Below are 115,433 nucleotides of genomic sequence, written 5' to 3'. Positions count from 1 at the left end.
TAATAGATGGTAAGATCTGTGATGGAAGTAGCACGTGAGAGGGCAGTTCTAATTCAGGCCAAGAAAGTGTCTTTGAGCAGGCAACTTCTGAGCTGTTATAAAGGATAACAAGGGTTAGCCAGTGGGGGAAGACAGCATTTGAGGTAGAGATAACAGCATGTGTAAAGGCACAAGCCAGACAGCACAGGTCTTTCCACAATTTATTCCACGTGGCTTGAGACATGGAGGAGGCAGATTACGGGAGGGGAGGTGTTGAGAAGGGGTCAGTCATATCTTGGACATCTTAGGATGTCATGCTAAGGGGTGTGGATCTTACCCAATGGGATGGTGATAAAGCGGATAGCCGAGTAGGAAGAGCAGCAGGGAGCCTAGTTAGAGGTTACTGCAAAAGTCCAATTAAGACACAGAAAGGACCTAAGATAACCAGGGAAAAATTAACACAGAGGGAAAAATTAATGGAGCAGTGGAGGAGGTTGACACGGGCAAGTGGGGGCTGGACAGGTCCTTGTGGACATCGAAGTACAGTTATTAGATGGGCATCTGTACCTACTCCCCTGGTGTTCTTGGGAGGAAAATGAGTTAGAGGTGAAGATTATGGAGCCATGAGTGGAGTCTGAAGCCACGGATGAAGTCATCCAGGGAGCAAGTACAGAGAAAAGAGGGTAGACAGATGCAGGCATATGGGTAAGAGTCAGCAAGAGACGGAGTCTTGCTCTGTTGCCCAGGCTGGAGTGCAGTGGCGCGATCTCGGCTCACCGCAAGCTCCACCTCCCAGCTTCACACCATTCTCCTGCCTCAGCCTCCCAAGTAGCTGAGACTACAAGCGCCCGCCACCACGCCCGGCTAATTTTTTTGTATTTTTAGTAGAGACGGGGTTTCGCCGTGTTAGCCAGGATGGTCTCGGTCTCCTGACCTCATGATCTGCCCGCCTTGGCCTCCCAAAGTGTTGGGATTACAGGCGTGAGCCACCGCGACCGGCAACAAAACCTATACTCTTAACCTAGCCCCCTGAGAAGCACAGCAAGCTACTGAACCTCTGTGGGCCTGTGTCCTGGTTATCTACTGATACAACAAATCACTCCAAAAGTTAGCATCTTCAAACAACATTTTATTATCTCTCATGGTGCTGGGCTTTGAATGGGATCAGTGAGGCAGTTGTTACTTTGTTCTCAGACGGTGGCTGGGCTGGAGTCATCTTGAAGCCTTCCTCTCTCATGTCTGACATTTGATACTGCTGTCAGCTGAACATGTACACGTGGCCTCTCTGTGTGGCCTGGGCTGCTTCACAGCATGGTGGTTGGGTCCCAAGAGCTAGAGTCCCAAGAGATAATAAGTGGAAGCTGCTAGTGCTTCAGTCTGGGACTGGGAGACTGGCAGAGCACCACCACCATGATATGCTATTGATCGGTCACAGAGTTTAGATAAAGGCAAGGATAGGATAGAGATGCCACCTTTACTTGGGGCCATGCTTTTAAACCTCATCTACAAAATCTATAGAATAGGCATAACCACACAGTGGACGCCTGCTGTTTTTGTTAGCCAAGTCTTGCTCTCCTTTTGGGGATTCTCCCCTCTGTCCCTCTACTCTCACAGGCCCTATGGCCATGCTCTACCACTTCTTGGAACCTGCCCGAAAACCAGATTTTTTCCGCTTGAGTTGGGGTCTCGCTTTGTCACCCAGGCTGGAGTGCAGTGGCAGGATCATGGCTCACCGCAGCATTAACCTCCTAGGTGCAAATGATCCTCCCACTGTAGTCCCCCAAGTAGCGGGGACTACAGGCACGTGTCACCATGCCTGGCTAACCGGATTCTCGATGGCAGCTTTTGAACCCAAGTCCCCATGTCTGAAGATCCCTGGACTTTACAATTTGTGAGCCAATAAACTTCCTCCCACTAAGCAGGACTGAATTCAGTTTCTGTAAATTGTAACCAGAAGTCCTTACTACACCTACTGAGGGTGGTTGTGGAGATTAAGTAAATGTAAAATGTGCTTTTTAACAGCAGGTGTTCAGGAAATGGTTTACTGTTATGGAGGAAGTTTATTATGAAGAATCTGGCTACTGGTGGAGGGATTTTGATTTGCCTAAAACCTCAATCAATCAGTGATCTGGTTGGGATGAAAACCAAGGATGCCTGGCTCAGAATCTTTTGCTCTGCTTTGCCTTCTCTATTTCTGTGGTCTTGTCAGACAGGCCTACTGCATATAACATCCTATGGGGCAGGTTATGACCTTACGGGTCAACCTGGCCAGGGATGGCAAATACCTGACACTCACGTGCCCACACTTGAATTCCATGCTCATAAGAGAAACTGCCAAACTATCATGTCAGTATTTCCAAACAGTCTAAAAATTGCTGCAGATCCTCAAAAGGCACTCCAGGCAGCTGCTACTAAAAGTTCTGAGTTGGCAAGTGAAATGAGTCCTGAGGTAGATTTTTAAAATATGGCCATATTTTGAAGCTCCTCCTGTTAAGAAGAATTTGGGCTTAGCGATGTGACTTACTTTGGCCAAAAGATACGACATAGCAATATCCTCAAGAGCACTCGCATACTGGGCTTGTCTTCTCTTGCGGTTTTTGGAACTCAGCCATGATGTCTAGAATCCTGGGTCAGCCTGCTAGATGCTGGAACGTGTGGCCCAGTTGCCCAGCCAACCACCTGACAGGCGGGCGAGGCCATCTGAGACCAGCCAGTCCCCAGCTGATCTGCCAGCTCACTTCAGCCACATGAGGGCCCAGATGAGATAAGAACCGCCACACTGAACACAGCCCAAACTGCCAAGCCACTCACTCAGGAGCTAATAAATGTTTATTAAGGCTACTAAATTTGGGGGTGGTTTGTTATACAACAGTCAGTAACTGAACAAAGGCCCATTTACTATCCCTGATCCAGATCAACCTCTCATTTTACAGCTGAGGAAACTGAGACCTGGTAAGGAAAAAGACTTGCCCAGGGTCATCAACCTGGCTGGCAGCAACAGGGGGAAAGTCCCAGGCCTCTTAGCTCACAATCCAGTATACCCACTGGCTGCTCTATTCTTTCAAGATGGCTGTGAGGATCACAAATGAGGCTTCCAATCTGAAAACATCTAAAGACTGGTCCTTTAGGCAGAATCCGGTACCACATTTATCACCATCTCCTTCTGGAGTTTTCAGATGTTAGAAAAATGACAACTGTTGCGCAGCGGAATGGATGTTTTTGCTGCCCCGACTCAGAGGAAGGGCATGTGTATGCACTGTTAGAAGCCAACCTCCCACCCAAGGGCCTGGCTGTGTGCTTTCCCAGGGGCTGGAGCATCCAGGGGCTTTTCTGGAGTTCCAGGATGGGACTCTCGTTCTCCCTGTCCAGCATATGACCCGGTGCCAGCATGACTAGGCAAAGCCTTATGGGCCAAGGTGAGTAGAGATGATGCCTGCTACCCTTGAAGGTATCTTCCCTGCTTTTCTCACGGTCCTCCAAGCCTGGCATACTAAGGAAGCCTATGGTCACAAGCCCATGATCAACCTGACCCTCAAGCTCTGAAACGTTGAGTTCCTCAGTAAAGCATGCTTGGGTAGGACCTGCAGCAGGCATATAGCACTAGGCTCTGGGGGCAGTGCCTAGTGCTATTGTGCCCTCAGTGTGAGGTTCATTCAGCTCTAAATCCCATTCTTTGGACTTTGCCCAAGTTCCAATCCAGGCTAGCAGCTGTCCCCCGTGTTTCACAGATGGGAACACCAAGAGCTAAGGGCAGTAATGACTTGCCAGGGTATTGAAATGGGTCTGTTATAGCTGGCTCTCGCCTTCTGGGCAAGGAAAGATGTGGGTACATGGATGGGTGAAGTATGTTCCACTGAGAGCTCTTCAGGGAGATGAGGCACTCCTTGCAGACCTAGCCCCTTCCTCTGTACACCCTCTTCAGCTCTCCAAATAGAAGCCTTTTGATTTGACTAAGCTGGGCCAAGGCCCAGCCCAATTCCAAGGGGCCTGTTTCTCACCCCATGCCTGGATCTCATGGCCTCAGGGCCTCAGCCTCCACCATGGGCTCTTGACAAATCTCTACTCTCTCCCTGCTGCCCAGGGTCCATGGCAAGCAAATATATGGGGACCGTGATCCCCCTGGGGCAGCTAATACTCAGGCAATGGCCAAGCATGGATTGGGGCTTTTGGCTCAGGTATGAAGCCAGAACTCTGGCCACCTTGGGGCTGGCCTAGTCAGGCCCCAGCAGAGTTTGGGAATATCAAAGCACAGAGCTACACTGGGGCCTCAGAGTGCTCGCCTGCCCAGGATGACAGGCAGGAGGGCTGCTCAGTGAGAAAGACTTCCCGGTGGAGTTTGAGCACTGCCCAAAGCCTCCACCCTCTACCAAAACATGGAGCCAAAGCCCAGGAGGAAGCTTCCCTGGAGGCTGTAGACCGGGTTGGTTTGAAATGGGGAGTTTTCAATAAGGATTCCAGCAGATCTGCAAACTTTGAGCAACACGTAAAGATGGAGGGAAAACCTAAAGCCCTTTTTGATGATGGGACTGAATTTTTCTGTGTTGGGGGAAGGCTTCCAGTGGAGAGAACAAGCAATTAAAGAGCAGTCGGAGGGTCTGGGAGACTTCTCAGAGGTGGCGACACCACAGCAGCAGCTTCGTCCTGAGCGGCTATTTCCCAGGTAGAGAAAGTAGGAGCAGGAGGAGTACATGCCAGGCCTGGAACAAAGCCTATTTCTGGGTGCTGCCCTCCCACAGCTCCATACCAACGAGACCAGCCTAAGTGGCCACATATGAATCCTGCAGCTCACTGGACCAGGGTAGGTACTTGTAACCTATGAGTGATTAGGAAAAAAAAATTACAGTGGCAGTCGATTCTCTCTTGGGAACTTGAACATGGGGAAAATGGATCCATTCATTGTGGGGAATGAAGGGGGAAGGAGGTGACATTAGCAGTACACATTGAGCATGTATAAGCAGCACACGTTTGAAGGAACCCGGCTGATTGTTAGAGAACAAATGTCTAGACGGGTGGCCCAAGACAGGGGCAGACAGGCTGCGTGTCTCCTGATGCAAACTTCCTACTGATTGCTGTCACTGGAGTACGCTCTACTCCTTGCTACCAAACCTGCCCGGAGTGTGAAGAACTTGTGCGTTTTGTGAGACTGAGATGTAGGGTTTGTGTCAGGGGCAGGAAAGGGGTGGTGACAAGAAACAGGAGAGGCTGGAGTAAGCAGGATCTTACACCCCACATCCAGGAGGTAGGGTTTTGTCCTGATGATGAAGTCAGTAAAGGGATTTTAGGCAGGGAAGGGATACGTTTCAGAAAGACTGCGTGGCTGCTGGGAGATGGTACAGGGCAGAGGCAGAAGACTGGGAGGCTGGTGGGAGGACAACGTCCAAGTGAAAAAATTCTAGTGTCCTAAGCCAGAAGAGAGAAGGTAGAGACCGGCAGACTCTAGAATCCTTTTAAGAGCTGGGAAAGACCAGACTTAGAAGCTGGGGAAAGAGATAAGGTCTTGACCTACTATGGGGTAAACCAAGTGGGTCACAACTGCTTGACACTTCAGCCAGCAAGATGCTCATGGGCCAGCATATCCAACCCTCCCCAGTGGCCCCACTGGCCATTTTAATCACCACTGAGGACACTAAGGTCCAGATGGATCAGTATTAGGCACCCTAGACCAGCTTTTTGGTTGGCAGAGGGGCCGGGATATCTTCATGAGAAAACACAAACCATCCCATCTCAGAACAGGTTGGGATCCAATCTCTTTATTGTCAGGGTCCCCTCCCTGTGGCCCCCCGCCAAACCTATAGAAAAAACCCAAGCCTGGGAGTGTCCTGGGGAGGGGAGGCAGTATGGGGAAACCCCTGTGCTCTACCCTCTGGCCTGGGCAGTGCAGACAGGGAGGGCTCGTGGGGAAGGAGTAGGCCAGTAACTCCACCTGCAGAGGACATGGCACTGGCTGGGATGCGTTGGGGGAGGAGGCGCCTGCTGCCAGCTTTCCTCTGGTACCTGCTGGGGGGTGGCATCCAGGGTTGGGTGCCCGGCTTGAGGCCTGGGGCAGTGATGCCCTTCACCTGCTGGTGGCCATTGCTCCTGTCAGGCTGAGAAAGAGAGAGAAAGAAGAGACTAAGGCTGAGAGGAAGAGACCCTGTTGCTGATAAAAGGGGTAGGGAAGAAAGGGTGGAATGATGTCTGGAGACAGAGATATTCTTGCACTCTGGCTGTGGCCTCATAATTTCCTGGCCATGTAACCTTGGGCAAGTCTCACCCGCTCTCTGAACCTCCATTTCCTCACCTGAGCCCATATAACTCACCTGTGAACTATTTTAACAAGCTTTGGAAAGCACCAGGCACAAAGGTGTGTAGCAGGATGGCTGGATATGGAGGTTTGTTTGCATCCCAGGCAAAACAAACCAAGAAGTTCCAAAAGAAGACTGCATATGTAGAATTTTCTAAAGCTCTTCTGGAAGACTTTGCTGGTGGGATATCTTACTACAGCATAAATGTGTCATCTATCCAGACACCTCCCTGGAAACACTAGTGTTTGAGACCTTCCTCCACCCAAGCCACCCCAAGGGAATGGGTCAGAGAGTAGTAGGCACAGCCAGGTGTGGCCTGGCTTTCCTTTAAGGTAGGGCAGAGTAGATGGTAAACAGTGGCCAGAGAGTGGGCTTTGAAGCCACACACCACTGGGCTGAAATCCAGGCTCCACCAACTACTACCTTATCTCCCTGCACCCTTTAGTGTCTGTTTCCACATCTATTATATTGGTACAATCATCAGCTTGTGGGATTGAAGATGAACTCAGAGAAAGCAGGTGCAGCTCCTGTCACACAGGGCATTTCCTCCCCATGAAAGAATCAAATCCCAGCCCCTAAGCTTGACACATACGGCCCTTCACAATCATCACCCTCTGACAATAAGCAGAGTCCTCTACCAACTAGGGGGGCACTGCAGCCACAGGAGGCTCTTGGCCTCACCACATACCAAGGACTGTCACAGCTCTGTATGGCTAAGGCCATTCCCCTGGTGTGGAACATTGCTCCCTCAATCACTAGCAGGCTCAGCTACACATCATCTCTTCCATGACCTGGTCTCGCTCTATTGTTATCCTGCTCACACTAGGTGGTAATGGCTTATGTCTTCCTCTACCAGACTAGGAGCTCCTCAAGGGCAGAGACAGGCAACATGGCTGAGTGTGCTGAGGGAAGGAACCCTTGCTAGGTGGGCCCGCCTGGCCCATCTACGGCACCTGCTTCCTCAGCATGGCAAGCCCCAAGCATGAAGGGGTGTGACGGGATGGCTAGATATGGAGGGGACTTCATTCTTGGGTATAGTCAGTGCTACTTGGCCAGGTATGCTTCGTGACACTTCCTGCCCAATCCAGGGAAAAGGCACAACCTCCACTTCACTGCTTCCCCACCCTCTGCCCATCAGGACAGGACCCCTGTACCTGCTTACTGCAAGGCCCCATCATCCGCGTCTGTGTCCTGGCTGTGTTCCTGATAGGGAGGAGGTAAGAGAGACCACACATCACTCATTGCCAGCTCTGAGTCCTGCCCTGAGCCATTTGTCCAGAAAAACTTCAGGGTCCAGAGGGCATCTAGAGGACACAGTCAGAAGAGGCAGGAACAGCCAAGGGGAATGACTATGGGACCAGCCAACAAAGCTGGCTTGGGAACTTGGAAGGGTGGTCTGAGGACCCCACACAGGCCAGTGAAGGGTGTTCTGGGAGTGGCAGGAGCCCCATTTCTGTGCAGAGAGCCTGCACTGGAGAAGGCTGAAAGCCTTATAGACTGGTGAGCTCCCCATCTCTGGGGGCATCCAAGTCTTTGTTAGGGCCTTTATGGACACTGCTATGCCTGAGAAAATAAGATGAAGGATCAAGCTACGCTCAAAGGAGAGATGAGCTAGCATAAGGCAGACCTCCTAACCGTCATGGCCATGAGCCCATCTGTTCTCACGATAGAACCCAGCAGTGCTGAAAAGGAGAAAGCTGCAGATCCAGCAAGTCAGTCTGGACTCCAACCCTGGCTCAGTCCCTACGAGCTGATGCCCTGAGCACGCCACTCAGCCTTTCTGAGCCTCGATTTCCTCACAGGGTAAAATGTGGGAACAGAATACTCTGCATAGTACAGGGCTCTTGTTAAGGTTATGTGAAGTTAGAGAGTATGATCTGGGTCTTGGTGCTCAATGAGAGCTCATTAAGTAAATGAGCAGCAAGTGTACAACCCATATCCCACAGACTCAGAGTTTGGTCCACCCTCCCACTCAACATAAACTCCTTGTCAAATGGCCTGCCGGCCTCAGCCTGAATAGTTCTAGTAACAGGCAGGGAGCTCACCCCCTTATGAGACAGCTTTTGCTTCATGCTTAAGCAGCAATGGCTTTTAGAAAAACCCACCTCCTGGCTGTGGCCTCCACAAGCCACCCCAGCCCTGCTCTGAAGCTCTGCAGGCCGTCTGTGCTCCCTTATGTCCGAATCTCCCATTCTCCAACTCATGTGGAAACCGGAGGCCAGAATGTGCCCGCATTTGGGGGAGGTCTGCCCTAGGCCTCAGTGGGACTTCTGATGGTGTCTGAGATAGGCAAGTGCCCCCTGCTCATTCTTCCCTCTTTCCCCCAGGACCAGAACCCCTGGGAAGGAGAGAACAGGAAGTTCACAGTGGGGGCAACCAGCTCAGGCTGCCCATTCCCCTGTTGGCCTCCTGAGAGTAGGAGCACAGTCGAGTCCCAGTCGTGCCCCTGGCCAGGCCCTCACCAGCTCTTCCTCGCTGTGTGTCAGGAGCCCCTCCTCATCGCCGTCGTCTCGGGTCCGTGCTTCTCCCTGGGGCAGGCCTGCCTCAGAAGTTGTGTTCTCTTGGGGGGCTGGTGGCCGGCTGCTGCCACCGCCACCGCCACCACCACTGCCACCGCCACCGCCGCCACCACCACCGCCGCCGCCGCTGGCGCCACCTCCATCACCCTTCTTCTTGCCATCTTGAGGGGAAGGGGTGGAGGAGGGGAGAATAAAACTCAGCCTGGGGCGGCTGTCTAGGGCAGCACCTTAGCGGAAGCTGGCCTCAGCATGGTGAGTGCAGGTGGTCCAGGATCTGCAGGGCCACCCTAGCTCCTCTCTCCCATGTACTATTTCCCCATGCTCTGCCCTGTGCCCTGGTCATGGAGGTGGGTGAGAATCCTCAGAGGCTGACCTGGATTGGCCTTTTGCTCCGCAGCGATCTGCTCCAAGCGGCTCAGCAGGGCATCGATATTGGACTTGATCTGTGTCAGCTCCGTCTTGATGGCCTGCAGCTCACTGCTCTTTACTGGGAGTGGAGGGGGGACAGGGCTGTCACCTAGGGGGCTGGAGGCTTGACACTAGCACAAAACCTCAGCCCTGTTCTTTCAACCAGGAAAGCAGTTATTTTTTGTTTTGTTTTGTTTTTTCCCTGCTTAGGAAAAAGGTCTCCTTCTTAAGACTACCTGACGTCCATCCCTACAGTGACAGCACACACTTCTGAACCTATCTTTTCTCCTGATCTCTCAACTCTGAAAGGGGACCAAAGACAGACAGGAGCACAGGTGTGTATGTGTGGTGTGCTCTTCTGTGTGCACCTGAGCAAGAACATGTGTCTTTTGGAATCTGAATTCCTGGGTGATTAGTTAAGCAGCATGTGTGTACCAGAGTGAATGTGGAGTAATGGGCCTGGGCAGACCTGTCCTTATCCTTACTAGAGGAAAGATGGCACCATTTCTTCACTGGGCACCATATCCAGCACTGGACTCTCTGTGCCCAACCCAACCCCTCCTCCTAAAACATCAGCTGTTTCCTCTTAGAAATGCATGAAAATACTTGGCTGTGTTAGAGCAGCAGAACTGTGGAAGACTTGTTTTATCTATGTTCCAATGTAAAAAATGTGATTCTATTATTTTGCTAATGATAAAAATGCAAATTACTTAGGAATATGATACAGTCACTCACACTTGATCTTGGCTGAGCTGGTGGTGATAGCTGTGGAGCGGGCAAAGAGCTTGACAGGTACGTTAGTTTTGACACGCCGGACCAAAGGGACTGTGACCCGGGGTCGCTTCACAGGGACCGCCCTGGGCACTGGCACGGGCGACAGACGGCCCCGGTAGTCGAAGAGCCTGTGAGGGCAGATGGGCCAGAGGCTGCAGCATGGCTTGTGGCCACCAGGGCGGTATTGCAGCTCCAGCTACAAACGTGTGTGGCTGGTGAGGGGCTGGGAGGCCTGCACTACACACCTCTGCTGGCTCCTAGCAAGCCCTGGAGTGAAGAGGAAGGGCTTGCCGGACCCTGATGGCTGTTGGGATCTTCACTACCTCACTACAACCTCTCCAACCATCCAGGCCCAGTAAGGGCAGGCAAGGCATCAGGTGGTAGCAGTTATACCCCATTCAAAAGAGGAGACATCCCTAGGTCCCCTGGCACCCAGGCCTGCTCTATTACATGACCTGGCTTCTGCTTGGTCAACTGCCACCCCAACCTCTGCTCAGAGTTTGCAAATCTCAAAGCAGCACAAATCCCCAGCTAGGAATAGAGAGGTATGGGAGTGGGGGTCAACTGAGCCTACCTGAGCCTCAGTTTCCCCATATGCCAAATGAGGATGGCTATCCACATTCAGTGTCCACCCAAGGGCACAGCATGAAAGAATTCGGTTAAAAACACACTTTAGAACGTGTAATAGATGAAAGGTCAGGGTACTGAGACCCTCAATTCACGAACCCATGACCTCAGAGGCGTAAGACTGAACTCTAAGCCCTTTCCTTACTTGACCTCCTTAATCACCACATCCTTCGTGCTCCATTCCAGAGACAAAGGCCAGGGGCTTGGTAGAGTATCAAGGTTGGGCAGCTCAATCAGACTCCCCCAGGGCTCCCAGGCTGTGCACTGCCCCCAACCAAAGTCATCTCCAAGCCCTCTCTAGGAGGGCTTCCTTTCCAGCTGACCAGGCAGAAACTCAGTAGGCTGAGAAGTGGTCTCTCTGACATCTGTTGTTGCTGCCACCTTTTTCAGGGAATCGCAGCCCAGGGGGTAAACTTTGGGTCAATTTTCCTGACAATGGCCAGGAAACCTGCCATCACTGGGCAAAAGCCCCATTCCTTGAGGCTCCTTTGTTCAGGGAGCCCCTTCCTGGAGGTGGTGATGGCTGCAGATGGAGAGTCTCTGGGAATGGATCCGATCCCAGACCCTGCATTTCTGCCCCCAAGGGGAGGGGACGGCTCTGGCCTTGGTCAGAATCACTGAACCACAGAATCCCAGAGCTGGAGGAGCCTGGAGAGATCACTTGGTGCAAGCCCATTTCACAAACTGGGAAGGGAATTTGCCCAAGATCACATAAGCCATTCAGTGGCAGAGCTGAGATTAGCATCTAAATCTTCTGACCCCCAGGCTAAGACACTTTCCACTACACCACACTGTCTCCTGAAACGACTCACAGGGGCGGGGTGGGGATGGGGGCGGACGACTGATGCTCAGAGAGGCACTGTTCTTCTTGGGCTGCCTGGGGTGGGCTAAGCTGGACAGAGGGAGAGAAGCAGGGAGGAGAGATTTGAGTTAGTATCTACCATGATTTCTACTCAAGAATGTGGCTAGTGCTGTTGTAGTGGGAGCCCACAGCCTCCGGGCTGGAGTCTGGGTAGGGCTTGGGAGTGCAGGGTAGACCACAGCCCGCCAGGGACTAATTAGACTTCCAAATGGCTGCTGGCCTCTTGTCTCTAAATATAAACCCAAGAAGCTTAGACTGAGCTCTGGGGCTCCTACCAGCTGCTTGGGCACCTCACAGAGGGAAGGGCTCAAACTCCCTGCAACCAGCGCTGTACCCTGTTGTGTATTCCAACTAGCCACACTTATATAGCTCTTGGCTGTACGGTCTCCTTGAGCCTCACCCAAGGACAAGAAGGAAAAAGGGCAGTTAGCATGGCAGACAGTGTTGTATGGTGGTAGGAGCTCTGGCCTGAGCACCTGCAGCACAGGACCCCAGTCTCAGCTCTGCTACCGACTGGTGGAGCAACCCCAGGCAAACCTCTGGGTTTTGGTTCTCATTTGGAGAACTCAGTGGGCTGCACCAACAATCTCTCAGGACCCTTCCAGCTTGGCTGTTTCATGCCTGGGCACGCCCCTCCCCTGCTCACCTGTCGTAGAAGTCGTCCCGGTAGTAATCATAGTCAAAGATGTAGCCACTGGGGAAACAAAGGGGAGAGGGCTGGAGCTTAGGGACGGCCACTCAGCCCACTTTCCGCAGGCCCTCATCTCCAGACACCTCCCCAAGTTCTAGATTCAGCACACTGTCACACCAGCATTTACTCCCTCTGTGGAAAGAGAGAGTCATCCCACCCAGACAGACAGACAGTCAGACAGCCCCACCTGTATATGGCAGATGCTGCTCTCTTTAGCCCCTTGGGTCTGTCAGGCTTAGGCTCTCCAGCCATGTTGATGTCTGTGTGGAGGGAGAAGGCAGAGTTGGAATGCTAACATGACAGTGTGCCCACACACATCACCCTCATGCACACGCACAGCAATTCATGTGCTTACATGGTATACACATGGATTCTGCTCACTGATGGTGCCAACAAAGGTCTTCATACATCTAATCTTCAAACATTAGATTCATATCCAGGTATCACATGGATATGCCTGTTTATATGTCCATACACTTTCAGATCCATCCAGGCATGCTCATAAACATGTCCTCCCTCCCCCGCCCCACCACACACACACGTCGAATATTCCTATATGCATTCTCAAATACACTCATGTAAATGCGTAACACATCAGGTACATGGGAACGCATACACAGAGCCACCCTCACACATACATTCACATATCCAGGTAAGAAACTCACACACAGGTAATGTGTATTCTCAAGTACACTCAGTATAGACAACTACCCACATGCAAATGAGCCAATGCACATTCACATGGATGTTCTACCAAACACCTTCATGCCTAGAATAGTCCTTACTACATGAAAAGGTCTCAATAAATACCTGGTAAATGAATATATGTATATCTGCTGACACATTCAAATATGTTCTCTCACACACACACACACACACACACACACACTACATCTATACATACGAGGGTTGTGTCCACATATCTCCACATGTTCAGTCAATCCATATACTTCTTGTTCAGGAAAAAACACATACAGATACCCCTTTTCAAACATACACATATACACAGGAGTAAATGCACATGCATGAACACTGTACATACTTCAAGAGAGACCACTAGCATAGTCATATCACATGGACATGACACCAAAACCAAGCGTATTCACACTGTCCTTGTGCTCTCAGGCCCTCCTGCTCGCTCTCAGAAAGGGTTCTAACCTAAGTCATCTGTACCCGGTGTAACAGGCTGTTCTAGGCCACTCTGTTCTCTTTCTCTGGAGAATCTGCATTTTAACTGAAACTGTAAAGCCTGTCACTAAGAAGCTCTGAGAAAGCAGAGACAGGTCAGAAGTGTTTTCCAGAGGCTTCTAAAATTCTTCCCTATAGGGATTAATTTTATAACTACTTAAAACTTAAACATAGCTTATAAATTTATAAAATCTCAGAGCAGTGGTAGCGGTGAGAGAAAGAGAGAAGGGGGTTGAGAACTGGATAGTGATAGCAGCTATTCTAGAGAATACTAGGAGAATATAGTGAAGAGAGGCTTACCCAGGGTCTGCCCGGCCAGCACCCGCCCATTCTCTCCCAGCACAGCTGCCCGGGCATGGCGCTCATTGGAGTACTGAACAAAGGCATAGCCCTTGTGCACAGAACAGCCGGCCACACGGCCATACTTAGAGAAGATGGTCTCCACATCTGATTTCTTCACCAGAGCTGTGTTGAGGTTTCCAATGAAGACTCGAGAGTTGATGGACTTGGGGTCATTCTTGTTGGTTACATTGCTTGCCTGAAGCTTCAAGGACATGGTGCCCACCTGAAGAAAAAGAGCCTCGGTGAAGCTGGGTCCCTGGGCTGGGCTCAAGGACTGCCCACGGCCCATATCCTGGATAAATGAATTGCCTCTTACCTTCCTTAACCCTTATAGCATCCAGCCTACCTGTTCCTGCATCTTGTTTTCTTGTCATATTACCAAGAGTTGCCACATATTGGCTGTTGACCTCATGCCAGGTGCTTTACATACATTCCCTCATTTGTTACTCACATGATATGCAGAACCACAACATTTTACAAGGGAGAAATCTCACATTCAGAGAGACCACAATGTTAGTGAATGGCAGGGCTGGGATCTGACCCCCTGATCTGCTTGACTCTAATTCTTTTGAGTCTACTCCTTTAATGCTCATCTCAAATGTTATCCCATTCAGGATCTAAATTTGAAGATCTTCAATGTAGAACCATGGTCACATGGTATTTGCAAGTGATGTTTACTCTAGACCACCACCATATGATGAAAATTGCAGGGGCCGGGCGTGGTGGCTCACAACTGTAATCCCAGCACTTTGGAGGCCGAGACGGGTGCATCACCTAAGGTCAGGAGTTCGAAACCAGCCTGGCCAACATGGCGAAACCCCGTCTCTACTAAAAATACAAAAAATTAGCCAGGCGTGGTGGCGGGTACCTGTAATCCCAGCTACTCGGGAGGCTGAGGCAGGAAAATTGCTTGAACCCGGGAGGTGGAGGTTGCAGTAAGCCACTGCACTCCAGCCTGGGCGACAGAGCCAGACTCTGTCTAAAAAAAAAAAAAAGGAAAAGAAAACTGCTTAGTCTGATCCAGACACAGACCTGTCTGAATTGCTACCAACCATTTTGAAAAGGGTATGCTAGCTAAGCCTGATAATGGTTTGAATTTGTGTCCCCGCCCAAATCTCATGTCTAATTGTAATCCCCAGTGTTGGAGGTGGGGCCTGGTGGGAGGTGACTGGATCATGGTGACTGAAATCATGCATTTCCCCCTTGGTGCTGCTCTCATGATAGTGAGTGACTGCTCGTGAGATCTGGTGTTTAGACGTGTGTAGCACCTCCCACTGTCTCTTTTCCTCCTGCCCTGGCCATATGAAGACGTGTCTACTTCCCCGTCACCTTCCACTATGATTGTAAATTTCCTGAGGCCTCCCAAGAAGCAGAAGCCTGAACGGCCTGCAGAACTGTGAACCAATTAAACTTTTCATTATAAATTACCCAGTCTCAGGTATTTCTTTATAACAGTGCAAGAATGGACTAATACAAAGCCTCACCAGGCACTCGCTGTGGCTAAAGGTGGTATACAATACTGAATAATCCCAAGATCCCACAAGTTAATGTCATGATTACTCATATTTTAGCAGAAACTGATTGACAAGTTCATTAACTTACTAGTAATGAGCATTCGCACCCAGGTCAGTCTGTCCCTAAAGTCTATTTCTTTCAACTTTATCATTTTGCTTCCCAGAGCTAAAGCCAATTTAGATACCACAGAAAGTCAGCACATTCACCTGAGAATTATTTTTAATAAATTTATTTTTTAGTTACCCATATTAATACTAACTCGTTCAAATTTTGTTCTGTTTGGCTTAGAGATGAGACTGCACCTACCCTTTGCTCTCTGTATTCTGGCCAGGTCTTTTACCCCAAAGGGCTGTACAAATTTTTCCCGTACAGTTTACGGCTGGGCATAGGCTCCAAGAGGAAAGGGGAAAGGAGAGAAGCTCAATTTCAGTAGGAAAAGCCTCAAGTTAAGCCTTGGCAGTTCCCGGCCCAGTCTTCTGCTCATTGGTACAGGTTGATGCCACTCCCTTTTGGAACCCTCCTATCTCAGTAACCTAACCTTAAGGCCATTTCAGGTGATAAAAGACTCCAAATAGCATATATAAAAACTTTCATCAGTCTGCCAACCTATTTACCTAATATTTTGGGGGGACTTCTTTTCAGTGAACTGGAAAAGATACATCTGTATCTCTTATCCCACTAGGGGATAAGAGACTCTTTTTCTCTTAAATCCTCCCAGCCTGGAAGCTGGCACGTTCTGACCAGCAGGTGGTACTGTTTACAAGGGAATCATAGGCTGGACCTGAACCCAACTTGGGAAGAAACTGCTCCCAGGGTTAGGCTTAAAGTGAACCCAATGGATATACTGGAGTCAGCAGTGCATTATCTCAGATAAAGGAAAGGGGCTGAGAGGGTCCCATCACTGCTACTGATGAAGGGGCTGGTGCCAGCTTTGGAACTGACTTTGAAAGAGACAGACTCTTGTTACTCAGTTTGCCTTTGGTTCCACTCATCTACACTTATCAGGCAGTGAGGGACACAAAGGTAGTAACACACTGTGCATACGAGGCAGGAAATGCTCAATACATGTTTTTCCCATGGGCTTGCCATTCCTCACAGTTCTCGCTGACAGTCCCTCTCCTACATGGATGACAAGCCATTCAAGGGTTAATTCCTTGTCTATCCACGGGTATACAAGAAGTTAATAGGGCCCCTGTGTGGGCATCAGATGATTCTCTCCTAGGTGGTTCAGCTCAAAGTGCTATAGTTTTGGCCTAGGGAGAAGCCACCTGCTTTGGCTAGAGGGAGTCAACCAAGCCTGGGGTGTGGATAGAGATACAAAGAGTGACCTCTACTGGGAGCCACAAGCACCACTGAGCAGGAAGCATTTGCTGAACAGCTGTTCGTGGTATTGTGACGAGATCAGTACTCACCTTGACTGGTGAGCCAAGTTTTTAAGGTTTGGCCCTGCCAGTCTTTTCTCTCATTGGGTTTGGAATGATGTACATAAAAGGACTTTGCAAACCCTAAAGCCCTTCACAAGATCTTGTAATTACACTGGCTTGCACCTCTTTATTCCAATACTGCCATCTGCGAACCCCATTCTAGATGAGGGTAAAGGTCACAGTGGAACACATTCTGTATAATGCCAAGGAGGGGCAGCCAGAAGCCATGGCATATGAAGATCAGTTTTCTGATCTGTAGAGGAGAGACTTGGGAAGTGTATGTATGTGGTTGCAAGTGCTGCTCTGGGTGAGAAATCTGCAGTTAAAAGGAGAAATGCTCACCTATGGCATGCGCTAGGTACCCAACCTCTGAGCTCCTCGTCTAAACAGCCCCCTATCCACTTTCATGCCCTGCACACTCCTTTGGAAAGCGGGATGTGCTACAGTTGTGTGGACTCCCTCAGCCCAAGGAGACAGGTATCTGTGGGGGTGTGCAAAGGCTTGAGTGACCACACACATGTTGATGAGGCTCCTCTAAGTGAGGGATAGAGGTGGGAAAGGGAATGAAAAGGAGGTAGAGCCAGGCTAGGTCTCCCTGAACTGCCAGGTTCAAGTACAGAATCCTAATGAGTCCAAGAATTCTAAATTCAGACATGGTATTCCAGGTTGTTAGGAACATCACAATTTATTAGCTTCATTCAGAACCTTCAAATGTTTAAACATATGGTACATGGGTCTCTATTTGTACTCTTATTACTCTGCCCTACAAATGTTATAGGGCAGGCCTGACAAAACTCGGGGCACAGTAAGTGTTCAATCAATGTTAGGGAGGGAGTGGTTAAACATATGTCCCAGGAGGTGGTGAGAAGGTCTAGCTGTGGGCTGCCTTAAGTGGTTAGGACCACTAGGGCAGAGGTCCCAGATACCATTTTCTAATCTTTCAACCAAACACCCACTTCCACAGACCAACTCAATCCCTCCCACCCAATTCTTCCTATGCTTTTCAAGGTACCCCCTAGCTTAGAGTGGCAGCCCTAGAAAATATTGACATCCATTCAGCAGGAGCTACTTCACTTGGTAAGCTATTTCCTGCCCTGGGCCAAGCTCTGCCTCACAGATTAGCTGTGTAATTGAGAGCAATGTGTAAATGAGAGCAATGTGTCTGCAGCCCCCAGGGGTCCTAGGTTTAGCAATGAGCTGAGGAGAGGTGGGTAGAAGGATTGTTCTTGGTGGCTGGGGGAAAGGAGAGAAGCAAATTTATTCCTAGAGACTTCTGCAATGTCAGATGAGCAGAGACCTGTGCGCACATGGAGCTTATAAATGCTCTTACTCGGAAGAACAGAACAGAAGTTTTACCCACAGTAAAAACTTGGCCAGGATGCTACAGCTAGTGAGTAGCAGAGACAAGATTACCCCATGGGTCCTCTGACGCTAAGTCTAGGGTCCTTATATTCCATTTTTCATTTGGGGCTGGTAAGAGACAGGCCCCCAGGACACTGAGGAGCTGGGAGAGAGCACAGTGTCTCAAAAAAAAAAAGAAAGAAAAAAGAAAAAAGCTATCTTTGAGAAAACTGGGGACTGGCTCCCCAGTAAGTGCTTTCACCTTTACCTGCAGGAGAAACAATTGCTGCATAAAAGCTGGGCCTTTTAAGCTAATTAAAATCCACTAGTGAAACAGGCTTTGAAATGCAATTTACGGCTCAAAGGGATGGGCCTGCTTCTCCAGGCTAGTAAGAGTAGAAGAAATGTGGCAAAAACAAATTCAACAAAAAACAAGCCTGAACATGGAGAAAAGTGGCAGGGGTTTGCAAAGAGAAAAGTGGCAGGGGTTTGCAAAGGTAGAAAAGCCCTAAAAGGTACCTCTGATCTTTGGGTAAATGAGACACCCAGAGAGCCGTCACAGTAACAACAGCCACTGGCTGGGCACAGTGGCTCACGCCCATAATCCCAGCACTTTGGGAGGTGAAGGCAGGTGGATCACTTGAGGTTAGGAGTTCAGGACCAGCCTAGCTAACATGGTGAAACCCCGTCTCTACTTTAAAAAAAAAAAAAATTAGCCAGGCATGGTGGCAGATGTCTGTAATCCCAGCTACTTGGGAGGCTGAGGCAGGAGAACTGTTTGATCACCGCCACTGCACTCCAGCCTAGGCGACAGAGCGAGACTTTCCGTCAAAAAAAAAAAAAAAAAGAAGAAAAAAAAAGGACGGCCACTAATTACTGAATGCTGCACAGTATTACAGTATTTAACCCTCACAACAGCCCTGTGAGGAGGTGTTTGACATAGGGAAACTGAGATAGGTTCAGAGAAGCAAGGTAACTGGTTAATACAGCAAAGCCAGAACTGGAATCAGGACCTCAAAAACAGGCACCTGCAGGGGCAAGATTGCACATGGCACAGGGATGCCTTGGGTTCTGACTTCCCTGGCAAGATTATGTTACCTTGAGTCAGCCACACATGCTCTCCTTGGTCCTCACCCTTTCCCTTTTCTACTACAATTCCTCACAGTTGTACAGAATTTTAGTGAACAAAGCCAGTTTATATCTCTTATGGTATGAATGTGCCTCCTCCACCAAATCTGTGTGTTGAAACCTAATCCCTAATGTGATGGTATTAGGAAGTGGGGCTTTGGGAGTGATTAGGTCCCAAAGGGAAGGGAAAGACCTCAAGAATGAGTTTAATACCTTCAAAAAAAAAAAAAAGAGCCCCAGGCCAGGAAGTGGCTCACGCAAGTAATCCCAGCACTTTGGGAAGCCAAGATGGGAGGATCCTTTGAGGCCTGGAGTTGGAGACCAGCCTAGGCTACATCACAAGACCCCATCTCTACAAAATAAACAAATAAGAGGCCCAGAGAGCTACTTTGTGTCTTCTATCACGTGCGAACACAGTGAAAAGATGGTTGTCCATGAAACTGTAAGAGGGCTCTCACCAGACATCTGCTGCCCAGGCTGGAGTACAATGGCACGATCTTGGCTCACTGCAACCTCCGCTTCCCGGGTTCAAGCAATTCTTCTGTCTCAGCCTCCTGAGTAGCTGGTACTACAGGTGCCCGCCACCACAGCCAGCTAATTTTTGTATTTTTAGTAGAGACGGGGTTTCACCATGCTAGTCAGGCTGGTCTCGAACTCCTGATCCACCCCCCTTTGCTTCCCAAACTGCTGGGATTACAGGCATAAGCCACTGCACCCATCCCGCCCCATTTTATAAATGAAAAAAAAAAAGAGGATCAGCAAAGATAAGTGACTTAAGGTCAATCAGCTGGTGAGGGGAGTGTAGCTAGGGGTCCTGAATCAAGGCTTCTTACTCGACACTCTCCATTCCACTGTCTCAATGGCTGTCTTAACACTCTAAAACTCTGCCACGTCACCCCTCATGTGCTCCAAATCCTGCCTATCAGATCAAGTCTAGTCTCAGGCACTCAGAGAACTCTGTAAATCCTCCCCAGCACTAAATCTCTTCCTCCTGAAATGCTCATTTCAAGGGAGGAGCTGCTGCTTTAGGTCTTGATGCCCCCAATGCTATTTATAGTCTCTGTCTTGGTTCAGTCCTGCTGGACCCCTCTGGCCTTATTCTCCTGCATGGGGATGAGGGTCACTGCAGCCTGTGGCCAGCTCTCTGCCCTTAGATAACCCTGGGGACATCCGGATGGTTCAGAAGGAAAATAGCTACTAGTGATGGGAAGACTATTTCTGGAGAAAGTCAAGCAATTAGACTCATCAGTGTCCAGGGCCTCCTTGGTCCAGAGGCTCCTGCTTTTACCAGGCGGCCAGGGATGACAGAACATCTATTAATCTCATTAAACTGGCCAAGCCCTGGTTCATTAGCAGTGCCCAAATGATTGTTACTGGCCAGACAGGACTAATTTCCCAAGGAATGCTCTTTAGTTCCTGACCATTCCCACTCTCATGAGTCAGCTCCCTGCATGTCAAACAGCAAAAGCTCCTGGATGGGTGAAGTGTAAGCAGTGCAGGCTACAGGTCCAGAAGGCTTGGCCTTGGCTCTGCTGTTCTTAGTCATGTGACCTGCAACAAGTCATTTAACTTCCCTAGGCCTTCTTGTCTTTAATCTGAAAACAGAAATAATCTCTTCCCTGATTACCTTTCAGGTCTGATACAAGAATCAAATAGGCTAATTGATGTGAAAGTGCTCTGTTGCATCTGTAATGTACTATCAAAGAATATGGATTATGCCAATTTCTATTATTACCCACTTCCTATCTCCTTCACTCACTTAACAAACATTTCTTGAGTGTCCTCCTCTGTGCTGGCACTGTGGAGATGCTGGGAAACACCGTGCTCACCAGTCTTCTGCTCTACTTGCTTTTCAAGAAGCCCTCTCTCTGGGAACCTGTTTTTTAAAAACGATTTCTTAGTAACAAAGGACAAATGCACATGAAATAGCAAAAATAGCTCAGGCTCTAGAGTCCGACAGGACTGAGTTCCAATCCGAGACCTATCACTTGAAACTGTAACTGTGGCCATATCCTTTCACTTGCTGGGCCTCAGAGTCCTCAACTGCAAAATGGAAAGTATACCAACCTCCCAGAATTAGGATAAGAACTGGAGATAATATGAGTAAAGTGCCAGTATAATGGGTGGGACTAGCAGGTATTAAGAAACTGGATAACCCAAATGCTCTATGAAAACAGATGAACCTAGCCTGGCACTCTAGCTCCTCCACATCCCAGCCCTAAGATGGTATGTTCTTTACTATGTCATCTCCCTGTGCACCACACTTTGCCTGAGAGTAAGGGAGTTGGGGGTAGGGAGTAGGGAGCCTATGCATGCTCTCCCTTGTCCTAGTATCTGCAACCAAACCTAGAAACTTCATAAAGGTGTCCCTGCCCCATTCCTGTCAAACCACTACTGAATGGGGCTGGGAGAGGACGGAACACCAGCCAAGAGGGGTTCCAGCTTTGCTGAGTCATTCTCACCCCTCAACTGTACTGCGCGGTCCTATACTACTGACATTGGTATCCATATCTAATGGGCCCTGAGAGGATACCCCAAAGCAGAAACAGAAGGCAGGCCTCAGTTATCTCCCCATAGCATGCTCTGGGTATATAATCCCACCCTCCCTGCATCTTGAACACTAACTCTACTCTTGTCTGTGGCCTTAGGCTGAGGCTCACCATCTGCGACAAGCTCCCCTTCATAGTTCCAGGAAGGGGACAAGTTAAGGAGGGATGGGTAGGTAACTTATGCCTATAATCCCCGATACTGAGTTAGAATTAAAGACCTACAAATGATTGTCAACCTCTTTATTTTTTGCCAAATAAGTCATCCAAACACAGACTTATCCATCTGATTGTAATTATAAATATCCAAACACGGAGCTAATTATGGGCCAGGTATTATCAAATAACTAACTAACCAATCATTTATTTATTTATTTATCCAGCAGTTGGTCTGGGACCTCAAGCAAATCCCAATCCAGCAGGCGACATCTACCATGGCCACAAGGCACACGTGCCCTGAGATAGTCTACTCCCCAAGCAAAGTAGTCTGAGAGATCAGAGAAGGGGTAGGAGCAGCATGGAAGGCTCTACCAAAAGGGAGAGTGTTTAAGAGGAATTCCCATTGGGTAGTGACACCAGAAGAGGCCTGGCAGGAGGGAGGAACAATATACAAAATGTATCCCTTTCTCCTCTTTGATCCCCTTATTCTCCTCTTCCTCCTGTACATACAGCTGGAAATAGAAGTTTGAAATACAAGAATGTCTTCACTGCTGTCTCCTGCTTCCCTGGATAGATGCATACTTATTCTTGCCTTGAGGGAGAACAAAAAGGGAACACACAATTTAATATGTAGAACTTTATACCAGGCACTGAGTTGAAAGCTTTACAGGCATAATCTCTTGTAATCCTGATCACAATCTAATGAGATATGTAGTATCATCTGCACTCTACAGATACAACTGAGACTCAGAAACAGCTTAATTTGTCTACAGTCACATTAAGTTGCATGCTTTGGATGGAAAGACCCAAGGGCTTGTCTGATTCTAAAGCCTGTGTTATTCCCATTCCACTAGATTGCTCCCACTGAGCCCCCATCCACAGGAAGAATGGTCTTGGCTTTGCTGACATGCCATATGACCTAGGTTTTAAACCATGTGACCACAAAAGGTACTCCAGGCCCAAACATGTGATCATGATAACCATCATCAATACTTGTGGAGTACTTACATCCCAGGAACTGCACTAAGCCTTCTGCTATGAGATAGTGATGATACATGTTGTGACCATTTCACATACGATGAAACCAAAGCTTGGTGTCTGGTCTCATAATCTTGGCCCAGAATGGCTTCAAAACTGGGCATGCCCTGTATCTGCCTGGAGGTCAGTTTCTTCCTCTACCTCCTAACACTGATCCTTTGAGCATAAACTCACAGGGCCTAGCTGAAGGCATACTCTCAAGTCCAAGAGCCAATCAGCACTTGCTGTGAGCTTTGGGGATGGCCCCCGCCCCGTTCCTATGCCTTAAGAGTTGGCTCCTCACACTGATAATGTGGCAAGATTAGTCACTGCTTGCTGTTGGTTGATTATAGCTATTCTTTTCTGTAAACGAAGTTTAAAAGTCATCAAAGGGTTTGTCAGCTGTGACTTATGAGCCTCTTTCCCACAGGGAAGTCAGGCAGTGACAAATGCCCCTCTTGTTTTGCCATCCATTACAAGTTGGAATGTGCCATGTTCCAATTACTGGAAACCCCGATGGAGCTCAAGGAAAACCCTGCTCCAGGCTATGGCCATTACTCAGGCCTGGCAGGGCTGCCATAGGCCCAGGCCCAACTGGGTAGAAATGGAATAAGAGTGTTCTTCTGATTTTGTGAGCAGGCCCCTTCTACCCCTTAATTTGTGTTATCCCTGGTGGTTTATCCTAGACACATTTCACAGACAAATAAAAACATAGGTATCATGTGGGCTGTCTGAAAGTATGCAGGATCAAGACTGCTTATGACAGGCAGACATAAGGAAATAAGGTCATGCTGTCCTATGAACTAGGTAGAAAATATGATGTTGAGGAAGGGTAGGGAAGGCAGAGAATAAAGTATGTAGGATGTTCAGAGAAAGTAGAGAGTAAAAGGAGCCTTACAGATCCTCTAGAGTAACCAATGGCCTCAGTACTGAATACTCATTATATGCCAGGCCTATCTAGCTAGGTGCTGTGGAACCAGAGATGAATAAAGTCCCTGGTTCCTAGGATATGCTGCATGATCTAGGGAATAAAAACCTAGGTCATGTGGCATATCCTTGAGGGTAAATAAGAAAAATTAAGTCTCAGAGAAAGGGACTTGCCCAAGGTAACAAAGTAAGTTAGGGTCAGTGATAGAAAAAGAAAGCAGATCTTTACCATTAGTGATACAGAGAAAGTACAGCGACAAGGGAGCCCTCATGTGGAACAGGCTCCTTACACAGAACATGCCACGTAACTCCCATTCAAATTCTACCTACTTGCTTACTTACCACACCTTTGACCTCTGGCAAGTCCTATAACCTATCCAAAGTTTCAGAAAACTTACTACAGAATTGTGGAGAAGATTAAATAATACACATACAGTGCATAGCAGTAGGCCAATCTTAAGTACTCAAAATATTATTTACCATCAAATAATCCCCAAAACAGTACTTTGAGGCAGGTATTATTAATCTCATAATCAAAAGACTTACGTTATTTTTCACACTGTCACACTAACTAAATAAGTCAGTACTTCTCAAAACTATTTGTGGTGAAGAACCAGTTTTTTTCTTTTGTTTTGCTTTTTAAACTTCACTTTGAGTAACACAGCTCTAAGCCACTCTTGCCCAACTGTGAACTTCTATGAAACCAAAGCAAAGAAAACATGAAGTTTACTTCATTTCTTTCCAAGTCCTTCAGCCTGATTGTTTTTAGACATTGGGGTCAGACTAATTTACAAAAAACTATCCAATTTTTTTCCTTTTCTTGTCTCTCTCTTAAGAGAGAAGGGGATAGGCAGACTAAGGACTTGCCACCAAACACTTCTAATGGTGATTTATCTTGGTCTCTGCTCTACGTCAGGCTACATCCTGCAAGGGAAGACAATCTAGGCTTAATGGGGGGCTGGAACCACTTTCCTGAAGCCTGTGGGTATATTCCTGAAGAGTCTGGTATTCCAGACCCTTTCTCCATACTTTGACAAACACCAGGAAACCAGCCAGGAAGGTGAAAGGGAGAAGAAAAGGTTTTCTCATTTTCTGTCTTTTATCATGGCTGTTTACAAACCAGTCTTCTCTCTCCATCTAGGGAGCTGAGAGGAATGGACACCAGATTCATTCCTGAATGCTACTGTACTTACCTAAGACTATGACTGGGCAAACTGAGTAGCTCTTAACCAGTGCTCAAAGGCACAATTAGTGCACCTTCAATCTTCCATGTGCGTCGTCAAATTTTCATCAGTGTACAAAACTGCTTTTTGCTTTGAGCTTATGTAGTGTTATCTTTCAGCATAACTCAGAGCTGAGTGGGTCATATGACACAGTGTAGAGAGAGGTAAAGCTTGCTGTGTGTAGGAGTTAAATACATGGCTTGACATCAAGCAGGAGCCAAAGCCTGAATCCTTATTCCTGTGTGACAGGACATGGAATGTCGTCAGGAGATACCTGAAACCAAGTGCCTTCACTCTGTTACTGAACTGGCTGACATGACCTTTGGGAAGTGTCTATCTTACCTGTAAGATGGAAATAGCAATACATATCTCTAGGGTTGTTAGAGGATAAAATAATTCATGTAAGCATTCAGAATAGTGTCCAGCACATCAGAAAGCATGCGAATATATTAGCTCCTGCTGCTACAGGTTAAGTATTCCTTATCCAAATGCTTGGGACAAGAAGCGTTTCAGATTATAGATTTTGGAATATCTGCAGATACTTAACTGGCTGAGCATCCCTAATCTGAAATGCTCCAATGAGCGTTTCCTTTGAATGTGATGTTGGCACTCAGAAAGTTTCCAATTTTGGAGAATTTTGGATTTTCAACTTACGGATGCTCAACCTCAATTATTATTGTTGTTGTTGGAACCTGCAATAACTTTTCCATGTGAGTATAAAAGAGAAGGTGGTCAGTTCTAATGGAATATTAACCTAGAGCTGAACTGTGATCAAGGAAAAAAATACTATCACGGTGGATGCAATAAAGTCTCTTCAAGTGTCTCACCAAAACTCTAGTATTTGGAAATGTGCCTTGAACATAAAAGGAAAGACAAGAGTAGGTACTTATTAAGTGCTGAATGAATAAATAAATGAGCATATGGAACAATGCAGCTGCCAGAGCTCATAAGGAATACAACTTGAGAAATTAGGTGGAAGAGGACACTAAGCAAAGGTTCCCACCAAGGCCTCCTTGTGCTTTGAGGACCCTCTAGAGCAGATTGGGCTCCCCTGCTGGGCAACAGGGCCCCAAGGGCTGATATTTCAAGAAGCCCCCAGTTGCTCACTATTTGGTATCTCTGATGGAACTCCTACATTCTGTGGCTGAGTAAGGGTGCAGAAGGCTGTGCCGTGGTAGTGCATCCTGTTCTCATTTCCCAACCTGTATGACAGGGAGGCTTAACTCCTACCACAACAGGCATAGCTCTAAGTTAAAATAGTAATGGGGGCTTATTAGCTTTGGATTCCTCCTTGCCTGTAGAGCGCTGGGGCCTGAATCCCGTGTCTACTAGCTGTATGACCTGGAAAGGCACTTGACTTTTCTGAGGTTCACAGTTCCCCACCTGTAAAATGGGGATAAAAACCCCTGTAACACAGGTTGTTGTGAGGGTCAAAGGAGATAACATGCTCTGTTACCTGACATGTGCCACGTAAGCATAGACAGGAATACTCCCAGGATGGATAGCTGCTGCAGGTCTTCCTAGACAGAGGCACCCAAGCAGGAAGCCAGTAGGCTGGAAGCAAGGGCTGGATGGTGCACAATTCAGCACTCCAGCCAAGTACTGTGTCCCTCAGGTATCAGGGCAGTTGATTAAAATCCTTTCATGCGGAATCAGTATTTTCCTCATTACAACAATCCTTCTCCTTGAACACACTGAGTGGCACCCCTCACAGCCCCAAAGGCTTGACCCTATAAGACAGCATATGCATCAACATATATCTTAAATTTCCCACATTCAGACAGGGGAAGGAAGGAACGGGTGACCTCTCTCCAGGGTGCTGATCCAAACATAACTTAGGGATCTAAGCATCATCTCCCACAGTGTCACATGTTTGGTCTACAGGGGACCACTGAGAATGATGCCACAGTTGTAGCCACTCTGCCTTTGTCTCCCTGGTAACAACATTAACTCCACAAACATTACTAAGCATCTGCCTCCTGTGTGATCAATCAAGTGTGCCCCTGCCACCTCCTGTTTAAAATCCTTCAAGGGCTTCCCACCATAAAGAATCAAGTTCAAATCCTTTAATGTGGCTTACAAGACTCTTCATGAGTTAAGGCTACCAAATCTATACACAACAATCCTCTGAGTGGTTATATGTCATTCACTTTATAAATGAGTAAACCCTAGTGGGTTTATATCCAGGATCAGCACTTACTAGCTGTGTGACCTTGGACATCTCATTAAACTCCTTGAGCCAATGTTCTCTATTAGGCAAACCCTAGTGCAGAGAGTAAACCCTAGCGCAGAGAACATGCCTAAGGTCAGAGAGTGAACATGTCAATGTGAAATGGGTTCTTCCGAAGGGATGAGTATCATACTCCAAAGGATAGATTCAAGTTCAAAATCACCTTTTCTTGGATTAGTCATTGAGAGGTAAGTATGGGGATAGGGCATTGTATGGTTCAGGTGAACCGTTCCTTTCAGAGAGCAGCTTAGACACTGTCCCTTGTTTGAAGCTGCCACCCTGACCCCTCTCTCACTCCCACAGCAGCAGCATCATTAATAAACTTGGTGTAATGAACAAAATGTTCATCAGCATGTAATACGGTATACATATGCACGCTTATGTCCAAGATGCCCTGCTACCATAAGCTAAGCATCAAACGAAAGCCAACCAATGAACCACTGCAACTTCACAAAAAACAGCCCTCAAAACGACAGGTATAACACACCCAATGCCTAGTGAACTTCTAAACTCATCAATTCAACTGATCATGACAGAAGCAGCTTTGGTATCTATGGTCTTTCCCCCTTGTCATTGTCTTAGAAAGAATTAACCCTTCCCGGCCCCCTTCCCCTCAAAAAGGAGGCACTACACTAAACAAGCTTCTACACTGCAACTGGTTAAAAGAAAAAAAAAAAGTTTCTCCAAAACTGTAATAGGTGTCTCAGCTGCAGGAGAAAGGGCATGGCTTTGGACAGAGACAGAACAAGGTTTAAATCCAGGATCAGCCACTTACTAGCTGTGTGACCTTGGACATCTCATTAAACTCCATGAACCAATGTTCTCTATTAGGCATATACATTTCCCCCACATACTGTTATTCACCACGCCCTCCTCATTTGGCCTCAATATTTTTAGAATGTACCCCCCTCTCTCCATTCTTATTACCATTCTTTAAATAATCCTCTACTGTCACCACAGCAATATTACCATATCATTTCTTTGTTTAAAATGGGTAAGATCAGAGGTTTTTTTTGTTTTGTTTTTGAGACGGAGTCTCGCTCTGTCGCCCAGGCTGGAGTGCAGTGGCGCCATCTCGGCTCACTGTAAGCTCCGCCTCCCAGGTTCACGCCATTCTCCTGCCTCAGCCTCCAGAGTAGCTGGGACTACAGGCGCCCGCCACCATGCCCAGCTAATTTTTTGTATTTTCAGTAGAGACAGGGTTTCACCGTGTTAGCCAGGATGGTCTCGATCTCCTGACCTCGTGATCCGCCCGCCTCAGCCTCCCAAAGTGCTGGGATTACAGGCGTGAGCCACCACACCTGGCTGGTTTATTATTTTAAAATTCTTAACCAATAATTTGGGTAAGAATTTGTGCTATTATATTGAGTATGTTTATTATATGAAATTACCATATGAAATCATCTAACCCCCACCCCTCTATGGGACATAACTGTTAGCATGTTCGTGTATTTCCTTCCAGTGTTTTTCTTGCACATTATGTTTGGATTACATGGTTAGATAACTCAACTCTGTAGCCTAATTTTTTCAATTAGCATTATAACACATTTATTATATATATTATAGCATATTTGTCCTTACTGCCGCATAGTTTTCGGTAAGCATCATTTTTTACATTACTGCTTTAAAAGCTCGTGGTTTTCCCTGAGTAGATTTATCATAGTTTAGATTGGTGGTCTTTTAGGCTTTTTCCAATTTCTCACTATTATAAACAATAGCATCTGAGGGAAAGCTTATTGTATAAACTAGACTATTTCCTTAGGACAGACTCCCAGAAGTGGAATGACTGGTCAAATATATGAACATTTTATTGGCTCTGGCAACACACTGCTTAACTGCTTTCCAAAAGAGTTATACCAATTTACACTGTTATCTCCAATGAATGCCACTTTCATGGCAACCTTGCAGCATCATGTATTACCATATTGGGCAGGTGGTGGGGTAGGGAGAGTAGAGGTGAATTAGTAGGGAAAATCAAATCCTCATTACTGTTTTCATGTACATGTGAAGATGTATAGTCTACTGTGTTTACTAGCTTTTGAGTCTACAAAGTTTTGAGTGCCATGAAGTTACTGTAGGTTCCTAGATAGAGGAATAACATGCTAAAAAGATTTACTCATTTATCAAAAAATCATTTATTGTTCACCTATTACTGCCAGACACTGTATAAAACTACAGAGGTTAATAAAGTACAATCTCCCCCCTGGAAGAATTTATAGTCCAGTCAGTGGTGAAAACCTCAAGAAAACCAGAACCTATGTTTCATCTTGATGAGGTCAATGACAGGAGCAACTAGGAACTTGGAGGCATGTCAATTACCTAAGGGACAGAAAGAAAGGGAGACGACTCAGACAAGAAGAGTCAACAGTAAGTTCCAATCTTGTCCTGAAGGATGAGTTGAAGTTAACCCACAAACAGGTAAGAGAGTACATTTAAGAGGAAATAGCATAAGGAAAGTTACAGAAGTTTGACAGAGATCCCACATTTAATGAATAATATGATGTATTGTGGTTTGCCCAGAGTCTAGGATGTAACAAGAAATGATGCCGATGATACTGGAGCGCCTAGCCGAGATCAGATCAGAAAGGGCTTTGTGGACACTGAAGAGTGAGCCATCACCCATTCTGATGTCGTATGCAGCCCAGTGCTCAGTAAGGAGGCACTTGTAAGTCCCTATAGCTTCTGAGCATCTGAACCACCAATCCAACCCCTGAGCAGAGCATCCCATCTTTTGCCAAACCTTTTTTGTCTCATGTATTAGTCTCCTCTACTCAAGCAACATAGAGATTTTTGGGCACATTGCTAGACATGTGGTGGAAGCACCAATAGTGCCCATGGATCCATTAATTGGAGGTAATATATGCAATAAGACATACTGCTACTTTCTACATTAATAACAGCGACTTTAATGATGTCAAAGATATTAACAGGTTTATTATTTTAACAATCAATATAATAGCAAGGCATTCTTGCCCTGCTAGTTGTGGTATGAGCCGTGGGCAGTGGGGTCTGATGTGCTTGCTAAGATCCACCTGAGGAGACTGTATTAAAATACTCTGTTTCAGTGTCATCTCTCCTCCCAGACTGACTGTGAATTCCTGGACAGCAGGGACCACAATCTATTTCATCTTGGCATCCCCACTGCCATCAGAACAGGCTCTAGCCCAGAGTGGGTGCTTAGGGAGTATCTGCTGAATTGTACTCCAGCAGAGCCACATACCACAGCCCCCATGCCCCACCCCTGCTTCCTTCCTTATCTATGCTGTTTAAGATACAAAGCGGCAGGCTGCACAGATGCTAAAGCCAGGAAAAGTTGGAGAGAGACAGGAAGGCAATATCTTTGCAACAGCCCAATCCACCCCAGCATTTAGGAAAGAATGTAATATAAATGATCATTATATTAATTGCTTATTACATGGAAGATACATTGCTAAGTATTTAAATTCTCATCCTTACAACTCTTTGAGGTAAGAATTATATCAAGGTCACAATGGCTCTTTTTGGGGTTGTTTTAGGAAAATGACTCTGGAATTCGACTACCTGGGGTTCAAATCCCAGCTCTGCTATACGTTGGCTGTACGATCCTGGGTAAATGATTTAACCTCTCTGTGCCTGGTTTTCTCATTTGTAAAAATGGGAATAATATTACAGTACTTTCTCCATAAGGCTGTTATGAGAATTCAATGAGATAATGTTAAGATAATGCAAGTTAAGTGCTCAGGAATTTTCTAAATGAAAATGGTATTACTATTGCCCCCATTTAACAGATAGCTCAAAATATCATACTCAACATTGAGTAAGGTTAAGAGGGAGACAGCTTCATCAATAAAGTACGACTGGAACCAATTTCTTTCTTTCTTTTTTTTTTTTTTTTGAGACAGTCTCATTCTGTCACCCAGGCTGGAGTGTGACCTCAGCTCACTGCAACCTCCACCTCCCAGGTTCAAGCAATTCTTGTGCCTCAGCCCCCCAAGTAGCTGGGATGCCAGGCATGCACCATCACGCCTGGCTAATTTTTGTATTTTTAGTAGAGACAAGGTTTCACCACGTTGGTCAGGCTGGTCTCGAACGCCTGACCTCAAGTGATCCACCTGCCTCAGCCTCCCAAAGTGCTGGGATTACAGGCTTGAGCCACCATGCCCAGCCTGCAACCAATTTCTGATCTGGCAGTGGTGGCTGGGGCCAGGAGTTTTCTGAGTATAAACCCACTGATGTGACGTCCCTGTAGAAAACTCTTCGGCAAAGCTTTTGTATCCCACCCCGTAGGCAGATCCAGCCACTCACTCCTCTGGACCCAGATACTCTCTGCTGACCTCTACTGCAACATCTGCTGCACTTTTGTATTTACACATCTGTCTCCCTCCATTAAATTCTGAACTCCTTGAAGGCAGAGACTATTTTATTAATCTTTGCAATCCCAGCCTCCAGCACTACACTAGCAACCAGTGAAATTTCTGCTAGTGAACAGGTGAAAGAATCCTAGGTGGGCGTTTTTCAGTAAATGGTTTCCCAAGGTACATGATACAACAACTCCTTAACAGTGAACCGTGTAGCTGATGTTTGTGAGATGAGCTCAAATTCCTCATCCATCAGCAGAATAGAAGGAGATGTAAGACACTGATGAGAAAGAAAATAAAGGAGAAGGCAGAGTGAGAAGCTGGGGGTCACTGGCATCATTGTTCAGTATACTACAGGGAGCAAAGGCAACAAAAGCTTGAGTCTGCAGCCCAGAGACTACTCAATCTGGGCTTTCTGTAGTGGGTAGTATGTATAAGGACAGCAGCAAAGGCCAGAAAATGCCATCCTTGTCAGTAATATCAATAGTGACAGAGATCCAGCCCTCCCTCTCTTTATTATCTGGTCACCCTGAGATGAAGCCCAACCACTGGCCCCACCAAGCTATCTTAATGGAAAGAATACTGGGCAAAGAGTTAGGAGACCATAAGTTAATCCCTGAGAATGTACTAAAATTTTCAATTAATAAATATTTCTTGGCTAGGCATGGTGGCTCACGCCTGTAATCCTAATACTTTGGGAGGCCAAAGCAGGAGGACTGCTTGAGCTCAGGAGTTCAAGACCAGTCTGGGCAATATAGTGAGAGCCTGTCTCTAAAAACAATTAAAAAATTAGCCGGGCATGGTGGTACATGTTTGTAGTCCCAGTTACTTGGGAGGCTGAGGTGGGAGGACTGCTTGAGCCCAGAAGGTTGGACCTGCAGTGAGCCATGACTGTGCCATTGCACTATAGCCTGGGTGACACAGCGAGGCCTTGTCTCAAAAAAAAAAAAAAAAAAAATTATTGAACATCTACTAAATGTTGGCCTTGCACTAGGCACTTGTGAAAAGGGTCTATCACTGATTTGCTGTCAAACCCTGGACAAGTCACCATCTCTTTTCTGAACCTTAACGTCCTCATATGATACATGGAAAAGAACCTCTATGTCACAGGATTGTGTTGTGATCAGATGTGCTTTGAACAATCTACCATATAAACTTGCAAATTTAAAGGTGATATTTTTGGGCTGGATGTGGTGGCTCACACCTGTAATCCCAGCACTTTGGGAGGCAGAGGCAGGCGGATCACCTGAGGTCAGGAGTTCGAGATCAGCCTGGCCAACATGGCGAAACCCCATCTCTACTAAAAATACAAAAAAATTAGCCAGGTGTGGTGGTGCATGCCTGTAGCCCCAGCTACTCGGGAGGCTAAGGCACAAGAATCGCTCGAACCAGGGAGGGGGAGGTTGCCGTGAGTCGTGATCACGCCACTGCCCTCCAGCCTGGGCAACAGAGTGAAAAAAAAAAAAAAGTTTCTTTTTAAACTTGATTTGATCTTAACTAGAGGGCTTAGTAAAATGCAAGGATAGCCCCACTAAATGCCAAAGCCAACTTCCTCTGCCACTGTCTGGATAGAAATCCAGCAGAACATTCCTACCCCCTCAATTTTGTGATGGAGACGGTGACAGAGGAGCAGAAACTTACACATTCTCTTCAAACCCCTCTCAGGATCTTTTTTATATTACTGGTGTCAGAGCTTAGTTCTTAGTAGGAGCTAGACTGTGGGCCTACTGGATGAGTCCCCCAGATATAACTCAAATTTCTTACAGCAGGAAGAACAGAGTTCGACTTTGCACGGTAAGGGCACCTTTCCAGTTACTGAGATAATTACTTGACCCCTGGTCCTTCAACTGTTTGGAAACATCTGATGGCCATTAAGCCTGTTGTTTCCTCATTTTCCTGCCTACTGGGATAAACACATCAAAACAGAAAGCTTGATGCTCTAACAATGCTCTCTGATTAGTGGTTTGCAGGATCCTCTGTAATTTTAGGATTTGCTGGCTAGAAAAGGAACAATAGTGGAGTACAAATTATGGTGTGGCCTAGGAAAAAGTTAGGCACCCTGAGATTTAGACTTGGTTCTGCCATGGACTGTAGACCTTGGTTAGAGACCTTAAGCTTCCCTCATCTTAAAAATTAAAGAACTGGACTGAGTCAGTTACATGAAATCTTCCACGGAAAACCAGGGTTCCTCAAGACGTTAATGAGAGTTCCTCAAAAAAGGGGCTCCAAGGTTAAATAAGAAGAGGAAATTTGGCATATTCCACTCTCAACTCGTTCCCAAGAGACACACACAATAAGGGTCTGCAAAGTCAGCGGTAAAGAAATTTACTTATTAGCATTATTCAATCTGATGTTTCCCAAATTATTAACATCTCTTCTGAGGAAGACACAATTTGAGGAAGACACACTGGGACAGATCTCTAGGGTCCCTGTCAGCTCTAACCTACTGTGATTTGCATCAGGAGTACTTAGCCAGTGCCTGGAGCACCCTGCTTCCCTTCTTATCCAGTTCTCTTAACCTAGTGAGGCATTTAAATGATACTCTGGTTAATGAGAATTTATTATATGTAGTCCATTTTACTGTAGTGAAAGTATCAGGCTGGGTGCAGTGGCTCACGCCTGTAATCCCAGCACTTTGGGAGGCCAAGGCACCTGGATCACGAGGTCAGGAGATGGAGACCATCCTGGCAAACACGGTGAAAACCCGTCTCTACTAAACAACAACAACAACAACAACAAAAATTAGCCGGGTGTGGTGGCGGGCGCCTGTAGCCCCAGCTACTGGGGAGGCTGAGGCAGGAGAATGGCATGAACCCAGGGGGCGGAGTTTGCAGTGAGCGGAGATCGCGCCACTGCACTCCAGCCTGGGCAACACAGCGAGACTCTGTCTCAAAAACAAAAAAAAAGTATCAAATTTCAAAGACTCAGAGTGCAATATACTGAAAACGCTATCCTATGAGATAGGATACCTGCAGTTACTAAGCTCCTAACACGTGTTCTGTACTGTGCTAGCATTTTCCATTAATTATATCATTAAATCCATACACAACCATAAGGAGTAGACATTGTTATCCTCGTATTACAGAGAAGGAAACTGAGCTCAGAGAGGCCAAGTAACTTGCCAAAGGTCACACAACTAGAAAGTGGCGAGCACCAGATTTCAAACCCAGGTATACTCATTTTCCAAATCTTGGTTCTGTTTTGGGCTCTGCCACCATGACTATCAGATGGTCCCTAACTCTCTTTAAAGCTTCCTGGGCCTTAGTTTCCTCAACTGTCAAGTGGGAATAGTAATCCTTACACTGCTTCCCTCACAGAGTTGCTCTAAGGTTCAAAAGCAGTAACACGTATGAAAGGGGTCTGTAATATATAAAGATGTGAATATTAGGGGCATTTGAAACATCATGAATAAACGTTGCTATTTCTGTTCATGAATTTTAAGCTGTTTGTTCTTGCAAGGTTCCCAGTCATCCCTTCCCAAATAGTGCTCCTTAAAATTTTCATCAGGATTTTGAATAAACAGGAAATATGTCCATTTCTCTCAGTATTGATTACTCTCTAGGCTGTCTGACAGACTCACACTAAATTGCCAATCTGCTTCTTAGGAGTCAGAAGTGAAAACATCAGAGTGGGTGAGAGCCTGGTGGGAGGCCTGTGAGCTGGGAGTTATCTGAATAGAGATAGCATACTGGCTGTGGGGCTAGACTCCTCACCATCATCTTGGAACATGGCTGGGAAATAGGTCCAAAGGGTCATTTGGACAGCAGATCCCAGCAGCCTCTGTATGAGATCTGTCCAGGAGACTAACCCCATTATATGGGATGGCAAGAGGGGGAGGTGACTGGAAATGAGAAATGGGACCAGGCTGACCAGCTACACTCTCAGATAGAGACTACCCTGACAAGGGCCTAGGCACAGACACAGAAGTAGTTGGGTGCAGGGCTCTCAATTCATCCTTTAACCCTGCCTGATATCACATCCTCATAACCCACATTGCTGTGGCCATCTGCTCCCTCTAGTTTCTGGCAGATTAAGGCCAAAAACAACAGCAAAGCATTTTTGGATCAAGGTCCTGCCTGGGGACAGAGAAGTAAATAATACAAGTCCCTGTTCTTAAGTAAGGCACTAGACCAAGATGGTTTGAGCCTAACTAGAGGCTCTCTTGCATAGCAAAGTCTCTGGCACATGGGTTATATTCAAGAAATGTTTGAACCGAACTGAATCAAAGGAACCTACATTCTGCAAGTTAAGAGCACCTGTTTGGTGTCAGGAGCCCAAGACTTCTAGATTCAATCCTGGTTCTGACATGTACAATTCAGGGACTCTGGACCTCAGTTTGCCCATCTGTAAAGCGCACTTTGTCTACCCCACAAGTTGCTATGAGTAGCCAATGAAGTAGTGGCTCAGTAAATGGCACTCTGTAAATGGCATGAGATGGAACAGCAGGAGCTGATGGGAGCACGGGCGCACATGATCTTAAAAGTTTAGAGTCCAGCCTGAAGGAGACCTGAAATAAGCTCCTTTCTTTCTCCCCAGTCAGCTTAGATCTGCTTTTCAAACACAGTAGACATTCTCTGCATTTCTGGTGACTGTGAAAAGGGGAAGGGGATAATTTGCCACTAAGTAGGGGATAGAAAGAAAGGTTGCCATCTTTATACTTTTCAAAATAAGAGCACGGGATTTGGATTTATAATCCTAACTTTTGTTAATCAAAAGCTGTGAAACTATGAACAAGCCTCAACCTCTCTCAGTTTCCTCATCTGTACATTGTGGGGAAATTTCCTAAGTCATAAGATTGCAGTTAAGGTTCAATGAATTAATGATGTCAAAAGTGTTTTGAAATCCACAAAATGCCAAACAAACGCCAATCATTACAAAGTTGTCTGTCTTCTCATCAGTTTACCAGCTACATAGGACAGTGGTTATTTACCATTTGACAGGTGAGATCATCAAAGCCCAGAGAAAGTGCTTAAAGTAACACACAGCTCAATTCTGACTTCTTACAGCACTGTTCCTTTACTACAGGGGTTCTTAATTAGCCTGCTTGCCTCATTAAACTGACAGATCTCTGAGGGAGGGGACTACATACATCTTACACATTTTTGTACCCCAGTGCCCATCATGGCACACCTAAAAGATGTGAAGTGTTACTAGAATGATGACTAACATATTGGTAGCAGAAACATATCTAGAACTCAGGACTCCTAATCCCAGATCCAGGGTTCTTTACAACCATACAGTGGCCCAAACCTCATAGACTCAACTTGCCTTAACATCTCATCTCTTCCTCAATTCTCCACTCTAGCAAGATTCAACTTTCCCTTCAGAGCCTGGCTTTCATAGATGCCAAAGCCAGGCTCTGAAGGGAAAGTTGAATCTGGCTTTCATAGATGCCAGTTCCTCAGCCATAACCTTCCTCATCTCTCCTTGCTGAGCTAATGCCTATCCATCTCTCAGACTTGGAGGCCTTTCTAATCTCTCCTAATACTGGGTCAGGTATTTACTTTCCTCCATGGCTGTTTTGTTTATCACAGAATCCTGGCACACAGAATGTGTTAAAAGTATCTGTTGAAGGCTGAATGAATGAAACACTGGGTGTAGAAATCCAAAGGTGATGCAGAGAAAATTTTTTTTTTTTTTTTTGAGACGGAGTCTCGCTGTCTCCCAGGCTGGAGTGCAGTGGCATGATCTCCGCTCACTGCAAGCTCTGCCTCCCGGGTTCATGCCATTCTCCTGCCTCAGCCTCCTGAGTAGCTGGGACTGCAGGTGCCCACCACCACGCCTGGCTAATTTTTTTGTATTTTTAGTAGAGACGGGGTTTCACAGTGTTCGCCAGGATGGTCTCGATCTCCTGACCTCGTGATCTGCCCACCTCGGCCTCTCAAAGTGCTGGGATTACAGGCGTGAGCCACCACGCCCGGCCGCAGAGAAAATATTCTTGACCTGGAAGTCATGCAGCCTGACTGATTCTAATTCTAACTCCACTACTAATGCGTTTCGTGATCTTGAGCAAGTCCCAGTTCTTCTTTGGACCATCTATAAATGAGTTACACTGTATGATCTCAGAAGGTCCCTCCATTGTTAAAAGCATATGAGACTTAGACTCATGTGAAGTCCTAGGGATGAGGAGATTCCAAAGCCAGCTATATGCTCCATAGTATAGGAGACCCAACACTCTCATCCCCCCAGGAGCACGAGAGACACACGACTCTGCTGTCAGGAGCCTCCCAGCCCATTGGTTTACTTAATTCCTCTTGATGAAGTGCCAAGAATAAATCGTAGGTGAGCAGCAGAGCATTTTAATGAGTCCAGAGCCTAATGAATCTTTTCCTTCCTGTGTCAATTAGAATTTCAAAGCTAGGATCCCCAAGGACCAATTTATTGGGAACAGAGAGAAGAAGCCTTTTGTTCATCAGCAGCTGCCTGAGCTACCTGCTCTGCTCCTGTATCTCTGCTGTGTAACAATCCTGCTTACTCAGATACAACATCTGGCACAATAAAGCCTGGCCTGGAGGCTCCTTCTTGCCCAACATTTCTGGGGTCTGAACTTGAGGAAGGAAACAAGGGGTCCAGGGTATTTCTGAGGGCAAAGGTGGGGTTGGGGGTTGGTCAGGGAATCAGAGCAGTGCTGACATTGCTGCTATCTCCTAGGGATACTGGCCTTCAAAGAGCTAACAGCCACAGATCACCAGGCTACTCACCCAACTAAGTATCTGGTATTGTGTGGCACCTATTTACCTGTTATTTTAAATCCTCACAACCTCAAAAGCAGATATCAACCACATCATTTTAGAGAAAAGGAAAAAGAGGATCTGAGAGCTAAAGGATCAGCCTAAGGAACACAATTATTACAGTAAATGGCAGAGAAGGATTTGAACTCAGGTCTGTGCGACTCCGAAGACTAAAGCTCTATCAAACCAATACAACTCTGCCAGGAGCTGATGTCTTGAATGGCAGAGATGGCCCATGGTCAGCCATAGACACATTAGGCATTTGCCACCAACACACTGTCTTTTGCCCAGGCACATGCAAGAGTGGCTGCGCATCACCAGTCCTTCCACTCAATGGAGCTGGCAATCCTCCATCCCTAGAAGATAATCCAAGCAGAGTGTCACCATCAACACTGCCCCCTGCTCCTACCCCAGAAACCTTTTATTTGTGAGGAATTTCCAATTCTTGATCTAATGGCTCCCATGCACCCAGTTCTCCACCTCCCATACTGTCCGCTCTAAGTCACACAGGGCCAGCCCAGGTACTACTGCTCTGTATTCAACAAAGACACATTTTCCAAGGTCAGCAGATTAGCAAGTCAGGTTTCCAAATGTAACTAGTGTTGAATTTTAGGTCTCTAGTGTGAAAAACACATTAAGAATAGAGGTCAAGGCCAGGCATGGTGGCTCACACCTGTAATCCCCCCACTTTGGGAGGCCGAGGTGGGAGGATCACCTGAGGTCAGTAGTTCGAAACCAGCCTGACCAACATGGAGAAACCCCATCTCTACTAAAAATACAAAATTAGTGAGGCATGGTGGCACATGCCTATAATCCCAGCTACTCAGGAGGCTGAGGCAAGAGAATTGCTTCAACCCAAGAGGTGGAGGCTGCAGTGAGCCGAGGTCACACCACTGCACTCCAGCCTGGGCAACAAGAGCGAAACTCCATCTCAAAAAAAAAAAAAAAAAAAGAGTGGAGGTCCAGTGACTTGTCCAAGTTTACACAGCTAGAAAATCACAGAGCAACAACTGGAACACAGGTATATACTGAATCCTAACCTGGCCTCTATCTACACACAACAAGAATAACAAATATATAAAAAATGAGATCAGTGCTTTTTAAAAATTAACTTTTTATTTGGAGACAACTATGGAATCACTTGCAGTGGTAAGTCCTTTTAAAAGCACTGGACACTTAGCAAAGTGCCGATCACACAGAAACCCTCCCAAGAAATGTTACCTATTAAGTATTAGGAAAAAGGCAAAGGGCATTCAGAAGGCACCTTTGAGGAGGAGTGAATAAGAGTTTCTCTTTACCCAATGCTTAAAGTATGCACACATACAATACCTTAAATAATCCTTCCAATGACCCCATGAAGCAGGTGTTAATAGCCTCATTTACAAACAGGAAAACCACTCCCAGAAGTCAAGTTACTTGTCTAAGATTTCTTTGGTCCCAGCATGTGCCAAAGCTGGGATTCAAATCCAACTATATCCAACTCCAAACTTTATCCTCTTTCCACATTGCTTCTTTGGAGATAAGACTGGGGCTGGGCTTCAAAGACAAGCCTCCTGGATACAGACCGGTGGTTAAGAGCAGGCTGCCAGTTCAGGTGTGGAAATAATAGCATGAGCAAGGATGCAGAGTTAGCAACATGTCTTTGCAGAGGGTAGTAGTTCAAAGACACCGGCCTGAATCAAACAGTAAATTCACATGACAAAGACCAAACAAAAAGCTAAAGTGAGGGCAGGTGGCATGGGGTCCTGGAATGCTGCTAGCTGCTTGTGTCAATTACATGGGTCACAACTTGATTCCCTTCCGCTGGAAACTGTAAGAAAAGGGGAACGGCACACAGAAAATGAAGAGCCAGACACCAGACGGCAAGAGAACTGGGGAAAAGAAATCAAGTTTTACTCCTAACTAGGTAAGTAGCCTTGAGCAGGCCAATTTCCCTCTGTGGATTTCTAATACCAGGGATTTAACTAAAAGATGTCCAAGGACCACTCTAGCCATGACCTTCCAGAAATCACTCTATTACCAAATCATGTGAGCAAATGTAGGTCTGAGAAATGGGAGAGAGCTACATGAGGGAGAAGAAAATGAAGGTATTAAATGGGATTCAAGTTAATATTGGCCAAAAGACAGAAGATGGTAGGGAGCAAAGGAAGGGAGCCTGCACCAGAACGTTCCCAATCCTGGCCTGGCTCATAACTTGCTGTGTGATCCTGGCTACATGCCAACTTCATTTCCTCATCAGCCCAATGGACCTCGGGGCCCTATGTTCTGGCCTCAGCTGCCCACTCTCCAACCTTATCTCCTGCCTCTTTCCTCTTTACTGCTGCTACTCCAGCCACACTGGCTGCCTTCTAATTATTCTACAAACATGCTCTTGCATCAGGGCCTTTTCACCTGCCCTTCTCTCAGCTGGTAATGATCTTCCTCCTTAGAGAGGTCTACTCTGGCCACTTTTTAACATTTTACTCCTGCTTATCTTTCTTCATAATGCATATAGAATTACATAATTGATTTACTAATTTTTTCATTGTTTCCCCCATTAAAATAAGTTCTACGCTGGGCACAGTGGCTCATACCTGTAATCCCAACATTTTGGGAGGCCTCCGAGGCGGGAGGATCGCTTAAGCCCAAGATGTTGAGACCATCCTAGGCAACATAGGGAGACCCTGGCTCTACAAAAAAAAATTTTTAATTAGCTAGGTGTGGTGGTGCATGCCTGTAGTCCCAGCTACTCAGGAGGCTGAGGTGGGAGGATTGCTTAAGCTCAGGTCAAGGCTGCAGTGAGCCACGATCACGCCACTGCACTCCAGCCTGGGTGACAGAGTGAAACCCTGTCTCAATAAATAAATAAATAACAAGTTCCATGAAGGCAGTCCTTGTTTTGTTCACTACTGTATCCCAGTTCTATGGGCAGTATCAGACATCTGTTGAATGGATAACTGAATGTATGTAAGTATAAACACTGTCCCTAAGGTCCCTTCCAATGCTGGCTTTCTGTGACTAACTTACGGGCTTGTGGAACTGGGGAACATCTCAGGAGCTCCAAGCCTAGGTAAGCTTAGGTCCAATCTGTCCTTCTGGCTTCAATTTTTGATATTTGCTTGGCCTCAATGGTTCTTCAAATGTTAACACACGTCAGGTGTGGTGGCTCACGCCTGTAATCCCAGCACTTCGGGAGGCCGAGGCAGGCGGATCACCTGAGGTCGGCAGATCACCTAAAGTGAGGAGTTCAAGACCAGCCTGACCAACATGGAGAAACTCCGCCTCTACCAAAAATACGAAATTAGCCGGGTGTGGTGGTGCATGCCTGTAATCCCAGCTACTAGGGAGGCTGAGGCAGAAGAATCACTTGAACCTAGGAGGTTGCAGTGAGCCAAAATCACGCCATTGCCATTCCGGTCTGGGCAATAAGAGAAAAACCCCATCTCGGAAAAAAAAAAAAAGTAACGCACATACCAACACACAGCTACATACTCGTACAAATAGACAAATATATATCACCTAATTAATCAATTATTGTTGCATGCTATGTGTAAAACACAGTACATACACAATAGCCTCCAATATTATGTCCTTCAGAGTTTGACCCTAACTTACTTTGGTAACTTTAACCCTAACCACAGTCCTATTCCTGAACTCTTATACTCTGGCTACAATGGACTGTTTTCCCTTCTCTGAAACACCCACATAAGCTTCTGTGCCTCTGTCCTCACTGGTCTTTCTGCTTGGAAGTTACAGTCTCCCCTTCATAATTACCAAATGCCTCATCTTTGAAGTCCAACTCAAATATTACCTCTTCTGGGAGGTATTTCTTCATCTCTCAGGTAGTGGTCCCCTCCAAGCTCCTAAAGCACTCTCTCCATGTTTCCATTCAGAGTGATTATCGCTCTAGCCTACTTACTTTACCTTCCTGTCCTTCTTCATCAACTACAGGCTCCAAAAGCCTTAACCATGTGTTTGGCTACTCCTTATTCCTAAGACTTACTTCTGTGCCGAGCACAAAGTTTTATCAAATTAAATCTTAACATGGCCCCACAACAAAGAATCCTTCCTAACCTTCATACTGTCCCAAAGATGGTTTCTCTAATATTCCTACCCACTAGTATGAACCCCCATGGAACAGGGTATGAGGAGACGATTGGAGAAAGGACTGGAAAGAAAAGGGCGAAAGTCTTTGCAGAACCTCAAATATCATTCTAAGAAGATTAGATTTTAGAGGTTTCATGAGCAAGGAAGTCATAGGAATAAGATCTGTGTCTTAAAAGCTATGGAGAGAGAAAAGGTTATATTTCAGGGTAAAGACTGGACATGGAGCGGCAAGTGAGTTGATAATTAAAACGCTGCCAGAGACAGATTATTAAGATCTGGCTTTGGGTGGTAGCAGTGGGGATGGAAAGATGGACAAAACATGTTCAGAGACAAAACCACATAATGAAAGCAGCTGCCTATTCTGAGTAGAACTGGCTCTGCACATAAAATAAACTTCCTCCAAATGGAACTCTGTAACCTCTTTGCATCCAAGATGGTCCTGAGGGTGAGACCACAAGGAAGAAAAGAGCCTCCTTGAGCAGGGGAAGAAAAAGAAGCAAGTCTAGGATTAGCAAAGGCCAAATCCCAGGCCACTGAGCAGGGCTGCAAGGAGAGCGAGCTCAAGATCTTGTTGATGGCTGCTGACTGCAGAAACCTTAGTAAAGAGGTCACATCTGTTCCCTGAGCAGAAAGCTGCCTTCCTGGGTTGGGATGGCTCTAGCTGGCTTTAACACAAGAGGTTCTGATCATTTTTAGTGATTGTATGTTAAGGAAAATTATCCAAAATTTGGAAGGCAAAAAGATGATTGTGTGACCACTTAAAAGTCATGTTAGACACATTGTTTATTATGAACTAAGTCATCTGACACTCTTGGGAAATGGAATTTTGTTATTCTTCACAAACGATTAGGGCCCAAATGTTTTAAAACTCTGCAGTAAGAGGTTAATGTGTAAAAAATTAAGAAGGTATATACCTTTAATATGCAGATAAAATATTTCCAAAGGTTATATTTTCATTAGGGTACTAACCAAAACAATTTTATTTCAGCAATCCTTCTTTCATTAACAATCTAAATCTGGTTTCTCAGCTATTCTACTTCTGCTGGTTTCCACATTAATCAGTTAAACAAAACCTGACACATGCTCACTCTATGTATGAAAATTATGCCCTGACGAGGTACACACATTCACAAGCCTGCCTACCTCACAGGAACCAGATGTCATGAGGCAAGAGAAGCCTGACACCCAGGCACAGGATGCCAGTCAAGTGTTAGAAGTGGTCACTTAATGAAATGACATAATGACATAAAGCTCAGGGTAGTAAAAAGGACACCAGGCAGAGAGTCAGGGCACCTGCCACTAATTCACTCTGTGACCTTGGCACATTACTCTCCTTTGCTGGGTTTCAATTTAACAATCATAAAATGGGAAAGTTGGTTCAGGTCAGTGTCGTTTTACGAACTGTGATCCTGGGAAACCTGGAAGTTTAAGGCAGCTGCCTCGGCGGGAGCGGGGATCGTCTTTGTTTGGTAAGGGTAGTGGGGAGGCTGAGCTACTAGGCCTCTTGCTGCTGCTTCAGCCAAAGCAGCTCTGTTTGGTTGTTTTTGTTTATGTTTGTTTTTTGAGACGGCATCTCGCTCTGTTGCCCAGGCTGGACTGCAGTGGCTTGATCTCCCCTCACTGCAACCTCCACCCGCCGGGATGGCAATCCCGCGCTCAAGCAATCCTCCCATCTCAGCCTCCTGAATAGCTGGGATTACAGACCCATGCCACCATGCCTAGCTAATTTTTGTATTTTAGTAGAGACAGGGTTTCACCATGTTGGCCAGGCTGGTCTCAAACTCCTCACCTCAAATGATCCACCCGCCTCAGCCTCCCAAAGTGCTGGCATTACAGGCATGAGCCACTGCACCCAGCCAGAAGCTCTGTTCTGGATGTTACATGTTTTAAAAAAAGGGTTACTATGTAAACTTGATGATTGTCAATTAAGGTCTCTTCCCACTCTGATATCCTAAAATTTCATGATTTTATGGCAATTGATCCTGGGGAAAATACAGAAACAAAAAATATCTCCTATCACCCTGTGCCTAAAAATAACACCCTATAAGGGGTTGAAATAAGTCCCTAGCAATTGAGTATGAATGAGTGAGGAGGGGGACAAGAGGGCAGAGGAAGGCTGAGAAAAAGACAGAGACTAAGGGCCTGCTCCTTTTGCAAGTGGAGACTGGGTAGGCCCAACGCCAGGGAGAAAACCCTCTCAGGGAAGACTTAGCCTCACTGGCATTATCAAGACTAAAGATTTGGACTCTAGCCCCTGGCTCTGTCACATAAAGGCAGATTCCTTCAGTTTCTTCACAGTACGGTTTCTTGAAGGTAAACTGCTTTGCAAACTATTGAGTACAGATTTGAGAACCTATCAGAACAATCTTAGTCCTAAAATCTTTTGTGTGTGCATGTCTCCACTCCTGCCAGGTCCCTGGAGGAGACTTATCACGGTTGAGGAGTACAGACCCTTTCCCTTTCCTTCCCTGTACTTTGGAGTTGGTCATACGAGTAGGGGTTATTGCTTGAAATACTCTCTCTATTCAACTTTGAAAAGGACAAATATACTTTTCACTAGGGACTCTGTTCCATGATCACGATGGAAACATAGCTTCTAACTCAGTGCTTGGATCTCTGGGCTCTATATCTGAGTTCTAGAGAAGTTGGTTTGAGGCACAGAGTGCAGAAACTCTCAGGAAAATATACTGAAGGCATGGAAGACATTCCTATTACACTCAGGGCACCAAACGCCTATTCTTGGGTACTCCCAAACACTCTACCCTCCTGGAAGGGCCGTGGCCAGAGGACAGGGAGGCAGTATGATACTCAGGAAACAGCTTACCTTACAGCTTAGTCAATGGGGTCAGGACTCAGTTCAAACTCTAGCTCTTTCAGAGACTAGATATGTGGCTTCAGTAAATTCATTCACTTCACTGAGCCTCAGCTTTCCCCTTTGGAGCTATTAATAGCTTAATGAGTTATAAAGATTAAGGGAGATAATCTATTTAAAGTACCTGTCACAATACCTGGCACACAGTATGCACACAATAAATGTTACTTCTACTCAAGAGGGAAAGGACAAACTAGCAAAAGTCTGAACGTGATTCACATGATAGGTAGGGAAGACTCGGGGATGAATCCCAGCCAGCAGCAGATCAGAGCTGTGAGTGGCTCAGAATGGGAATAGGCTGATTTGGAGAGTCTGTTGTGCTATTCTAAGAGCATCTGGATCCTGTACCAGCCAAAGCAAATCAAACAGGAGTGCTTATGGAGCGCTTGTTTCTGAAACAAGTACGGGCTGTGTTATTGACACATGCCACAGGGGAATTGAGAGGGCTGTTGGCGGAGATGTTAAAAAAGCTGACATGCTTTCAGTTCCAATCTTTGCTACCATATCCATATGGGCACAACTGACCTTGGCTCTAGAGGGGAAAAAAACTCTGGAATGAGACACAAGAGATCTGGATTCGGGTGTGAACCTGAACCTGAACAGGTGACTTCACCTCTTGGGCCTCAGTTTTTTCTTTCCTCTTCTAAATAATTCTCTGTGTGCTGAATCTATTATCATTATTGCACTTTTTTTTTTTTTTGAGATGGGGTCTCACTCTGTCGCCCAGGCTGGAGTGCAGTGGCGGGATCTCTGCTCACTGCAACCTCCGCCTCCTGGGTTCAAGCGATTCTCCTGCCTCAGCCTCCCAAGTAGCTAGGATTACTGGCACACGCCACCACGCCCAGCTAATTTTTGTATTTTTAGTAGAGACGGGGTTTCACCATGTTGGCCAGGACGGTCTCAATCTCTTGACCTCGTGATCCTTCCTCCTTGGCCTCCCAAAGTGCTGGGATTACAGGCATGAGCCACCGCGCCCAGCCCATTATTGCACTTTTAAATGATGGTGATATGGTTCAGAAAGATTAAGCTAGTACTGGCAGGAATCTGAATTGGGGGTCATTTGTCAAGCCTGTAGTCTTTCTTCTCTGTTGCATTATCTCTCAATGTTAAATGAGGGAGTAGGATCAGGTGAACCAAGGCATTTCTAGATGCAAATTGAATGGCCTGAAATTATAGTTTCAGGAGCATTCTAAATACTCTAGGGCTAGACAAAGCCTGGCTGGTTAAAAAGCCTTCTCATAAATGAAATCCTCAGTACCAAAGGCAAAAGCTAGAGTACAAACACAAGAGCCAGAAAAAAGGGGCCAATGAAATTTCAGAAAGCCCTGAAGAGGCACTTGGAGAATACAATGACTAACTCATTTTTACAGATGGGGATATGGAGGATGCAAAGAGAAATAGCTTGACTGGGAACACCCAGTGAGTGGGTGATAGAGCACAATCTGGGTCCTATGTCTCATGGTCCCTCTCTCACACTTGCTAGCTACTCAGTTTCCAACCTTCTAGGCCATTATGATCTTCTCTTTGACATTTATTTTCCAAATGCTGGGTGACAGGCAGGTCACTGCCCCTGCAGCAGACTCCCAGCCACTTCTAACACCTTACTATAGATAGCGGCTCTTTGTTTTTAACTGTTCCTGCTGCAGGCTTAAGCAGGACCGAAGTTGAGACTTCTCTTAGGTCCCTGTTGACTCTTTAATCTCCTTGGACCACAGACCAATGCGCCTTTGGAGACACAGAACAGGAAGAAACATCAGCAATTATAGACCAACTTTCTACCTCATTCCCTGTTTGTAGAACTGAGGAAAAACAGGCCCAGGTATAAAATGCTTTCCCAGGTTTGAGTCAGTAGAACAAGGTTAAGAGCCTGGATCGCCACACTCTCCTACTTCAATCCGACACTCAACACATGGTATCAGGATTTATTCCAATCACTAGTGATTGAACGCCAAGCCAGGCCAGGTATTTTCTTCATCTCCTACTAGCAACACAATCACTATATAAAGTAGGCATTATTATTCCCATTTTGTATATGAGCAAACTACAGCTCAGAGAAGTTAGTCACACAGAAAATAAATGTCAGATCAAGGACCCAAATCTTGGTATTAAGAATACACACAATGGTGGGAAAGATGCAGTTACTTCATCTTCCTAAAGACCAGTTATACCACAGATATCTTTTATCTTTTACCTCTTGCCCTATGTACTCAGAATTGTTGACTCTTGACAGTTTACGTTAATTGGGGATATGGAAGGTGGCAATGAGGGGAAGGATGGATAGTGGAGACTCAAATAATACAATGACAGATAATTCCAAAGAAGCAATTTCTGCTTTGTGTTAATGGGGTAAAGTAGGTTTTGAGCACCCCCCAATCTGTCCCATTCAATAAATCCCCTTTATTCATCTCTCACTCATCTCAAGGTTCTAGAACCACCAACGCTCACAGACCTTGGTTTCTTAAGCTGTTGTTATCCAGCTTAGATTTTGCTCTCTTGGCCATGTTCTCAGGCTCAGGACCCTGTCTCACTGCCACAGCCAAAATCCCTAGAACTGCCTTCCAGTTAATCTAACCTACAGGTCCCTCTCCTGTTTGGCTGTTCTTCTGCTCTGGCCTGCTGCTCCAAAGGGACAAAAGGATCTTCTTTAGTTTTAATGAAAACTGGGGAAGGAAGCAGGGGAACCCGGGACCTCATAGAGCCCAGAGCCCTTTGCATGCAATTCCTTTCCCCCAAGCAAGCTGGAGGTTATTGCTTTGCTATGACAGCAATCCTCAAGCAAGCCAGCTGTTTCTGGAACCAAAGTAATAAAATATGGCCAAAATCCTTGGGTGGAGAGTGAATAGGAACAGCTGTTTCTTACATGAGCTGCTCTGGCAGCCTCCCCCACAGATACCCGCTCCTGCATAGAATTCTCTAGGAGCCATCTGATGATTACACTGGCAGACAATGAGTCTCCTGCCCTTTCTAAGCTATCAGGTCCACTCTGGTCAAACATTCATCCCCATACCTTGAAGGACAATGATGCACTGCTACTGCTCCTAGACCTTCTCAGACTCTATCCTAGGTCCCTATCACTGTAATTACTAACATTAATAGTCTTGTACATTTGTACACTATCCAATGGTTTTATATAGCACTTATCTGAAATGTGCTTTACACAGTACGCTGGGTAGAAACTATTATTCCTTGTTTATAGATGAGGAAACTAAAGGCCACAAGTAAGTCCCCAGCAAGCCAGGCATTGCTCAGAGCCCCTCCTATCTCAATGTTACCTATGGCATCTGCACTGTAAGCCTTATTTAATGGAATCAAATCTCTGCTTAGAATTTCAGTTGTAACAGGCAAAAGAGGTGTTCAGAATGGTCCCCCAAAAGCCACTGTGAAGCCTCTGAAGTCCATGAGGTGGGCAGCGGTCTCTTCTAGCTCTGTATCAGGCAAACTTCTGCAGAAGCCTGGGAGGCCCTGGCTTGCCATGTGTCACCTGACTTCCTGCTACACCACCCCCGTATGTCTTACTCAAAGCTCAGCCTGCCTCACTGCCTGCCCAGTGCTGATTTGGGGCAGGCAGGATCCAGGCTGCCGAGCACTATGGGTCTAGCCCTAGCACCCTCTCTACTGGTAACACATATACATTGTAGGCCACTTGTCTTTCCTATTGTTTCTGAATCAGGCCCCCTCTGAAGTTTGATACTTCTCCAGAGGCTACTGTATCAGAAGGAGCAAACTGATAGTCCACTGGTATAGTCAAGCCTGAAGAATTGTTTGGTTTGGGGTGTATCCTGCCTCAAAAATCAATGAACGAATCCTTAAGAAACTAGAAAAGAGCAAACTAGACCCAAAGCAGCAGCAATTAGAAAATAATAAAAACAATAAACAAAATAAATAAAACAGAAAATAATAAAAAAATCAATGGAAAAGAAAAACAATGAAACCAAAAGTTGGTTCTTTGAAAACACCAGCAAAATCAACAAACCTGTATCTAGACTGACCAAGGAAAAAAAAGACACAAATTACCAACAAATTAGACAACTTGGGTGAAATGGAAACATTCCTAAAAATACACAAATTATCAAAAGTGACTCAAAAAGAAAGAGAAAATCTAAGTAGATTTAACAAGTAAGACATTTGAATTAGTAATTTTAAACTCTTCCAACAAAGACAAGCCCAGGCCCATGTGGCTTCACTGATGAATTCTATCAAACAATTAAAGAAGAAATAATACCAATCCTTTACAAACTCTTTCAGAAATCAGAGGAGGAGGGAACACATCAATTCATTCCATGAGGCCACCCTAATGCCAAAAGCAGATAAAGACCTAAGAAAACTACAGAACAATATTCCCCAGCAAATCAAATCTAACTCCATATAAAAAGGATTATACACTACAACCATGTGGGATTTATTCTAGGAATGTGAAGTTGATTTAATATCTGAAAATCAATTAATGTAATGTCAATGTAGAATAAAGAACAAAGACCATAAAATCAACAAAATCCAACAGTCATCCATAATGAAACCTCTCAATAAACTAGGAATAAAAGGGAACTTCCTTAGCCTGAAAGATGGAATACTTTCCTCCTAAAATTGGGAACAAAGTAAGGAAGGCTGTCTGCTCTTATCAATTCTATTCAACGCTGTACTAGAGATCCCAGCTGGTACAATTAGGCAGGGGAATTTTTTTTTTTTTAATGGATGTCAGATTATGTCATTCCTCTATTCAAAACTCTCCAATGTCTTCCTATTTAACTCAGAATAAAGTTCTCCATGATCTGGTCCCTGTCTACCCTTGTGACTTCTCCATATTCCTATCTCCCCCTTCGTTTACTCCATCTGTAGCCACACTGGCCTCCTTTCGTTCCTCAGAATCAAGAAGCACGCTCTATGCCTAGAAAGTTATTCCCCCAAAGATACACATAGCTTACTACTCCAGTTCTTGCATATTTCTGCACAAATTTTATTTTCTGAGAGGCCTTCTTTAATAATCCAGTGTCTCCCTATTCCCTTACCCTGCTTTATTTTTCTTCAGATTTATTCATTTATCTGCTTTCCTCTACTAGAATGTAAACTACAGAGAGAAAACTATTTTATTCACTGCTACACCTCAAACACTTGAAACTGTGCCTGGTATATGACAGACACTCCAATACTCACTGAATGAATGAATAAATGTATATCTTTAAAAAGAAAAACGTATATAGGAGAATGAACAAAAAGGAGGAGTGGGGGACTACTAGCTCAAGGCTGAGAAGGACCAGGGTTTTAGGTCGTGGGGAAAGAGCCAATGTAGGATATCATAAAAAAAACTTGGTTTTCTGAAGCCAGATTCTTCTGCGTTCTAAGCTTAGCTCTTCTGATTACTGCCTACACGTCCCTCTCTAACTCTCAAGTAATTTATAAAATAAGAATATCACCACCTACCTGCCAAGTTGCTATGAAAATGAAATATATTTATGTAGAGCATTCAGTATAGTGCCTGATAATATATAGTAGATACTATAAATAATTAACATTTTCTGATAACTCTAGCCTTCGAGAGGAACCCAAAACTACCACAGAAATTACCCAGCCCCACCCTCATCTTACTGAGGGACACCGATGTTTGTGGAGGTGCTGCTCCTAAATTAAGTGGCCTCCAGACTGTTTTTTTTTTTTTTTTTTTTTTTTTGAGATGGAGTCTCGCTCTGTCGCCCAGGCTGGAGTAGAGTGGCGCAATCTCGGCTCACTGCAAGCTCCACCTCCCGGGTTCACACCATTCTTCTGCCTCAGCCTCCCAAGTAGGTGGGACTACAGACACCCGCCATCACGCCTGGCTAATTTTTTGTATTTTTCAGTAGAGACGGGGTTTCACCGTGTTAGCCAGGATGGTCTCGATCTCCTGACCTTGTGATCCACCCGACTCGGCCTCCCAAAGTGCTGGGATTACAGGCGTGAGCCACCGCACCCGGCCCAGACTGTTGTTTTAACTTCTTCTTTCACCCCTCCCCTTTGTTTTAACTTCTTCTTTCACCCCTCCCCTTTCAGTCAGCTTTCAGCTCTCACCCCTAGATGGTATTAATATAGCAGCTCTTCTCCCTTTTTTGATATTCTTCTTTTAATCTTATGGGGTTTTAGAAACCAAATGCTAAACTTGTTACAACAACACATAAAAATAAGAATAAATTAGCACTGTGCAAATACTTAAGGATGACAATGCTTTACTTCCCTCTTGTTTTTCAGTTGGACTCTGGAAAAATGAGGCTGTTAGATAAATAAGCTATTATATGGGTAGCTTATCATATATAAATGTATATATTACACACTTATTTACGTGGAATCATTCATATTTTAAAAGTTAATAGTGGAGCTTTTTCACGGGCAGTTGTTACAGGAAGCATATAAGATCCAAGCTTGGCACCCAGGCCAGGGAAAGGCCAGAAGCTGTAGAACTTTAGATTAACAAGGCAAAAAGAAGTGGCAGCAAGAGGCTGGATATTCAGAGTAGGAGGGAAGGTAGGGGTCAAAACCCTCTGTGCACTCTCAGGCAGACAGAAGAACAGAATGTCCATTGTTAAAACACAGTGCGAAGAGAATGGACCCCATCGTTGGTGAAGGGGGAGAACAAGATGGTAGAAAAACTGGAATGACCATGGCCTCCATAAAATGTGAGGCTACAGCACAAGAGCCTTTTTCACTAGCAGTAAGCAGAGGCAGGCAGGGAACCTAGGGCCAAAAGAGGAATAGCCTTCTTCAAGAGATGACAGCAGGGAACAAGGCAACATCTCGGTGGAGTGCTGACTCCTGTTGGGATGGGCTCTTGGGAACTGCTGTAGTATCCTATACCACGGTTCATGAGTGCACTCAAACCTGCACTCTGCAGCCCACATATTGCAAATCGTGGCTGCCTGTGCTACCCGGCTTTGTCATCTCTGCCCTGGAATCCCTTTCCTTATGGAAAGACTAAGCTATGGGTAGGGCCCACAAAAGAAAGGAGAGGAGGAGAAGGGCACAGAAGAAGATTTACAGTGAAAATTTCCAAAGGAAAACCCTCCCGTTTACTTTTGGGGAATGGGGCGGCAAACAGGTCAGGGACTGGGACGCTACAGATACTGCTATATTTTGGATGGTGGACTCCTCCAAACCTCTTGCTGAAATCTGATTCCCAATGTTTAAGGCGGGACCTAATGGGAGGTTTGGATCGTTGGGGGCAGATCCCTCATGAATAGATTAATCCCCTCCCTGGAAGGAGGGTAGGGGAAGTGAGTGAATTCTCACTCTCTTTGTTCCAGTAAGAGATGGTTGTTAAGAAGAGCCTGGCATCTCCCCTCTCCCTTTCTTACCATCTGATTTCCACCCACAGCAGTTCCCTTTCCAACACAGTAGAAGCAGCCTAAGGCCCTCACTGGGTGCAGACACCCAATCTTGAACTTTTCCAGACATCCGAATTGTGAGACAAATAAACCTTTTCTCTTTATAAATTACTCAGCCTCAGGTACTCCTTTATAACAACATAAAACGAGCTAAGACAGACACTTAAAATGCTTTCTTCTCACTTTCTTGTTTAGTTCATGCTGCTTTACAATTCACAAAGTTTTCCAACTTGCATTTCTCATTTGATTCTCTGTAACATACCTGCATGGTAGGAGTACACACGAGACGTGAGGGGACAGGGAGGCACTCCAACTTTACAAATAGGGAAATGAAGACTGTCCAAGGGCACATGTTGAGAGAGAAGATAAAAACCTAGGTTTCTCAACTTCAAGCCAGCACTCAGGTCCTTGCCCTGTACTGGCCCAAGTGTTTATGAGATCCCATGTGTTACAGACGTATTCTTCTTCTTGTGGTCACTTTTAGCCTGGGCCTCTGCCTGCTTGAAGGTTCTTCCTATCTTTCAGTCTAGTAGCCCCCCTCACTAGAAATACCACTGCTCAGAGGGACCCCTAACTCCTACCTGCCCTGTTCAGCCCCTCAACTGAATCTCCTTTCTGAATCCCTAAGTAAGTAGGCCTTCTTGAACTTTATAAGAAAAATCAGAATTAGAGAGGGAGATTAACAGCCCAAGGAAGGTCAGGTCTGGAAGAACAATGGTATTTATGGTCAGACTGACCTGGGTTCTAACATCAGCTTTATGGATTCCCAGGTGTAAACCCTGGGCAAATTATTTCAGTTCCCGAGCCTCAATTTCCTCATCTATAAAATGAGGTTTCAGAGCAGGCTGTGGTGGTACACACCTGTAATTCCAGCTACTCGGGAGGCTGAGGCAGGAGGACCACTTGAATCACATGAGCCCAGGAGTTTGAGACCAGCCTGGGCAACACAGTGAGACCTGTCTCCCAAAAACAAAAATAAAACCCCCCCACACACACAAAAAGGGATTTTGTCTAGATTGAGATCAGTAACATAGTAAGTTCTTAATGCGTTGATTTTCCTTCCTTCTCACCATCTGTCAGCTTCCCCTGACATCCACTTCATAAAACCCTAATCACTCCACTCTCACCATTATTCATAAGACATTTTGCAGAATGGAAGAAACTACAGGATTTTCTGGAGCTGACCTATGAGCTTGGCAGATCACAGTAAAAACTAAAGCTAAGAAAGTCTCTAAGGGGCCGGGCGCGGTGGCTCACGCTTGTAATCCCAACACTTTGGAAGGCCAAGGCAGGCAGATCACCTGAGGTCGGGAGTTCGAGACCAGTCTGACCAACGTGGAGAAACCCCGTCTCTACTAAAAAATACAAAATTAGCCAGGCATGGCAGTGCATGCCTGTAATCCTAGCTACTCAGGAGGCTGAGGCAGGAGAATTGCTTGAACCCGGGAGGCGGAGGTTGCATTGAGCCGAGATCGCGCCATTGCACTGCAGTCTGGGCAACAAGAGCGAAACTCCATCTCAAAAAACAAGTCTCTAAGGGCTGTGAGGTCATGTTAAAGAGCTTGTGAGAGGACAGGTATAGCCGCCAGGTCCCAGGATAGCCCCCCACCTGCCACATCCCAGCAGAAAGCAGCTAGCAGAAGCAAGAAGGAAGCAGACCTGCTCTGCCTTATTCATGGCAAATGATCTCAGACATTCTTGTGGCAATTCTAGGAGAGCAGTCTCAACCCTCCCAGTTCAGAAGGTTACCTGTGCAACGTCCAATCTTTTAGACATGGAGTAGGAAGATAATCACTTGTAAGTTATCTGTACTAAAGGTAAAAACAATCCCCAAACGAGTTACCCTCCATGTTGGCCCAAGCTTGCCCAGAGCTTTCCCAGGCAACCTCACTCACCAGTAACAATGCTGAGCTTAGCCAGCTGTTTCCTCCTTTGGGTTACAGGGTCAGCACCACCTGCCTCTGGAAATAGGGCTCACCTATAATAGAGAGAGAAGTCCATTAGGGGTGCTGCTCAGAACAGGCAGCAGGCATTCAAAATTCCTGCCCTCACACATTTTGCATCCTAGCAAAAGACAGGTCAATTATTTACAGTATATAATTTCAAGTAGTGCTAAGTGCCATAAAGAAAAATAAGGCACGCCTGGCACGGTGGCTCATGCCTGTAATCCCAGCACTTTGGGAGGTCGAGGGGGGTGGATCACCTGAAGTCAGGAGTTCAAGACGAGCCCGGCCAACATGGTGAAACCCTGTCTCTACTAAAAATACAAAAAAAAAAAAAAAAAATTAGCCAGGCATGGTGGTGGGCGCCTGTAACCCCAGCTACTTGGGAGGCTGAAGCAGGAGAATCGCTTGAACCTGGGAGGCGGAGGTTCCAGTGAGCGAGATCGTGCCACTGCACTACAGCCTGGGTGACAAGAGCGAGAATCCATCTCAAAAAAAGGGGGGAGGAAGGGGAGGGAAGGGGAGGGAAAGGGAGAGGGAGGGAAGGGAAGCAAAGCAAGGTAAGGAAATAAAGAATGACGAAAGGTAAAGGTGAAGTCTATTTTAGATAAAATGGTCAGGGAGGGGCCTCTACAAAGGGTCACAACCAGAGAGATTTGAATGAAGTCTGGGGTAAGACATGAAAAGATCTGAGGGAAGAGTGTTCCAGGGAGAGAATAGCAAGTACAAAGGCCCTGAGGCCTTGGTATGTTTAAGGAACAAGAAGACTAATAATATAGCTAGAGTGGAGTCATAAGGAGAATGAGGTACATACAAGAGACACAAGAAGGAATTTGTTCTGTATTTTACATATGAGAAAACTAAGGCTCAGAGACTAGGTTACTTGCGCAAGATCAAAATAAGTCAAGTGGTAAAACTGGGAGTCAAACTCAGGTCTTCTGGACAACTCTAACTCTGTCTCACTTGTGGCCCAGGCTCCTCCAGGCTTAGATCACCTGGATTCTAGGTGAGACAAACTTTCAAGGACTCTGAGATTTATTTCACATTTCTGTGCTCAGCTCCCTCCTCTGCTGGGTGAGGATGGTGAAGAAGAGAAATCCCTGTATATTCGTTCCCAGGAATGTGGGATGGAATAGAGCAGACTCTAGAATAAGAATAGCAGCACATACCAGGCACTGATGTAAACCTTTTATTTGTATTAACTCATTTAATCTTTACAACAATCTTGTAAGGTTGGTATGTTATTTTACTAATGGAGAAATTGAGGCACAGAGAAATTAAGTACATTTGCCCATTGCACAGCTAACAAGATGGTGGAGCTGGGATTTGAACCCAGAAGTCCAACTCCAGTGTTGCCCTCTTAATCTCACATTATATATAACAATTCTCAAAAACAGAAGGCAGGAAACATGTTCTCTTGTTCTAGTTTACATGGCTCAGAGTTCCCCACCCATCTACACCCAAGCCTGACATCCTCTCCATATACTTGCAGTCCAGGCTTTTTACTGAATACAAGTTGAATGGCTCCTGAGTCCTTCAGCCAGGTGGTTCCAGAGGCTTCTCTAATCTCTAGCTACTGTAATCTCAAAGCTATAATAACAACGGCCATTTAATAGGCATTTACTGCACAGTTGGAAACAGACTAGGTACTGGCCTAAGCACTGTTTTATTTCAGAGGGAATGAAAGTTGCTCCAAGTCATGAGTGAAGGGATTGAGGGTGCGGGGGGCCTCCAGGTCTGGAACAAAGCAGCAAGCACAAGGAACCAAAGGATCTCTGCAGCTCTGGATCAAAAGACAAAGGCAGAGGCACCAGGGAGTCAAGAATGGACACCTCCAATCAACAAGTCAACCAACTCAATTCATCTTCTATTTCCCAGCCTCCATGATTCAGAGAATGGCATAACCATTCTCCGGGGTACTTAGACTCCAAATATTCATGCTCTCAACCCCTCTTTCTCTCTCTTCCCCATTCCCACAACTGCCAAATCCTTGTGGGGTTTTTTTTCTCCCCCTCTAAGAGTTCTACATCCAAATCATCTCCCTCCCTCCCTCCCTTCCCTCCCTCCCTCCTTTCTTCCTTTCTTTATGTTTTGCAACAGAGTCTCGCTCTGTCACCCAGGCTGGAATATCCTGGCGCGATCTTGGCTCACTGCAACCTCCGGCCCCCCGGGTTCAAGCAATTCTCCTGCCTCAGTCTCCTGAGTAGTTGCGATTACAGGTGCCGGCCACCATGCCCAGCTAATTTTGTATTTTTAGTAAAGACGGGGTTTCTTCATGTTAGTCAGGCTGGTCTCAAGCTCCCAACCTCAGGTGATCCACCTGCCTTGGCCTCTCAAAGTATTCTTTATTCCCTACTATGTCAACTTCCTCTTGGTTCAGGATCACATTATCTCTTGCTTGCACTGCTGGCATATTTCTTGAAACTTACTGACATTACAAAGGCAGACTTACAGGAGTCTCTTCCCTGGTCTCTTTCACTAGTCTCCCCTACCCCACCTATTCCAATCCATTAGACCCACACAGCCAGACTAATGGTCCTAATGACACTTCCCTGCTCAAAAAAAGTCATGGCTCCCAGTCACCTCAGCCTTGCTCTTAGGTATGCCAGTATCTGGTCATCATCCGCCTTACTTCTACCGTGGGCTTTCCAGCTCTCATATTTTTGGTCCACACTGTTGTCTCACTGGAATTGCCCTTCTTCATTTACATTCAAACCCTTCTTCATTTTCAAGGCCTAGTGAATCTATGACGTAATCCTGAACCCTTTTCTTGCCACTCTCTCTGCCATGTTCTTTTTTTTTTTTTTTTTTTTTTTGAGACGGAGTCTCGCTCTGTCACCCATGCTGGAGTGCAGTGACACAATCTAGGCTCACTGCAAGCTCCGCCTCTCGGGTTCACACCATTCTCCTGCCTCAGCCTCCTGAGTAGCTGGGACTACAGGTGCCTGCCACCACGCCTGGCTAATTTTTTGTATTTTTAGTAGAGACGGGGTTTCACTGTGTTAGCCAGGATGGTCTCGATCTCCTGACCTCATGATCCGCCCGCCTCGGCCTCCCAAATCTGCCAAGTTCTTGAAACATCTCCGGCTTGTGGGTATATTCATTTCTGCACTCACCATCAGCTAAGGCCTCAGGAATACAGTAGCCCTGTCCCCCTTCTTCCTTGTACAAATTCCTACTACTTCTGAAGAATGGAGACCTAGTCAGTTATAAGATTTCTTTTTTTTTTTTTAAGATAGGGTCTTGCTCTGTTGCCCAGGCTGGAGTGCAGTAGTGCAATCTCAGCTCACTGCAACCTCCGCCTCCTGGTTTCAAGCGATTCTCCTGTCTCAGCCACTCAAGTAGCTAGGATTACAGGCTCGTGCCACCACGTCTGGCTAATTTTTGTGTTTTTAGTGGAGACGGAGTTTCACCATGTTGGCCAGGCTAGTCTCCTGACCTCAAGTTATCTGCTTGCCTTGGCCTCCCAAAGTGCTGGGATCACAGGTGTGAGCCACCACGCCCAGCCAGTTATTAAGATTTCTGTTTCTATTCCTCCTACTTAGTCTGGATCTACCTCCCAATAAGAGACCTGAGTTCTAATCTGCATCTCAGATTCCCCATCTGCAAAATGGGAATTCCTATACTGCCAACACAAGGATTTTATAATCACATGTTTTTATCAATGTGGTAACAGGTGAGGAAAAGGGCACAGTTAGGATGGGAGAGTCCCAGCCACGTCTTTTATGGTTCTTCTTGTAAGCTGAATAACAGAGTACATACATGAACCTTCTATCTAATTAGTCAAAAAATATTTCCTGATACTAGCTGTACTGGTTGGCTTTGCTGTGTACACAGCTCTGAATAAGGGGTTATGGAGGATGCACAGATGATTGAGAACAGTCCTTATCCTTAGGCACTTGGCATTCAGGATGGGACTATGATGTCCCACAAAAAATTACTAATATTAGGCAGGATCTAACAGTTCAAAGAATGTTATGTATTGTGGAAGTGAAGAAACAAATCAGTCTGACCTGGGTTTGTCTCAGAAGCTTCACAGAAGAAGCAAAGATTTAAGCCAGGCCTTGATGCAAGGTGACAGAAAGACATGGGCTGCTACTATGCCTCAGGCACACGGCTGGGTGTTAAAACTGTTAATCCTTATGATACCCTGTGAAGTAGGTGATGACATGCCCATTTTACAACCAAGGTAACTGAAGACAGGTGAGGCTAAGTGTGCCATTCAAGGTCAAACAGCTAGTAAGCAACAAAGCTAGCATTTGAACCCAGGTCTGCTTTACTTTACTCCAGAGCCTGTGTACTCTCATGATCTGCCTTACTTATTACACAGCAACATGAAAGAAGACCAGAAAAACTAAAGTTCTTTCTAACCTCAAAATTCAATTATTGAACGGGGGATGTGGAGGGAGTGGGGGTTGTGTGCTCACTGCTGCTATGTCTTCTCCATAAGATTGTGACCTTATGGCAGGATTAGGGTCTTATGAACTGTCATATGGGTCTTGGGTCATGTAGGATTAGGGTCTTACGAACTTAGTCTGGATCTACCTCCCAATAAGAGACCTGAGTTCTAATCTGCATCTCAGATGCCAGGCTCTGTGTCAGCCTAAGTATCTGTGAGTAAATAAAGGAATAAACAAAACCTGCCCAGCAACTCTTATTCTGAGGACTAGAAGTAAAGTCCAAAATCTCAAGCTCCATATTCAGAGTCTCAGCCCCAGTATGAATATCAACCGAATATCTACTAATCTGTTGGCTTAAGGTGTCCTTTTCCCATTCTTGTTTTCACAAGTCAAGGGAGATGTAAGGAGTGCAAAGGCAGGGAGCAGAGAAAAGAGGATGGGAAAGGGGTGAAGGGAGAACAGGTAAGGAAGGAGACACCTGAGCAGGTTTAAAATGTCTCAGGTTTAGAGGCCAAGGCTGGCGGATCACGAGATCAGGAGATAGAGACCATCCTGGCTAACACGGTGAAACCCCGTCTCTACTAAAAATACAAAAAAAAAAAATTAGCCGGGCATGGCTGGCGGGCGCCTGTAGTCCCAGCTACTCAGGAGGCTGAGGCAGGAGAATGGCGTGAACCCGGGAGGCGGAGCTTGCAGTGAGCCGAGAACACGCCACTGCACTCCAGCATGGGCGACAGAGCGAGACTCCGCCTCAATAAATAAATAAATAAATAAAATGTCTGAGGTCTAGACTTTGGAAAAGATCTTTTTCCTTCCGGTACCAGAACCAAGGACTTTTATTTAAAAGAGAAGCAGCAGGAATTCCTCTTTGTAAATGTTAAATGAAGAGAGTTTGCTTGTCCAAACTCCAAACTAAAAGTGTCAATAGGAGGTAAAGTGAAACACTTATCAACAAGTTGCTCAGGGCTCCAACCCTCAGCCCTCACTATTGCCCTGCCCCAGCCCAACCTCTGCCAGGTTTAAGCTGAAGCCTGCAGAGGTCAGAAGACAAGCAGGTTCTTCCTCGTCACAGCTTCCTCCTCTACCAGCATTACTCCAGGCTAACAAGCCTTGGGAGTATATCGTTCCTTGTGGCTAAGGGGTTACTGACATCCTCTGGACCTTTCCCCAGTAGCTCTCCATCATGAAAGCTTTGTTGAAAAACCTTCCTTATCCCCACCCCCCACCAAAAAAAAAAAAAAACAAAACCAGGAATCTACTGCTGGAAGCTAGGGAAAGGAGCCAGGAAGTGAATGAAGAGTGAAAATTATGGGAAGCCTGGGTCTGGACATCAAAGGGTGGGGAATCAAGCAAACGGTCTGGGACAAGAGAAAGGGAGCATTCCCTGGGGACCAAAGACGATTTTAACAGAGGAAATAATCTCCTACATTTGTAAAACAATTTTTTTTTAAAAGTAGCATGTCCCTACAGAACTCTTGCTGTTTAGAATAAGCAAGCTCCAGGGCCTGCAGGAAGACTGACTGAAAGGTGTTGAGCCAGGTGAGGTGGCTCACGCCTATTATCCCAGCACTTTGGGAAGCTGAGGTGGGCAGATCACCTGAGGTCAGGAGTTCGACACCAGCCTAGCTAACACGGCTAAACTCCGTCTCTACTAAAAATACAAAAATTAGCTGGGTGTGGTGTGGTGGTGCATGCCTGTAGTCCCAGCTACTCCAGCGGCTGAGGCAGAAAAACTTGAACCCGGGCAGCGGAGGATGCAGTGAGCTGTGTTCGCACTACTGCACTCCAGCCTGGGCAACAGACTGAGATTGTCTTAAAAAAAAAAAAAAAAAAGAGAGAGAGACGTGTTGCTGAAGGGTTATCTTCCTCAGGAGAGAGGAAGAGAAAGGGAAGCTGCGTTCTCTAGGCCTCTGGGGTGGCAACCAAGGCACCAGTGAGCAGCCACGGGAGATAATCTCAGCCTAATGGCTCCAGGCTCCCTCAGGCAGGGCTCCCCTGAAGGCAGCCTCCAACGCATTTCTGCTACAGTCAGCACTCCAGGGCTCACAACTGACCACACACAGGGAGTAAAAGACTGGCACAGGGCAAAGGCACAGGGCAAATAGCCCTCGTCCCACAAGCCAACTTGCCAATCTATTTGACAGTTGGGTTCCAGCTCCCCCTAACCCCTCAGCCTCAAAACTGCCTCAACCCTTCTGTAAGGCTTGCTTATCCCAGCCTTTACTAAACCCCGTGGTCTTGCAGTTCTCCCAGACTCCTCCCCTCACAAGGATACCTGACCTTGACTCTTGTGACTGGCTCTACTGTATGGTTGCCTATGCCCAGGCATAATAAAACTACTGGCTGTGTTGCTGTGGGGGTAAAAAAAATGACCTCACAACATAATAAAAAATGCAGCCAGGACACAAAATGGGTCAGTAAAACCCTCCCATACTCCCAAACAAAGACAGGTGTCAGGATGCCCAGTGTATCAAAAAGTAGGCCCTAGAGGACAGCTGGTTTCTTAATGACAGGTGACATTAGGGGTCTTGAGCCCAACCCATGTTCACGTATGAGAACATAACGCATGCCATAAATAGATGAAACTCAATCTAGGCAGTCTCCAAGCTGCCTGGAGGAACATCCACAGAATACAACAGATGTGCAAGACAATCATTCTTGCCTCTGCATTTTCTGGGCAGCTAACAGCATTTCTCCTTTCTCAGCTGAAGCTATCTCTAGTTTTCCCCTCCTCCTTCCCTAGAAGATCCAACCCTGCAGGAATTATCAAGGGAGGCACGAGTAATTACTGTTTTCTTTTCTCCATGCTAATGAGACAGTTGGATGGTTCCCCTTCCCCCTCTTGAGCTGGAAGTGAGAATCTAAAGCTTTATAATCAGTAACCAACACACCAAAGCTCCGACCAGACACTGCTCTGTGCAACTGAGACTGTGTAGAAAATGGCTTTCATGCTCCTGATGAGACCAGAGCTGGAAGGGCTCAACCATTTTATTAAAAGGGAGGTAAGACCAGAGCAGGGAGGGGAATCTGTCCAAAGTCACAGAGGGAAGTCAGTGGCAGGGCCAGAACCAGTCTCCTTATTCCCAATCAGGCCACCTCTCACCTCACTCAGACCATGTTGGCCAGGCTGGTCTTGAACTCCTGATAATCTCAGGTGATCCGCCCGCCTTGGACTCCCAAAGTGCTGGGATTACAGGCGTGAGCCACCACACCCAGCCTGTCATTGGTTTTTGAATACCTATTCAAAAACTGATATGTAAGCTTGAAATTTGCAGTTCCAGCCTCCACACTGAGGTCCCCTCCAAAGTTATTCTATACTGTATTAAGTCTGAGTGAGGTGAGAGGTGGCCTGATTGGGAATAAGGAGACTGGTTCTGGCCCTATTATACCATAGACTGACTGTGGGGCTCTTGTGATACTCTAGCATATGATCAGTGCTGACCATAAGGCTTCACTTTCTAGAGTGCACAAAATTAGGTGCTTTATTCTATAAATGGGGTTAGCTCCACATGAGAGCCCCTGCCTTAGTCACCCGCTTAAGACTTCAGACCCCCACCCCCTCGAACTAAAGCCCAACTCAAAATCCAAGGACAGGCCTCCCCACCAATGGCCATTGTCCAGAGACTGCTTGCCAGCCTGGATGTCCACTTGGGTTTGCTGCTCTCTCCACCCCTCTGTAAGGAAGGCAGCATATAGTAGAAACAATTAGCAGATAGACCTAGGTTTAAGCCATGGCTCTGCCACCAAAACTGGGTATCCTTGGTGCTTTGACCACCGTTCACTTGCCTGTCTCTTCTACCACTCTTCCCTACTTGGGAGCAAGAAATATTCAGTTGTTTTCCTGTATCCACAATGAGTCAGTCACTGTCTACCAAATGATACTCTCTAAAACTTAAGTCCTCACATTTGTAAAATGGTGATTAAATCACCTACCTCAGAATAGTGAAGATAAATGAGGGGAAAAAATTACGTAAACTGCCTAGACTAGTGCCTGGCCCTTCTTCCTCTACTGTATCTTGGATTCCCAGGGCCAAAAGTTTGTCTGTACTGAACTACACAGCCCATCCTGGAGACATCATGCCTTGCTGACGGGGTCTGTTCCACTCTAGCAGTCAGACTGACTGCCAGTTCCTGGAACCCTACCAATAAAAACAGATACGACTACTCTCCTCACAGGTGAAGGTAGTGAATTTCAAGCAAATGATCTTTGAGCATATACTAATATTCTAGATTGAAAAGAGAGGGGAACTTTGGGGGAAAAAATGTTATGCTATGAAGCTGGAGGCTTAGAGAAGAAATCCCAAGTCCCAAAAAGTGGCTGAAGATAATCTGCACTGGAGCCTACAGAAGGGCCAGAGACATGAAATGAATTGCCTTAGGTCACATAGGAAGCTGAAGGCAGAAATGAGCTTAAAACTCACCACTGTGGTCTCCCTAGATGGTACTTTTTCCGTCCTTCAGGGCAGATGCACAGTGCTGAAGGAAAAAGGAAGTGAGGCATAGGAGCCTCAGTAGAGTGGCAGGGAGAGGCACATAGGGACGTCAAGTGGCACTTACAAAGTTTCTGTTTGGTAAAGGTGACTGAGGGACAAAGCCAGCCTTTAGTTTCGTAGGGGCCTTATGTGCTCTGGCAGTTGAGGGGCAGAAACAAGTTCAAACTGGCCAGAACAAGTGTCAACAGTTATGGAGGGGAAAGGTATAGGGTGTCTCAAAGTATCATAAGCCCCTCCACCCACAACATCAGCTGCTTTGAGTGATCAAAACCTTCTGCCTACCCATCCCCAACTTCTCAACTCATACTATGTTCCAGATTTTCTACGGTATCTGTCTTTTCCACTAGAGGGCCCTCAAACTTAAAAACTAGGGGTGAGGTATAAGGTATAGAGAAGAGAATAAGAGCTTTGTCCAGGCTGTGCATGGTGGCTCCCATCTATAAACCCAGCAGTTTGGCAGGCCGAGACAGGAGACCACCTGAGCCCAGGAGTTCGAGACCAGCATGGGCAGCCAAGTGAGACATTGTCTTTATTAAAAAAAAAAAGAAAGAAAGAAAGAAAGAAAAAAGGAAAGAAAGAGAAGGCTGAGTGTGGTGGCTCATGCCTGTAATCCCAGCACTTTGGGAGGCCAAGGTGGAAGGATCACTTTGGGAGGCCAGGAGTTGAGGACCAGCCTGGGCAACTGAGCAAGACCCGTCTCTATTTAAAAAAAAATTTTTTTTTAATAATAAAAAAACTTAAAAGAACAAATTTTAAAAAAAATTTTTTTAATAATAAAAAAATTTAAAAGAACAAATTTTTTAAAAAGAGTTCCGTCTCCTGAGGAAGATCTGACTGATGAGTCTTTTCTTTATTCTACTCACCATATTCTACTTATTATATTCACCCGAACTTCTGAGTTAAGTGACTGGCCCAAGGTCACACAGCTAATAAAGGCAAATCAGGACTTGCCTGTGTATCAAGTATCCTTTTATGGCCATGACTGCTATGGTTTGAATGTGTCTCCTAAAGCTTATGTGTTGGAAACTTAATCCCCAAAGCAACAATGTTGAGACAGGGGACTCTGAGAGGCAACATTAGTGCATGAGGGCTCTGCCTTCATGAATGGATTAATGTCATTACTGCAGGAAAGTGTCTGCTATCTTGAGAGTGGGTTTATTATAAAAGTGAGTTCAGCCCTCCCGCTCTCTCTCACCGTGTGATGCCTTCTGCCAGGTTTTTATGCAGCAACGTGGCCCTCACCAGATGCGGCCCCTTGATCTTGGACTTCCCAGCCTCCAGAAGCATGAGCCAAACAAACTTCTATTGTTTGTAAATGACTCAGTCTATGGTATTCTGTTACAGCAGCACAAAATGGACTAAGACGGTGACTTTCAGCCTGGCACAGTGGTTCATGCCTGTAAATCCCAGCACTTTGGGAGGTCCAGGCAGGTAGATCACTTGAGGTCAGGAGTTCAAGACCAGCCTGGCCAACATGGCAAAACCCCATCTCTACTAACAATACAAAAATTAGCCAGGCGTGGTGGTGCACGCCTGTAATCCCAGCTACTTGGGAAGCTGAGGCACAAGAATCGCTTGAACCCAGGAGGCGGAGGTTGCAGTGAGCCAAGATTGCACCACTGCACTCCAGCCTGGGTGACTGAGTGAGACTCTGTCTCAAAAAAAATAAACTAATTAAAAAAAAAAAGAAAAAGACAGTGACTTTCAGCAAATTTGATTTTTATAGTTTTGAGCGGTAGGTAGGACAGGTGTTCTCTACTAAATCATGTCCCTTCTTCAAACACCTGCAATCCATTTCAGGCCTAGTTCTGACATTTATCTTCTCTTACAGAACTTGCATAACTACCTTCTTTCTTACAGGTCAGCAAACTTTTTCTGTATAGGATCAGATAGTAATTAGGCTTTGTGGGCTACCACAGTCTGCATGGTATTCAACTCTGCCATTGTAGTGCAAAAGCAATCATGGATGAACAAATGAGTGTGGCTGTGTTCCAGTAAAACTTTACAAAAGAGGCAATGGGCTAGATTTGCCCCACCAGTTTGCTGACATGTTCTAACTAATCTGTCTCCAATAACCTGTTGACTAATCCATTATTCCTACCACAGTCCTGTAACCTCAGTGGATCCCCTTTGCCTACAGGATGGTTTAAACTCTACCCTTATTCATCCTCTACCACATCCTTTTCTTGCACACTGCACTCCAATCACACTGAGTTGTAATTTGGCAGCTTCTACCATTCCTCATGCTGTTCCCTAACATCCTCAATGACTTTCTCCATCCCTTTGCCAATATTATCTACTCAGAGACAAGTCCAAATGCCAACACCTGGGAGAAGTCTTTGCCAATGATTCCTCCCTTCGCCCCCATGGGAGTTAATCCTTCCTCATGTTCCCTGACTAGCCTCCTTCCCAGGTAATCTGTCCAGCACATCCTCCACTTACATGTGTTACGGTGAACCTTCACATGCCTATCTAATTTACTGGGAGTTCTTGAAAAACAGGAACTGTGTTTCATATGTCTATACACTATTTTCAGAACCTGGTACACAGTGGGCACTCAAGCTTCCTATCTACCGAATAAAGCTTGCTCTGTCTTACATAATTTGTATGTGTATGGTTGTCCCTCACCCACCACTACCTCCCCACTCCCCCAGAATTCTAAGTTTCTCAAGAGCAGGGACTGTGTCTTACTCAACTCTGTGTCCCTTGCAGTACCTAACAGAGCACCCAGTGTCTGCCTACTGAACAGGCTTCTAAGCTGAGTAGATTACTAGAACATGGGGATCTTCGGTTCTAGCAGAAATGTGAGATGACCCACAGCATCAAAGAATCCTTCAGTCTGCTTTATGGGCTTGCCCCTACCTCCCATCCCATCATGTTTTTGGGTCTGGCCAGGTAACCACTTAAAGCAGAGGCCAAGACCAGGCATCTCACTAGGTTGCTCTCACCTGTGCTGAGTTAAAGGAACTGGAGCTATATGAAGAGCAGAAGGATCCTTTTTTTTTTTTTTTTTTTCCTTTTGAGACAGAGTCTCGCTGTGTCGCCCAGGCTGGAGTGCAAGATGCATGATCTCGACTCACTGCAACCTCCACTTCTCGGGTTCAAGCAATTCTCCTGCCTTAGTCTCCCGAGTAGCCGGGATTACAGGTGCCCACCACCAGGCCTGGCTAATTTTTAAAATATTTTTAGTAGAGACAGGGTTTCACCAACTTGCCCAGGCTGCTCTTGAACTCCTGACCTCAAGTGATCCACCCGCCTCGACCTCCTGAAGTGGTGGGATTACAGGCGTGAGCCACTGCGCCCGGCCGAGGGATCCTATTTTTAGACCTCCTTGTCCCTGGGCTCAAACTGTATCCTAAGTACTAGCCCTAAACTGACCCCCAATCCGTATTTAGCCCTAGACCAGAAGACAGCCTTCTAACAAGTACAGATCCTTGGTTCCCCAAGGTAGGTGATTTCACTGAGGGAAAGGCTGCAGTTCAACCTCAACTGAAGAAAAAACTCAAAGGTATGTAGTAAGGATCATTAGGAGCTCCACCTCCAGATGCAAAGGAACCTCTATTGAGATTAGGGGTCCTGGGCAAACCTGTAGTCCACAAGTACAGCTATCCTACCTTGGGGAATTTGTGGGGTGGAAGACTAAATTGCTAATGGAAAAAACAAAACAAACACCAAAAGAAATTTTCTTCTAAACCCAGAACAGAACAACATTCCATCTGGGTAAGTGAGCTTGTCACAGGCAAGGGGTACTTAGCATATCTTCCATTCCAGGATTACGGCTGTCAAGTTTTAATTAGGGTAATTAGAGTTAAAAATGTAATTTCATTTCAGGGGTATTTTGAACAGATTCCATTAATTTCTTTCTGTAAAAGAACACAGAAAGGAGGGGCAGGCTGTGTGAAGCAGAGGATTTTGCCATGAGAGAAGCAAAGTTATTTGCCTGGGCCAGACGAACTTTCAAACCAATGCCAAGAACCACAACACCTCTGCAGGTCTGGCCCAGAGGACAGAGGACTGCTGCTCTTCAGGCTTCCTCCCTTCTCCCCCACAGAAGTCTAGAAATAAGTTTCAGTTGGCACTTGCTAATAAATCGATCTTCTCCTCCCTACCTGCTGCACCTGCATTACTGCCATCCAATGGCTACTACTACAACCTTAAATCTGGCAAAGGATAAGGGCTCAGAGCAGTCCGTCTGTTTTGCTACACGTTAGGTACTGCTCTAATGCCCACCCCTTTACCAGTAATTCCTGGACACATCTTTATGCTTTTGTTTGTGCTGGTTCCCTGGTCTGGAGTGCCCTTCCTGGCTTAACTCTTACCCTTCATTCTTCCTTCAAAACACAGATCATAATTACATCCCCTAGGAGAACCCCCATTCATGCCTTTGGAATCTCAGAATTCCTTATAAACTCTTCTATCAAGGAACATACATTATACTGTGGTTTGTATCTTTGTCTGACTCTGATGCTAGACTGTGAGGTCATCTAAGAATCCCTAGCACTAGCACAAGCCCTGACACACAGGAGACACTCAACAAGTATCTGTTGAATGACCAACTATAGGAGGAATTTGGTCTGACCACACTGGCTGCTGAGCATGTTAAGCCTGCAGGTTCTCCAATGCATCCAGTTATGAATCTCTTCCCTCTCCTTGCACAAGGCCAGTTCAGAAACCTGACTCTGCACTCCGTAGAGGAGAAAACCTTCCCATTGATCCCAAATGATGATTGATCTCTCCCATTAGAGCCTGCTCACTCCTTAGGGACCTTGGAAAGGAGATGAGAAAGCAAGAGAAAGTAAAAGCAAGCAGAGCATCCCTCCCCACCCCCTGCACCTGCCTTACCACAGGTTTTAAAGAATTTCCTCCAGTCTTTGAACAGCTCCAGGGAGACAGCCTGAGCTCCAGTTCAGTCTGTAGAAGGGTAAGTAAGGGAGGGCTGGTAGAAAACAGTTCATCAGATTGGAATCGGTGTTGCAAATGCTCAGAAATGTATTAATAATAGCATAGTACAATAGAGATTATGCTATATGACAATGGGCAGCCAAGTCACTTCACTTTGACTTTTCTGAGCTTCAGTTTCCTTTCCTTCCTATGCCAGTAGGTTGCAAGGAGAAATAAACACAATGAGGCTCAGTATTTAACACTTAGTAGGTATTCAATAAGTGATTTTTCCATCTGAAGAGAGGGCCTATACGATGTACCTAGCATCACATTAGGTAAGAGTTTATAAAGGTGAGGAAAACACATCAAATAGGGATACAAGTTAACCATTTCCCCGTTTGTTCAGGGTAGCCCTGCCTGCTAGTCCCCAGGGGAGGTGGGCTACACCAGCAGAACTGTTGTATTGACAAGTGTAACCAGATCCATTTCACGGTAATCATTCTCCCTACCTAGGAGCACTGCTCCAGCCTCCTCCCAGGCTCCCCAGGCCTGGCTACAGGCCCATATTGATCCATTTCTAATTAGGAGCTGTGTCAGTGCTTCTGGCAGAAGGTCAGGGCCTGGGCTGCCTCGCTGGCCTCTGGCCAAATGTCCTAAAATGCCCTGCCCCAGGCAGACCCAGAGAACGGACACTATGAGGTAGAAAAAGATCCCAGACTAAACTCATCATAAAGCAGCATGAAATTTTAGAACTGAAAGGGTCCTTTATGAGTATAGGTTTTTAATATTTCAGTGGAGAAAGCTGATGTCCAGAAAAGAAACTTGTCCAAGGTGGTATCAGAAGATAATGCATATCTTTTTACTTCTAGTTCTTTCTCTAGATAAGTGTTTCCCAACCTGGCTACACAACAGAAGGACTCAAGGAATTCATTAAAAACATCAGTTTCTATGCCTGACCCCAGAGATTCTGATTTGGAACACATGCAGTAGCTTTGGCTTTCTTGTGCTAAGTATGGGGATCACCTTCCAATAGCAGTGAACTCAGGTTCAAACTCACCTTGGGTCATAAACAGTAACATTCAGAGGTAGCCCACTATTGTCTGATCCAGTCCTCCCCTACCCCCATCATTATACTAGCGGCCTGAATCCAAAGGATCTATCATAAATGGTTCCAACTTCCTAACAGTCTGCTAGCTTGGCTGTCAGCAAAGAACATTTCCTTTCAAAACTAGTCTGAAACTAAAATGTCTGTTATGAAGATACAGAAACCTAAGGGGTGGTGGTGACAGCACCTGGGTATAAAGAAATATGGAGGATGCTGTGGTACTCGGTGTGTGGCATCTGGCACGGGCAGAGATTATGTGGGCATGTGTGGAGGGGAGGACTTGTGCGCAGATGTAAGGGAGTGAACAGTGTGGTGTCTGAGTTAGGCTTGCAGATACTTTGGTAGCACACACAATTCTGGGTATCTGGGTAGAAGACAGTGGGACAGGGGTGTAAGAGGGTAAATGTGTGCACATACGGGAGGAGGAGGAATAGATGGCTTGAAAGTGTAAGGGAGATACTTTGTGTATAGAAGAGAGGACATACATGCACATCAATTGTGTGTGTGTGTGTGTGTGTGTGCGCGCGCACATGTTGCAAAGCATTGAGCCTGCAGGGATGGGGAAAAGTAGGTGTCTGCCTGTGTGGCCTATACACCTGTATGCATGAGAAAACAGATCCATGAACATTCCTGACTCATCTAGCCCTGGCTTTGCCTGAAGGCTCCTACCACTCAAGGGCAAACCTATCTGCAGAAATTTCTCATTAAAATTGACATTTTGACAACTACGAAAAATAAAATGATAATGACACCCCCAGCATTGTGGGAGGTTAAAAAAAAAAAGTCTATGCCAATAAAACACAAGAGACAGATGAGAAGCAATTATGCCTCAATTACTTCTCAGCTTCACAAGGGGAGGTGTTATTTGGAGTTAAACATTGTATGGCTGATTCACATCTCCACCCAAAGACTTGGATTTCTTGGGTTACCTAGGAAAAGTGCAAAAAAGAAGTAGGTAGAGAAAGGTAAATAAAGTTTTTTGCTTTTTTGTTTTTTTTATAAAGGACTGGAGAAAGGGGGAGATTTTTAAAAAGGGGGGAAATATTGAGAAGAAACAAAAAATAAAAGGCAAAAAGGACAAAAGAGGTAGGAAGAAGGGAAGGAAAGAATAGGAAGAAAAGTAAATATCCTTTAGGCTGGCCCACAGAGATTTAGCACACATTTGGCAGAAATTCTGAATAAGGGAGACAGGTGGATTAGTAGGTAGGGCCTGGCTTCCGTACTTCCTCATTACTTTTACTCCTACCATTCCTTCCATCTAGAATGTTCTTCCCACCATCTTTTCCAACTGAACTTCTGAATCTTTAAGGACAAGCTCAAATGCTACCAGCTTCTAGAAGCTTCCAAGATTTCTTCCAGTTAGTTCTCTCTCAAGAATTCCAGTAAATTTCCAGAGCACTTTGTCACATTTCTTTTTTTGACTTTGAAAAAATCTGATTTTATTTTCTGAATCATAAAGAAGTATTTCATGTTAAATTTAGACTGTTTAGCTTTCCACTGATATCTCAAGATACTTTCCAGATATTAACAGTACTCAGAACTGTGTAAAAGTTAACAACCAATACCATGTTTTAAAGAAAAAAGTTTAAATGTTAAGACTAATGTCTTGGGTACATTACTAAATGTATTTCTAAGAAACCCTTCTCAAAGGTCAAAGTATTGGCAATTCTAATTTTAAAATTTTTAATTATTGGAAATTTAAGTAACAATAGTTTCAAGAGCTAAGAATCAGATTGCTTTTTAAAACAGATTTTTTTTTCCCTGAGGGATTCATACTTGACAACAACTCCAGTTAAACATAATACTCCACCCAAATCCCAAATTTAAATGCATTATTTCACCTTGGAATAGTAAAATTATAAAATGGAATTTCTAAATTATAATACATATACATAATCCACCATTTTAACTGTCACGTTTACCCGCAGAATTATGAAATCAAAAACAAACTCTACATTCAAGAGACAAATGATAAATGCTCTTTCATTGTTTTAAGCGTCCATTCCATTCTTTGTTGTTTTCTACTCCCATATTTTAAAATTATGACCAAAGGACCAAAGGCCAAGTCAATCCCATTTCCCTGAATCCAACTGCCAGTAGGTACTGGCCCTACATACGCGTCCTTTAACAAGCCCCGTTCTCAAAAGGCTGGGGGTATTTATATAAGAACTTATTCCAAAGTGACTCTAAGATCCACGTTCCCAAGATCTAGTACGGGCTATTCATGTGTTCTGAGGCATGTCCAGCATGCACGCAAACTTAATCTGTTCAAATTGAGGTAAAACAGACAAAAAACACTTAATATTAACAGAAGCTACATAATTAAAACTAACCTTTTGCTGCTTATTTAAGCTAATTATGTATTCTTGCAAAACAGAGACCCTCAAGTCAATAATTTTTTATTTTAGTCACCCCCAAATTAAGCCTCTTCTTTAAAGCGCACTGTCATATTTCATCTGTAGCACTTAACACCAAACTATACTATAAGTATCAATGCATACACATTTCCATCATTCATTTTGTAAGTACTATTTGTGCCAAGCCTATTTCAGAGACACAAGGGAAATAGAGATAAGTAGCACACTATCCCCTGGCCTATACTGTCTCGATCCAATGAATGAGAGAGGATTTGGGTGTGACACAGCACTAGAGTACAACTACAGCAGTCCTAGAAGTCAAAGGGCCTGCTATAAATCCTATATTTTATTTGATCAAAATTAATTCCGCTTCTGTAGTGATCAGGGAAAGCTTCCCTGAGGAAGTGGCATTGGAATTGATATGAAAGATAAACAGGAGTCTGTCAGGTAAAGGGGATAAGAAGATAAGGGGATTCTACTTAGGGGAAATACAGATGCTGCTCAATTTACAACAGGGTTACATCCCAATAAGCCCCTTGTAAGCTGAAAATACTGTAAGTCGAAATGCCTTTTTTTTTTTTTTGAGACAAGGCCTCATTCTGATGCCTAGGCTGGAGTATAGTGACACAATCAAGGCTTACTACAGCCTCAACCTCCTAGGCTCAAGCGATCTTCCCACCCCAGCCTCCCAAGTAGCTGCTGAGACTACAGGAATGCCCCATTATGCAAGCTAGTTTTTTTTTTTTAATTTTGTTTGTTTGTTTGTTTTAAAAAAGAGATGAAGTCTATGTTGCCCAGGCTGGGAAAATGCATTTAATACACCTAACTTACCTACCTTGAATATGCGCAGAACATTAACACTAGCCTTCAGGTGAGCAAAATCAACTAACACAAAGCCTATTTTATAATACAGTGTTGAATATCTCACATAATTTATTGAATACTTTACTGAAAGTGAAAACAGACTAGCTGTATGAGTAGTCCAAGTACCGTTTCTACTGAATGCATATCACTTTTGTAACCAACATAAAGTCAAAAAATCAGTAAGTCAAACTGTAAACCAGGGACTATCTGTAGTCAAAACAAAGTCATGATACAGCCTGGCACATCCAGGGAACCTTCTACTGGGCAGAAACACAGGGAAACAGTGGGTATTAAGCACTATGCTGCTGACAAAAGGCAGCAAAGTGATATGGCACCAGACTGCATGAGCCTTGCGGCCAAGGCCAGAGTTTAGATTTTATCCTTTATGACTTGGGGTGGGAATGGAGAAGAAGAGGGGACAGTTTCAAGATGTCTAGTCTCCCTATTTTAGATGCCCTACTTTTTACTGCAAGTCCCCTTTAAAAACACAGAAAACAGGTTCAATCCCAAGCTCTGCGCACTGCAGTAGCATTACAAAAATTTCTCAAGAAGGGCAACAGTGAGGAAAAAAACAAAGGATGGCGGGTGGGGGAGGATGCAGAAGAAAGGGTAAGTAGGGCTCAAAAAGAAAGGAGGTGGAGGAAAGGAAAAAGAAGAGAAAGAGAAGAGGCAAGGAAGGCACAATGAGGGATAGATCTATCTCGGCCCTGAAGCTTCTTTTTGCTGAGCTGTCTTCTACATCTTTCTAGGCAAAAAAAAATAAAATAAGGTCAATCTGATGCTAGTGACAGAAATAGACCCTTTGCACCAAGAAGAGGCTCAGCACATTACCACCTGCCATGTCAACCTTCCGCCACCTCATGATGATAGGGCTGCACCAAGAAGCCTTAGCCCAGTTCTCCCAACCACCTCAGGCTATGGCAGAAGCCACTGCCCCATGGCCCAAGAGTGTGTGAGGCAGGAAAACCAAACAAAGGTCAGGAGTTTGAAGCGGGGCCTGCCCAGGACCCATGGCTGCTTCTTTTCTTTTTCTTTTTTTTTTTTTTTGAGACAGGGTCTCACTCTGTCGCCCAGGCTGAAGTGCAGTGGCGCAAGCTCGGCTTACTGCAGCCTCCGCCTCCTGGGTTCAAACGATTCTCGTGCCTAAGCCTCCCAAGTAGCTGGGACTACAGGCGTGCGCCACTACACCCGGCTAATTTTTGTATTTTTGGTAGAGATGGGGTTTCATCATGTTGGCCAGGCTAGTCTTGAACTCCTGACCTCAAGCGATCTGCCTGCCTTGGCCTCCCAAAGTGCTGGGATTACAGGCATGAACCACCATGTCTGGCCCCATGGCTGCTTCTTAATGGTCCTACAAGAAAGCTCTGGTTTCTTCTCTGGACCTTAGTTTCATCTGCAAAACAAGGGGAGTCAACGAGAAGGGATATGGTAGCCTGTGAGTTATAGAAGCTGTTTCCTACAGAGGATGTTTAATGTGGGAATTTGTTCTAATCAAGTCTCTAGCTTTATTCTTTCCACTCCTGCTTATGGTTAGTTTCAAATCTGAAGGAGCCAGACTCAGAATAGGAGATATCCCTGACACCACCACCTATCTTGGCCCCATCCAAAGTCTAGTTACTGCTCAGACCTGTATTTTATCTCATAGGTCACAAGCAGATGTTTAGGCCCAAGGATATGTTTTTGTCTGATATGTAAAAATTTACTTAAAAACCTCTGAGTTAATTGCCAACATTCAAAATCAGATCTCACTTTTAAAAAAATTAGATTTCTAGCTGCTCTTAAAAATGTCAGAGGTCTGGCGATGCCAGACCCACCCTGGGGTAGAAGTCAAAGGGCCTGCTATAATCCTGTAACTTATTTGATGCTTTCTCACTTTATCTCAAGAATTCATGCTAATTTATCATTCATTCCATAAAAATATTTAAAGTTAAAAGCAAACTTTAAATTACCAGTTATAATATTTAATCCAACTTCGAAAAAATCTAAGTATACTGACACTTCAGGAAGATGTATGTTTTATCCTGTGATTTCATGTATCATCTACTATGCAGCCATGTGTTCCAGTTTGAGAACCCCCCCCCACCCAGTTTATTCATTCACTCAAAAAATACTTAGATCCTATGCCAGGCTCTGGGAAAACACTCATCAACAAGACAGACATGGTTTCCGCCTTCATAGAGCTCACAGTTCAGCCGAGATATAATGAAAAAAGTCATGCAGAATAGGAGGCACAGAGAGATACTAAGCTGAGGATCCAGAGTTTATTCCACAAACATAGCAATCCCTTAGGCAAGTTGCTTAACCTCTCCAGACCTATAAGAGGAAGAGGTTTAATCAGGCAGTTGCTGCTGAAAGGTCCTTTCAGCTAAAAATTCTACTTAGCACCACAAGAACTTAGCTTACTACGCTTTTTGAGTTCCTAACACTTACTAGCTTCCTCTCTTTATCTGGAAAATCAGGATCAGTTGTCATGGAAATTACCACAGTACTCCACATACTGGATGACGTTTCAGTAATCACAAGAAGTCAAAGGGAACCAGCAGGTGACTTTCTGGGTGATTCTTTTGCCTACTTTCAGGCCTGGTGCAGTGGCTCAGGCCTGTAATCCCAGCACTTTGGGAGGCCAAGGCGGGAGGATGGCTTGAACCCAGGAGTTCAAGACCAGCCTAGTTTGTAAAAGAGCAAGACCCTATCCCTACAAAATAAAAAAATAAAAACAACAGGACATGGTGGTGCGTGCCTGTAGTCCCAGCTACTCAGGAGACTGAGGTGGGAGAACCACCTGAGCCCGGGAGGTAGAGGGTGCAGTGAGCTGGGATTACGCCACTGCATTCCAGTTTGGGCAACAGAGTGCCACTGGAAGAAAAAAAGACCAGGTACCAACTCATAAGTAAAACGGTTTTGATTTTGAATTAATGTCCATGGTTTCCTTCATGACACATCAGACTCACTTCCACTCTACCTTACAAATATATAATAGGGATTGCAAAAAATGCCAACTTGACAAGGACATGATCCACTGAGCCTTGACTAGTTTGCTGTCCATATGAAGTCCTAAGATAGGCCGAGACAGATTTATCAGCCAATAAAGGCACCAAAAGTTCCCAGTAAAATGAAGATAATTCACTTAGTCGCAGGGGATTCACCAGCACCTTAACTAGGTAAAGTCTCTTCAATATTAGAGTTCCTTCTAGAGCTGGGTTGGACCTTGGTGGCAAGCAGGTAGCAAAAATGAATTGACCAAGTGTTTCCCAAAAAAAGTGCTATACTCTGGTGATAAATGGCAACTGACACTGGGCTTGAGTATCAAAGAAACAACAGGAAATGGTGTGGCTTTGACAAACTTGAGAACAAATATGCTGTCTAAAGAAGCCAGTCAATAAGGAAGCAGAATGTGGAAAAAAAGTAGAGAAATGAAGAACATGAAGTTGTAAACTCAAAGCTTCTGCCAAATTTGGCCGAAGCTCCAAAGAGTTGCCCAAAGATCCAAGCCATGTCTCTTTGCTTCAGTTTACAAGCTTCTAAAGCATGGACTAGCCAGTGTACAAGGAGTCACAATATAACAACCCTGGTAGAGGCTGGGGCGTGGTGGCTCACACCTATAATCCTGGCACTTTGGGAGGCTGAAGCGGGCAGATCACAAGGTCAGGAGTTCGAGATCAGCCTGGCCAAATTGGTGAAACTCTGTCTCTACTAAAAATACAAAATTAGCCAGGCATGGTGGCGCGCACCTGTAGTCCCAGCTAGTTGGGAGACTGAGACAGGAGAATTACTTGAACCCGGGAGGCAGAGGTTGCAGTGAGCTGAGATCATGCCACTGACTCCAGCTTGGGTGACAGAGCGAGACTCCGTCTCAAAAACAAAACAAAACAAAAAAAAAACCACACACACACCAAAACAAAACAAAACAAATCCCTGGTAGAGGACTCAAGGAGAAGACAGGCCTACCCCCACTCTTATAAATGGAAAAATTGCTCATGGTCAGCGTCAGGCTCTAGCCTCTGCTACTTTCTCAAAAATCTTCCTCCTTTTTCATGAGAAACCAGTCACCTTCATAGCCCCATGCCAGGACCTCTCATCTCACACATACATACTATCTCCACTGAAAGGCAGTCCTAATCTCCCCAGGCTTTTATTCCACTCAAAATAAAAATAGAGGCTAGGTACAATGGCTCACACATAATCCCAACACTTTGGGAGGCCAAGGTAGCAGAATTGCTTGAGCCAGGAGTGTGAGACCAGCCTGGGTAACAAAGTAATACCTCATCTCTACAAAAAAATTTAAAAAACACTTGGGTGTAGTGGCATGTCTCTGTCATTCCAGCTACTCAGGAGACTGAGGCGTGAGGATAGCTTAAGCCTAAGAGTTCGAGGCTGCAGTGAGCTATGATTGTGCCACTGCACTCCAGCCTGGGTAACAGAGCAAGACCCTGTCTCAATTTAAAAAACAATGACACCACTACTGCAGGCCAAACAAAATATGTACACAGGCCAGATACAGCCCAAGGGGCTACCAGTATGTGACCTCTGATCTAGAGGATAAGACTGAACAGATCTGGAACAGAAAGGATTTAAGAGTGCCCCAAGGACTTCCCAATGAGGATGAAAGTTCAGCAGCTTGGTTCCCCTAAATGGAATACCTTTAAAATTCTGCTCCCTGAACATCACAACTTAAAAGTTCCTTGTCTTTGCAAAAGAGCAAAATTACCCCCATTACAGTCAGATGCCGTTGGGAGTGAACAGTACAACGCTAAATATATGTTCTCCCCTGATGCAGGATGGCATTCCCCATGCTTCATTCCATCATTATTCTATCTTCCCCAGATTCCTTCAGCATCTCCATAAAAGCAATAACACCTTTGCCAAACACAAGAGAAAAAAAAGAGTAGCTGCCCTTGAAATAGTAACTCAATCCAAAGAAAAGTTTATTGCTGGAAAAACTTTTGTTTATTTACCAAAACTTCCATACTAGACTTACAGCAGGGAGAATACAACAAAAATGGTTTGTAGGAAAAGGTACCAGGCAACAGTGAATAGCATGGCACAGAAAACAGCAAGACAGGATGACAGGGAGGCAGGAAACTCTTAAGGGAGATTAAGGATCCCATAGTCCCACAATGACCTTGTCTGAAATAGCGTATGGTCTTGCAGTCCCTGATTGACTATATGCTCCTTTAAGACAGTCTTACTCATATGGGTATTATCCACACCATCTAGTACCACACCATAACATGGTAGGCACTCAAATGGTCACAAAGAAGCTAAGGCCCAGGGAACTTTTTTTTTTTTGAGACGGAGTTTCGCTCTTATTGCCCAGGTTGGAGTGCAATGGTGCAATCTTGGCTCACTGCAACCTCTGCCTCCTGGGCTCAAGCGATTCTCCTGCCTCAGCTTCCCAAGTAGCTGAGATTATAGGCGCCCACCACCACGCCCAGCTAATTTTTTGTATTTTAGTAGAGATGGGGTTTCACCATATTGGTCAGGCTGGTCTCGAACTCCTGACCTCAGGTCATCCACCCTCCTTGGCCTCCCGAAGTGCTGGGATTATAGGCGTGAGCCACTGCACCTGGCTTTTGTTTTGTTTTTTTGAGATGGAGTCTTGCTCTGTCACCAAGGCTGGAGTGCAGTGGCATGATCTCGGCTCACTGCAACCTCTGCCTCCCAGGTTCAAGCAATTCTCCTGCCTCAGCCTCCTGAGTAGCTGGGACTACAGGCGCCCGCCACCATGCCCAGCTAATTTTTTGTATTTTTAGTAGAGACGGACTTTCACCATGTTGGCCAGGATGGTCTTGATCTCTTGACCTCGTGATCCGCCTGCCTTGGCCTCCCAAAGTGCTGGGATTACAGGTGTGCCCGGCTGACCCAGAGAACTTAAAATGATTTGCCTAAGCTCACAGAGTGGTTTAGTGATGAAGGAACAAAAGCTTTGCAGACAAGTAGGCCTGTGTTCAAATCCAGGCGTGGCCTTGGACAAGCCACCCAACCTCTCTCAGTCTGTTTTCTTACCTACAAAATAAGAACAATACCTATTTTTGCAGGGTTGTCATGAGGGTTAAGAGAAATTGTCCTTAACCAACAATTTACAGAAAATACAGAGGACTAAGAGACACAGAAAACACACCACAGGAATGCAATGAGCAAAATCCAGAACATGGAAAAATCTATAGAAAAAAACATCCAGCTTCTTCAACAAATAATGGGGGGATAACTACACTCATGCATCACTTAGCAACGGGGATACATTCTGAGAAATGCATCATTAGGCGATTTCGTCCCTGCGCAAACACCAGTGTGCACTTACACAGTCCTGGGTGGTATAGCCTACTACACACCTAGACTATATAGCATAGGCTGTATAGTTGCTCCTAGGCTACAAACCTATACAGCATGTTACTGTGTTGAATACTGTAGGCAACTGTAACATAATGGTAAGGATTTGTGCACCTAAACATACAATGGGTACAGTTAAAAAAAAATGGTATTACAATCATATTAGACCACTGTCATATCTGTGGCCCATCACTGGCTGAAACATCTCTATGCAGCATGTGACTGTAGGAGGGACCATACAAATTAAACGAGACTTAAAAGACTTAAGAACCATGTGTGGACTTTATATGAATCCTGAATCAAACTATCAAAATAAGGTTGTGACATTTACAAAACAATCGAACATTTGAACACGATCATCTGGATTTTGATTTTATTGAGGAACTGTTACACTTTATAAAGATGGTAATGGCATTATAATTGTTTTTAGAAGTCATCTTTTAGAGACACACTGTGAAATATTTAAGGACAAAACATGATAGCTGAGATTTTCTTCAAAGCACAAAATGAAGAAAAGTAGGTAGGGGTATAAATGAAACAAGACTGACAATGAATTGCTAACTGTTGAAGCCAAGTGATGGGTAAATCATATTTCATTAACCTATTCGATTTTGCGTATGTTTGAAATTTTCCATATTAAAAATAAAGAGGAATTGGTTAGGTTTCGATCCTAGCCAACTCCACCTAATATCAGCAGCGTGACCACGGCATATCTTTCTTTTGTTTGTTTATAGCATCTTTATTCATAATTGACAAAATTTGGAAGCAACCAATGACTCCTTCAATAGGTGGATAGATAAACTGTGGCACATCCAGACAATGAAATATTATTCAGCATTAAACAGAAATGAGCTATCAAAACATAAAAAGACATGGAAGAAACTTAAATGGATATTACTAAGTGAAAGAGGCAAATCTGAAAAGGCTACATACTGTATGATTCCAACTATATGACGTTCTGGAAAGACGTATCTGTGAAGACTATAAAAAGACCAGTGGTTGCCCACGGCATATCTCTTAACCTCCCTTTGTCTCAGTTTCCAATCTGTATGATCACGATCAACACAACCTACTTCTTAGGGTTGAGGTGAGAATGAAATAATATTTTATATGTATAAAAGGCTTCGCACATAGTAACCTTCAGTAAATATTAGCTCTATTAGTATAAACAAAAGGTACCAAGTATGATATCTCAACACAGTGGACACTCAATATCACTAATATGCAAGGCTGTGTTAACATTTAAAACCCAGGTCAGAATTTTTTTTTTTTTTTTTTTTGAGAAAGAGTCTCACTCTGTCACCAGGCTGGAGCGCAGTGGCACGATCTTGGCTCACTACAACCTCCAACTCCCTGGTTCAAGTGATTCTCCTGCTTCAGCCTCCCCAGTAGCCGGGATTACAGGCACGCGCCACCACGCCCAGCTAATTTTGCTATTTTTAGTAGAGACGGGGTTTCACTACTCCGTCAGGATGGTCTCGATCTCCTGACCTCATGATCTGCCTGCCTCAGCCTCCCAAAGTGTTAGGATTACAGGCCATGAGCCACTGCACCCAGCCCATCAGATTTTTAAATCAACTACTCGACTAGTCTCCTCGAGAGGGGGCCTAGAAATTCTCTAGTGAATGTCCCTAGTGGCATCTCTAGCACCCTGTCTATCTTGACAAACACCCCGCGACCTGACACAGGATCAGAAGCTGACTAATGTTTAATATGAAAGTGCTGCTCTCTGGAAGCAGGCAGGGCCACCCTATTTTCCCCAACCAGGTAATTTAAGGTACATTTTCTAATATTTGCTGACAGAACAAAGAGGAAAGGCTCTAAGACATGATCAATGTTCATGCCAACCTTCAAAGTGATTTGGTAAAACTACACAAAATAAACACCCAGCTAGGGTCCACCGGCAGGATAAAAGCTGACAAAGAAATGGCAATTTTTCCCTGAGCAAATATATAACCAATAGATGAGCTCTGAGAGACTAAGTTCTTTAGGTTTTAGTATTCCCTCCCCAACCATTTTAAGAAGAAAAACTCTCTTTTGATATACTTCAGGTATGACTGTTTACTGGATTAATTTCTTTCTTGAAATGATGTAAGTATAAGCAAAGAGCTCATTTTCATCCTTTTATCCAGTTTAAATACAAATTGGCTTCATAACGACATGACCTTGCTCTGCTCTGAGAGGCTATGAGAAGGTATCACCCATCTCCAAAGTGTGGGACACTTCCACCACCTGCTCATTAGCAGGAATATGGATACTACTCGGTCTAGTCATTCATCTGTGCCTCTACTCAAGTTGTTCCCATTGCACAGAATGTTCTCCATCTCTGCAGCCTAATCACCTGTGACCATTCTTTCTGGAAAAGGGGGGAAGGGAAGCACATCGGTTGAGAAAAGATACCTGGGTGTTGCTTCTGCATAGTATGGGAGATAAGGTACAGACATGGCAATATTGATTGGTATTTCATAATCTGTAAGTACAACCAGACAGAATATTAGAAATTAAAATGGTCCTGGACAACAGATGGTCATTATCCTTATCCTACAAAGTCCAGCACAAATACTCACTGGTCCACAAATGTTCCTTGGGAACTCCCCCTCTGCCCCTCCTCCATGTACAAAGGAAGCAATCTCTTCCCTTTCTGAACTTCCCAATCATTGTACCCCTTTATGGTACTTGCTATGTGAGAATTCATAGTATGGTTCTTAAAATTCATATCTATAACTACTAACCAGAATGGCTTCAAATGAAAAAGATAGACAATGCCAAGTATTTACAACGACACAGAACAAGAGCAATTTTCTCATCACTAACCATGTAACCTGGTAGACCTTTTAAAACTGTTTGGCATATTTACCAAAGGTAAACATATGCCTAACCTAGGACTTACAGTATGAGGTTAGAGAACACTTACTCACTGTTCCCGCTAAACAGTTCACCTCCAGTCTTTTGCTCCATCATTGCCCCTGTTTCCCAATCCCAGAGACCAGCTGAGATCACTCTCCCTGCTCCCTACAAAGAGATCGATCTCCCCTCTTAAGGAAAATTCTGCCACTTACCTATTACCACTGACAAATGACTGATGGATTCTTCACATATAAATTGTCTCATGTGATTTTACAACGTTCTAATTTGCTCCTCACAATACCATTGTGAGGAAGGCAAGATATGGAGTATTAACCCCACTTCACAGATGAGAAAATGGAACTTCAAAGAGAGAGATGACATCTCCAGTTTACATGGCCTTATTATTCCAGACCCCACAGGCAATGCTAAATTGTTGGAAGAAATCGGGAGCACAACACAGCATCCCAAGTAATATTTCTCTCTGAAGGGTAGGAAAGAGGGAAGAGCCCTTCAAAACCAGGAGAGCCTCAATGTGCCCACCATTTCCATTTACTAGGGCTCCTTGCTGCAAAGTGTTCAAAGGCGGCTGGCAGTGGCAATGGGCTTCACGAACTACAATATAAACACAATTATCAAATCACAGACTGATCAAATGCCAGAAACCACACCTCAGATAATTCCACCTGCATACAAAATAGAGCTATTTTATTTCAAAATAGAGCATAATAAAACTTAAAATAATTCAATATGAAACTTAATTTTCTTCATTTCTACATAAGAAGCGAGACAATACCAAATCTTCCTGAAGCCAGCCAGAGAACTGTGTGGGTGTCCAGATGCAGATATCTGGACACCTAAACCTGAAGGGAAATGTTGTCCCCTACTCTAATATTCTTGACTTTACACACTGGGTGTTGGACACCTTAGCAACAGAAGATAAATATCTGTAAAAAACAGAAGGGAGAGAAGGGAATGCCAAAAAAATAAAGTCTACACACTGGAAGTCAGATTATCAAACTGGTCTCCTTGTCTACTGATACAGCCACCAATTATGTTATTTTCCGTTTGAACCCTCAATCCAAATATATGAGCCAGGGCGGCAGGCTGGATTTGCTTTACTTATCTGTCTTCCTCTCAAGACTGAAAGTAATTTGTGGACAGGAATTATGTCTTGTTGGTTTTTATGTTTTCCATAAGGAGAACATATAGGAGGTACTCCAAATTCCTGGAACGAATGGTTGAGATTAGGGATGGAAGGCTGTTGGGACTCCCAAGCATAAATAATCATGCCACGGCAACTAAGTAACTTCCTCTGAACCCTAATTTTAGTAAGGGTTGATTTTAATTGGTGTAAGAATCAATTAGGGTGAATCTTTAAAGTCTGAAGAGAAGTTATTCTTGTGCTCAACTGATTCACGCACAGCCCTCATTATTACATTGGCAGCAGCACCATTCCTCAGTACCACCTTACAGGTATCCGCAAAAACAAAATTCCAAAGCCTTAAATTAATGCTTCAGGTAAAAAGGAAACGACGTGGCCAGGCGCGGCCGCTCACGCCTGTAATCCCAGCACTTTGAGAGGCCGAGTTGGGCAGATCACGAGATCAGGAGATCGAGACCATCCTGGCGAACACTGTGAAACCCCGTCTCTACTAAAAATACAAAAAAATTAGCCGGGCGTGGTGGTGGGCACCTGCAGTCCCAGCTACTCAGGAGGCTGAGGCAGGAGAATGGCATGAACCCGGGAGGCAGAGCTTGCAGTGAGCAGAGATCATGCCACTGCACTCCAGCCTGAGCAACAGAGCGAGACTCCGTCTCAAAAAAAAAGGAAACAACATTCGACTTCTCAGTATAGTGTGGTCATATCTCTTACCAAAAAAACCCAAATCTAGATAAATGAAGTTATGGAAATGACCCTTTTAAATCTACTGCTGGGCTTGCTTTCACTAACACAAAGAATTTCAAAGGAAACTAGACAAATAGATCAAGAGACACCATGTAAACAGTACCGTTAACTAAGCTTATTAAAATCCTTAATAAAATAAACAGGAGACAGCTAAATACCAGATAAATGCCTCTGGAATGAAGAAAATCTGGCCAATAACATTAAGCTTCCAAACCTGGCATTCTAAAAGAGAATATTTACTTGGAATAAAGCAACGAGTCTTACCTTGACAAATAAATAGAGCTATTCAGTCTCTACAGATGGCACTTCAAGGGCCAGGTAACCTCAGTAGAGGCATCTACTCCATAAGCTAAAGCTCTTAGGGAATGCAAGTTTCTGGTCTAGTGTTTTTCCATTATTACCATTGTGTGAAAATCTTAAAATGTTTTTTATTTTTCCTTTATTATGTGATTTTAAACAGTTTGCTACATATTTTAATGTAATTTTTTTAATAGTCTTGGACTCCAAGTTTGTCCCATGAGGCTACAGCTCCAAGTTTATAATGGAACTCAGCATACAATTTGATAAATTCATCTCACAAGCAATTTTTCAGCAATCTGTCCACTCTAAAAAGCAATATCCATCTGTTTATATACTGAAAGGTATCTTTTGTGAACCCAGAATTTAACCCTCCGAGATACTCTCAATACTTTAGCAAAGCCCTTTCTCCTTCCAGAGATAAATTCTCAAGCCACTTCCACAAAACTGTAAAAAGGTAGAAATATCACTCAAGATTATCTAGTCCAATTCCCTTGTTTTACAGACAGGAAGACAGAGATCCCACAGAATATTAGATAATTACAATTAACATGGGTTTGGCAAGCATCAAAAGCCCACTGACTGCTATTTTCCCCAGTCAAACTCATTGGTGTGTTGGGAAGATAGCCAGATTTGCACTTTAGTTAATAGAGCACTCCCTAGGAAACTCATGTACCCTCTAAGAAACCCAAGTATACAGCCACAACCCCCTACCCCAACCCCAGAATAGAGAACAGGGGGCAGTGGATGTCTTAAATGGCTCTTCTGGAGATGGAGACTAGAGCCCAGGGACAATATCCCATCTTTCCTTCCTTCCTCCCAGGAGGTACAGGACATTGATTACCATGAAAGCCATTATGAAATGACAGAAGAAACTAACACTGAGGAAATAAGGCAAGGCTGTGGAAACAAAAGATGACCAACATTAATACTTGGCCAGATACCTGCTTCTACTTATTCGTTCGAAGAGAGGGGAGAAGTGAGAGAGACAGGGACCTCCAAACCTTTTTCTGTCCCTACCTCCCCACCCCCACTCTTTGGGCCTTTATAGAATTTCAGGGACCCCCCAGATGATTTTATGAGGAAACAAGGCTATAAAAAGAAAGGGCCTTAGTCCAGCCCACACACTGACCAAACGATGCTCAGGCTAGTGACAAGACTTCCTATTTATTCCACTGCACTCTGTCTCTATTCCTAAGGGTCTGTGAGCTGCACCCTGAGCACAATTTCCTTACAGTACCCAGGGGGAAGTTGTAGGACAAGCAGGTTAACATTACGGCTGTCATTTTCTCCCTTCCAGCTATATATACATGAAGCCAAAATTGAATAAGACCAAGACACTCAAGTGAAAACCTTGCTATCTCCACCCCTACTATCCCCTCACCAATGCCAAACTAAGAAGGGGGAGAAGAAGAAAGAAAATACCTCTCCTAGAGATATATTATCTAAACCACCACCTAGAATCATAAAATGTAATTGCTAGAAGGGACCTTATGGGTCATCTAGTCATTATTCAGATGAATAAACCTAGACACTTGCCACCCGAGAAAAAGACTGGAGCACACAGTGGGGTCTCCTGACTCCTATCCCTAATAGAAACCCTTCCGGGTCCCTCTCCATCCTGTCCTACCCTGCCCTGCCCCATCCACCCTCTCCCCAGGCCACCGCTGTATCCAAGCTACTGAGACTTCTGCCCTTCTGGATCATGAGCTCCTTAGGATACGTTTTACTCATCTTTGTTTTCCCAGTGCCTAGCAGAGAGTAAGCAGAGAAGTGGCTTCGGCTTAGAGAGGGACTTAGGAATACACTAGTACACGAAAAGACCAGTGCCAAAGGATGTAGCCTGGATAAAATGTAAACTTTTCTTGGCTTAACGTAAGCAGTTTCCAGGCTGTGCCACACCCGGATGTCTAGGATTGAATATCTCCTCTCTTCCTAAACTAATGTTTGCATCATCCAGTTTAGCCAGGAACATGACCAGTTGTGCCATACTCTCATCTCTCCCTTTCAGACCTGACACAAAGAACTAGAATCCATAACCAGAGGTAAGTGAAAGCATATGTAAGGAGACCCTGCATAAGAAACCCTACCCCCTCCCTTACGTGCTCCTTCTTCTCCTGTGTCCTCACCTCAATAAACAGCATCCATTTACAAAACTGCACCAGGTAGAAACCAGATGTCATCCCGATTCCTTCTTTACCCTCCACACCAATAATCTTTGTCTCATCACTCAATTCCACCTTTTTTCTTTCCTTTTTTTTTTTTGAGATGGAGTCTCACACCCAGGCTGGAGTGCAGTGGTTCGATCTCAGCTCACTGCAACCTCCACCTCCCAGGTTCAAGTGATTCTCCTACCTTAGCCTCCCACATAGCTGGGATTACAGGTGCCTGCCACCACACCCGACTAATTTTTTTTTTATTTTTAGTAGAGACGGGGTTTCACCACGTTGGCCAGGCTAGTCTCAAACTCCTGACCTCAGGTGATCCACCCACCTCAGCCTCCCAAAGTGCTGGGACTACAAACGTGAGCCACCACGCCCAGCAATTCCATCTTTTTTCTACACACACTCTTGCACACACTCTCCCACAACCTTCATTTGAAACACCATCACCTCTTGCCAACCTCCTAACTGGTCTCTCTGCCCACAGTGTTCTAGCTCTCCAGTCCGCTCCTGAACAGGCAGCCAGAGATATCCTTCCAAAATGCACATTGAATCATGGCCCCCTCACCTCCGGATGAAGTCCAAACTCCTCAACACAGGCAAGAAGGCCCTTTCCTGACTTGGCCTCTGCTCTGCCTACCTTGAAAGTCTCCTGTCTGGCCATATCCACCCACCTCAAGCATTATGCTCCACCCAAGAATCCTGAGAAATTTGTTTAGCCCTCTTGGCCCGTTTCCTTCAACTACAGAATGGGAATAGTAACAGTACGTACTTTCGGGATGGTCTTAACCTATTATCACCATTTCTGAACTTGCTGTTCCTTCTACCTAGAACAGTCTTATCTCTGCCTCTTCCCTGACTCCCCAGATCTCTTCTTTTCCTGGCTTATGTCTGTTCTCTTGAGGGCTAGGCTTAACCAACTTCTCCTCCTAAAAAGCCTTCCCTGACCTTCCAATGCTGGGTTAGGCATCATTTTTCTGTGCTCTCCTGGTGTCTGTCCCTGTGACAACACTTCTCACACTGCCTGTTTCCTTGCCTATCTTTCCCACTACGCTATACAAACCCAAATCCCTAAGCGTAGCACCAGGTCTAACAGAGGCTCATTAATTCTTCAGTGAATGAAAAACTTTCCAAATGTGAGGTATCCAAAGAAAGACAATCTCAACAAGTAACCAACTCAAATGTCAGCCAGGTGGCTGGTCTAAATGACTGTAAGGTCCCTCAACTACAAGATTCTATTCAATAAATTCAACACACTGACCTCATGGGTCATATTTGTTTGAACTTTAATATGCAGGCAATGTTGGGGCCATCAGATTTTTAAGGAGAGTGTGACATGACCAGACACATGATCATGTGTTTGTTACCCTATTACCCATCTCTGAGACACTGCCTCTCCCAACCCCCAGATGTTATCAGGACAATATTCCAACCATCTTCATAAACATGAAGAGCCCACTCCCCTAAATGGACCAACACAGAAAACGGTCAAAGGGCATTTTGAAAGGCTATATGCAGCATCTAACTCCATCTTAACCAACTGCAAGCAGTGAGGATCCATAAACATCCTCCAAGAACCCAAAAGCTAATCCCTCCTGTGCGCCTCTATGGAAAAAGGGGGAAGAAAGAGGAACATTTCATAAAGGTGATCTACTTAATCATTCTGAGTAGTTTTGATCCAAGCTGCTGTCACTGCACTGTTATTCCTGATAACTGCAGCCCAATATCCCCAAACCCTGGACTGTCAGAAGGGCAGGTGCAAACAAGGTGAGGGTGGGGAGTTATCTCGGTTCTATTTTAAGGGTGTAATAGCCTGGCGTGGTGGCTCATGCCTGTAATCCCAGCACTTTGGAAGGCCAAGACAGGAGGATCACCTGAGGTTCAGGAGTTCGAAGCCAGCCTGGCCAACGTGGTGAAACCCTATCTGTACTAAAAATACAAAAATTACCCAGGCGTGATGGTGCATGCCTGTAGTCCCAGCTACTCGGGAGGCTGAGGCAAGAGATCCCTTGAACCCAGGAGGTTGAGGTTGCAGGGAGCCAAGATCGTGCCACCGCAATCCAGCCTGGGCGACGGAGTGAGACTCCGTCTCCAAAAAAAACAGGGTATAAGGTCTCTTCTGCAGATACTGGGGGGTCAGCAGAGATTCAAAACAGGCTACAGTGATACAGAACATCAACCTAAGGGGGAGAAAAGTAGGTCTTACTCAGAGAGGCCTGGGTTCCTGCTCTGGAGCTGCATGCCACATCTCTGCTGCAGGTGAGGACTAATAATTTTGCATTTACAATGCACTCTGAGACTAAAGAAGACACTAAGTGTGCCAGCTTTGCAGGCACAAAAGGACAAATATTGCATGATTCCACTTACATGAGGTTCCTAGAGTAGTCAAATTCACAGAAAGTAGAATGATAGTTTTCAGGGGCTGGAGGGAGGAGGGAATGGGGAGTTAGTTTAATGGGTACAGAATTTCAGTTGGGGAAGATAATGGACAGTGATGATGGTTGCATAACCATGCGAATGTACTTAATGTCACATAAATGTACACTTTGAAACGGTTAAATGGTAAATTTTATGTTATATATATTTTACCACAATTTTTTTTTTTTAAAAAAGCATGCCAGCTTTAAGGTTATACTGTCTGCAGTCTGAATACTGCCATGGCCACTTACCAGTTACATGACCCTGAGGCAGGTAATGTAACCTCTCTAAGCCTGTTTCTTCTATAAAACAGGGATAATAATAGTACTTAATTCATAGGTTGCTCTAAGAATTAGTAATATAGTCCATAAAGTCCTCAGTCCATTGACTGGTGGTACACGTTAAGTACTTAATAAATTTAGCTATTATTACTACCACTATAAAGCACTTTCATAGCCATTTTCTTAACAATCCCCACAACAACCCTATGAGTTTACAGATAAGGAAACTGAGGCTCAGAGAGCCACAATGAGTGGCTCAGTTTATGATGCCAAATCAAATCCTCTGCTCCAGAGAGGTGTCTTGTCCTCACTACTTACTCATTCTGTCATCTAAGGCAAGTGCTATGCTGTGTCTCCATTCCCTCACAGTAAAAAAAGAGACATAAACCAAGCTCTGCAAACTACCTCACAGAAATGGATTAGAAATTAAATCAGATAATGGTTATGGAAGAGTATATAAGCCATAAACACATAAAACCGAAGCGGTGACTTACGAGAACTAGTACACCTGTGCTTAAACCTGGCCTCCTCTTAATACTAACCATAAGGCACAGAAAGTGGTGGGGACTATAAAACTTCCTTGGGATTTCCAATTACTCAGGATTCCTGACCTTAAGACCTGAATAAGTGGTTTCGTGCCCTTTTAAGAAGTGGCAAGGTATGGGAGAAATAAAAATATTACTGGATTAGGAGGAAGAAGACTGGGAATTTTAGTTCTCACTCTGACACTAAGGCAGTCTGAATTCAGACAACTTACTTCCCCTTTCCAAGGTTCAGTTAACAGGGAAGCGGGGAAAGGCAGATATGAAAAAGTTGGACCAGATGGTAAGACCCCTTTCAGCTCCCACATAAGACTCGTAAATCCAGAATCCTGGCCAGGCACCACAGACCTACCAGACTCCAAAGAACTAATGTGAACATCAAGAGACTCCTCAAGACCTGGCCCAGAAACTCCCTTGCCTGATTTTTAGACACTCCCTCAAACCGGATCACATTGAAAAACTGGAACATTTGCCAAAGTTAATTTTAGTTCACTTTAACCACTCTGGGCCTTATCTGAAAATAGGAGTAATATTTGTTTGAAGGCAGATGACTTGAGCTACTCCCCCTAACCCCCATCAAACTAGGATCGATAAATCTAAACACAGAGAACCTGCAAGGTCTGGGAGGAGGAACACACCACACACAAACTAAAGGGTGGATCCCACCGTTTACAGTCTCAAAGCTTCCTTGAGCCAAAACCCCAGGGAATTTGAGTTGTGTCTGAGACCTGGAGTCTGCATCCATCAACTTCTAACTGCCGCAACACTAGCAAGGAATTCATCCAAACCTTTCCCTTTAGAACTATGGTAACCCCAGAATGGGATTTCATCCATAGTATAGTGGACAACGTACCAGAAGTCAGGGAAAACCCAGAGTTATGCCCCTAATTAAATGGTGTGACCCAAGGCTAGGTAAAAATGCCCTCTGCACTAAGAGATGATACATGCTCACACCAGGAAATATTAATAAATAATAGGTACTGGCACCACTCCTTTGCACTTCTGTGGCTACTGTGACTTGGAGAAAATTACTTGACCCCTCTGCGCCTTAATTTCTGCTTTTGTAAATGAGGATAAACCAGAAGGCCGTTGTGAACATTAAATGAAATAAGGCTTGGGAAGTTCCTGGGTGAAGTCTCATTAAATGTTCCCTGTCGGTGTTAAACACTTCTTTCACATATTAGTTCCCTTCCTGAATCCACGAACACCCCGCAAGGCGAGTTTCCTTCTTTCCCCCCACGTCACCGAGAGGCAAACTAAGACTCGGCCGCCAAGGAGGCTGAGTGAAACGCGGATACGGCCCCAGTTCGAGGGCCCGTTGTTGTTTCTCTCCGAGCCCAAGGCGTGCAAAGAGCCCAGAAGAGGCGGGAGCCGAGGCAGGACAAGCTCTGCGCGCCTCCGGGAGCCCGTAGACCCAGCCCGGGTAGGAGAGCCGGAAGCAGCCGCGGCCGGGCCCGCCTGCGGCCTCCCCGGAGCAGCCTCCGTTCCCCTCCCTCCGCCCCTCGCCGGGCGGGGCGGGGCACGAGCACAAAAGACTCCAACTTCCGAGCGGGCGCGGGCCCACCCAGCCAACTACTGGCCCAGACTTGGCCCGCGGAGGGAGCAGACAGGGAACGCCGGGAGCAGGACCGGGCGCGGAGGGCTGGGGCCGGGGACCCGGGGCGGCGGGTCCGAGTGGGAGAAAGGAGCGGCGGAGGGGGCCTAGAGTTACTCGGGCTCCCGGGACTCCCCGAAGGGCAGAAATAAGTTTCTAAAAATAGGCAGCGGCCTGCCTGAAGAAGTGGGTGAACGGAAAGGCACAAAGCACACACCCTCCCCGCACCCCTAAGGAGACGCCCGCAGCCCCCACTCACCCGCGCCGAGAGATCTGGAGGAAGCCGCGCGGCTGGGAAGGAGGCGGTACTGCCGCACTCGGGGACGTAAGGGAGGGAGGAAAAGGGCGGCTGCGGCGGGAAGAGGCTGGGCACACGCGCGGGAGTCGTCGTCGTCGTCGCCGTCGCCGCCGCTACCGCCCCCTCAGCTTCTCTGGGTTCCGCTGCCCCGAGCTGGCGCCGCTCGCGCGCCCCGCCGCACTGACAGCGGCGCGAGCCCCGCAGCCGCGAGCCCTGCCCTCGGCCGGCACCACTGAGGCGCGCGGGGGTGGGGGCACCCGGAGCGGCTCCCCGCAGCTCGGCTCCGCCCGCCGCTCTGGCCCTGGTTCCGGGCTCTCCTCCTTCTCTGTCTCCTGGGAAGGACACGGTGACACGAGCACGAGGAGTCTGCAGCCCCGCCCAGAAACAGCCCGGCTTCCCAGGCGCATGGGCTCTCCCCACCCTCTCAGCCTGGCTTTGGAAAGGTCCAGAGCTTCGGCGGGGACGGGAGGAAGGCGGGGCCAGGGTGGGGCCTGAAAGGGAGGAGGAACTGAGACGCGGCTTGGGGAGGCGGGGCTGGGGCGGGAAGAGGGCAGCTTGCACAGGTTTGGAGCCGAAGTAGGGGCGGAGCTAAGATGGTGATGGAGCCCTGGGAAGAGGGTCGCCGGACAAGTGGGGAAGGCCGTGCAGGAGATGGAGAGCCGGGAACCAGGACAGCGCTTGAAAAGAGATGCTGTGGGCGGGGCTAAATGGAGAATCGCCCAGAAGGCGGAGCCACGGGTGGAGGGAGGCGGGGCTGAAGAGAAGCTTAGAGTGGGAGGAAGATGGAAGCGGGCCTGAAGGAGGCGGGCCCGGAAGCAGGGAGGGGAGGAGGGGCCCCGGGGGTGGCTACTCTGGGCGGGTGCCGGAAGGAGGCGTGCCCCAAGGAAGGACTGAGGAGTGGTGCTTGAGGTGGGCGGGGCCTGGAGATGGCGCTCAAACCTGCAGGCTGCGGGCGGTGCAGGAGGGATCCGGAAGAGACGAGGCAGGACGAAACTCCTGGTCCTTTCGCTTTTAAGGAACGTGGCACCTAGACAGGGTGAGGGTCGCTCTTCGCTGCCTAATCTGGGACTGGGCGGAGAGGCCGCGCTAAGGGTGATCTCCGAAAAAGATGCAGGAGATGTTTTATAACTTGATCCAGGTGCTGGTCCTCTCTCCTACACATTTCTTCTGTCGGGATTTCTCACTTTCAGTGTTCCAGCCTCCGGTGAACCAGTCTTCCTAGTGAGAGCACGAGAAGCCCGTTGTCCTTCATTCCTCAGCTATGGATTTCCCTGAAAGTTGAGAACTGACCATATTCTCGATGCCTCCTCCGACCTGTGATTTCATGATTCACATCGCTTCCCCAGAACCTGCTTAACAGACGGGATTCCTGAGAATGGAGCAGAGTTTGAATTCAGAGTCCTGGCTTTGCCATATCAGCAGTTATAATTGTCCTTCTGTTGTTTGATGACCTCCCTGCCCTGCTTCAAAAGGAAGAGAAATCAAAGAGTTGACGACCCTGAGCGCAAGGCCTGGGACGTTCTTCCCCAAACTCGCTTTAATATCACCTTCTCAAAAGAACTCTTCCCTGAACACCTTGTCTCAAGATGTTCTCTAGTTTGTCTTCTTGTTCTGTCATTTATTTGTTTGTTCATTGTTTGTGTGTTTTTTGAGGCGGAGTCTCGCTCTGTCGCCTAGGCTGGAGTGCCGTGGCACGATCTCGGCTCTCTGCAACCTCTGCCTCCTGGGTACAAAGCGATTCTTGTACCTCAGCCTCCCAAGTAGCTGGGATTACAGGCGTGTACCACCATGCCCGGCTAATTTTTGTATTTTCAGTGGATACGGGGTTTCATCATGTTGGCCAAGCTGGGCTCTATCTCCTGACCTCAGGGGATCTGCATTTGAGGATAAACCCTGTCTTGGCTCCTCCCTGACGGGGGTGAGAAGTAGCCCTCCTGGAATTGCCTCAAAGCCCCCGGTTATCACCAGTGTTCTCGGTTGCAAATTACGAAACATAAATAAACTCAGACTAACAGATGCAGCAAAGGAATTTATCAGGAAGGAATGGGGAGCTCCCAGAACTGATGGGAAGGCTGGAGAACCAGGCTCAGAAAATGCACTGAAGTGGTGAGCGCAGAGGCTTGAATGTTGCCAGGACTCTCCTCCCAGTCCTTTATCTCTTCTCTCTGTATGCGAGCTATTCTCCTCAAGGCTAGGCACGTGGCTGCAGCAGCGCTCACCACTCACAACTCTCACCCGTTCCACCGGAGAGAGACTGAGGATTTCTGCTTCTGGTCTGAAGGACAAAGTTTTAGGGAAAAACTTTGATTGGTCCAACATAGGTAAGTCCCCGTCCCTAGACCAATCATCTATGGGTGGAAAACCAGGTGCTGTGACTGGCCCAACTTAAGCCAGGTGTCATTCTCTAACCAATACCGTGAATAAGGAAGTGGGACGTACAGGGAGATGGCAGCCCCATCGGAACCATATGGTCAGAGAAAGATGCATTTCCCAAAAGATGGAGTTCATGCTCTGGGGCAGATTGCATAATAGATTTTTACTACACCTGCCCCAGAGTTACCCCCAACCAATACATTACTTACTGCCCAACTCTCATCATTCCTTCTCTGCTCAAAACCCTTCAATGGGCTGGGCGCGGTAACTCACGCCTGTAATCCCAGTACTTTGGGAGACCGAGGTGGGGGGGATTACTTGAGGTCAGGAGTTCAAGACCGGCCTGGGCAACATGGTGAAACCCCATCTCTACTAAAAATATAAAAATTAACCAGGCGTGGTGGCAGGCACCTGTAATCCCAGCTACTCAGGAGGCTGAGGCGGGGTAATCGCTTGAACCTGGGAGGTGGAGGTTGCAGTGAGCCGAGATCATGCCACTGCACTCCAGCCTGAGACACAGAGAGAGACTCCGCCTCAAAAACAGAAAAACAAAAAACAACCTTCAATAGCCTCCCATTGCCATGTCATCAGCATGGATCAAAAACTCAAATGTCATGCCGGGCACAGTGGCTCATTCCTTTAATCCCAGAATTCTGGGAGGCTGAGGCAGGAGGATTGCTTGAACCCAGGAGTTTGAGACCAGCTTGGGCAACATAGTGAGACCCTGTCTCTACAAAAAAATATTTTAATTAGCTGGCATGGTAGCATGTGCCTGTACTTCCAGCTACTTGGGAGGCTGAGGCCAGAGGATCACTTGAGCCCAGGAGGCCAAGGCTACAGTGAGACATGCTCACACCACTGCATCCAGCCTAGGCAACAGAGTGAGACCCTTCTCAAAACAAATAACAACAACAGCAAACCCTCAGGTGTCTACAGGGGCTAGAAAGAAGGTTAGGCATGAGACAATAGGGAGTGGAGAGCACTGTCATGAACTGGAGGATGTGTGTTGCATACTGTTCCTAGAATGCAGGTGCTGAGATGTAGGATTCTTCAAGAGAGCCCCCAAATCTGGATTTTCATATAAAATCTCCCAATTTCTAAATGTTGGCTCAACTATTTTTAAAAACCCTGTGCAAGCCAAATGAATTATGTCTGCAGGCCAATTACTGTAGGCTGTGGTCTAAAAATGAGCAATCTCTGACCTTTATAGGATAAAGCCTATAATCACACACCCACCTTTGGGGTCTGTCATCTATTACTACGTAAGAAATCATCCCGAAAATGTAGTGACTTAAAACAACAATGATGTGTTACTTCTCACAATTTTATAGAATGACCAGGTGGTTCTTCTGCTCCATGTGGTGTTGGCTGGGAAAAGCTTCCTCCTGTCTCCACCTCCACATGTTCTATTTCCTTTTCAAGCCCAACTGCCAATGGCGCCTCCACCCTGAAGCCTGCCTCATCTCCTGTGCCACACACATTGCCACTGGCCAAGTCTAAATGAGATGCCGTGCTCTCCAAGCTTTGTTGCTCTTTATGTATAACTATTAGAGCACACATTTAGCTCACCTAGAGAATGGAGGTCTGCCTTGTCCATCTTTATTTCCTTCTGGCACAGTCACACAGGAAAGCCCCATGGGTGCTGTCAGATTGGATTGAACTGAACTGACTCTTGGAGATATTTAGTCAAACTTGCCCATTTTACAGATGGAGAAATGACAACTGGAGAGGGGAGTTCTACTGGAGAGGGGAGTTCACACATCATATACACTGAAAGCTGCCCATCAAAAGAGTTGCAGAACCAGGACTACAGCCCTTGCATCTTGACTGCCAGTACGATGCAGGTTAAACTCTGTGTTTGATGCTTGTTGATGTGGACGTCTGGAACTTGAATAGAAGACATTTCTTATTTCAGATGCATCCATTAGCAGGTCTTAGCCAGGAGCCAGGCCCTTGCAAGTATATATTGCAAGTAATTGATGACATTGGAGCCAGAAATCGAATGAACCGGGCCCAGTTCAATCCACTTACTGGACAAGCTCCTCAAGCACTCTAAGCCCCAATTTCCTCCTCTGTAAAGTGGGCATAAATTACATTTACCTTGAGGGTTGCTGTGAAGGCTAGAAATAATATATGTAATGTCCCCTGATACACAGAAGGTGCTCAAGAAATAGTAAGCTCTTCTAATGATTGTTATTGATGACAAAGAGGATGAAAAAACAAATGCTCTGACTTCTCAAAGGAGAGAGAATCATCCCTGAGGATTGTGTCTTGGAGAACATAAATCCATATTTTCTCTTTCCTGAACAAATTCCCTCTGGAAGGGCACAAAGGGAACAAATTCCCTTGTTAGGAAGGAAGGAAGGGAGGAAGGGAAGGAAGGATGGAAAACAAGAGCAAGGAAGGGTTGGCAGGTTGTGACTGTCTACCTCTCCCTGAGGCTTGCTCTGCTACACCCACCCCAAACTCTGGTCCATCCCATTTCCATGCTGAGATCAGGCCACACACAGAAGTGTTGGTGTCAGACCACCAGCTTTGAGCCATCCCTGGGAATCCCCAGGATACCGGATAGCAGATTTGGAGCATACAGTTCCCACCCACTGTGACTGATGGCTAGGGAGCTCAAGGTTATGGAGGAAGCTCTCATAAGTCAATGCAAGGTTGTGTATCTCCCGTTCCTCACTGGCTTAGCCCTCAGAGCCCTTGTCCCTGCTTTCTGCCTTGCGACTAGGTCTTCACATTAGTGTTTTATCAAACAAAAGACAGGCTGACATCTTTAAAGTATGGTCTTTATTAAGTAGGGAGCAAATCATTCCACACCTTCCCTCCCAATACCTCCCTCACCAGTGACTTCAAGCCTTCAAACAAGAGGGGACACCTCTCCCCACTTCCCAGTGACCTTTCTCCGCCCCTCATTGCATCCATGAGTGACACCACTGAGATCAGATGCAGTGATGTTAATTGAAATGGACATTAAGGGCTCACTTGCTCAAGCAGAAGCACATTAGAAGAAATATAAACGAGGAAGACATTGGGTCAGTAACATTTGTTCTAATGAGAATAACCATCTCTAGAGCATCTTGTTCAAAAAGGATTGAGTGCCCAGGAAACAACAGATACATGAGGCCTTCCACCCCCACCCCACCCCCAATACTCAGAAGTGTCACACATACTTGCAGAGACTTTTCAATCATCCTTGCTTCAATCATGATTCCCCAGGTGCATTTCTGTGGGTGTCACCCAGCACATTCCCCCTCGTGTTCTTCATCTGTTTCTCCAAATCTACTTCTCCATATTATTTTAAGAGTTTGTGACCAGATGTTTGTAACATGTGGTCCCAGATGTTCTTATTTGCTATACCTCAGGAATTCTTGACTAGGTGACCCAAGAGCTTCTCAACTTTGGATCCAATAAGGGGAACCTAAGGCTAAAAGAATCCCATCTGGAGTAGAGAGGAAGATACCCAATTACCCAATTTTTTTGTTTGTTTTTGTTTGTTTTCTGAGACAGAGTCTCTCTCTGTCACCCAAGCTGGAGTGCTGTGGTGCGGTCATAGCTCACTGCAGCATTGAACTCCTGAGCTAAGCAGTCCTTCTGCCTCAGCCTTCCGAGTAGCTGGGACTATAGGCATGTACCACCATGCCCAGCTAATTTTTTAAAAAAGTTTTTGTAAAGACAGGGTCTCCTTATGTTGCAAAGGCGGGTCTTGAACTCCTGGGCTCAAGAGGTCTTCCCACCTCAGCCTCCCAAAGTGCTGGGATTACAGGCATGAGCCACCACATCTAGCCCAAGTTTCTGCATAAAGAACATGAACGTTTTCCTTAGATCATGCTTTACATGGCACATCATGTCTTTATGGTTATTAGTGGGCAGTTGCAAGGTATAGATACCATTTTTGTCTATGCTGTATCATTTCCCAATATTCTTAACAGCATCTGACTTAAAAAAATTTTTTTTTGAGACAGGGTCTTCCTCTGTCACCCAGTATGGAGTGCAGTGCTGCAGTCATGGCTCACTGCAGCCTCAACTTCCCAGGCTCAGGTGATCCTCCCACCTCAGCCTCCAGAGTAGCTGGGACCACAGGTCGTGCCACCATGCCTAGCTAATTTTTGTATTTTTGTGTAGAGACAGGTTTTCGCCATGTTCTTCAGGCTGGTCCCTAACTCCTAAGCTCGAGCAATCTGCCCGTCCCAGACTCCCTGTAAGTGCTTGGATTACAGACATGAGCCATTGTGCCTGGCCAGCATCTGATTTTTCTGTGAGCCTCTACTCCTATTCTTGGTCCAGGCCATAAAGAGTATGGAAACTAAAGTCTGACTGCCTAGGTTTGAATATTGGCTCTGCCATTGACCAGCTATGTGAACCTGGAAAAATTCCTAACCTCTCTGTGCCTCATATAAGAAATGTGGAGAATAGTATCTACCTCATGGAGTTTTTGGGTTATATGAGTTAATTCAGATAAAATGTTTAAAAGAGTGACTGGCACATAGTAAACACCCCCCAAATGTCATCTAGTATTAATATTATTACTATTAGTTCAGAAGGGGCTGACTTCATTCCCCCTGGCCCTGGTGATGGCACCTGACCCAGGCCTGGCCAATCAGGACATTCTGTCCCCCTGTCCACCATGGAATCCTTCTCCATGGTCAGTCATACCAGTCATTTGGATTGGCACTGTGGGCTGTGATCTAATGTGAACTCTGAAAGCCTGGTCATGCTGGGCCAAAGCTGCAAAGTAAAGGTAAACATCAAATCTGGGCTGGTTCATCAGGAGAGAACATTCTGAGTAGGGAGACCTGGGGACTATCCAGTTTCATCTTGCAGGTGAAGGCCCACTCTCCCTGCTCTAGCCGTTAGTTAGACCCCATGAAAATAATTGCAGTAGACTGTTAATTTGATGGCTTCCAGTGAACCATGCTTCTGGCATTCATACTCTTATGTAGTCCCCTCCCACATTGACTCTGGACTTTGCCATATTGATGCAGGGCAAGTAAGCCCCAGAATTGGGGCTTAGCCCGAGAAGGTTCTTCACTTCATCCAGGAAAGTATTCAAGGGCAAACAGGTGGTGGTAGATGCCAACTTTTTTTTTTTTTTTTTTTTTGAGACGGAGTCTTACTCTGTCATCAGGCTGGAGTGCAGTGGCACGATCTCTGCTCACTGCAACCTCCGACTCCCTGGTTCAAATGATTCTGCCTCAGCCTCCCGAGTAGCTGGGATTACAGGCAGGCACCACCATGCCCAGCTAATTTTTGAATTTTAGTAGAGATGGGGTTTCCCCACGTTGGTCAGGATGGTCTCGATCTCCTGACTTCATGATTCACCCACCTCAGACTCCCAAAGTGCTGGGATTACAGGTGTGAGCCACTGTGCCCAGCCTAGATGGCAACTTTTATTGGAGCAGCAGTGTCCAACAGCAGCAGAGGTACTCCTCCTTGTGGAACAGGACTACCCCCTAGGCAGCATGCCCAGAGTAGCAGCTCAGGGGTAATTCTGTCATCATATTTATACCCCTTTTAATTACATGCAAATTAAGGGGCAGGTTATTCAGAATTTTCTGGACAAAGGATGGTACTTCCAGGCCATTGCCATGGAAAGGGGTGGTAACTTTTAGGTGTTGCCATCACCGTGGTAAACTGACGTGGTGTTGCTGGGTATGTCTCATGGAGAGGTGCTTTCACTGCTTCCCTGTTCACCTAGTCTTCAGTCTGGTCCAGAGTTTCAGCCCCACCTCTGGAGTTGAGTCCTGCCTTCTCCCTCAATGTGACAAATGTTGGCCAATGGTATATCGCAGCTGTGATGCAAGCAGAGGCTTGGTAAATGCCTGCATACTGGGGTTTGTCCTCTTGGAATGCTCATTTGTGGGAGCCCTGAACAACTATGTAAGAAGTCTGGCTACCCTGCTGGAGAGAACACATGGTGGGAAGAGACTAAAATTATGTGAAGAGAGTCAGGCCAGCCATCCCAGCTTCTCTGCTGAGCCCCGCCATCAGCCAACCTGCCAGCTGAATGCAACCGTAAGAGTGATCACCAGCAAGATCACTAGAAAAACCACCTAACTGAGCCCACCCTGGATTGAACAATCATAAACAAATAAAATTGTTATTGTTTTAAATCACAAAGTTTTGGGGTTACATAGCAATCGAAACAACAATCATGTTCAATAACATTTCCTAGCTCCACAGAGTTCTGAGAGCTCTCCCACATCTAAGAGATTAGGATTATTATTAGCCCCATTTTACAGATGGGGAAGCTGAGGCCCAAAGATGGGAAGCAACAGCCCAGTCAAGCAGAGACAGAGCTGTCACATTCATACACTTCTGAGTGAGCTCCTTTCACCGCACCTCCCACTGCAGTAGCTCCTGTCTAGTTGAAGAAACTTATAAAGAGCAGCAGAAAGTGGTGAGGTATAGGAGCACTGGACTGGGATTGACAATAGCCTGGCTTGAAGTTGGCCATTATTTGTCTGTATGTGCTTAGACAACTCAAACCACTTCCCTCCCTGAGCCCATCTTTCCAGCTGTTCAGTGAGGGGGGAAGCAAACTGAAATGCTCGCAGAGGCCAGGCAGATAACACAGACAAGGGAAGCAGGTCAGGTGAGGACTACGGTGGCTGAGCCCATGCCCTTCTAAGCGGGGGCGGTCACTACCCAGCTTCAACCAACTGTTACCATATGGAATCGGGGCCCATTGTAGCTAGATCACCTGATTTGTTTCTTTTCCTTGGAGAGACAGGAAATGTAGGTTATGATGTTAAATTTCCCAACATTAAAATGTTATATACAGCTCAGGAAAAGCAGGGAAAAGAAAAAGAAATGTTATGAATTTATTTGAATTTTTAAAAAATAAACAGCCATTCAAACCTACAGGCTGCTGGTTTGAAACCCTGGATCAGATTATTTCAAAATTTCCTGCTAGAGTTTATGCCGACATCAAAGAAGGATGCCTACCGGTCCCAGCCCTGCCCTACGCACACAGAGCGGTTCCATCTATCTCCCCATCCCAACTCACAGAGCCTGAACACCAGAGAGGCCTTGGGTGTGGCTACCATCTTTCTCTCTGAGGACTCTCATCTCCAGCCCTACCACCCCTCTGGCTACAAGGAATGGGGTGCAGAGGCCCAGTTTCGAATGCCTAAAGTTGCTGGGGCTTCAAAGGAGGGCCAAAAGTGGAAAAGAAGTAACACCCATTAAGCAACCACTGTGGGCCAGGTGTGATGGTGGATTGCAACATTATGTAATAGCAAAGGGTCTCATGACTATGAGGACATAAGGGATTGGAGGAGTGCTGTTCATGCCTGGTCATAATGAGCCTTGGAGACAGACATGCAGTGCAGCAAGGGACGGCCCAGCTATTATTGATACTAATTAAAAGGCCATTAAATTGAAGGGGCACATACAGCCCTTCCGTCACCAGCCAGTGCTCTGACAGTCTCACCATTTTCTGTGAGGCCAGCGCAGCTCGTGTGGGGCACAGAGCACAACCCTTCACCCCCGACTCTCCACTAAAGCACTTAATTGTCTGAGAAAAAATACCAACACTCCCCCAGCTCTGGGAGAAGCTGCAATACACTAATTGAAATTCAACGGCTTGGATCTCGGGAGGGAAATGGCCACTAGTAGGGAAATATGGAAGCATACATTCATTCAATAAATCATTAGTCTGCATCTTTTATGTGCCTAGTACTGTGCTACATGCAATGAATATGGCAATGATCAAAGCAGATAAAGGGCCCCCCAAATATAATCATGGAGATTATGGAAGGTGCAAAAAATGCATAGTTCTTATTTTCTTTCTCCTTTTTTCTTTCTTTCTTTCTTTCTTTCTTTTTTTTTTTTTTTTTTTTGGACAGAGTCTTTCTCTGTCTTCCAGGCTGGAGTGCAGTGGCACAATCATAGCTCACTGCAGCCTCAACCCTCTGGGCCTAAGTGATCCTCCCACCTCAGTCTCCTGAGTAGCCTTTATTTTCTATAAGTGATCAATTTTTTCTTGTGCTTCCTTCATTTTCTTAGAGAGAAAAACATAAATCTGATTACTAACTGTAGCCGAGTCTCTTCCAGTTTAAAAGGCTCATGAAGGAGTATTTCATACTATTTGAGTAAAAGGTTCATCTTCGTTTCCTCCCACCTCTTCCTCCCTCAAGAAGGCCTGGGTGTCAGCCAGGCCACACATGGATCCTTGAGCCATCCTATGGGAATATGACCTGAGAGGCCCTTCCCATTGACTCAGCAGCGGGATGGAGAAACCCCAGCATATCATGGTTTCGTGGACTGAAAATCCATCCGGGGTCATCTGCTGGGGTCCTGCCTGTGCCTCCTCAACACTCAGAGTCCCTAAGGTGATGACTGCAGCTATGACCCTGCTGAGAGCTTTCTCCTGACGCCAGGGCACACTTGGCCCACTCACTGGACAAGACAGAAGTACTGGAGATGTGGTACTCACAGAAATGTTGTTCAGCCAATGACAGGGAATTGATGATGATGTTAGTATCCTCTCCCCTTATACTGGATAAACCTGAGTGTTCTTGTGTCCTGGAGGTCCCCAGTGGGATTGAGCTCCAGTTGTCCACAGAGGGGAATTTCTTCATCACACCTGATTTCTTGGCAGCCTTTTCCTCCCTGTCTCACTCCCTAATCTGTTAACGGTGTTCCCTGGGATCATCTCCCAAATAAACTACCTGGCCTTGCATTCTTGTCCCACGGTGTGCAACTGAGAGAACCCTAAAACATCACCCATTTAACTTTTTTTTTTTTTTTTTCTGAGACAGACTGTCACTGTTGCCCAGGCTAGAGTGCAGTGGTGCGATCTCGGCTCACTGCCGCCTCCGCCTCCTGGGTTCAAGCGATTCTTGTGCCTCAGCCTCCTGAGTAGCTGGGATTACAGGTGCCCACCACCATGCCCAGCTAATTTTTGTATTTTTAGTAGAGACAGGTTTCCGCCGTGTTGGCCAGGCTGGTCTAGAACTCCTGACCTCAGGTGATCCACCCGCCTCGGCCTCCCAAAGTGCTGAAATTACAGGCGTGAGCCACCACACCTGGCTTTTAATTTTATAAGCCCCACTTACTGACCCACAGGGACCAAACCCTGCTGTATGGGAGGAACTTCCAGATCCCCTTCCTCCCATTGATGGGCCTCCTAAGGCACAGATGAAGAGAGAGGGCTTGCTACCAACTTGATAGTTCTCATAAGAATCTCCATAGCTCATACAAATTAAAGTGGTTTCATAGTTCCCAATGATGTCCCTGGTGGCCATGTCGGTGCGTCCCACCTTTGTTGTGGAAATGGAACCACAGTGATTGGTCCATGCCATGAGCGTGTCATTCAAGCTAGGCCAATTAGAGATATCTCCTGGAACTTTTTACACCAAAACTAATGGAGAGATGTTCTCTGAACTCCAAGAGTTGCTAAAGCTGGAAGGCTGTGATTCTGGAGTGGCCAGAGTCCATCTTCCCCTCCCCGTGGAGAAGTCTGCCTGTGACTGGTAAGAATGGCTCCAACAGGCAAAGAGCAGCAGAGAAAAGAGAGAACAGCCTGGTGGCCTTTGGGTGCCTGAATCCAGTCATCTGGGGTATTGGCTCCACTGGGTGCTGTCCATGGTTTGTGTATGTGAAACAATGAATTACCCTTTCTTGCTCAAAGTAGTTGCAGTTCGGTTTCTGTCACTTCCAACAAAACATCTTTGATGAATACAGATATCCCCAGCAATGGAAAAGATGAGGAGATTTCAGGTGGCCTCCCAGGCAGTGGATGTTCACAGCTGGGACAAGACTGGGGGGCTACAAAAATGGCTGCCAATAGCTGGTCTTTAAGCATGTAACAAATACCTTCCAGGGACTCCTAGGGATACACATGTCCCCTGATATTCTCTCTCTCTTTCTGTCTGTCTCTTACACACACACACACACGACACCAGGGATAACGAAAAAATACCTTTAAGGAAAAGATATTACCATAACAACATTCTTAGTCAGGTACTGTATTGTTTAACCTCTTTGTAAAGCTCATTCCTTAAGTATGTTCTTTTCAACTCTACAAGGCAGCAAAGAAAATAGATGTTTTAGCTATTGTTCTCTTATTCTCGCTCTTCTTTCGGAATCGTTCCTAAATTAATTTATTACCTTTTATAACCCTATATAACCATAAAAACTATAGTCATTCTTTATGAGGAATTGCACAATACATATCTCTCAAACAGAAGTTCTCGTGTGCATGTAAAAGCTTGAACATAAAGTGCTGGGGTCTTTGTCAAGTCCTCCAGGAGCAGATCCCAGGGTAGTGGGCAGATGTAGGAGCTAAGAGGCATAAACTCCGAGTCAATGTTTTGTTTCTTCTTTATTATTTGGGAAGAAATATTGCTTAATTGAAATAAAACGAGTGTAAATTTTTCTATAGCCCCATTCTGAGAGGTGAGGGAGGAACTATCATGTGAATATTCATTATTTGAGAATTAATTGTACTTTGGTACTTTGGAGTTGAAGGGAGAACACGAAGAAGACTTTGCAAAAAGGGTGTGAGGCCCCATGCAAGTGAAAAATAGTAGGAAGAGAAACCATGGGCTTTTGATAGAAAGTAGATTCCATCGTTGTCAGGAACGTTTCCTCCTTCCCCTCCACCTCCATGGATGGAGTATACTTCCTCACCCCTTGACTTCGGGCTTGGCCCTGAGACTTGCTTTGGCCAATGGAATAGCACCAGACATAAAACAAATGAGCTTGGAATATGCCTGCACAGCTAGGGAAACTCTCCTACAATTCCATCATCTCCAAGAGTTAAATACGTTCTGGTTAGCCCACTGGTTCCAGGAAGAGGATGGGAGTCACGTGCAGCAGAGCCACCCAGCCTACTTATGGAGTGAAGCAGAGCCACCAGCTGATCAGGAAACTTGTAATCCCAGTGCTTACTGTCATATGCCACTGAGAGTTTGAGGTTGATTGTTATGTGGCATTGCTAGAGCAATAACTAATTGACAGAAGCTGTTAGTGTGATTTCCCTTGAATGTGCAAACTGAAGAAGCTCAGCATCATTTGGATTATTGTACTAATAAAAGTAAAGCTGAAGTGAGCAAATCATTCGCCTTTTATTATTACTGATTAAAGTGGAGTTAAGGTGAACCCCTTAACATCCCTCCTTCTGCTTTGCTGACATTATGCTATGCTTTCAGGAGTTGGGAAGGGAGTGGTGGAGTTTTAGCTCTGGGACCTCACAGCACTCCCTAGCCTATCTGGCCTAGGCCATGCAGCTTGTGATCGGGATATCCATGAGCTCTGAGCATCCCTGCATGTTCTTGCTGGTGCACCAGGAAGGCAAGACCCTGATTGCCCTTTACTCAGGCCATTTCTCAGGGTTGTGTTTGCAGAAAACAACCTTGAGGGATGAAGTCATGTCTTCAAAGGGAAGGTTTGTGACTGCTCACTGTAAAAGCAATAGTTTCTCTTAGCTCAGTATTCCTCTCCTGTGACACAACTCTGCGTGAGCAGGCCCACCTGCATCACATCCGCAGGACTTCAGAGGTTTGGGAAATCAGGGTAAGCCTGAAGTCAGCATCTACTTTCTCTGTAAGTAATACAGTTTCTTATCTCTGACCCAGGAGTCTATGTCTTCTGCCAGCATTCAGGAAATAATCTAGCTGATGAGTTTGTAAGTAGGGTAAAATCTCAGACCCTTCACAGTTCCTGATGTGGGTCACCTCCCATGAATGTTAACTGTCTCATGCACTGCACGGGAACTCTGTCTGTGAACTCCTTCAGAGAGAGGGTGTCCTGGGGCAACATGCAATGACAACCTGGGGAAGGGAACCTCATACATGCTCAAATGTAAAAGTTAGGAGAAACCTTTGTGATCGGAAGAAAGCTTAATGCAGTAATTCCTAGAAGGTGGGATATGTCCTTGGTGAGCCACAAGATGATTTAAAATGATATATGGGAAAGCATGACTTAAAATTTTCATAGCAATTGTTTCTACTATGCATTACAAAAATACTCTTTTTTCTCCTTAAAGACATATTTAAACCAAAAGAATAGATTAACTTAAAAATATAAGTAAACAAGACTACAGTGTAAGACTGTGATTAACTGTGAGTAAGGACAAAAATGCTCTTTACAGAGATTTCAACCATAAGAACCAAATGTAATTATCTCATACAATTGAAAGTCCGTATGTTCCAGTTATCTATTGTGTATAACAAACCATCTCACTTAGTGATATAAAACAAAAACAACTGTATTCTGGTCATAGATTATGAGGATCAGGAATTCACACAGGGCACCATAGGGATAATTTATTTCTGCTCCATGATGTTTAGGGCCTTATTGAGGAAGACTCCCAGGGTTGAGGACTAGAATCATCTGAAGACTTCTGTACTCACCTGTCTGGTGCCTGGGCTGGGATGACTCAAAGGTTGGGCGCAGTGGGGACTGTAGATCACAATACCTACACATAGCTTCTCCGTGTGGCTTGGGCTTCCTCCTAGCATGACAGCCACAGGGTAGTTAAACTCCTTACATAGTGGCTCAGGAACCTGTGAGTAAGTATTCCAGTGAACAAGGCAGCAGCTGCATGGTATTTTACGACTCAGCCTCTGAAATCACACTGCATCATTTCTGCTATACTCTTTCTTCTTGTTGTTGTTGTTGTTAATGAAGAAAAGATTTATTTAGTAATTACTACCTGCCCAGAAATTGTTCTGTGAATTTCACATACAACTCATCTAATCTTCACAATGATCCTATGAGGTATTTATGATTATCCTCATTACACAGAGGTGGAAAAGGAGGTATAGAGCCGTAAAGGTCATATTGTGCCACAGGTCACAATTAGCAAGTGGTAGAGCCAGGGTGTGAACATTAGGTAGGTGGGATTTCTGTTGTACTCTGTTGGTCAAAACAGAAGCCCATCCAGGTTCAAAAGGAAGGCACATGACACCACCCTTTTATGGGAAGAATGTCAAAAAATTTACTGGGCTAGCAAAAACTTAAATTTCCAAAAGACCTGCAGGTAGTGGCTTTAAATATATCTTTTTTTTTTTGCCTCCGCCTCCTGAGTAGCTGAGATTACAATTTTTGTATTTTTAGTAGAGACGGGGTTTCACCATGTTGGCCAGGCTGGTCTCGAACTCCTGGCCTCAGGTGATCTGCCCTCCTCGGCCTCCCAAAGTGCTGGGATTACAGGTGCGCATCACTGTGCTCAGCCTTCAATATATCATTTTGAAAAAAAAGAAAATAGAGATTTCTATACTTAAGATGCTGCCTGATACCCTCACAAGTGTTCAGTAAACTTGCTTGTTATTATTACTTGAACTAAGTCTTTTTTTTTACATGTATACCAATATAGAGAGAGACACAAGTATCATTGCACACAGATGCAATATCATACATACAATGCTGTTTCTTTTAAAAACTACAATGTGGCTCTCTCTTCATATCTGTGTCTATAAAACTACTTCCTTTTAAAATATTTTTATTATGGGAAATTTCAAGTATATACAAAAGCAGAGGAAATAATATATCAAATTCCCATTTGCCCATCATCCAACTTCAGTGTTTATCAATTTGTGGCTAGTCTCTACCTACACTCATTTCTTTATTCCCACATTATTTTGAAGCAAATCTCAGAAATCACATTTTTTCATTCATAAACATCTTAGTATGTGTCAGAGCTATCTTTCTTTTTTTAATGACAAAAGCAATACCTGGTTGTTACTTAAAAACACTAATGTTACAGACACAGATAACATGGAAAATAAATATTCCTTGCTATGGTTTGAATGTCCCTTCCAAAACTCATGTTGAAATTTATTTACCAATGTGATGGTATTGGGTAGTGGGGCCTTTAAGAGGTGACTAGGTCATGAGGGCTTGAGGGAGTGGGTTAATTTTCATGGGAGTGGGCTCCTGATAAAAGAAAGAGTTTAGCCCGATATCCTCTCTCTGTCTTGTGCACTAGCTTCCACCTTCTGCCCTTCCACCATGGGAAGACCCTCACCAGATGCTAATGCAATGTTCTTGGACTTCCCAGCCTCCAGAACGATGAGCCAAATAAACTTCTGTTCTTTATAGATTACCTAGCCTGTGGTGTTCTGTTATAGTAGCAGAAAACAGACTAAGACATCTTTCACAGCCACAATCTCTAGACATAACTGCTTTCTTTCTTTTTTTCTCTTTTGAGACAGGATCTTGCTCTGTCACCTAGGCTAGAGTGCAGTGGTGTGATCAGGGCTTACTGCAGCCTCACCTGCCTGGACTCAAGCAATTCTCCCTCATCAGCCTCCCAAGTAGCTGAGATTACAGGCACACACCACCATGCCCAGTTATTTTTTTTAATTTTTTTGTAGAGATCGAGTCTTTCTACATTGCCCAGGCTAGTCTCAAACTACTGAACTCAAGCAGTCCTCCCACTTTGGCCTCCCAAAATGCTGGGATTATAGGTGTGAGCCACTGCACCTGGCTCATAACTGCTTTTGACATCATCTTAACTAATTTTCCTCTAGATCTCTTTTTCTATGCGTGTACCAGCATATAGCAATACTTTTCAAAAAAATGTATTTTATTTTGAAATAAAAATAAAGTATTTAAATATTTTAAAATAAAATGTTATTTAAAATAAAGTATTTTTATTCAAAATAAAAATACTTTTTTTGAAAAGTATTATTATAAACCTATTTGGTACATTGTTTTGTAACAAGAATGTGCTATTTAGTGATATATCTTGGACATAGATCTGTTGCACAAAGGTTCTGGGTCTTTCTGGTAGATTCTCCCATTCCTGAGACCATGGAAAGGTTAGGCAAGCTCTGGTGTGAAGATTTTAGCCAGAAGCCATAGTGCAAACCCAAGAAAGCCAGCATGATTTCCACCCTTCCTCTTCTCCCCTCCCCTGTTAGTTAGATATTTTGTTTCATTGGTTCAGCCCAGTCTGGAAAAATTATGGTTGGGTTTTGAGAAGCAGCTCTAAGCTGGCTATTTGAGAAGCAACAGTAATGAAGGGTGAGGCAGGCAGGCCCTCACCTCGTAGGCTGCATAGAACACTGCAAATGAACTTAGACTGGGATTCCAGATACCTTTGCTTCTTGTCTTGACTCTGCCCTTTGTATCTTTATTATGGTTAATTTGTTGAGCCATCTTTTTTCCAGATAGACTATTAGGGTAGGGAACTGAGGGCTCTTCTTATTAGGTCATCTTATAGGCATTGATGTGGAAAAGAGGAAATAAATCTATCGGTATTTGGGGGAAAAGATTATGTAACTGAAAACACCAAGATAATCAATTGTGAGACTGCTGACAACAATAAATGAATTCCACGGAATAACATGGTAAAGAATTAATAAACATCAACTGCTTTCATGTATGCAAACAATAGTCAATCAGAAGACACAAAGGAAGAAGATATCCCATTTGCAATAGCAACAAAAAAGAGGCAGAGATTCAATTTGTGAAGAAATTTAAACACTTCTTTACAAAATACCTGGGAATAAAGGTGCGAGATTTATATGAAGAAAAGTTTAAATATTACCAAAGGACATGAAAGATTTGAACAATAGGAAAACGTGTCATGTTCTTGGATAAGATGACTCAGTAATAAAATATATATATATATTTCTTTTTTAATATATATGGCATAAGGAAAAAATATATATAATTATACACAGTCCTTATGTGCTCTCTCTCTCCCTCCCTCCCTCTCTCTACATATATATATATATATACATATAAATAGTCATACATCACTTAACCATGAGGATAAATATTGAGAAATGCTTCATTAGGTTATTTCATCCTTGTGCAAAGAACATCATAGAGTGCACTTACGCAAACCTAGATGGTATAACCCACTACACACCCTATTGCTATACCATAGACATATATATGGTATAGCCTATTGCTTCTAGGCTACAAGCCTATACAGCATGTTACCATACTGAATACTATGGGCAATTATAACACAATGGGAAGTGTGTGTGTAATTAAACATATCTAAGTTGGCTGGGCACAGTGTCTCACGCCTGTAATCCCAGCACTTTAGGAGCCTGAGGCAGGTGGATCGCCTGAGTCAGGAGTTCAAGACCAGCCTGGCCAACATGGCGAAACACCATCTCTACTAAAAATAGAAAAATTAGTCAGGTGTGGTGGCACGCACCTGTAATCCCAGCTACTCGGAAGGCTGAGGCAAGAGAATCACTTGAACCCAGGAAGCGGAGGTTGCAGTGAGCCGAGATTGCGCCACTGCACTCCAGCCTGGGCGACAGAGCAAGACCCTGTCTCCCAAATAAATAAATAATAAATAAACATATCTAAGCATAGAAAAGGTACAGTAAAAATATGGTATAAAAGATACAATTGTACACCTCTATAGGGCATTTACCATGAATGGAGCTTGCAAGACTGAAGTTGCTCTAAGTGCATCAGTGGGTGAGTGGTGAGTGAATGTGAAGGCCTAGGACATTACTGTACACTACTGTCGACTTCATAAACACTGGACACTAAGGCTGCACTAAATTTATGAAAAGTATCTTTTTTCTTAAAAAATAAATTTAGTTCACTGTAACTTTTTTACTTTATAAACTTAAAAAATTTTAAAAACCTATTGACTGTTTTGTAATACATAGCTTAAAACACAAACAAATTGTACAGCTCCACAAAACTATTTTCCTTCTTTTTATGCTTATTCTATAAGCTTTTTTGATTCTGAAGGTTTTTGTTTTTATTTTTTAAACTTTTAAATTAAAAACTAGGACACAAACACACACATTGGCCTAGGCCCACACAGGATCAGGATCATCAATATCATCATATTCCAGGTCCACCCACATCTCATGCCAGTGGAAGGTCTTCGGCGGCAATACATACATGGAGCTGTCAACTCCTATGATAACAATGCCTTCTTCAGGAATACCTCCTGAAGGACCTGCTTGAGGATGTTTTACAGTTAACTTTAAAAATGTAAATAAGAAGGCTGGGTGTGGTGGCTCACAGCTGTAATCTTAGCACATTGGGAGGCTGAAGTAGGAGGATCCCTTGAGGCCAGTTCAAGAGCAGCCTGGGCAAGAAAGCAAGACTCTCATCTCTACAAAAAAGTGAAAAAAGAAGGCCAGGCGCAGTGGCTCATGCCTGTAATCCCAGTACTTTGGGAGGCCGAGGTGGGCGGATCACCTGAGGTCGGGAGTTCGAGACCAGCTTGACCAACATAGAGGAACCCCGTCTCTACTAAAAATACAAAATTAGCTGGGCGTGGTGGCTCATGCCTGTAATCCCAGCTACTCGGGAGGCTGAGGCAGGAGAATCGCTTGAACCCGGGATTCGGAGGTTGCAGTGAGCCAAGATCATGCCATTGCACTCCAGCCTGGGCAACAAGAGTGAAACTCTGTCTCAAAAAAAAAGAAAAGAAAAGAAACAATAAAACAAATAAATAAATAAGAAAAGAAAAAGAATGAGAGAGGACTACCGCTATCAAAGAGACAAACTTTATAAATAATAATTAAAGCAGTATAGTGTTGTTGTATGAATAGATAGACAACTAGCCGGATAGACTAGAAAGCCTAGAATACATCCAAAATACACACAGGAATTAAGTATATGATAATAGTCGCATCTTACACCAGAGGAGATAAGATAGACTGTTTCAAGAGAGTTGACGGGAAAACTGGGTACCCATATGATAGAAAGCAACAACAGCAACAAGTTAGATCTATTCCTCTCTCTCTTCACCAGGTAATTTTTTTTCTTTTTTGGTCTCTAGTTCCTGGTGATAAGATAGGGGAATTTTTAAAAGATAGACAGGACTCTGGTGATGCTGCCTGGCTAGATTCCAACTCCTGGGTTTAAGCAATTCTCTCGACTCAGCCTCCTTAGTAGCTGAAACTACAGGTACATGCCACCACATACAGCTCAGGATAATTTCTACAAGGATCAAAGATTCAAATAAAAAAGTAAAGATGTTGGCCGGGCACAGTGGCTCACATCTGTAATTCCCCGCACCTCGGGAGGCCGAGGCGGACGGATCACCTGAGGTCAGGAGTTCGAGACCAGCCTGGCCAACATGGTGAAACCCCATCTCTACCAAAAATATAAAAATTAGCCAGGCGTGGTGGCACGCGCCTGTAGCCCCAGCTACTCGGGAGGCTGAGGCAGGAGAATCGCTTGAACTCGGGAGCTGGAGGTTGCAGTGAGCCGAGATCACGCCACTGCATTCCAGCCTTGGCAACAGAGCAAGACTCTGTCTAAAAAAAAAAAAAAAAGTAAAGACACTAAAAGAAAACATAGGAAAATTCCTTTATTTTGAGGGCATGGAAAAGGCCTACCTAATTATGACTCAAAACTCAGATAAATTTCACTTTTTTTAAACTATCAGATTAGCAAGACCCTAACATGTTATCTGTCGGCAGAGGGTCAGTGGAGGGGGCATGGCAGTCTCAGGAGAATGAGGAATATAAGTTGGTGCAATACCTATAGAAGATAATTTGGAAACATCAAAATTAAAAATACATGTGCTCTTTGTCCCAACAATTCCATTTCTGAGAATTTACAATAGCACCTTTACTTTTAAGTATGAAATGACAAATGCATAAACTTATTCATCGTGGCATTGTTCACAATGACAAATAATTAGAAAGAATCTAAGTGTTAACCAGGAAATTGGTTTAATCCATTGCAGCACATCTATATAATAGTACATATATGTAAAAAAAGAATGTGTGGGATTTCCAGTTCCACCAACATGGAATAGCTCCATTTCTCCCAGGTCCTCTCCCTAAAAACTAAAAATCCCTGGACACAACACAGCAAACCTAGGAAGATTCTCAAGGGTGGAAAGAAGAAGGCACACTACAAACCAACAGCTCTCATGAACTTGGATGTAAAAGTCCTCAACAAAATATTAGCTAATCAAATCCAGCGATAGATAAAAACAATTATACACCATGACCAAGTGAGATTTTGTTCAGGTATGCAAGGCTGGTTCAATATTCAAAATTATTTCTTCTTCTTCTTCTTCTTCTTTTTTTTTTTTTGAGACAGGGTCTCACTCCATCACCCAGGCTGGAATGCAGTGGCACCATCTCAGCTCACTGCAACCTCCGCCTCCCAGGCTCAAGTGATTCTCGTGCCTCAGCCTCTCAAGTAGCTGGGATTACAGGCGTGTGCCAACATGCCCAGCTAATTTTTGTATTTTCAGTAGAGACAGGGTTTTACCATATTGCCCAGGCTGCTCTTGAACTCCTGGACTCAAGTGATCCACCTGCCTTGGCATCCCAAAGTGCTGGGATTACAGGCGTAAGCCTCTGTGCCCAGCCTGGCTATTTAAATTTAAGTTAATTAACATTAAATTAAATTAAAAATTCACATCCTTAGTCAAGCTAGCCATATTTCAAATGTTAAATAGTCATCTGTGGCTAGTGGCTCGTGTATTGGACAGCACAGAATTACAAAACATTTTCATCACAGAAAGGTCCATTGGACATCACTGACCTAGAGAATTACCCTTTACTGTGTGCTTACTATAAAATATAGCTGTCTGTTGAAACATCTCAGTGAGTGTTCTCTGGGGCTAGATTGTCTAGGTATGAACCCCAGCTCTGCCAGTCACTAGCTGTGTGACCCTGAACAAGTTACTTCACCTCTCTGTGCCGCATTTCTTCAACTGTAAATTGGGCATCATAATAGTATCTACATGAGATTACTGTGAGGATTCAATGAGATAATACATGTCAAACACTTGCAACACTACGCTGACCCATAGTAAATTCTCAGCACCTGTTGTTTTTATTTAAACCTCACAGCAGCCCTGTTAGGTAGGCGTTATTATGGTTCTCATTTATGGGAGCAGAAATTGAGGCTCAGAGAGCTGGAATAACTTACTCAAAGTCACATGGCAATGAAGTGGCAGAGCTGGCTTTGAACTCCACAGCCCACAGTTTTCTAGACTTTAAGCTACTTCTGCCTCTGAGGGGTAGGATGCCTCTGCTTCTAGCCTTTGCTGGCACTTGGTCTAGCTCCACGATCTTCTTTGCCAGATGAGCTTCTGCCAACCCTACCAGGGGCTCCAAGTACTCATCCACATCCCTATCGCCATCAGCAGGGGCCTCCACCATCCACTGGCACCCATGAGAAAGCCTTCCCCTTCCTGCTGCCCTAGGTGAGGTGCTGGGCCCAGAGCACTGCACAAATAGAACATGAATTCTGCTGACAGAGTAATAATAAGGCCCCTAAGTCAACACTTGGACTTTTTGCTTTACATATATTACTCAAACTACATGTCAGGAATTAATACACATTATAAACCAGATGTGCCAGTTACATATTTCTCTCTGGAACATCTCTTGGATGCCTCCTGAAACTGCTACTGGTGTTAATCACACATTCTTTCCACCCTACTCTGCCCTTTGTGGGACTGCACTGACAGCAGGAGGGGCAGGGAAGGGTCAGGAAGGATGGGAGGCCTAGAAGATCTGTAAGGAGCCAAAGCGCTGATTTTCTCACTTTGGAACCCGGCCCAGCTGTGTTGGGTTCCACAACAACTTCTGTATCTCTCTTTTTTTTTTTTTTTTTTTTTTTTGAGACGGAGTTCTGCTCCTCATGTTGCCCAGGCTGGAGTGCAATGGTGCGATCTCGGCTCACCATAGCCTCTGCCTCCTGGGTTCAAGTGATTCGCCTGCCTCAGCCTCCCGAGTAGCTGGGACTACAGATGCATACCACCATGCCTGGCTAATTTTTTGTATTTTTAATAAAGACAGGGTTTCGCCATGTTGGACAGGCTGGTCTCAAACTCTTGGCCTCAGGTGATCTGCCTGCTTTGGCCTCCCAAAGTGCTGGGATTACAGGCGTGAGCCACTGCACCAGGCCCACTTCTGTATCTTTCTGCTGTGCAGACTGTGTCTGTTAGCCTGGTATCCCAGTACTTAGCTGGGGTCTGGCACATGCTGCATATTCAGAGAAGGTGGCAGAGGCTGCTGATTTCCTACTCCAGGTTATTCTCTCCTTGTTTCCAAAATAGGGTTTTTAAAAACCTTGATGTTCTTTGGGGCTGCAATGTACCAAGCTAAAAATACTCACCTCCATAATTTCCTTTGTCACTAGGTATGGGTATGGGAACTAGCTGTGGCCAATAAGATGAAAAAATATATATATGCTGGGGATTTCTGCAAAGTCCTGACATAAGGGCCATTAGTTACTCCTTCTCATTTCCTCTCCCTCTGCCTGGAACATAGTTGTGATGGTCACAATTGCAGCCATCTTGCAACCATGAGGTGAAAAGTATGAGGACAAAGGCCTACATGCTAGGATGGAGGTGTGAAAAGGTGGAAATAATCTGGAATCACATGGATATATCTGAGCCTTTGTGCTAGTCCTGTTATGCCCTACCACCAGACACACTGTTATTTAAATAAATAACAAGATTTGTTGTTTGCCTCACTCTTAACCTTGCACTTATTGGGACTTATTGCATTCCTGATGCGTTTGTTTTTAATGTGCTGGCATCCATAGGAAAGCAACTCTTGGGGCACCCCTTTGGTCCTTGCGTCCTTCTCTAAAGTATGCCTATGACTACATTCCTGCCCACACCCCACAGTCAGAGAGTGTCCACCACATTCCCCACTGGGTGAGTGGTGGGCCATGGCCATACCTGATTGAGCCAATGAAATTAACCTGGCCTAACCACTTTCCCTCCCTGACAATTTCAACTCAATCCAGAAATTTGCATTAGAACATAGAAATTAGCGTTTGCAGCCTGCTGTGGCCCCAGGAAGGTTTCCTTTGGCCAGGATAGTGCTTTTTTAGATTTTTGAAAAACATCAAGCT

The 115,433-nt window shown here is 45.3% G+C and overlaps 1 protein-coding gene and 1 long non-coding RNA gene across 6 annotated transcripts; one reads left to right on the top strand and one right to left on the bottom strand.

Annotated features, from left to right (window-relative positions):
* Positions 1–5,713: 5,713 nt before the first annotated feature.
* On the bottom strand, positions 5,714–91,366 carry RALY (RALY heterogeneous nuclear ribonucleoprotein). Of its 5 annotated transcripts, XM_055104461.2 has the most exons (11): positions 91,236–91,302; positions 54,452–54,534; positions 20,842–20,958; positions 13,633–13,897; positions 12,332–12,404; positions 12,100–12,147; positions 9,926–10,092; positions 9,156–9,269; positions 8,726–8,943; positions 7,418–7,466; positions 5,714–6,065 (listed from the first exon to the last, which is right to left on the bottom strand). In XM_055104461.2, the coding sequence occupies exons 4-10, from the start codon at positions 13,886–13,888 to the stop codon at positions 7,422–7,424; spliced, it is 921 nt and encodes a 306-aa protein (XP_054960436.1). In that variant the 5' UTR covers positions 13,889–13,897; positions 20,842–20,958; positions 54,452–54,534; positions 91,236–91,302; the 3' UTR covers positions 5,714–6,065; positions 7,418–7,421. The 5 variants fall into 5 exon arrangements, with proteins under 5 accessions (XP_054960436.1, XP_003831862.1, XP_054960435.1 ...); XM_003831814.5 differs by lacking the exon at positions 20,842–20,958; XM_055104460.2 differs by lacking the exons at positions 20,842–20,958; positions 91,236–91,302 and adding an exon at positions 68,235–68,259.
* Positions 91,367–92,063: 697 nt separating this feature from the next.
* On the top strand, positions 92,064–99,760 carry LOC103783874 (uncharacterized). Its single transcript, XR_609446.3, has 2 exons — positions 92,064–93,595; positions 95,355–99,760. It is a non-coding gene; the product is annotated as an uncharacterized LOC103783874 (long non-coding RNA).
* Positions 99,761–115,433: the final 15,673 nt, after the last annotated feature.

The sequence above is a fragment of the Pan paniscus genome, chromosome 21 (genome assembly GCF_029289425.2).
Source record: "Pan paniscus chromosome 21, NHGRI_mPanPan1-v2.0_pri, whole genome shotgun sequence".
In the NCBI taxonomy this organism is placed as follows: Eukaryota; Metazoa; Chordata; class Mammalia; order Primates; family Hominidae; genus Pan; species Pan paniscus.
This window is presented reverse-complemented; position numbering and strand designations above follow the sequence as displayed.

What these genes read in the sequence shown, in the direction of transcription:
- RALY (XM_008957193.4), bottom strand. Translation starts at nt 13,888, where the DNA reads ATGTCCTTGAAGCTTCAGGCAAGCAATGTAACCAACAAGAATGACCCC. An exon ending in GCTGGCCGGGCAGACCCTGG is followed by an intron (nt 12,405 to 13,632) that starts GTAAGCCTCTCT and finishes CCCTCCACACAG; the next exon opens with ACATCAACATGGCTGGAGAG. An exon ending in CAGCTCAGCCAAGATCAAGT is followed by an intron (nt 9,270 to 9,925) that starts GTGAGTGACTGT and finishes CTCCACTCCCAG; the next exon opens with TAAAGAGCAGTGAGCTGCAG.